General features: G+C 38.6%; 1 protein-coding gene across 2 annotated transcripts; it reads left to right on the top strand.

The window, feature by feature from the left end:
* Positions 1-7,436: 7,436 nt before the first annotated feature.
* EPSTI1 (epithelial stromal interaction 1) lies at positions 7,437-90,462 on the top strand. 2 transcript variants are annotated; one of them, XM_045811027.2, is made up of 12 exons: positions 7,437-7,756; positions 23,887-23,945; positions 25,605-25,688; positions 28,915-28,988; positions 29,651-29,734; positions 38,797-38,870; positions 54,437-54,530; positions 62,184-62,216; positions 64,357-64,440; positions 79,360-79,433; positions 83,535-83,634; positions 89,896-90,462. In XM_045811027.2, the coding sequence occupies exons 1-12, from the start codon at positions 7,578-7,580 to the stop codon at positions 89,902-89,904; spliced, it is 948 nt and encodes a 315-aa protein (XP_045666983.2). In that variant the 5' UTR covers positions 7,437-7,577; the 3' UTR covers positions 89,905-90,462. The 2 variants fall into 2 exon arrangements, with proteins under 2 accessions (XP_045666983.2, XP_045666984.2); XM_045811028.2 differs by lacking the exon at positions 62,184-62,216 and having other exon boundaries at positions 7,438-7,756.
* The last annotated feature ends 37,888 nt before the right edge of the window (positions 90,463-128,350 follow it).

Raw genomic sequence — 128,350 nt, 5'->3', positions numbered from 1 at the left:
TACTATATCCCCAGTGCCTGGTTTACACGAGGTGCTCAATAAATATGTGTTAGATGACTAAAGTAAGACTACATTTCTTGGCCTCTCTTGTAACTACATGTGGCTCTGCAACTAAATTTGACCAGCCAAATGTGAGCAAAAGTAATGAGTGCAATCTCTACGTTGTGCACTGAAAGTTAACCTTGCCCTGCGGTTTCTTTTACTCCCTCCTCACTGGCTGGATTATTTATTATTAGACGCAGATAAGGTAAACACCTAGAGAAGGCAGAGCAACACAATATAAGCCTGGACCCTTGACACTGTAATACAGTAACACCATCACTATACTAGCCCTGGCCTGCATGTGCTAGCATTAGTACTTAAGAGCAAATTTCTAAGCTGTATAAACCACAGTTATTTTGGGTCTCTACTATTGTAGCTGAACCTGTAGTTTAACTATGTTACATGAGTGAGACGGGCTAGATAGAAATACAGTCATGCCTGAAAATAGCCTGGGGAAGTAAGATAAATAGCCATCTAGCACTTAGAGAATGACAAACACAGAACTCCTCACATGTAGGATTACATCATAGGAATATTCCACCATCTATTATTATTTCTTTTCCTTATGTTTCCCCTACTTGTAAGATATAATTGATATTCATCACTGTGTAAGTTTAAAGTATGCAGCATGATGGTTTGATGTACAATTCATCTGTTATTGATAGGCATGTAAGTCGTTTCTAGATTTATGCTCTTATGAATCATGCTCATCTGAAATTCTTGTGCAGGGCTTGGTGAACACATGTATAGTGGAATGACTAGAAATGAAAATACTCAGCCTCAGAAGATTCTGCCAATTTTCCAAAAAGGTACTAATGTACAAGCCCGCTAGTGGGGCAAGAGAATTTTGATTTCACATCCTTACTCATGGTACTTTTTTTCTTTCATTTTAGTAGTTCTGTTGGGTGTATGGCAGTATCTCACTATAATTTTAATTTGCATTTCACCCATGACAGATGAAGTGGAGTTCCTTTCCACATATTTACTAGCCATTTGGATATCTTTTTTATGTAAAGCGCTTGTTCAAGTCTTTTGCCTACCTCACTTTATTTTTTGAGAATTTTATTGAGAATAGTATTGATCAATATATTTATTAAGTATACTATGTTGGATACATGGTACTAAGCACTTTATGCTTACCTTATGCATACAACAACGTTTAGTAGCTCTATAACTCATTTCCATTTTATAGCTGAAGAAACTGAAGCCCTGAGATGCTCAGTAGTTCACCCAAAGTTCTCAGTTATAAGTGGTAGAGTCAAGATCTAAACACAGGTCTATCTGACAAAGGCTGAAGCTTTCATGACAAACTCGTGGTGGATAACATGGGAATCACTCCCTTTCTTCAGACTGCATATAACTTCATTATTGTAATCCTTTTCATCCCCCTCCCTTTGTCAGAGATTGTTTTACTGGAACCCCAGGGAGAAGAGCCATATAGTTGGCTGTCCCCTGAGGACTATTCAGGGGAGTCTTGAACTCTAACCTCTGTGGTGTGCCTGTGGGGAGTTCCAACCCCAAATCACCATCCTGGAAACATACAAGGCCATGGGAATTTCTAATAGGACTCCTTTTTATGAGTCAAGTCAAATAGGAAAACTCTATGTTTTAGCCATAGAAATGGAACTCTTCTTGGCTTCTAGAAGATATTAGGGATGGAACAGTGTCATGAAATGTCTAGGGAGTGCTTAGTACCTCCCAGTTATGCCAACTGAGTTCTACTTCACTGGGGACTGTACTCTTATTTTATATTTATATTATACATAAATTTTATATTTATAGTATATAAATATATTTATATTATATATTGGTAGGTAAAACTACATACTGCTTTATTTCTATTCTGAAAGGGATTTCAAGATAAAACACACTGAGGATATAGTTCTGTAATATTTTAGCAATTGAAAGCCAAGAGCTGCTGGAACTGAAGTTAAGAACTCTTTGAGGACAAATTTAAGTATTATTAGAAAACATATATAAAGCGCTTGCATTGACAGCTCAAAAAAACCCCACAACACAACCTTTCATTTATATGGCATCAAGGTGCAATTTAGGAACCCCTTTCACATATGTTATCTCATTTGGCCATTACAAACCACTGAAGGTAGATTGGACAGCTGGTCTTATTATGATTAATATTTCCATTTTACAAATGAAGCAACCAAAGCTCAGAGAGCTTCAGTATTTGCCTGAGGTCATAAAATTCTTAAATGGCTCTGCCAGGTCTCAAGTTCAGGTCTTCTTTTCTTTTTTTTTTTTAATAATAATTTTTTATTATGTTATGTTAGTCACCATACAGTACATCCCAAGTTTTTGATGTAAAGTTCCATGATTCATTATTTGTGTATAACACCCAGTGCACCACGCAATATGTGCCCTCCTTAATACCCATCACCGGCCTATCCCAATCCCCCACCCCCCTCCCCTCTAAAGCCCTCAGTTTGTTTCCCAGAGTCCATAGTCTCTCATGGTTCATTCCCCCTTCTGTTTACCCCCCCTTCCCTCTTCCCTTTCTTCTCCTACCCATCTTCCTACTTCTTATGTTCCATAAATGAGCGAAACCATATGATAATTGTCTTTCTCTGCTTGACTTATTTCGCTTAGCATAATCTCCTCCAGTCCCGTCCATGTTGCTGCAAATGTTGTGAAATCATTCTTTTTGATGGCTGAGTAATATTCCATTGTATATATGGACCACATCTTCTTAATCCAGTCATCTGTTGAAGGGCATCTCAGCTCCTTCCACAATTTGGCTATTGTGGACAATGCTGCTATGAACATTGGGGTGCATATGGCCCTTCTTCACTACGTCTGTATCTTTGGGGTAAATACCCAGTAGTGCAATGGCTGGATCATAGGGTAGCTCAATTTTTAACTTTTTAAGGGACCTCCACACTGTTTTCCAAAGTGGCTGTACCAACTTTCATTCCCACCAACAATGTAAGAGGGATCACCTTTCTCCACATCCTCTCCAACATTTATTGTTTCCTGCCTTGTCAATTTTTGCCATTCTAACTGGTGTAAGGTAGTATCTCAAGTTCAGGTCTTCTGCCCCTACACTACACTTTCTCTTACATATGCCTGGCCATATTTACAAAGGATGTGAATACTCACAGGGGTTGGCTTAGAGTTCAAACATCAGGTGTAGAGGGCATTTTTGGAAAAGGTGTAGAGGTGGGGTTTAAAACGAGAGGGCATTTTTGGAAAAGGTGTAGAGGTGGGGTTTAAAACGAGCAGTACTGTGCAAAGTTTCTGTTTGATTCATTTATCCCAGCTAAAGAAACCCTTCAGGGGATTTTCTCTCCCATGCCACTGACAGAGTCTTCAGAACTTTCCGCAGTTAAGGGACATTCCTTTCATCCTTGCAGCCAGCAGAGGTCTTATGACAGCTACTCTGCAGTGTTAGAACCCAGAGATGGAAGCCACTACCCTTTCCTCAGATAGGATTTCACAAACAAAGAAATGCAGCCATATATTCCTAAAGATAGCAAATATTATTGAAAGCACATTTCTCCTCTTTTCCCCAAGTGACAGTACTCATTGTCATCAGAAAAATAGAGCACACAAATGTACCTCTTTCCATTCCAAAGTAGAATTCTGTATGCTACACTATAAAGCTCACTATTTTAACGCTGTTAAAGAAAAAGGAATTCTAACTCAAATTTAGCATGTTTGCTATTCATGAAAATTTGACAAGTTGTGTAAAGCACTGTCACTGTAAAGACTATTTGACCATGTAATTATAGGGATGAATGTTGGAGTGCAATGGTTTTTATTAATATTGATTCTAATAGGTTTAGAGACTTTGACATAACTGTTTTTGGAAAATAATACACAGCTGCTCATGGGGAACAGGATAACAAATGAAAAGCATTCCAAATTCTGAATTTTGTCAAAAGATATATATTGTCACAATCATCTTCCAAAATGTGGAAAGCTAGATGTGGACTCAGAAGACCTAAATTCAAGTTCTGGTTCTGCTGCTAAGTTGTCATACAATATTAGCAAGTCACTTGACTTCTCTAAGTTTCTGTTTCCTCCTGTCTAAAATGAGGTGGCTAGATGATCTTAAATGTGGAGTTAGCATAACAAGGTTCTGTCTGTTCCCCACTGTAGCACCTGGGTCTGACAGAGTGAGCAATCTATGCTTATCATTCAATAAGCATCTATTACATGAACTTAAGATGACTTATAATTGTAAATTTTTCATTGAGACACTTAATGACAAGAAACAGCCGAGAATCTCTGTCTCTATGTATTTACTCACAATAATGAAAGAGTAATGGAAGGCAACTAATTTTAAAATCAGATATATGTTTTCATTTATTTCCTTGGAAGGTAAAGGACATACTTGGACATATTAGCATTAGCCCAAATTGGTGAAGTTTCTTTTTGATTTCATCTTATCTTTTAATCTTACCCTAGCGTGTTGGGCTAAAACTGCTCATTGTAGTCTGGAATTGCCATTTCCTATCAATGTCTCATTTTACAACATTATCCGGTCTACAGGCTTTCGAATCCTCCTTTCCTTTCCACTCAGGTTCCCTCTTCCCCAACCAAAATGTCTTTTCCTTAGATTAAACTCCTTTACCTAAAGGAATGAATAAATGATTATCTGCCAGAGGCTGTTACATTTTAAAAGAAAAACATTTCCTTAAGGAATGTCTAATTGGCCAAATTTCAGGCAATTTAACAATCTCACTGGATTTCAGGGATTCCCCCATAGCACTTAAAACATACAGGTAATTGTCTAGTACAATGGTTTGTCGAACTTTTAAAGCCACAGAACTCTTGTGCAAACAAAATCAGGCAGGAATCCGGTACATGGAAGAGATTAGGGCTCAAATACTCTGGTTTAGGCAGGATGGGGATCCAGAACCTTCTCCACTCATCATGCTTCTCTCCACCAGCCATTGCTGCAGAGGCACATGGCTCTGAGCAACCCTAGTAAAAGGCCAGCCTATATTCTCACACAAACACATACATATAACCTAAGAGCATATGTGATACACAAGTAGATGGCCCACTCTCAAATATCCTAAAGGAGCCTGTAGATTTCTGTTGCAGTAATAAATCATAGTTACATTTTTTAACACTTAGAGAATGTAGCAAAATGAGAAATGAACAGATTAAGCAATTTAGATTTGGCCTATTATCCTCTATTTCCATCTCATGTTTGAAACTTTGCTGTGCTACATGGTTGGGTTGTAAAATAAATAACGGTCAACTAAGTGTATTCCTGAAGTCAGCATTACTATTACTAGCTCCTTTGGAAGAACTGGTTTTCCCTTATTCAAACTTTCAATTGAATCCAACCATCAAAACAATTGCTTTGTCCTCTGAAACAAAAGTTCCAGTGGTATTTTTCCCAGCAGACGACATTCTGAAGAAGATGGCCTCCTGAAAGACTACCCAGATCCACTTTTTGGTGAGCTCCTCAACTGCCTTTCTCACCCTGCAACCCAACAGTTTCCAAATCAAAGTCTTTCTTTCACCTTTGCCGAAAACCTGTCCCTCCTCCTGGTTAATGATCAGTGGTTCTGCCTTCTTCCCACACACAAAGCTAAAACCTTACAGTGACCATCAATCAGCAACCATTAAATCACTGGGACTCTAAGCTAGGCAAATTATGGAGATCAGGATTTTTCAACCTCAGTGTTACTGATTTTTGGGCAGGATGATTCTCTGCTCTGGGAGGCTGTCCTGTCCATCACGGGATATTTAGCAACATCCCTGGCCTCTACCCTCTAGATGCCAGGAGACAAACCCCGACCCTCTTACAGGCTTCATAATAAAAAGTGTCTCCAGGCATTGCCAAATGTCTGCTGGAGGAAAATCAACTCCAACTCCATTTGAGAAGCACTGATGTGGATTACCTCTTTATTCCTTGCAGTACCCCACAAGGTAAGTGGTGTAACTTCATTCCACATAGTGTAGTTCAAGAAACTGGGCCTCTGGGGAAATCAGTGACTTGTCCTTGGTCATGGGGCTGGTATGTGGCAGAGCTGAATTTCAGAGTACTGTAAAAACTGTCTTCCCATCTGTCTTTGCTACCTCTGGAGCTCAGTTCCCTTTTGTATCTAGTCGTGTTTGTTTAAGTTTTTTTTTTTTTTTTAAAGTAATCTCTACACCCAATGTGAGCCTTGAACTCACAACCACAAGATCAATGTCGCGTGCTCTTCAGACCGAGCCAGCCAGGCGCCCCTGCATCTAGTTTTTTATCTAACCATGTTAACCTTTCATTCTGGATGCCTTGATTTTGCTCCTCCTTCCTGTTTCACTTGCTATTGCCTTAGTTCAGATCTGTATTTCCTGCCTGGATGATAACAACCAGGCTCTTAATCTATCTCTCCAATTTCAGTCTCTTCATTTTTCAGTCTCCTTTTCACATTGCAGGCAGAACATTCTCGAACATTCTCAAATATTACATAACTGCCCTATTGAAAACTCTTCCGTGCCTTCCACATTGCCCACAGCGGCTCTTCAAAGTCTCAAAGGGTGGTCCCAAGACCAGCAGCATTGGTGTCTCCAGGAAACTTGTTAGAAATGCAAATCCTTGGGCAAGCTGAGGGGGAGGCAGAAATGATTCTCCAGGCAGCCTTGCTAAGTAATTGATCAGACGTTCAAGAAATATTGATTACATCACCTGGTCTGTGCAAGACACTCAACTATGGGATGGGGACTTTCTCAAATATGGATTTGCAAGACTCTGTATCTGTAGGTCTGGGGTAAGTCTCAGCTTCCATATTTTTTAAAAAGCTTCCTGATGATTCTGATGTGTCTTGGGTTGATCATGACTATCATAATGCCCGCTATACAAAAGTGAGAGACCGCTCTTGCCTCCCACGACCTGCATTGTAGGAAGCAAGTAAACAAATGCTAACGCCACTGCCACCGTGGTAACTGATGCAAAGCAAGAGCTTGCTTCTCCTCTTGTGGGTTTCCTTTGGTTTTTTATTTCACTGTACACTTTCTGTAACTCGAAGTATTTGCACAACCACCAAACAACAGTCATTACTGATAAAAGGCAAAATTTTGTTTGGATGATTTTATTTACTCACCTGATCTCTGGTGTCCGAAGGTTAATATATTGTTCATGGTCTCAAATAGCCAGCAGTAACCACAAATTAGGGTTACCTGTTAAACAGTCCCTAGAGTATCTTTCAGGATTCTGGTTCCCTTGTGGCTATGGGCTCACAAGGTGTCCGTGGCTGGTGACAGTTCTCTTTATGCTCTAAGGTGGTTGTGAGACCTTAAACCGACTCACTAATAAGGGCCAAGCCAGCTCCACTCTCCAGCCTCCAGGGCGGCGCCGTGGGAGCTGTTACCTGCGATAAGGTCAGAGGGCGACTGAATAGAGCTTCAGTGGGGAAGTCCTTTGGGGCGGGCGCAGCTGCAGCTGGTAGCGGGAAATCGAAACTCAAGCTGTTAAAACCGCTGCCCCTACTCTTCGGAATCGCATCTCGAGACTCCCTAAGCGTCCCAGCCCTCATCCCTCCCGCAGTGGGCGCCCGGGAACCCGCGGACTCAGAGCTATGTTCACCCGCACTCGGGTGGCGGGCTCCGGGCTCGGCGCCTCTTCCGCCCCCCGCCCGGCCGGGGACCCCTCTGGACGGCGCCCGGAGCCAGGCCAGCTGCGAGGTCCCAGACCGGGTTTGGAGGCGGCGCCCCAGAGCCCTGCGCAGGAGAGCCCGGGACTCCCGGGCCAGCGGTTGTAAGTATTTAACGACCTGTTTTGGGGGCGGGACCCCACACCTCAAACATACAAGCACTTTCTCAGTCACTGGAGTTTGAAACCACAGGGACCCAGTAACAGGGTTTTTGAGAGAATGCAGCTTTATTTGCCTACACACAAAGCATTCAGAAATTATTACCTTATAATTTGAGTGTGCCAGTCTGCGGGTCTTTACTGAATGAGCTCCCGTTCCTTTCAAGGACACTGCTTTCCTGATTCTTGGGACTGGCTACAGGATTGAAAAGACCTGGTAGAAATCCCCCGAGCTTCTTACTAACTTTCCAGGTATCTCCAGAACTCACTCTCTTTAACTAGGATGAAAAAAAATTTTTTCCTTCCTGTTTTAAAAAATCAGGGCCTTAAATGATGCCAGGGTAGGGGCGGGGAGGGAATGTGTTAGGGGGTAGAGGATCCAAATGCAGCCTCTGGGAGCACGCTTGCATGTCAACAAAGTTCCCAAATAAATCACCTCTTAGGACTAGAGCAGTGAGGCTGGGTGAGGTCGAGAGTGGCTGCAGGGTTTCCTGTCCTGGCGTGGGTAGGTGCTCTATGCAAGAACCGTTACAGGTAATTTACAGGTAACTTGGTCTTCGGTTCAGGGCCTCCAGTCGGTACCCCGGAAACATTTGCTATCACCGACAGGTGATCCTCTCTTTCTTCCCAATGGAAAGAGCTTCTTTAACGCAATAGTATGGTGTACACAGTGCTTTTGAAGTTCTGCCTTTGTGGATTGGAATTGTCCCAGTGGTTTCATTTTCATTTCCCCCCTTTCCATCAACTCCTAGTCCCACGAAAGACAGTTGGTTGCTAAGGAACCGTATATAACCTTATGACCAGTAAACAGTAGATTTTCTTTCATCCCTTCACTTTTGAAAGAATTCATAAGTACTGGGCTTTTAATATTATTCAGCTTAGGGTTACCGTAGATGGGGTGGGCGACCTGGGGGATTTCAGTTGGAGATTGCTTCATTTCTCTCCTTTGCAGAATGAGAGATGTCTTGCTACAATAGACATTCATTAATTTCAAGTAATCTACATTTCAGTAAGCTGTAGCATTTACTGTAGTAGAGATCATGGGCATACAGTCTTGCGTTGATGAACACCCTTTATATGTCTTTTTGTTTTATTAAAGAGCATCGACTTAGATATGATCATTTAGTTGCAAGCTCTTATCAACTCATAGTAGTGGCTGCATCTGTTTTTATTTTATTGTAGATTGCCCCCAGAATCTTGCTGGATGAAATTGCTCAGAAAGGGGCAGTTTTCTAATTAATTGTCCAGGCCTCAATTCCTGAAGACCTCGCTGTATACTATTTTGTGATTTTTAAGATTTGCCAGTAGACCATTAGAGAGTACATGGGAGAGTTCAGTTAGCTTTCCTAGAACTAACTTATTTATTTAAGATTTATTTATTTGAAAGGGAGAGAGAAGGGGAGAGGGAGAGGAAAAGAAAGTCTCAAGCAGACACCACACTGAGTGTGGAGCCAGACATGAGGCTTGATCCCAGAACCTTGAGATCATGACCTGAGCTGAAGCCAAGAGTCAAACACTTAACCAACTAAGCCACCCAAGTGCCCCTAATTATTTATTTTTAAAAATATGAACCAGTTGCAATAAGTAGAGAATTATAAGAAACATCCCCCTTCGGGTGTTTAATATCTAAGATCTTGTTTGGACCGCTCTGAATTCTTACACCTCCATCAGTCATTTCTATTTATTCCCACTTGTCTCCTTTAATAGAACTGGAAAACTAGGGAAAATGGTTGCCTGGTAAATAACATTTTAGTAAAATTCACACACACACTAAAAGCCATTAAGAAGGGGGTTTAATTTGGGGTGCCTGGGTGGCTCAGTCAGTTAACAGTCTGCCTTCAGCTCAGGTCAATGATCCCAGGGTCCTGGGATCGAGTCCCACATTGGGCTCCCTGCCCAGTGGGGACCCTGCTTCTCCCTCTCCTCCCTGCTTGTGCTGTCTCTCACTATCTCTGTCTCTCTCTCAAATAAATAAATAAAATCTTTTTAAAAAGGGGGGGGAATTTATTCATTTTTTTAATTTTTGGAGAGGAATTACAGCATTTTCTGATGGGAAATAAGGAAAAAGGAAGTATAAAGTGCTTAGTAAGCTTCATTTGTTCACTCTCAATATGAGCTTATTTATATGATAAAGATTGAAATTTAACCTTGTGTTGTGTGCACCCTTCCATTAATTCATCAGGGAAGCGCCATGCAGGCATGGGAGCACGGGCTTTGAGGACAGATGCACTTGGGCCCACATTCTGATACTGCCAATCTTTGCTCTCTGAACATCAACATGGTGCTTAACTACTTTATGCCTCAGTTTCCTCATTCCGTAAAATGAGATAATACCAACCTGTGAGGGTTTCTTTGTTTTTGCGTGTGTGTATGCATAAAAGGTAATGTCATGCCTGGTGGAAAGGAAATGTCCAGTAAGTGTTGGGTGCTGATAGCCTTGAATTCATTTAACAAATGGTTATTGATCAAGTACCATGCTGTCACCCTGAAGTGGGGTGTTTGTACCTTGTAAAAATAACACTGATTTAGAACACCTACTTACATATAAATATAAATAGAGATTTTAAGGCTATCTTTTAAAAATTTAAATGACTCTGAGAATCTCTAATAGACTCTAAGGCAAGGCTGTGGTCTAGACTACATTTGGATTTAAGTAATTATAAGTGCTAATTCATATCGGCTTTCCCAATTATTTTTAGTTGATTTTTCTCTTGTCCCTAAATATCATAAGCCATCTACACAGATTTAAAGAGAAAAAAACTCATATATACTTCAAATCCAAAGTAACACTTTCCCTTTCAATATTTTGCTTTTTTATAAATATATCACACTCACTTATAAAATATCTAGATAAATATAAGAATAAAACGTGGGTTTTTCTGTAAGGGGGTTTTCACCTGACTTTACCCAATTCTGGGCAATAGGCCCTTGTCTGTGATAGCAACACAGGGTTCACTTCATTCAGAGGCTAGCCTCTAATCATGCCTGGAAGTGGTGCTTTAGCTCGATGCTGTTTAAAGGAAATAAAAAGGTATTCTGAAAATGAACCTGTAATGTGGAATTTTGCTGTTCAGTTAAGTTTACATCAGATGAACTGAATTCGTATATAAATTAACATATTTGCGGCCTACTTTATACTAAGAACTGAAGACACTTAAAGATGAGCAATAATAATAGCAAACACATGTAATGCTCAGTGTGTGAAAGTGCGTTATAGGTCTTATCTCTTCCAGGCCTCACCACAACCCTATAAGAGGATCTCTAGCTCTGGATATTTAATTAAATATTTAGGAACAAATAACTACTCAACAGAAGATAAGCCCTTATGTAGGTTATAGTCTAATTGATGGGGCACACGGTGATTAGATAATTACAGGAATGACTCTTCATATGTGCTGTAAAGGAAAGCCAGGGTCTGAGCTAGTCTCAGGAGCAGGAGAAGTGTTCCCAAGAAGTGATGTCGGAGCTGCAATCTACAGGGTAATTAGGAGTTATGTGGGTTTTGTGTGTGTGTGTGTGTGTGTGTGTGTGTGTGTGTGTGTGTGTGTGCTGACATCCTACATTATTCCAACACCAACCAACTTCAGTTCAGTTCTGACACTACCCAGAGTTAGCACAGACCCCACGGGTTAGGGCCCAGTCTGACAAGACTGCCCCTGTTTCAAACATCAGCCACAAATGCCATCCCCAAACTACCCACACTTCTGCCTGGCTGACTACAAATGTGGGTGTTTCCCTGACCTCTCCTCCCCCAGTTTGATAATTCACTAGAACGAATCACAGAAATCATGGAAACTGCTATATTTACCTTTACAGTTATATTATAAAGGGTACAATTTAGGAACAGCCGAATGGAAGAGACACGTAGGGCAGGATATGGGGGTGGGGTGCTGCACAGAACTGCCATACCCTGTCTGGGTGGGCCACACTCTTAGCACTTTGATGAGCTCACCAATCCTCAGTCCTTATTCAAGAATATTTATTTCAGCTCCATTACACAGGCATAATTGATGAAAGCCTTGGCCACTGAGTTCATCACTGAACTCAATCTCTAGCTCCTCTCCCCTCCACAGAGGTGTTAAAGGGGCAGAACTGAAAGTTCTAACCCTCTAATCATATGGTTGGTTTTTCTGGCAAATAGGTTCCATCCTAAAGCATTCTGGGGTCATCTCATTAGCATATAATCAACACTCTTATCACTTGGAATCCCAAGGATTTTTGGAGTTCTGTGCCAGGAACCAGGGACAAAGACGAAGTTTTTATATTTTGTTATGCAACAGGAGTTTATATAGCCTCTGTGGCACCCAGGGAAACTTGCTATCCCGGTCTCCTTCAAAAGAACTTACTGTGGGAAGCATAGTTGCATAGTCCATTGACAGTCCCAGCTGCCACCTCTTTGTCCATTATACCCTTTGTTCTGAGAGCACGTTGATTCTGCCTTCTTCCAGCCAGTGTCTGAACATTCCAGGATACTAGTGTCAGCCTATTCCTGGCCCAGGTGGGACTCCTCTATTGGGCAACTTTTGCCAGAAGGCTCCCCATTGAACTAGCTAAGATTTTCGCAGAGCTGTACAGAGGTCTGAGGCTTTTCCCACTCAATCCCCCTCCCCTCTCTGCTTTCATAGGTATCAGGTCTGCTCTTGTTCTTAAGGCTTTCATGGCCTACCCCTGCTTGTTCCCCTTTGGTCCTTCACAAGTATTCTTCCCAATAAACCTCTTACATGTCTAATCCTGCCTTGATGTCTTCTTTTTTGGAGGACCCAAACCGACACAGCCTCTTAGACACACCATACCCCTGGTTACAACAGCTCAGACACTATGTGTGTTGAAGTGCTTTATAATTGTACTGGAGAAACCCACTCTTTTTTCTTATTTCCTCCCTTTGGGGCTCCAGTTTCCTTATCTCCTTTCTCAAACTTCATAACATTTCCCAGTTTGCTGTGCTCCAGGGAAGGGAATAACCCTGACAACTGATACTTTTCTTTCCCTTCATCCTTGAAGTCTCAAGGGACAGTGAAGGGAGAATAAAGGATGGCTTGGTAAGATGACTAATTAATGGCCAATTCCCAATTTTTCTGTCTTCCCCCCGTCAAGAGCACTGTGTTACATTAGTGTTAAGCATTTTATAAATAGAAGGTGGGATATAAAGTGGAATATGTCATAACACAATCATTAAGTTATAGTGTTCAATTTTCATGAACATCACTATCTAATAATTGTTTATTCTGAATCCTGAAGTATAATTTCTTATGTCCAAGACAGATCATCAAAAACTTCTTAGGTCGTTCTTGACACACCTCATTTCAATCTGAACTAGCCACATAAAATAGTCTTAAATTAAGTGCAAGTTTTTACAAACTTATGAGAGCCTATAAGAACTGCTCTATTTCTTTTCACTGCAATGCCCCAGATTTCTCTTCTGAATCCTCATATGAGTGTGAGAAAATAAGCTTTTGCCTATAGATGTTAAATGGCATGAAAGCATCGGGCTATTACTCCTCCCTGGGGATAGTGAGCTGAATAATGACGAAGTTCCTTTTAGTGCTATGAAATAATAGGACCTAGGAAGCGAAAATCTATGATTGATTCCGATGAGTAATCTTCTTGATGGCTTAATATAGATGGCTATTCATTAGAGAACTATAACTCAGTCTTCAGACAAGGCTCATAAGCATTCAGAAAGTTTGTAAAACAACAGATAGTGTTTAACTCTTAATGATAATTATATGGCTCGATGAGCTTGTTAGGTGTCTCAGTGATTACTATATTCTAGCAACCTAATCAGTAGAACTCTACCTATTTGACTTATTTTTGAAATGAAAAATGTGGCAAAGCATGCCAATACTGTAGTAGCTTAAAGTAAATTACTTGTGACCTAGAATAGTCAAACTGGGTACCCCGAGAGAATAAAACCAGAATAACAATCAATAGCTTGAACTCTTACGTCTTGGACTCTTAACCATATGCTAGACCTTGTACTATACATGTCATGTAATTCCTTTTTCTCATCACAGTAAACACTTTGCCACGTTACAGTTGAAGAAACTGAGTCTTGAGAGATTAAATGATTTTCCAAGGTCTCATGGCTTTTTTAAAATGGTAGAACCAGCACTCCAACCTGAGTCTATCTACCAAAGTCTAGATACTGCACATGAGAGGGAGCTGGAGGAGGAAGTGGTAATACAGCTGGGTATGTTCCCATCAATCATCATATTTTCACTTCAAGAAAATAGATATTCTATAGGCTAAAAGGAGTGATACTATAGAAACAGTCATGTGACATTGACAGCTTTAAAATTCTTTGGATAGAGAAGTAGTTTATATGAGTCCAGTTTCTGTGGGGATTCTGTTGTCTCTGGTGCTTGTCTTCAATGACAGTTTGGCAGGCTTGCATTCGAACAATTCTCTCACCATCCCTGTTTATGAGCCACCTAAACAACGTCCTGCCTTCTGGTGATCTTTCAGACTTCTGACCATAGGCCAGAGTAACCAATTCGTTTGACATTCATGATCTAGGACATGTGTAGGTATATATGAGTTTATATATAACAGGAAAAAAATTCACAACCCTCACCCTTCCTTTGTGTGATGCACTCTGACATTTTCTACTCTCATTCATTAAAAATAAACCTGTTAAATTGGTTTCATGACCCATTAGTGGGTTATCTGTATGGCGTGAAAAAAACGTAGTTCTGTGCATGGCAGAAGAAATTGCTGGAGTGGATGGAAAGAAAAGACATTTTGGTTTGCTAAGCTCCAATTTATCTTCCTGTTTATACAGGAGGGTAGAAATCATGGTTCTGTTTAGGACAAATTTCCAACTTTTCTGCACTAGATTTCACTCCTCCGTATGGAATGCATTTGCAGTCTGCCAAGTCTTAGGGAGCAATCATTTTTGCTCAAATACAGTATCAAAAATGAGTGGGCATGTCTCAAAAAGTCTTTGATAGCTGAAACAGTGAAACAATAAACCAACAGGATGATGAAAGCAGGAAAACGCATAATACCTCTAATAATCAGTAGAAGCATAACAGAAATGAGAAAAAAAGAAACTTAGTTCAATTACACAGTAAGGTGATTTAATTCAAAGTCAGTAGAGTGCTGTAAGGTTATACATATTGTTAAGGTTAATTGCATCTATTCAGAATCTATTTGAATCTGAAACAAAAGCTTAACAGGAAAAAAATCATCAAAGGGAGAAGCCTGCATTTGAAGGGTCTGTTCTATATCAGAGAATCAGCTAATGATGATCTTCCTTTGTTCTGTAATGTTTGTAATCCCCCCCAAATATGAACACTTAAAAGGCAATCCGTTAAAGTCCTATAGAAAAACTAAAGACATTTATCATCATTAAAACTCAAGGGCTCATATGGCCCAGTGTTTGTTTTACTGTGGCACCAGAGAATGGAAATCCTGTGCTGCCCAATCCTGAAAGAAAATCTGATCTCCTGCTTGAAGTCATTATTTTAAATATTTCCTCATTAAAAAATCTTCGAAATCTTTTCCCCTGATTGTAAAAGCTAAGTTATATCTGCTTGTTATAAAAACTCAAACATTACAAAAATAATATAGAAAGTAAAAGTCCCCTGCAATTCTAATCTTTAGAAATAAGCACTTCAAATAGTTTGATATGAAGACATTTTATTTTTAAAGCATAAGTTGTGCTCTTTGATTTTTTTATGCAAAGTAGAAAGTCTTAGAGCCATTATGCTTTTTGACTTCTATTGCCAATAGAAGGTGACAGGCAGGAGAAGATACGTTCTCAGCTCAGTCAAGTCAAGATTAGTTTCAGCCTTTCTCTGCCTTCCTTGTTCTGTTGAGGCCCTCAATGGATTGGGTGATGCCCACCCACAATAGGAAGTGCCATCTGCTTTACTCAGACCGTGGCTTCAAATGCTTACCTTTTTCAGAAACATCCTCATAGATGCACCCAGAAATAGCGTTTAGCCAGATACTGGGGTAACCTGTTGCCAGATCAAGTTGACACAGAAAGTTAACCATCACACCTGGACTCTTCAGAAATGTTAGTCATGAAAAAAGTCAAGGAAATGGTCCTGGATCACTGAAGTCTATAGAGACGTGTCAAACAACAGGCATGTGTAATCCGTGATTGGATCCAGGATGTGGTGGGGGTAGGGAAGAATATTCTAAACACTGGAACAATTTAGAAATTTGAATATAGAGTAAATATTATATTAATTCCCTTGGGTGTGATAGTTTTTTTAACATGTAAGTGGGGGAATGTCTTTGTTCTTAAGAGATACATGCTGAAGAATTCAGGGTTATGTTACTGACTCTGCAGCTTACTTTCATATGATTCAGAAAAAATAAAGATGAGGAAAGTAAAAGAAATGTGGCCAACCATGAGCCATTGGTAAATACAGGTAAATAGTAGATGGGTTTTCATTTTACTAATATTTTAATTTTGCTTGTAGGCTTAAAATTTAAGATAAAAAATTAGGGAAAAAGTAATTTCAGATTATTCTAAAGTTCATTGTGCCTCTTTCTTTTTTCCTTTATTCTTTTGGGATCTGGAAAAATTAAAAGGAAGTTTGTCATGGAGCTGTATGCTTAAGATTTATACAGCTTGTCCTAAGTGTATTATAGCTCAATAAATAATTTAGGGAAAAAAAACCTGGGCTCAGAACCATGCTATCTTTTATGGAAGACTATTTGCTAATCTTTAATGAGCTATTTATCAACACCACTTTATTTCATTCAGTGGTTCTTATTACTCCTAAGACACGGATCAAAGAAAAGAATCAGGAACTAGGATATAGATGTTAGAGACAAATGCCAGAACCAGGGTTGTAAAAAGACAATTAGCAAAACTAAATCTCATAAATTTGGAAGAAGATGGAGCAAAGAATTCAGTCACAGCATGAAAAAGGAGATGTACTGTGACTCAGGGCTACGTTTTATTACATATGGTGAAAGAGGTGTCATATTATATATATATATAGGTTATACATAATTCTTTTATTACAATTATATGTAATAGATATCTGCAAATAGGTATCTGAAGCATAGAGGGCTTTATATTTTTCTCACCTATGAAATAAATCTGAAGGTAGTTAGTCTAGGGGTGATGTAGTACAAATAGCAGGCAACCATAATAGAACATTTATTTTCTAGCATTGTTCTGAGGACTTTATATCTGTACTCTAAGATATACATAGCTGTTATCCCCGTTTCACAGGTGAAAAAACAGAAAAACTTAGTAAGTTGCTCAAAATTGTAGTTAGAAAGTAACAGAATTAAGGTTTAAAACCAGGCACCTTGGCAATAGATTACAACTAATGTGGTGGTTTTATAGTCATAGGGCACCAGATGGCTTTTGTCCTTCTGTTCTGCCATTTCTGATGCATGTCTTCCGTATTCAGTGCCTCATTGACCAAGATAGCTGCTTGAGCACCAGCTACCACTTCAGTCTTCTAGGAAGGGGAAAGCAACAGAAGAGCCTTTCCTGTCTGTCTCCATTTGAAGGAGCTTTCCTAGAAACCTTCTCAATAGCTTCCACTTATGTTTCAATTTCCCATAGCTATAAAAAAGTTTGCGGACTGTAGTCTTTTAATTGGGTACATTGTCAACCTGAATAATATAAAGGTGCCTTAGGAGAAGGTGAAAATGAATGGATGGGTAGAGCCAGCATCTTTCCTAGTGTGAGAATTGAGGAGAGTCAAACATAAGAGCAGACATTTCTGGGATTTCAGAAATGCAAATGGGATATCTAAGGAAGAAAAATTTAAACGTAGTCCACATTCCTGTTCAGAGTATTGATTTTAGAGGACTATTAGAGTTATCTTCTGGATAATATTCTGTGCAAAGCTTTATTTTTATGCTTTGTTCATCCTGCAGGGTTGTTTATAATAGTGAACAATTGAAACAACTGAAATAGTTATGTGAGAGGTTATGTTATGCTGTATCCATGTTGTGAAGTGCTATGTAGCCATTTAATATTAAGCTTGTTACATGAATAGTTGGGAAACTACTTATAACTGAAGACATAAAATTGGACTTAAGATACGATTGCAGCTGTGTAATAATAGGTACAGAATATATACTGGACAGAAATTCACTCAAAGAAAAGTAATTGTGGGACTGCCTGGGTGGCTCAGTTGGTTAAGCATCTGCCTTCGGCTCAGGCCATGATCTCAGGGTCCTGGGATCGAGCCCCACATTGGGCTCCCTGCTCTGCAGGGAGCCTGCTTCTCCATCTGCCTCTGTCTGCTGCTCCCCCTGCTTGTGCTCTTTCTCTGTCAAATAATAAATAAAATCCTAAAAAAAGTAGATCTTTGAGGGTTGGGATTATGAGCAACTTCTCAATATTTAAAAAATATAATTTGTGCATTTTCATCTATAAGCATGTTTCTTTCAAAATCAGAAATAAAAGATGAATTTTGTTTTTAAATGTTCTATGCAGAGATTTAGATATAAATCCCTCATGCCTTGCATTCCTGGTTTTCTACTTTAAGTTATAGATAATCTTGAGCAATGCTTAAGACATGTGGACATAATTAGATCTTAATAATAATAATAATAATGGAAAATGTACAACCATTTGGTAAATATGTGGTTTTTATGCAAATGCCAATATCCTTATCACTAAGCAATTCTTTTTTTTTTTTAAGATTTTATTTATTTATTTGACAGAGAGAGACAGCGAGAGAGGGAACACAAGCCGGGGGAGTGTGAGAGGGAGAAGCAGGCTTCCTGCTGAGCAGGGAGCCCTATGCAGGACTGGATCCCAGGACCCTGGGATCGGGACCTGAGCCGAAGGCAGATGCTTAACAGCTGAGCCACGCAGGCGCCCCTCGTTAAGCCATTCTTAAAAGAGTGTTTATCCTGAATATTCTCTTGCTGGAAAAGACAGTCCTGCTTGGGCCTCTTCCACCCTTATATGTCTTGCTGGGTGTGCCAAGACAGCACACCAGACCATTTTTTCATCTGGACTATTCCTCAAGGTTGTTGTGTAGCTGGGAACTTTGAGGGATGAGGTGAGCTTTCCCCAGAACCAAGATCAGGCTTGCTTACTACATGCTGTAAAAGTGGTGGATTCCTCAGCTGTGTTCCTCACCTGCCACGCAAACACGCTGTGTGTGTGGCATCTCCCATGTCGCCCTCAAAAGACCCAGAGCCCGAGAGAACAAACATTAATTACTGCTGCTCATGCCATGTGCTGTGCCATGAGTAATAAAGTCTTAGTCTCTGACCCGGGAGTCTCATGGCTTTTACCAGCACCTCTGAAACAGTAACAAGCTCACTATTAGGCTAAGGTTAGCTTGTTAGGTTAAGATTAGTTTGGAAGTAGGCTCAAATCAAATCCCAGATCTGATATCTTTATGTTCTGAAAATAAGAATGCCTTATAGGTATTTTTACCAAGGAAGCAATTTTATACATTTTGCAAGTATACCTAACAGTTGGCCCCCACCCATCTCTACTCCCATCATTGGTTTTTGGCCTTTTAAAGATGATCTTTAAAAGATGATGATATGTTTAAAGAAACATATAATATTATGTTTCATATATATTCTTTGTATCTTTAGAGTGAATCCTTCTTGCTTTCCTCATAGCTTTTATCATTTATGTATCTACTGTTTTAGGTGATGAAATGTGACATCTTTCAGGTCTACCCTGTATGGTTGTGCAGGTTGGTAACTATACAGACTTGCCTGGCTAAAGGGATCATTTGGAGCTGAAATACATGCCAAACCATATGGCCTAGTGTAGGGTTAGCTCCACCTGAAAGAAGGGGCACATTTTTCTAATTTGCATAAATTTACCACATCTCACTGAGTGATGAGCCTACATAGGGGTGCTGGATGGATGGGTGTGTATGTGTGTATATACCTCTTTAGACTTTTCATGAAGATATCCTATGAACAAAGGTGCAGATGACCTGTCATCTCTTGTTTATCTTTTCCCCCTGGGTGTCTGTTTAGCCCTCCGGGATCTATTCAACTGTCCAACAGAAGCTGTGAATTAAAGAACTGACCTGCTTCACATCAGCCTCTTGTATGTGTAGACAATGTTTTGGGCTCTGCAGGTTTTGAGACCAAAGAGAACTCATGAGCCCTTCTACACTGGAGTTGTGGAGTGCTGGATCAGAGTTGGTGTAACAGGTTTAGAGGTTAAGGATGATTTGCTCAGCCTGATCTTGTCATTTTTTGTTTTTCTTGGGAATGTGGTCTGTTTATAAAAGAACTTTCGGCAACCTGAAAGCCTCAAAGTTTTGACTCATTTTGGCTAAAAGCAGTAAGCTTCAGAAGCCCATATTAAGGTCATAAAACAAAAACCAACATGAAAAGCCATAGCTAGAAAATAAACCTCTATCCAGTGCTTTTGATTAATCAAAAAATGATTTTTTTTTTCAAGTTCAAGCAAGGTTAAGATTTTCTTGAACTAGGAAGATCTCAAACTAATTTTTTGTAGGACGGTAGACTACATGTCTACTATTCTGCTTGGAAAGATCTGTTTGCTGCTTAATCTTCTACCTCTTTCTGAATTTTTGCTCTTGACTACGTTTCTTTTTCAGTCAAACCAGTGTTGTTCCTAATTAGAAATTTAAATTACATCTGCTGCAGTTTGTACACACCAGGGAATATATTTATGTAATACTTTTAGCCAGCCAAGATATTTTTCATAACTTCAGCATAACATTCTTTCATAGAGTGCTTATTGATGAGACGTTATAAAAATTGTGCAAGAATGGACACGAGAGAAGCAGTTGTGTTGCTCAGGAGCGACCTCACAGGAAAAACATTCCTAAAATATATTTTTCTTTTATATATTTATTTTTTTTATGGTGCAAGAGCACATTTTCCTCTTTTTCTTGCGCTATTCTTTCTATGTTCTCCCTTAGTCTGTCTCACGGATGTGTGCTGTTGGAAAATGAAAAGAATCCTACAAATTGTGATATGTCATTAAATTCCAATGAGGTAATTAAGGAAACTCATTTTCAAAGATATACATTTATTGCAGTGACTTGAATGTTGCTTAATCAGGAAATGCCCAGAATACTAAATATAGGTAGGTTGGGCTTGTCTAGATCAGCCTCTTTGAGAGTCAAATTGTTGAAAGGGAAGACATGCAGGTTAAAACAGCAGAGGCCCTTGCTGTGGGTGGAAACTAATTGGCTGAAAACATGAATAAATTATACTTGTTACTCATGTCAAAAAAAAGAGAGGAGATAAGGGAGGACTATTTGTATCTACCGAGGTGTTACTTCTGCCACATGATTAAACAAAAAACAACAAAAAAAGCAGATCCTTAGATGTAGGCTCCTCTTCCTATAGCAAGTAAGAGGAATAGAAGCTCAATTACTTGCCATGCTTTCTTCTGAGTATTGTGTTTCAGATTTGGCATGTTCAGCCAAGAAAACGTTACTGAGAAGGTTGCTAAGGAATTCTCTAACATGAAACATTTATTACTGAGACCTCTGTCCTTGAGCCTGGGGTTATGTTAAAATGCTTTCAATTAAAAGGCTCTGAATTTATGGTTGGATAATTCTTTCCCTCTTTTCATGGTCCTGCACTGTGTCTGGGTACTTGTAGGCTACATGTATTGCAATAGATTGTAATTCTAGTCCTAAAACTAAAGATTCTAGTATGATGTTATCAGACTTAAACTTACCCAGATTAGATATCATAGAGTAAGATCTTTTACAAACGGATTGATTTTTCTTTCCAAATCTTTTCATGAAATTTGCGTACGGGAGGCCTGCGAAACTTGGAAAATTCTCTTTGCAGCAGCTGTTAGTAAAGTCCTACCAAAGAAACACTTCTTTTGCCATTTCGGATCCTATCTTTTAAACTTCAGCTTGCTATACTTCTCTGAAGATTTCTACACCTCTGGGGCCTTTGTGACTCTCTCCGACCTTGGCTGTCTACTTAACATCATCCTACTTTCACATTTGTTTGGGTATTCTTGTGGTGTGCTCCTGTGGCTTCATAAATTGTTTCAAACTAAAGTCTAAGCTCTGTTAAAGTGGTTGGTGTCTGTTTTTTGGTATTTCCCCTCACTCTTCAAAAGCCCCTTAACTCAAGTCCATAAATAGGCTCAGTTCAGTAGAGTACTCTGGAAGTCTATCAAGGGGGTGGAGATAAATGGCAATTATACTGTATGCTTTCTGTGTTGAGCTGAAGTGTTAGCTGCAGACACCCAGCTGGTCTAAGACAAAAGTCCTGGGTTTGAGTCTAAGCATCATCACTTAATTAACCTTGTGGCCTATGGCTGATGATTTAATGTCTATGTCTTTATCAGTGATTTAATCCCTAAATTCCCTTAAGTCCAAATGTAAAAGGATAACTTGATTGATCTATAGCAGTGGTTCTCACAGTGTGGTCCCTACATCAAGAACATGGACATTACCTGGGAACTGTTAAAAATGCAAGTTCTCAAACCCCACCCCAGACCTCCTGAATCAGGGACTCTGCACTTTAATGGACCCCCCAGGTGATTCTGAGGCAAGCTGAAGTTTGAGAACTACTGATCTTTGTAGAGGCAAATCCCTGGTACGGTGAGAAGCTCTATACCATAATGTTAGTGGACATTGAGGATTATGCGATCAAGTCACTCTGGCATTTAAATCCACTACCTTGTGTTTCATCTTGAAGGCTCTGTACAATGGCTCACCACTGCATCATATTCAAGCGTGCAGCTATTACACACAGAATTGCAGCTCCCAAGCTCCTCTGAAGTGCTGGCAATTGAGGAGTGAAAAATCTTTCTTAGGGTGAACAAAGAATATGGAATGGACAAGGGATTAATTTCCAGTAGCAGCCTCCTAATTTTGTATTCATAACGTCATATGCATGTGAGCCTGCAAATGCAACGTCTGCTGATATACATTGGGTAATTGGGCATCTTGCAGCCCCATTTGCATGCAAAGGTGGTTGTACGCTTCCCATTTACAAGTCTAAAATTAAAGCCCAGTTTGAAGCAGGCTGAAGTCTTGCTGCTAGAAAAATAATGAGATAAGGAAGAAATGACTTCTGTTAATCAGCACTTTGGCCTCTACTGTTCAATCTTTGCTAATTTGTCCTTTAAAATTGTACATTCTATGTTGAAGAGAGAATTCTAAGAGTATCTGGGTGTTTTTTTTTTAAACAATCCTACATTTATAAGCTGATTGTGTTTATCCATAGCTTTTCCCCTAAAACTGGACCCACACATATGCTGCAGTCTGTTGCTGTGCTAGATTTCTGCTCTGTGAAGTATTCGTGCTCTTGTGGGACCACATGCATCATCTCAAAGAAGAGCCCCGCCCCCCCTAGATTTATAGACTGGCTCTGGGGCATCATTTCATTTTGGTTCAGCCCACATTCATCAAGCAACTACTTTGTGCCAGGCATTGTGTCGGAGGCTGGGTGTGTACAGATCAGTCAAGTTTCTGTCCTCAAAAGCTCATGATACTGTAACAGCTTCCTGGTATCTCAGTGTTGCGTATTTTTGCTTAAATGAAGTCTTCCCAGATCCCCACCTTGTGAATTAAAATGCTTCAAGGATCCTTCTCTGATTATGTTCTACCGGTGTCCCCAGAAGAATAGGGGACCTAGTGGACCCATGCCTGGAAGAGTCAAAGCCCCAAAGCACAAGATTGCGGCCAGATGGCCAGTCAGATGGGTAATGGCAAGAAGGTGGCTGCATTGCAAATGGCCTGTATTTCCAGTCGGTGGGAGCAAAGAATTCATGAGTGTTTTCTGTACCCCCAGTGTGGGTCACAATGGCAGAGAATGCCCATCTAAAGCCCTTTCAAAGGGACTTGCCCAGAAATGCCACCTGGAGGAACAACAGATCGCTACAAAGACAGTTTAACAAGAGCCAATTGTGAAGCAGTCACTTGTCAGTCTTCACCAACTGCTTCATATTTCTGTATTTGGCCATGTGCATTTGTTTTCACTTTGACAACTAGATTGTAAGCTCCCAGAGAACAGGGCTGGGTCTTAAGAAGACTATCTTTCATGGTACTTATGTGGTGGTGATGATCATAAATATACGAGCAGGAAGGATGTCTGGAGGTTTATATGCATTAGTAGCTTCTCGTGGTAATCAATGTTTTTTCTCTTCATTCCAGCACAGGCGCATATACTGTGATAGCACCAAATGAAAACCGAAGAAATCAGATACAAAGGAGTATGTATATTTACTCAATCAACATTAGAATGCTTCTCATCTTCTTAATAGAGTAGGATTGGTTTACTTAGGTTTGTAGTATTTTTATTTTCTCATTTATATAGACTTAGACTCACCAGATCTTATCAAGTTTTTTTTTTAACTTAAGCTGCTTTAATTATATCTTTTAAAATTATTCTATTGTTAGTGCTTCTAAATTTGTTTCTCTATGTTAATAGCGGAACTCATTGTGCAATTGTAAATCTCACATTTCTGTTGGGCTTAAACTTTTTCACATCTATTGCCAATAAATCTAGTTCCCAGGAAATTGGGCTGACTATGGACTATGAACACTTAGGAGCAGATGAATTATGTGAAATAGATCATGACCTAAGTTGTCCCTTTCTTGATCTGTCCTATCCCATCCCTTCTTAATGGAATTTTTCTTTAACCTCTGTGTTCCCATAATTCTGTAAGTATCAGAGTCTACCCTCAGCTGTTTTTATTTGTGTACCTCAGTTTCCTTGTCTAGATTACAATCTCTTTGAGGGCAGGGACTAACCTTACTCATTTTTGGGCTCCTTGTATCTCGTGGGTATGTAACATATTTGACTGAAGTTGTATGGTAAAATAAATGCTGTCATTAAAAGTTACAGGATTATACCTGAGAGGTGGATGGAGAACTAAAGTCCCACTAGTTGACAAAGAAGTTATGAGGCTTGTTCAAGTCAAGCTTTGGGGCTAGCCCTGACGTTCTCTGCTCTCCTTTATTGGATCTTGGTAGGAAATTTAATATTGTGGCTGAGAATGGACCTATAGGCACAACAGGAAAGCGGGTCTCTAAATTAGAGACTTGGGTCTCCACCAGACAGGTAGCACCCTGGGTGGTACACCTGCATCAGTGCCGAATACAATAATCACAACTATGCAGAGTGATTGTCAGTACTGCCAGCAGGTGACCAACCGAATCCTAAAGGTTCTGGCATTTTACAGGCTTTTGATTTAAATACTTTCCAGGTATTTAAAGCCTTAGTGTGGTCTGGAATTTTGGGATGCTTCAGCAGTTGCTTTTTTTTCCCTCTAATAATTAAAAACTACCATATATGGACATCTGAAACAATCAGGTCTAAGGGGGAGAGTCAGACGTGCACTGGAAGAACGGAATTAGTATCTCTGGCACCCCCTGCTGTCACACAGAGGGTATATTTGGGGAAATAGTTCACCAAGAGGAGGATTTCTGCCTGGTGGTATCCAGCTCAAGGAACCCAGGAACCCTCACCCCTCCTAGTTGCAGTAAGCTTGGGAGTCATTTAAAATACAGTTAATATAGGCATCAGAATTCTCTGGGGATATGTTTACTGTGTGTGAAGAGTTCTTATTGACATAAGAATTTTCTCGTTTTGTACACGTTCTCTAGAGGAAATTAAAAAAATTAATTTGATGTAAGGTTTTAAAAATGCCAGAATGAGAGGGAAAACTAAACTTCTTTATTTTAGTGGGAGAAAGTGCCTGGGGGGGGCAGGGTGACCCCAAGGGGCGGCTTCCTTTCCTGGATATTTTGTCCACTTGTGCTCGCATGTAGTTAATTGCCCTCTGCTGTTTGTTCCTTAGGCTTTCAAGGGACCTGTTTTCTTTTCACATTCTAATAATTGATGATTTGACATTTCTCACCTGGTTTAGTTGCTGAGAAAGAGCTGGAGAGTCTTGAGAAGTGGAAGGAGCAACATAGAGCAAAGCCTGTTAACCTGGTGCCAAGGCGGTTAGGTAAGCCAGCAAACCAGGTGCCTGAATCTGGGAGGACAGGGCTGAGGGATCCTGTTAGCACCTTGCCTACACCTGTCTTTGGACGCACATTATAGGTTTTTGGGGTCACTGTGCTGCTTGGAATGGAATGCATTTAAAACTGAAACTCTTAGGTATGCAGGTATGTTATTGTTTCTGATTTTCTGCAAGAAGCAAATGTACGATGCCACAGTTATGTGGGAATAAAGTGATGGCTTAATTGCTGAATAATTTAGAGCCTCTTAGATGATGAGCTCTGAAGAAAGCTTACCTGGGGCGCTGCATATGCCTCGTCATAGCACTAGTCGGGATGGGAGTAAAAGCTAGCGCAAGCATATTAATCCTGGAGGTATTAAATGCTAATGGGGAAAAAAAAGAAGAATGGCGATTCAATTCTAAAACTAAGATGAGAATGAGCTGGGGACCCGGTGGTGGGTATAAAGAGAACACGACCTGTGTTATCATTCTACAGATAGACCTTTGGGCCTCTGGAGTGCATGCCAGTGTGTTGAATTGTGTGGCCTGCCTTTGCCTGGTGTTTGAATCATTCAACAGGGATGCCACCTAATAGGAATCATTCACGTCCTTTCTTCTCTTTTCTCTTCCAGCAGCATCTGAGAACTGAAAGGGCTGGATACACCATTCCCAGAGATTTAGTTAATACAAATGCCTTGGAGTCAGGGGCTACTCGTTGTCGCAGTAGTTCTAGAAAAGTAGTTTTTCCAGGATATAGGTTACATAAGCTAATTTGGAAATCACTAAATGGGTGAAAGTAATGGTGTTACCACCATCATTCCACTGTACTTCATGAAAGGGGTTAATCTCAAGTGTCACCTTTATGCTGAATAAGCCATATTTGAAGGGTACAACCAAGAAACTGCTTTGTCCTTCCTAATGGGCCCCCTCAAACCGGCTATGTGGGACTAGTTTTTCCCATACTCTTTGGATGAAATTAGATCTTTTTGGTCTTTCTCAAATGAAAGCTGTCCAGCTAATTCTAGGCATTAAACAATGTCATTTGGTAATTAATGTTCAGTCTTAGGTACTAGTCAAAACTGTTACTAATGGAGATTAAAGCTTCTTCCCTGCTCCAGCCCAGGACTATTCTGGGTAGAAAACTAGCAAAGGACATGGGATGTGGCTGAATTTTTCTCTACTGACTCCTCTGTTCCCAGATTCTGACCCCTCCTGGGTCAAAGGAAGAGAGAGAGATAAGAGGGGTAGGCTCTGTACTGTACAGGTCCTGGTTTCTGAAAGTCTTGGTGAATCCTGACTGCATTCCCACCCCTCGGGTTCTTGGAGTTCTTCAGAGCCCCCTTGCCTGCCATCTATCTCTCACCTGGATTTCCCCGGTAGACATGACATAATTTCCTGCTGGCGTGCTTGGCTTCACCACTGGCTCTTAGTAGGTAGACTATTTTTGTAAGGTTCCGTTATTCCTCCAGGTGGCCCACATGGCCAAGTCCTTTAAGATGGCTTTAGATTGGCATTCTCTTTCATGACATCCCAGATTGGGAGCACAGGAAACACTTGTGCATCCTTTCTTCCCCTCAAACTCTGGGAATACAGACCATTTACCATGCAGCCACCTCTTCTTGATGACCTGAGTAGCCACCTAATAGCAGCCAGGTGCATGTAGGCTTTGACTTTTCTAGGTTTAGGTCCACTAGGTACTTCAGTCTCTTGGGGACACATTGAGTTCTCCAAGTGATTTTCATTAAATTTCTTTTGCTCATCTTGACATGAATATTCCTTCTTCCCCCAATATACATACAGACAAAATTGAATTCACAAAGACCTCTTTCCTCTGATTTCTACCTCCCTTTGACCTATCCAACCTCTTTTATAGGCTGAAGGCAATTGCTACTTAAGGGTCTCCAAACTGTTTTTCAGTTACCCCTTTGCAGATCCTACTGAGGGAGCCAGGCCCCTTACTTTAGAATTTGCAGCGGTTGGTACCTATTATCTTGAGGCCTTAGCCAATATGAGTCTCTGCAGCTTTCTGTTAATGATACATGTAGGAATGGTCAAGGTTATATGTATGGGAGGAGGCTGGGGGTAAAAAAAAAAAGTCAAGAGTGTATTAAACTTTGAGACGAGTTTTGAACAAAACCTTCAAATTCTTAGGCATCTGACTTTCTTTATTTCTATTAATTCTCAACTCCTCCCCTATTCCTCTACCCTTTAGAATATTGCAATAGTTATGGGAGATGAAGACAGTGGCTGTAACATTAGATAAAAGATTCAATAGCCCTCACTGTTTCTTTCCTATTCCCCAATCCCTCACAACAGAGACTGAAGGGCCCAAACCAAATAGGCCTTATATATCTTCTGGGACTCAGAAGAAATGTCTCTATGGTGTTTTTATCAGTTCAATTACAAAAACTACAGTGAATGCAAATTGTTTTAATGCTTCTTCTGTGAGAATGAATCTTGCAGAGAACTGACAATTTTAGTGACCAAAGCACCAGAGAATTATTTCAAAGGAATCTTTATAATACACATACCAAGCTTGCATAAACACTGAGAAATCCCTAAGCAGCAATTCTTAGATGATTGTCAAGCTGCAAAGATTTCTGTCCCCAAATTATTTGAGGTTTAGGAGAGAACAGGCAGATAATCTAACTTCCATATTTTTCTCTTGAATACCTAAAAAAAGAATAATAAATAGTATTCACAATTACTAACTAAAATATTCCCATTGTAGTTTTTAAAACTGGATTATAAAGACTATGTATTTGCCTAGTGGCAAGACCCCTGAGGAGTTCCTGCACTTTGATACTAGAATATGGGGCAGTAGAGTCAGAAGAAGAAAAACAAAGCATCACTGATCATCATCCTTAGTAGGTTAAGGAATGGTCATAGTCAAGCAGGAGGAATGTTCTAGAATTTCTAAAACAGGCACTATTTCTTGTTATTTAGCATGGACCTTTAGGTGTAATTTCAGTCTAAGTGAAGACTTGAATACCTATGTGATTGTCCTCTTCTTTCAGGAATATGGCACCATACTCTGACCAGCTCTGTTTCTCTTTTAAGAAATTACCATTCTCTAATATCTTAGCAAGAAAACTGGTCATATCCTTATTTCCAGGGATATGAAAATGTTAAAGAAATTCACAGTGTAGACTTATCATGTATTAATTAGTCTTTGAAGGCTGACATTTCAGCTTAATATTCATGCTTCACCTTTGTGACTTTTTTTCCATAGGTGGAAGCCAATCAGAGGCTGAAGTCAGGCAGAAACAACAACTCCAACTGATGCAATCTAAATACCAGCAAAAGGTCAGATTCCATCTCTTTCAGTTTAATTTTGGCAAGGAATTTGAGTACCTTACCAGGACTTTTGATAACCATGGAGTAATACAGTAACTTTACCAAAAACATAAAACCTTTAAATCAATTGCAAAAGGAAACTCTCAAAATCAAAGAAATCGGGAAGAGAGAAGCGAAGAGACAAATATCTAGAATTCTTATCCAAGTCATAGGTATCAGTCAGCAGGATCCTTGATAAAGGGATTTATTGTTTATAGCTTAACTCTACCATGGTTTGAATGTTTTGTTCCAAGAACATGGATTTGTTTACCCAATGCCAGTCATGAAAGTAGTAAGAAAGATTTAAGATGCCAGTGACTTTTTAAAAAAATAATGAACTCTATGAGTTTTATAGTAAGGAAATATTACCTGCTCTTTCTCCCCCCCTAACCCGGGACGGGGGTGGGAAGACAGAGACCAAGGAAGAAACACAAGGGATTAATTTCACGGGCAGGGGATACAGCCTGACCATTCTCTGTGATCTAAGTAGCTGGAAGCGCCAACCTATCATCATGGCGAGGTATAGCACAAACAATACTATAATTTGCCTTTCATCATAATTTTGTGTTCCAAAGGTTCAGACTGAAAAATAGTAACTGTTTTTTGTCCTCTGTAATTTCAATACAATTTAGCTAAAAAGAGAAGAATCTGTAAGAATCAAGAAGGAAGCGGAAGAAGCCAACATACAGAAAATGAAGGCAACTCCGAGAGAGAAGGTAAGACAGTAGAACGGATGATAAGCTCTCACTCATGGAAGGCTTACTGCGTGCCAGGTTCTCTTCTCCAGGCCGCCATACACAAATTCATTTAATTCTCACAATAACCTTGCAAGTATATGTTATGCTTATTCCCCAAGTTTACAAATGAGGAAACTGGCAGAGAGGATAGATAACTGGCCTAAGGGCTCATGGCCAGTCAACAGAAGTAGGATTCAAATCCAGGCAGCCTGGCCTCAGAGCTAGAGTTCTTAGTGACTACACTGTCTCACCTCCCAGGCAAGAGATCCAAGTAGGCGCTGTGTATTTGACCAGAAGGCAAAGCAGTTAGTAACGATAGCAGTCGGTGCACTGCCATGTTTATATCCAAATATTGCATTTTCTGGGGTAAGTGTTCACTAGGTGACCATACCTCTCTTCCTGATCAAAGAAAAAGCATGCATTTGCATTTCAGTATTACTGATAGGATCTCTGCTAAACCTCAAAGCGAAAGTGATATTTTTAGTTTTGATACCCTTTCTGGGGCTTGGCGAAAAAGTCCTTAAAAATGTTTTTCTGCTACAGAAGAAGAAACAATGCCAGTGACTACCCCCACCACTCCTTCCTCCTCCCATTCCCCACAAAGTCCTAAGCTGTAGTTGGTTTTAGGTACTGGAGGTATGGGGACGTTGGTGCATGTTACTCACCACCAAGCACGGCACCTGCTGCAAGTATAAGACATGGAAACACCCTTCCTATTCTTGCTGTCTGTCTGCCTGCCTGCCTGTCTGCCTATCTCTTTCTCTCTCCCTCCGTCCTTTTCTTTCTTTCTTTTTTTTTTCTTTTAAAGATTGAGCGTTGGTCAAAATTTAAGCCTGGTTACCAAGCAGTAGATATTTTTACCAGTTGGGGAGTTAATGAAGCCAAAAGGTGATGGCTTATAAAACATATGCGAGTATAGGAGTCTTTTCTGCTGTCCACCTGGCTGGTGAGTAGACTGCCTTTCTTATAAGGTATTCAGTTATGTTGTATGATCTTGGGCAGCTCCCCGCCATGCCCCTAGACTAAGCCCCACCTCCTCCTCTTCTCTCATGGCTGGGAGCATTTGAAGATGGAGATGTGGGCTCTGGCGTGGAGATGAGACTGGACTTCTATGTGAGGAACTCTAATGAAATGCTGGAGGTGTAAGACAAAAGAGTATAAGGACTTTTGCTTACAAAAATTTGATTTGGCAATCTGTTTCCAATTGATCAGCTGCTATACCTTCACTGAAAAGATTTTTATTACAATAATTTGTTTTTAACCTTTAAAACTTCATTTTCTGGGTCTTTTTACTTCTCTATTCCCCATCCTTTTTCATCCAACTCCCCCCTCTCATTTCTTTTTCTTCAAAGGAAGTCTCACACTTTGGACTTGTGATTGTAGAGGAGGTGTGCCATTTACATTTCAGGTGGAACTAAGAAAATCATCCAGTCATCACCAGGAATTGAATTAAGAGGCTTGCAGGTCCTGAAGAATTACTGTGTTGCAACTTCTTCTAAAGCTGTGTATTAGTGGTCATTTAATACCCATAATTGGCTGGCTTGTGGGTTATTTATAGCTCATTTCTTCCCAGGGTCAGATAATGTACACTATTCAGAAATGTTGGTGGCTGAAGTGGCTTTCTTTCACATTGAGTAAAAGCAACATTTTCCTCTTTCCAAGTTGTACTGTAACACTAGATGTATCGCAATCATTAACTACAGAAATCTTAACTGGGTTGGCTTTTCTAATGTGATAACGGTAATGATTATTGGTATAACTTTGTCCAAAAGTGAAAGATGGGGAGAGAACATTGATATGTTGATCCTTCCCATTCAAAACGTGGTCCTTGAACCAGCAGCATTGGCATCACGTGTTAGAGATGCAGAATCTTGAGACCCCACCTGAGACCTTTTGAACCAGAACCTGCATTTTAATAAGCTCCCCAGTTGATTCTTGTGCGTAGAAAAGTTGAGGAGCATTAAAGTAAGCTACCTAACAAGATAAGGAGCAGCCTACCCCGGTCCTTCCACAGATTTGATTTCTCTGGTTAATTGCCCTGCGCTGCCACCAGGACCTAGCTCTTCCTGTTGGACATAAATCTGTGGCTTTTCCTACTAAATGTGAGCCTATTTAGTATCTTATGTCAGATAAAAGAAAAATGGACATTAGCCATCTAGGGATGGCATACTTCACATTGCCAGTATGGAAATGGCCAAGGGAAGCAATAATGGCAGTGCTTATGGAGCATTGATTCTTTAAAATGCACAACAAACATGCATATGGACAGCAGCTTGCAAAATACCACCCTTCTCCCCAGGCAAATGGCTACTGTCCAGAAACTCTGAGTCAAGTAGAAACCAAGCAGCCTGTTGCCACCTGAGACTCCCTAGCTTGGCCTCTGGTCTTAACCCCTCTTGCCCTTCAGTTTTCCCTCTCCCAGGAGGGGTCACCATGGAACACGGGGTCTCTAATTGGTCACCACCTGTGTGTGAGTGAGGGGAGAGTGAACTGTATTCCCTGCTAGCACATGTGAGTGGTCTTTGATTTTTAATAAGCACAGGGGTGTGAAAGGCAGCCAGCTCTTTAGCATCTGGTCATGTCAGTGGGTTCAGGAAGGGGAAATTTGGAAAGGGCACTTGGATATTCCAAACAAACTTTTATTTTCTGTACTAGGATATGTTGAGGTTATGTGTTTATCCCTTGGTGTGTACTAGAGCCTCCTGGACTTCATCTTGGTAACTTGAAACCGACCATGGCGGAAGTATTTTCACCACAGAAATCAGTAAATGCTACAAGTCAACCTTCCGCTCCTCCTCTTTGCTAGGGCTGGTGGCTAAGTTTATCAGCACACTGCTTGTTTAGCCCTAAGTGAAAGAGGGCCTCCCTCACCTTCCCTACCACACCCATTCCAAAGCCAAGCCTCTGAGGGCTAAGAAGGGCAAAGATTTCGTGAAGTATCTGGCATATTATATGTCTGATGCTCATTGATATAAAACTAGATTATAACCCATGCAGTAGGCAGAGTAAGGCCCCCTCCCCTGCCCCTCCACATTCTAATCCCCAGAACCTAGGAATGTATTATGTTACATGGCAAAGGTGGGGGGGGGGTTACATTTTCAGGTGAAATTAATGTTGCTAATCAACTTGCCTTCAAATAGAGACCCCTGTGTTATCCAGGTGGCTCCAATGTAATCAGACTGAAAGAGGCAGGCGGGAGATGGAGCACTGATGGCAGCGGGAGAAAGATCCGGCCTGCCACTGCTGGCTTTAAGATGGGGGAAGGGGCCATGAGCCAAGGAATGTAGGTGGCCTCTAGAAGCTAGAAAAGACAAGAAGGAAGATTCTCCCCTGGGCTCCAAAGAAAACTAGTCCTGCTGACACCTTGACTTTAACCCAGTGAGACCGTCTTGGATTTTCAGCCTCCAGAGCTGTAAGATTATCAGAGTAAATTTGCATTGTTTGAAGCCACTAAGTTTTGGTGATTTGTTACAGCAACAAGAGGAAACAAATACAACTCGTGTGGTTTTATGATAATGTATTAGCTTCTCTTTCTGGAAATCTACAAAAACAGAAAACACCACTAAAATATTAGAACATCAGAGTGAAACAAAGTCGTTAAACAAAGGCAGCATACAGGGTACACGTACTTTGCCGACTGGATCTTGCAGGATAACTACACAGGTTTTCATAAATTCTCACAAAAAGCCTTTTACCTGAATTTTGTGCTGGGGAGTAAACCTCTACCAGGATTTCCCCTCATAATCACATTGATGGATTAGGTAATAATTCGATTTTTTTTCCCCCAGACTTTCATAACAGCCACACACTTGAAACCTGAAAATCTTCTGATTCCATGTTAAAGACCCTTCCTACCTCCTGGATTCCTCTTATTCTGCCTTTGATCTACTTATGTTTGAAATAATATTATACAGTGGTATACAGTTTATAAATACTTTCATCTAATACTCAGAACCTTTTGGGGTCTCATAACCTTAGAAAGGGCAGGAAACCAGTCAGATATCTGGGTGGCATCCGATGACTTTCCTTCTTCTTTCTAGTAAACTATAAAGTCACAAAGCTGATAGTTATTTGGAGCACTGGAGGTCAGGGTGTTTTATGCAGACACTGAGGAGCATTGTTAGTTTTAAAGCCTTTTCTTTTTAAGATTTTATTTATTTATTAGAGAGAGAAATAGCGAGAGAGAGAGAGAGAGCAAGCACAAGCAGGGGAAGAGGCAGGCAGAGGGAGAAGCAGGCTCCCGCTGAGCAAGGAGCCCAATGTGGGGCTCAATCCCAGGACCCTGAGATCATGAGCTGAGCTGAAGGCAGATGCTTAACCGACTGAGCCACCCAGGTGCCCCTGTTAGTTTTAATGCTATAAAGGGAAGTAGGAACTAACCAATAGAAAATAAGGTATGCATGTTAGATTCAGAGATGCATACATATACATATTTTTGAAGGAATCACATTTGTTACTTATTTCTAGGAAGCAAGTAGTAGCAGGGGCTAACAATTTATTTTATTTATTTATTTATTTATTTATTTATTTATTTATTTATTTATTATTTTTTAAAAGATTCTATTTATTTATTTAACAGAGAGAGAGACAGCCGGTGAGAGAGGGAACACAGGCAGGAGCAGTGGGAGAGGAAGAAGCAGGCTCCCAGTGGAGGAGCCTGATATGGGGCTCAATCCCAGGACTCTGGGATCACGCCCTGAGCCAAAGGCAGACGCTTAAGGACTCAGCCGCCCAGGTGCTCCAGGGGCTAACAATTTAAGACAGATTACAGTGTAAAACCACATTGAGGTACTTACTGCAATATTATTTTTATAAACTAGGAAAAATGTCCATTTCCTTATCTGTAAAATGGGTTTAATAATAATACAATGGAATGGAAGCCTTAAAGGATACAATATGTGCAAAGCCCTTAGTACAATGCCTAGCACGTAGTAAACACTGACTTGCGGTACCCTCACCTAATTAATTATAGATGTAGAGAAGTGCTTTAATACTATCTCACTTGACTTTGTTGTATCAAACTGGTGTGTGGAAGCAAAGAATTATTTTACAAATGGATTCATTTCATTTTTACTAAACGCCCATGAATGAGGCTGGAGAAAGCAAATACACATGCTTTTGTGGGTTATCTTATTTTGCCTCACCAGATTTGTGGGCTTCCCTCTCAGCAGGGTCTCTAGCAATGCCTACCGTATGGCACTTCACTTTGCAGGCCTGGCCCACTTCTAATTACCAAGATCTTCCTTCCCTCACTTTCTTCTTATCCTCTTCTTTCATTTTCAGTTCATAATCTCCTCTCTCACCTTCTGGGAAATAAAGTCCATCAGGCCATAAGTCCATCAGCTTCATTTTTCTGTTTCTGTACTCTTCCTTTGCTCTTTCTACCCCCACCCCATCTCAGGAGGAATAAGAAAGTGCTTTTCTTCATTGTTAGACGATGGATTCTTCTACCTGTGTTTATTATCTCATGTTCCCTCCCATCTCCCCAGGAACCTTCCTGCTCCATCAATTAAGCCCCCTTTTTTCTTGTTACTTTCCTGTCCCCCCACCCCCACCTCCTCTGTCTCTTGGGACATAATCCTACTCAGTTCTCTTAAAAGCAAAATGTCTTTCTCTGTTCTGGTTTGCTTTCAACTCCTTCCTGCCAAGTGTCATGGCTCAGCTGCTCAAAAGCCTCTCCACCACGTTTGGTTCCCAAATGCCAGTCTGTGGACCGACTTCTAGCAATCACCTGAAACAAAGAATCTCTACTTTTTAAAAATGTCCCTTAGGTGATGCTGAGTGCATCTGGCTTAGGGACCTGCCTTCTTTGAGTTCTCACCTCTATTTGTTCTTTTTTGAGCTGAGTTTGACCTCTATCTCTAGTACTCCGCTGGTACTGATCTAGCTAAGAGCACCAAAGGTGCTCTTAATTTAAAAAACCTAATGGATACTCTAATTTCTAATTTATTTAAACTCTTTGTAATGTTGTAACTATTAAGTATTCTGTCCTTCAAATTCCACCCCTCTGGATTTCCAGATCCTCCTCCCACCCCACATGTTCTTCTACTATCGATGTTCTATCCAGGTCCTATCTGTTGGTCTTCTCTCATCCCTGTACCTATCCAACCATAGTCTTAGGTGAAAGTCCTCACATTTCCACATTTAAGGGTTAGTCACAGCTTATGCTGGTGATTTCTGAAATCTGTGTCTCTAGCCCATATTCCCGAATCCCAGAACCACAAATTCTACTGAATGCTTGATATTTCTCTCTAGATATACCACAAGTAGATCTAAAATGCAGTAGGTTCAAAACTAAACTTCTATTCATTCTGATGCTTTTAATGGCCATCCTCCTGTACTATTCCCCCTTGCCTTACTCACCCTTCATTGATACAGTCTACCTCCTAGTATTTCTTTTTTCCTCTCTCCTGTTATTTCTGTTCCCTGCATTTTTCTAGAGTTTGCCCATCCTTCTCTGTCCCCATTGCCTTAATTTGAGACTCGTAATTTATGGCCTGGGTTATTGTGAGAACTACTCCATTTGTTTTATATTCTGCAGTTTATTCTCCACCTTGCGTTCAGAGTGAGCTGCTTACTGTCCTGCTTAAAATAACATAATGGCTCATCATTGCCTTTAATGAAGTCCAAACTCCTTTACTTGGCATATAAATTCATCTTTAACCACCCCTTCCCATTTCCTCAACCTTAACATTCTGACTGTGAATCTTGTGCCCAGGATGGGGTCTGCCACTTAGTAGACACCAAATTAACGTTTGCGGAAATTTTGAAAGCATTTCCCGATGACCTACTTCTGTGCTTTTTCTCTGTTTGTATAATTTGCAAGCCTCTATCCCCCAACATATAAAATATGTTTTATATGCCATCATTGCTTTGTTGTCTGTGTTCCCAACTAGCCTCTGAAATTTTCCAGAGGAGGCACTGCTCTGTTCATATCTGTATTCTCAGCATCTAACATAGTACCAAGCATATAATAGGCATTTGATAAATGTTTGAACAAATGAGATTCAATAATACTAAATGATTTGCTTATGGTTACTCAGTGATGGTGGATCTGGAGCTGATTACACAATTTTTTCTTTTAGACCCCATGCTCCTAGATATTTTAATTAATTAATTAGAGTGTGTGTGCATGTGTGAGCAGGGTGGGGACAGGCAGAGGGAGAAAGACAATCTCAAATAGATTCCACACCCAGCATGGAGCCCCATGTGGGGCTCAGTCTCATGACCCTGAGATCATGACCTAAGCCGAAACCAAGAGTTGAATGCTTAACCAACTAAGCCACCCAGGTGTCCCTAGACATTTTACATTTTGCATTTGAGTGTGTGTGTGTGTGTGTGTGTGTGTGTGTGTGTGTGTGTGTATACAATGTATGGTTGGATGACTCCTTAATTCTCTGTTAAATGGAAAGAAATAAATAGTATGACTAAACGTAAGTATTCAGATTAGTATAATAAACAGCTCCGACATTGATAGGTATTGAATAGATTTTCTTAAGTACTCTGGTATTTTGCAGAATACTTCTCCATCAACTTCTGAGGGATAAACAGACCTTTTTGGACAGAATTTAGCTACTGAGTAACTGTTTTCATGAGTTGAATTCAATCATAATCTATTAGTGAAGAGATCAAAATGGTTTCCAATTTTTGACCTTGCTAAAGGAACCCAGCCCTGGTCTCCAGATGCTTGTGTGGTTTTCTCACTATTGTCAAAGTACCATTCCTAATAGTGGTTTAATGAATCCCTACTGCTTGCTTGCTGTCTTTTACTGCTCCCTACTTTTTCCCAGAAATGTAGGGGCTCATCACAATTGATCATTTTGGTCTCATGTATCAGGATTTTTTTTCTAGGTTGAGAGCCTGTTGATTTGGTTCACAATTCTCTATTAGTTTGCTTCCTAGAACTGGTTTCATTAATAATCCAATTGCTTTGTATTGTAATTGATTCCTTTTGTAGTAAATTTCCTGTTTTATTCTGAAACTGAAACCTCCATTTTATTTTTCAGAATGGGACTAGTAAGTGGTTCTGTGTGCATGAAGACTTTCATGGAAATGAACAACATGAACAGTTTTTCCCCTTCTTTGAAAGATGGTGCCAAACTTATGTCAGGGTTTAGAAGTGATGATTTCCATTACTCCCTTTTCACAGGTCTTCCTGCTAGGCAAATCCAATTCTTTTTATTAAAGCAAACCCAGCTGCTTGCTGTCTCCCTTGGATTCATTTAAAATTTCAAGTCTCCCCTGTGTTGTAGAACTTGTTTCAACTCCACTTTAAACTTGTTTTCTAGGAATTTCACTTGTTTTTCATAGGCAAGTTAAAAAAAAAATGACAGTTACTTCATAGTGAACAAAAAGCTCCAGGGTTATTTAAGTTGAATTAAAATATGCCAGAGCCTTGGTGACAGTAATATCAAATATGAAGTCCTTTGTTTCTAGATTCACCAAACAGCTAATTAAAAAAAGAACTCTTTCCATTCCGTTTTCTATGACATTTGCTGTTCGATCTCTCAACAGCTTTAAGTATCTGATTCTAAGTCAGGAGGGAGTTGAGTCGGCTTATTGAAAATCTTTTTCTGAATGCTTTGAGTCAAATGTGGGTATATATGTGTGTGTGTGTGTGTGTGTGTGTGTGTGTGTGTATAAATTTTTATGAACTACTTAACCATTTCTTATAATTTCTTATAATTTTCATTTAACATACTTGGTGTGCACATTTCATGTTTCCCTCAAACCATCTTGAAAACACTTCTTAAAATATAAATGTTGCCATCATTTGAACTATAAAATAAAAATGTGAATACAATTCTGTGATTATACCTATCCAGTTGGGAGAGAGGAACCATGGCAGGAATCTGTGGCTCCTGGCTTTCAGTAAACAGTGCCCATGGCTTGAGAGGGCACATCTTGGAAGCCCTGGTAGGTACCACCTTGGGCTACTGGGGCCACTTGAACCTTAGGATTCTGGACCTTGGGTAACTTTAACACCATGATTCTGCTTAAAGCTTCCCTAACAGGTGGCATTTTGATATTTGCAATTTCAGAGCAATAAACTAGAGGAGAAAAAAAGACTTCAGGAAAACCTCAGAAGAGAAGCATTTAGAGAGCACCAGCAATAGTAAGTTTGTATCTTCAGAACTTTATACCTTTATAGGCATATTGCTCATTCTGCTTTTAAATTCTAGGTGATGGTAACTGTTTAAGACCTCTGATATTGGATTATTGGCTGTTATATTAATTATGTAATTAAACTCTGTCATTATGTAAGTGAGGTTCTGAGGTTCACAGAGTATTCTTTAGTAGTCAATCGATTTGAAATAATACTGCTAAGTTTGAGAAATTCCCCATTCTAAATAACTAGGAGGGCTGATTCTTTGGTGATCTGAGGTACTTCTGATAATGTCAACTTTCAAAATACTGATATAACAAAGATGATATTTGAAAAGAAGTAGCCAAGGAGAATCGAAACTAACTAGGGGTTTATCTAATGGACTGAGGACTAGTCACAGTTGTATTTTTGTAGATAAAAATTGAGAAAAAAATTAGCAGTTATTGGCAAAATTCCCAATTGGTGGTCAAACACCAAGGTACTTTTTTTAGTAGGACTTGTGAATATCAGCAGCTAATATGTATAGGGCAACTACTATGTACTATATAATGTAGGTAATCTACCCTGTTACACAGGTTTTAAAGATAAGCTCCTATCCTAACATTAGCTAGATTACCTGCAAAATGCTTAAAAGAATAGAAAAAGCCAAAACCCATATTTTTTATTATATTATAACTTAGGAATAAATATATTATATATAACCTAGAAATAAACCTATGTTAATTCCAAATGTGGTAGAATTAAAACCAAGCAGATCTGGATTCAAAGTCCTAGCTCCATTCCCCAGCTGTAACCTTGGACAAAGTACTAAACCTCATTTTTTTTTTTTAATAGGGATGACAGTATCTCTCCCCTAGGTCATTTGTAATGATTAAATAAAATATTTTACATAAATGGCATATAAGTGTCTTTATTTTATGGAGACAGAAATGAAACTTTGTACAGAGGTCCTTGTTGCATGGATCAGACGACTTCTATTTTGTAGTAACTATTATGTAGAGATTATTCTGGTCCCACCCAGAACTGGCAATTGGTCTCCACTTTTGGATGGATTGTTATCTGACTGCCTCCTGTTCTCTCTTCCCATTGTTGTACCTCATTTTCAGAATTTAAGATTATTCTAATGTTGGGGTGAGCATATGTGACACCCTAAAGTATGTTATGTCCTCCAGTTTTCTCATTCCACTGCAATTATCCTGCCTCTATCCTAAGCTTTAAGTTTCTTGCTTTAAGTCTCCCAGGGAGGAGTGGGAGCAAGTTTCTCAATGCTTTACTTTGCCTTTTAGCAAGTGAGGTGGCTTGGCCTCTGCTACCCAGGCCAGAAAAAATGGGAGATGGAATGGGTGGGGTAGAAGTGCCAATGAGCGACGTTATCTTTTTTAAGTTAAAATAGGCAGTGCCCTCATTTGAGTCCCTGCTGTTCTTCTAAGACCGGCATGGGGGCGAGGGAGCTGGTGGGAATCTAAACACCAGGAGAAACTGTCTTAGAGATGGCAGGAGGAAGGCAGTAGATCAAGGTTGTTAATATATTATTGCCTTTCCATTCATTGGTAGAGGATGAATGAGAGTATTTCTAGGCCAGCCAGAGGAGTTGAAGGAGACAAGGGGATGCCATGGGGGCAGTTGTAGGCTAGAGAGACAATAAAGACCAATGTATGTATTCTGTGTTATCCTAGTTTCGCTGGAAAAGGGAAGAGCTGCTTACCAATGAGGGGTCTTAGGTACAGGACTAGGAATTTGAACAAGCCCATTCTCTGAAGAGTTTTAAACATGGTAAGGTGAAGGATGAGAAATTCTCAGAATCTAAAGGAAATGGGAGGTTATGTCACCTAACCGCCTTTCTTTCATAATCTCCAGCTTTTTGAGTTGTGTTTTACTGAATACCAGAGATCAATCACCCTTTTTCTCTGAAGGGAAAAAAGAAGTTTTACCCTCAACCACCTCCTCTACCATTGGTGGAGCTGAATTCAATTACACGCACATTTCACTCTTGCTCTTTCTTCTGCTTATCATGAAAGTCCCAGTTAACCAGGAAAAAGGAGTTGACTAAAAATGAGAAGTATCTCAAACTGATTTTTAAAGCCTATTGAGAAACATAAAAAATATATGTGTTTTTTTTAAAGAGTATTTTGTTTTGAACTACTTTTGAAATTAAAAGACTAATAGCTCATGAACTGAATGATCATTATATAGCTAGAAATATGAAAGGAACTTCTTGGAAAACATGGATCCTCTGTATAATAAGCCCCTACCATACCTTCTTATAATCGGTTTATGGTTTAAAAATTGTCTAGGGGAGCTGTTAGAATTCTAATAGCACAAAGTCTTCACCGGACCAACCAGGCTATTCCCCATTCTCCAACACCCTCTCCCCCGCCAAAAGAATTAGATTCTCCTGAAGCTGTCAAACCAAGCAACACAAAATAGAAACACAAGTAAGAAATTCTTTCAAAGTAGTCAATACCTCATGTCCTTGCTAGTTTCAGCATACTGTGATATGTGGTTCAAATAGCAGACCAGAATGGTGGTGGTTTTTTTTTCTTTTCTTTTCTTTCTTTCTTTTTGTTTTTGTTTTTGTTTTTCTTTTTTTTTTTTTTTTTTTTGTATAGAAGTGAATCCATGGACTTGAGCAGACTGTAAATCCAAGCTGCTGGAGAAAAAGCTCATGATAGCATCCTGGGGCACCACCATGAGAATCTTAATGTGCTCTTTCTTAACACCTTATTCCTGACTTCGTTCATTTGCTTCTGATTATTTTTAGTGTTGTCAATTATTTAGCTAACAGGCAGAAAACTAGGCTTTTATTGACATCCAAAGGGACTCTCCTGAGTGTAATAATGAAGGCAGTTTATTGAATGCCTGTGAGGTTGCTTTCTAATTGTACGCATTAATCTGCCCATGCAAGCTGGCTGGAAATACACAAGCAGATTGCATGTGCAGATGGAGCACACAGGATGGCTTTTATGGAAAGACCTCTGGAATGTACTTCTGCAGTACTGTCTTTTCCTTAAAAATCGAATGACTGTGACTATTTCAATTGGCAGCTGAGAGCAGACCAGATTAATGGTGCATTAAGTCTGCTACTCTGGCTGGGGACAGATTCATTTCACAATTTAGAATTAGTTCTAGGATTCTTGAGCGTGAAACCAGAGGGTAGAAATAGGCGTCTAACCCTGGTGTAGTTTTCACCATTATTTTTACTTTCTGTAATTACTTACTTATAAAAAGTCAAATGTGGCACTTTTCAGGATGGCGTTTTCTATTAATCAATTTTACTAGTGGATTTGAGCATTTGAAGTAATAGTTACTAAACCTTTGGCTGTGCTTTTAAAAAAATATATCAAAGAGGGAATGTTGGGATATAGGTGATGTAAAACACTTGAGTAAAATCTCAGCGTTTAGAATTTTGAAGGGTAGCTTATTTTGAGGGTTGCAGTCATCTTTCTAATAATGTCTTTTGGATAGATGTAGAGATAGGTTTGAATTTTCAGCCTATTTAATCAGTGGTGGGGGCTCCCGTAGGATGGGAGTAAACAGATGCATTTCTTCCAACCAAGATCTAAATTTTGCCTAGAGTAGGTGAAAGAAAAACTGAAGAAGTATGTCTGCTTCTTCTGATTTTCATCATATATGAATGTGATCCTCTTCCAGGTCCAACACTGGGTTAGCACCACAGTTAAACTTAGTAGCGGCTTTTGTGACCTCTCTGGGCGGTACTCTATTCCTAGATACTGCTTCTGTTATTTCTAGGGGAGAAGGGCCTCAGTTCTTAAAACTGCAGTTGAAAAAACTCTTGGAACCAAGTTCATTCCAAAACTGGACCTTCCTGTTCCTAAAGTGCCAAGCTCCACCTTGAGCGCAGCCTGTCGGTTGTAATGTTGGAAAGTTTACTTCATTTCTACCATCAGAACCATGCATCTCTTTTATTTCCATTTGAGTAATTGTATTAGTTCCTAGGAGGCACATCATCATCTATTTTAGTTTCCTAGAGTGAAGGATCCAGGCAGGTCTGCTGAATATGCACACTTCGGCCCCAAGTTTGCCTTCTAATATGCTCACAAAACTTCTAATGCCCTTCATGGGAGCTTCCAAAAGACACTTAAGGGCTAAATCGATCCCTTATCCATATGGTAGGCTTAAATCCAACTTCACATTTTATAATCCAAGTAAGGTGAATCCAAAGTCATCCTATTCATAACTTTCTATCTTATGCTAATGAAGTGAACTTATAGATACAAAAATCCCCTCTCTATTTTATTCAGAATAAGACTGAATATTTCATGGGACATCTGATCTGACAGAATCCCTGCCTAGTGAATGTTAAATCATGCTGGTGGTTAAGACCATATCAAAATCTCTACCCACCATTGATTCTTCCTGCAGATGTCCTGGTACACGTTAACTCCTTTTCATTCCCGCTGCCACCACCTTCATATAGGTATTTATCACATGCCACCTGCATTATGGCGGCTATGTCCTTGTCGTCCCCTGGACCACTGGAATGGCTTCATTACCATCTTTGCCCACTGTCTTTTTCTTTTGGTTGCCTTACTTCATTCTCTAAAGCACAACTTTAATCATGTCTCTACCCTATTCTAAGAGCGCCACTTATTTCCCATTTCTTATTGGATGAATTCCAAACTCCTTAGCCACACTGTGGGGGAACTGTGGGCCACGTTGGTAAGAAGATCTCAGACCATGCTAGGACCTGTGTCAGGGTAACTGGAGGAGGCTTTGAGGAAGCAGGCCTTTGTTCTGAGTTGAATGTTATCAGGAGAAAGGCGTGATTGTGATAGGTATCTTAATCTTATCTAAAAGGAGCGAAGACTTGAGTGATTAATTGTAATGGTAATTTAATTAATAAAGAAGTAGCAGTCACACAAATTAACTAGGGATTGGGGGTATTTGGTCGCTTTGGTTTAGAGGAGGTTCTCGTATCTTTGCTCAGACACGTTAATGAATGGTGTCTTTTTTGTCAGGATCATCAGTCACAGAGTGACCTCTTTTGATGTTGATACTAGGTGAAACTGCTTCCAACAGAACACCAAGGCCTAGTTCGAGTGCCAGGCCAGCTCCTGGATGTCAGGGACAGCTTCTAGCCTTCTCAATATGTAATTAATAATTGGTAAAAGATGAAAGTTGACTAGTGTCTTATTTCTAAACTAGTTTCACTTAATTATCTTATCGTTGGACGCTGGGACACTGTCAAGTGTTTCCTTCTTATGAGGGCAGATCTGGGGTCAGACTACTTGGGCTCAAACTATAACCCATCTGCTCACTAGCTGAGCATTATTTAACTCCTTGAGCCTCTCTTTCCTTATGGAGAGCATGGGGTGGGACTAGTAAAAGTTGCTAATTCAAAAGAAGATTAATCAATAGAATCCAAGTAAGACATCTAGTATTGTGCTTGGAGGGAGAAACTAAACAAAATCTAAAGTCATTGCAAATAAGGACAGCATAGGAAGAAGAGAGGGACTAGCTGATTCTGGCCTTGGTTCCCAAGAATACAGCCTCGAACTTCTTTCTGACAGGTGAGATTTATTAAGGCTGTGGGGCCCAGAAAGTGCTTCTGGCAAATATACTGTACCTGGGGGCATATGTGCCTCCCCCCCCCCCCCCCCCGCATCCTGGAGACAAGCTACCTGGGGAGCCAACTTTATCACTGAGTAAGATCCTTACTGAAAAAAATTACCACAAAATGAACTCCGGTCAAACAAATAATGAATCCAAGAAAAAGGAAGAGAGAAGATATCAGAATAATTGTGAACAAAGAAGATAGTGATATTTATAGTCAAGTATATGATGGATTTTTATCTTTTGTTTTTAAATTAAGAATCGGCATGATCAAATTAATATCATAGAGGATTTTAGTGCTAGAAAAGGCACAAGGAAGAGAGGGAGATAGGAAGTAACATAAGTACTTTTTTCTTTGCATGAGGAAAGGCTTGTGAATTCTGCATATTGATAGAAGACTAAGTGACATGTGTTTTATGTGTTTAACTATATGTACAAATAGGATAGGATACAGGATGTGTAACATAAAAAAGGATATATAACAGGATTATAGGATATATAACAGGATATATATAAGCTATATAACATAAAAACTTTAGGAGAAAAAATACAACAGTGAAATACAATGAATACAATGAAAATTTGATCATTACAACAGAAGGCAGAAAAGAGGGTGGAAGTTTTCTTAAAAACAAGTCAGCAATCACAGAAAAGGTATATAGACCAAATTTCCTTATTAAAAGAAATGCTCTTGGATCACATAAAAAGATGAAAGTCTAGCTATATACTACTGTAAGAGATGCCACAAAACAAGAGTTGAAAATAAAAGCATGGAAAATATAACCATAAATGCTAACAAAAGAGGCAGATTAATTAATATCACTATTAGTATGAGACGGAATTTAATTCAAGGTGAAAACCATTCAACAGGATAAAGGTCTTTTCTAGAGATAAAATATGTAACCCAAAAAATAATGTGAATTATAAATCCATATCAATTTGAAACCTATAAAGCAAACTGCTAAAGTCTATAATATAGTTAATGGGTTTGTCAAATTTTCCTTTTTATTTCCATTGAAATGAACACATCAAGTGAACCAAAAAACAAATACAAGGAATAGAAGATTTAAATAACAATGACTCAGTGTGATTATATAGACAGTTAAAAAGTGTTGTACCTAGTTTATGAAAATATTCTTGGGGTGACCGGGTGACTCAGTTGGTTAAGTGTCTGACTCTTGATTTCAGCTCAGGTCTTGATCTCAGAGTCATGAGTTCAAGCCTCATGTTGGGCTCCACACTGGGCGTGGAGCCTACTTAAAAAAAAAAAATTATATATATATATATGTTAAAATATTGATGCAACTACAATTGGCCATGACTAAGCTTTTAAAGTTTCCCAGAAAATCCCCCAAATACTCCCAAATCTAGAAAGCCACCATTCCTTAAGAAAAATCTAATAAAGTTAGAAATTAAGCAATAAGGAGCTTTGACATCTATTCACTTAAATTTTTTTTCTAATCACTTCTCTAAATGACTGTTAGGGTAGAAATTGAAACCAAAACTGAAATTATAAATTACTTAGGGATGAAAGAATACAAATTTTAAAGTATCCCATGTTAAAATCTACAGAATGTAGCTACAAAATTACTTAGAAAATGTAGTTTTAAAAGCATTTAGTAAAAATGGAAATTAAAAAGCAAGCATTTTATTAAGATAGTATTATAACCATAAAATAAATATAAAGAGATGGAAGAGATGGAAGGATAATACAGAAAAATCTTTTAATAAGGTAGAAAAGAAATTTATCATCTGTAAATTAATCCAAAAACTAGGGTTTTTAAAATTCTGATAAAATTTCAGACAAATTCTGAACTTATTTGGTTTTAAAAGAAAGAAAGAAAAAAAAGAACTGCAAGGACGAGGAAGGAAGTATAACCAAAATTCTGGAAGAGCAAAATACTGTGTCCTACTTCTAATTGTTAAATGAGGAAATCTGGGTGAAAAAAAGTATTTCCTGGGAAAATATGTATAATTAGACTTAAAGCCTGAATAGAATAAAAACAAAAATTGGAAGAGAAAATGTAGTTTGACTTTTACCTACAAAAGACCTTAGGCCCAGTTGGGTTTTTTCCAGTGAGTTCTACTAACACTTCAAGGAAGGTATTAGGTTTCGTTTGAAATTCTAGGAAGAAAGCCAGTGAAGTCTGGAACAGGATGACGAGAGTGCTTGTTATTACTGACCTGCAATTAGAGACCATTTCTATTTCTAACAAAGAAATAAAGAGCCTAAATATTGGCTCTTTAGAAAGGGGTAAGTGTCTCTGATTGTCTAAAATATCCCAAAGGGATCAACTAAAAAATTATTAGAACTGGTACAAATAATTCAACTAACACGAATGGATCTAAAGCCAATATGTAGATATTTGTCTTTCTTATACACCGTCAAAAGCTCATTATAAAATATAATTGAAAGAAAAAATCCCATTTAAAATAATCATCTACATTGTAAGATAGGTGGTTATGTCTAATAAATAGAGCCTACATAAATGAAATACTTAAAAGAAGATGAAAATAAATATAGACCATGTACTATAAAAGGAAAAATTCAATATTATAAAGATAATATTTCTTCTGAACAGGCCTTTTGTGGAATTTGATAAATCAAGTTTAAAGAGAAAATACTAAAAGTAGATAAACATGAAAATGAAAAATTGAAGGGACTTGGGAGAGGCTTATTGTACCAGGTATCATTTATGTAATATAAAAGTATGGTAGTAATAAGGTGTTATTGGCATTGTAATAAATATATCTATTCAATGAAAGAGAGAATTTACAATGGGCCCATGCATATATGGGCATTTAGTATTTGGGACATCAGCTATTGCTAAAAGTATCCTTTCAAATCAGTATCAAAAAGCCAATTTGACAAATTATATTGAACCAACAAAATTAGAATATAGTGAAGAATGTTTTTAGAAATTATAAGTCATGCACATAACTCAGAAGCTATAAGGAAAAGTACAGTTTTGACTACAGAAAAAAATTTATGATAGGAGACACAGTGAACAATATTACAAGTGAGTCTTGGAGAAAATATTTGCCTCAAGAGTAATGCACAAAGGATTAATTTTACAAAGAAGTCTACAAATTAGTAAGAAAAAGACAACTCTAGGAAAATTGGCAAAGCACTATACCAGGTTACTAAGTGACTAGCTTCTAGGTATGTACTATGAATAAACAAATACAGTCCCATGACCAAACGTGGAAATTCAGATAATAAACAAGCTAACCAAGAAATATATAGGATAACAGACTATAATTCCTATGAAAGAACTTAGTGGTGAAGATAGTGATCTCTACCAGTGATCAAGAATACAGGGAGGGGAGAATCTCCTTAGCATGATCAGGAAGACCTGAATCTCTGAGAAAATGGCATTTGAACTGAAGATGGAGGCATGAGAAAGAGTGAGCTCTGCTGAGAACCAGGGAAGAAGGTCCTAGGCTGAGAGAACAGCACACGGTGTATTCATCAATCTGAAAGGGAGCTGGTATATTGGGGTTGAAGTGGAGGATGAGACAACCTGAATTTGCCAAGATAGGCAGGAGCCAGACAGATCATGTAGGCCATGGCACAGGGTCTGGGTTTTATTTTAACTATAGGGGGCAAACTCTCAGAAGCTTTTTTATTCTTTTTAAGAAATGATTACCATTTGCTGTGTCAAGGATAGATTTGAGGAGGCAAGAATGGAAATGGAGAAGCTAGAGACAACATTACTGCCTGAGTCCATGTAGGAGTTGGTGTTGGCTCAGTTTAGAGTGATGTTTGTGTTGGTGAATTTCAAGTGAAGCCAATCTACCCCACGACTCCTCCATCCTCCTCCACGCCTACCATCTCCAAACACCTGATATGTTATTTTTCTCCAAGTTTGATTCACTTGCTCTGGTACACCTGCAGAGAAAGCAAATGGTTGACTTTATCTGAGAAAGAGGAGGAAGAGAATTAAAGGCATTTGTAAAGGAAAGATTGTAAAAATGGACTGTGGACTCTAAGCTGCCCAGTAAGTAAAGATGGGTGGGAACTGATGGTGAGAAAGGGAGAAACAGGGGTTTGGAAATCTTAAAGAGGCTAGAAAATTATTCTAGTGAGGAGGTTTGTGCAAAGAACATGGAAGGATAGAAAGTTCTGTCCAAGAGTGAGATCTGTCATTTCATATGTTGGAGGGAAGATATTTGTTAATGATGATAAAATCTAGGGTAGGACTCTAGGGGTATGTCTGGGGCAGAAGGAAGAGCTACTGGAGTTGAAGAAATTAAAAAAAAAAAAAAAAACAGAGCCTGGGGGCTGGGAGGCAGGGAGGAGATCAAGGACTTCTATGTCGCTGACAGTAGTTGAGATAGGGAGGAAGGCTAGTGGTAATGAATGAGAGATGGTTGACCGGACAGTATAGAGTGTGGCAGTAGCAAAGAAAGGAAGAGAGATAAAGTTACAAAAGTAGTATAGCGTTTTGCAGTAAGATCTTCTCCTAGCTTCCCCTAATGTTAATATCTTATATAACCATAGTACAATTATCAAACTAGGAAATTAACATTGATATGACACTACAGGCTTTATCAGAATTTCACCAATTTCTCACCAATGTTCTTTTTCTATTTTAGGATCTGATTTAGGATCACATAATATAATTAGTGGTCATGACTATTTTGTTTCCTCCAATCTGTCTTTATGTTTCATGACCCTGACACTTTCAGTCAGTACTGGTTAGTTACTTTGTAGAATGTACCTCAAATTTGGGTTTATCTGATGTTTTCTTATGATCAGATTGAGGTTTTAATTTTCAGAATACTAAGAAGTGATGCTGTGTCCTCAGAGCATCATATCAGAGGGTACATGATGTTGATGTCCTCATTATTGGTGATGTTAACTCTCATTACCTGGTTGTGGTAATCTCCACTGTAAAGTTATTTTTTCCCTTTGTAATTGGGGGAGATACTTTAGGACTATTCTAATATCCTGTTATTCTCAAATTTTTCCCCACTGATTTAGCTTTGAGTGCTTATAAGTATATGAATGGTTTTTGTTCACACCCACTTACATGAAACTGACTCAGGCAAAACAGTATCTGTTTAGTTTATCCGATAACCCATATTGCTAAGCACAAAGCAGAGACTAAGGAAATATCTGTTGCCTGCACAAATGCATGTGGGAATATAAGAATGATTACTTGCTCACCTAAACCTCACAGTGGGGAAGTTCAGGTTTGTGAAGCTATTGTGAAAGACAGGAAGAATGTATTGTTAGATAGTACTCATATAGAAGGGCTTCTAAGAAACACTGAGGTTTTGTTTTCAAATGCATGTGATAGCATGATTTAATCTTAAGTCAGAATCACGTGGACCTAAGAGAATTATGCATATTAAATATCCATCTGTATGGCTATAGTAGTTCTCAAGATCACCAGGGGTGCTTCTGAGAAACACAGATTCTCAGATCCTACTCCAGGCATGCTGAATTAGAAAGTCCAAGTCTTGAGTCCAAGAAGCACCATAGATGATTTTCATGGTACCAGCCTCACACAGGTCTTCCTATTGGCATTTTGGAAATTATTGTTCTAAGGAACCTAGAATTCCATGTGTAAAGCTTTTCCCCAATAGGCACCACAATGGTATGTATGCTTTTTCTCTTTTTGAGAAACATTTCAAAATCACAGAAAATATGTATCAACCACTAAAGTCATATCTAAGATTTTGCTTACATGTGGTTCATTTTTAAAAAGAAATTTAAATGGCATAGAGATGGATGAACCCTTTCTCTGTTCTCCCCATCCCTCCATCGTTCTCCTCGCAGTAACAGGTGTTCTGGTATGTAACATTTGTCACTGCCCTTCAGCCAAAGACCACCAGGGATACACCTGTAGTTGAACATGCTGGGCTTATTACTTATTGCAGATAAAGAAAACACACACCATAAGAAAGGTGGGATATCTCAGTAAGGCTGCTAGGAATACCTGATTAGGATTTAGGTTTTGGTTGGGTAATTTTGGGAAGGGTCTAAAGAAGCAGGGGATTACGCTAGATTGTGTGTTATCAGCATGTGGGGACAATTCTATGATTGGGTGTCTCAATAAATCTTACCTATAGGAAAGACAGCCTAGATGAGTATAAAGCTGTAATTGGTAAGGAAGTCGCTGTTCATTTAGCAAGATGGGGGATATTTGGTAATTTGTGAGATGTATTTGTGTGAAATGGATGATCTATGGGACCATTTATGTCCATTAGTAGAACAACATGGCTTAGTTGGATTAGTTTGTAATAACATTGAGGTGTAGATGTATTAGAAGAGTTCCCAGAAGTCTTGGGCTGCTTTTCTTTTTCTCGTCATGTACATTTTTCCAATTTTATTACATATATATGAAACCACACAACCCCCTCTACTCACATATTCAGATTATTGTTTTGTGTCCTTCAGATATTTTGATCACTGTATCATACTTTTACAACTTTTTCTCCCCCACTGGATACTATTTGAACCACATCAATTCTTGACATAGATCTAGTTCATTTCCTTCTTCTTTTCCATTCTCATCTCCCCCACCCCCTCCCACCCTCAGATCCCTCTGTCTTCCTTCTCTCTATCTCTGAAACTCTTACAAATGGTGCTGGATTAGATGACCCTGTTCAGGTGTCTTTAAATACCTATGCAAGAGTTTCTCTAGAGTAGGCACCTAGACATGATGTATATATTCAACTCCACTAAGTATTGTCAAATTACTCTCTGAAGTGGTAACACCAATTTTTCCTTCCATTAGCAATTTAAAAAAGGACCAGTTTTACAAGACACCCTCCCTAACTCTGGAAGGTTATCATACTTTTTTATACTGTGGGCCTGGGTAGCTTCTAGAACTGAAAGGAAGACAAAGTCAAGGATGAACAGATTCTTCCCCATTTCTCACCTTCCCCTCCCCCAACTAAGGTTCTGAAATACCTAAGCAGCCTAGCTGAATCCTTGAGAATCCTTTTTTTTTCTCTTCTTCAACTCTTCTTGGCTCCCTCTTATACTTTTGAAATTGATCACCTGAATTGAGAAATGATTCTCTTGCATATATTTCTTTGTTGTGTTATGAGGATATACTAGGTGCTGTGATAGACTTTATATATAGATTGAATAATATGGAGGGGTTTTTTTCTTGCTTATTTAAGGCATGGGTGAACAAGTTCAAGTGGAGGTCCCCTCTACTCATATATTCAGGCACCAAGACAATATAGGCTCTCCTACCTTCAATATACAACTTTCAAGTTTGTGCTGGGGGTTATCTTGACTCCAGCCAGCCAGAAGGAGAAAAATGTGTGGAGGGGCATGTGTGGGAAGTTTATAATTAGTTAGTCCTTGAAGGGGTATGCATCACTCCTTTCCATGTTCTACTGGTCAAGACTCAACCCTGTGGCCAAACTTAACTGCAAGGGAGGCCAGGAAATATAGTCAAGTTGTGTGACTAGAATAGGAGAACATGAATTTGGACATTTAGCAATCTCTGCTGCAACTGGGCTATGTTGAAGTGTGGTTATCTGAAGACACATTTTAGGATAAGCTATAGGAATCACCCTAAAAACAAGCAGGAAGGACCCTTGAAGATCTTAAGTTGGACATGAAGGAACTAAATCTTCAAAACCAAGTTTGAGTTATTGAGTTATTGGCAGTCCTTTCATCAGTTCTGTGGAGAATAAAGGAAGGGGTCCTCTATTTACACTTGAGTTAGGGTCCTAAAGCAAAAGAGGATCATCCCCTCAGTAGGTGGCAGAGTCACAGGGATGACAAATGACAAGAAACTCCAAGGGAAAGGTGACTTGGTGCTGCAGTCCAGGGTTCTTAGTCTTGTTGGACTTCCCACCAGGAGATTCTCCTACTTTTGCCCTCAAGGAGGTTGTGTATTTTATTTTTATTAAATATGACCACAGCTGCCTACAAAGATCCCAGTTCAGTATGGAAATTAGACTATATACCGAGGCATGGTACTAATAGTAGAGAAATACCAGTTAGTTAGTAATTTGGAACTTGGCTTGTTTGTATAGTTAATCTTTGGGAATAATCCGTATTCTGCACAGACCCCTACTTGTATTCTTGTGATAGTCCTGTGACCCTGTCATTATGATTTAATCCTGTGGCATAAGTGGGGCAGTGATAATTGGCAGAAGGGCCATGGCTAGTGGTTGGCTCTGCAGCTAAGTGCTTGGCACTAACAGTTAAGAAGCAACTGCCGGTACACAATGCAGGGCTGCCGGTCAACTTGGCCTGAAGTTCCTTTCTTGTTTATCACCGTGTTTCTTTTTCACTGCTTTTCCTATGTCTGAACTCAGCTAAGGATATTCAGAAATCTCATCCAAACTTCTGGCAACTCTCTTAACACTTTTGACTGATGACTTCATAAAGCCCCAGACAGTGGGGCAGCTTCCAGACTCTGCGACTTCATTAGTCTCCTTGTCTATTCTGGGCAAGATAAGCAATCCTAGACAAATGGAGAGGCTGTTTGTCTCAACTGCTGAAGCCTTATGTTTCTCAGGGTTATGTACGTCGCTTAACTTTTTGCTCTTCCTTTCCTAGCTCAAGCTTCTGACCTTGTTCAAATGCCATGTTCTATCTAAGTAATTATTTGAAGTCATGTGGGCATCTCTGTTTAATTTTGAATTCCTTGTTTTGATTTTCCCTTCACTGGATACCATTTATTTTTACCAGACCAGTTGTGTTTCCTTTGATGCCCACATCTTAAGTGTGTGATGAACTGGATCTTAGCGGTAGGACTAAAATATTAGGGGGAAGAAGAGGGGATAACTGAGGGAAGGAGGCAGGCAGAGAGCAGGCTGCAAGGGGCTGGTGTAATATAAATTAGGCCTCCATGAGGTATTTGGTTGGGAATATGAAATAAGGTGGTAAAAATCCCACAAATGACAAGAGGAAGGGACAAAGGAATGGAGATCAATGTCAGGCAGCATGGGAAAGTCATCGAAGTAGGGGCTAGGAAACAATTCTAGTGTGTTCTGCTTGACATAGGGGAGAGGAGAAATTGGGGTGATGGTTTTTTTTTCCTTTTTTCAAAGATTTATTTATTTTTTGAGAGAGAGCGAGAAAAAGAGCAAGGGAGGGAGAAAGGGAGAGGGAGACAAAGAATCTAAGCAGACTCCCAGTTAAGTGTAGAGCCCGACTTGGGGCTTGATCTCATGACCCTGAGATCATGACCTGAGCCAAAACCAAGAGTCTAACGCTTAACTAACTGAGCCACCCAGGTGCCCCCAATGGTTCGGGTTTTTAAGGGAAAATCAAAGAACTTATTAAAACTGAGGATATTTCTAGGCCAATCTTTCTGAGCTAAAAATAGATGTCAGAAATGCAGGCCAGACCATCAGCATTTCTTACTTTCCATGGGAGGTACAAATCAAATGTGAAGCTGTGTGTGTGTGTGTGTGTGTGTGTGTGTGTGTGTGTGTGTGTCTGTGTGGAGAGAGAGGGCCCATTGCTGCTTTCAGAATCCCAAAGGGCGGGGGGTGGTCCATGATCCGTATGTGGTTAAGAGTTACTGTATTGGAGGGGCTATGTATCCTGAGAGCAGTCAAAGCCATGAGGGAAATGAGAGGAGAAAGTGGGTCAAGGGCCATGTGAAACCAGTGTGGAATGAGAGTCACAGGGGACCCAGTGTACCACAGCTCTATCATGAAGACTAAGTGTCAAGCTTTAAATGCTCAGAAGGGAAATTAGAACCCCACACTGTAGAATCTGAGAAAGCATTTATCTCCATGTCAAAGTACACGAAGTAGAAAATATGAAATCATAGGTTCACATTCCACAACCCTAATTTTATATTTTTCAGACTAATGTTCTTCAAGAATGTGGTCTTGCAATAGCATTTTGTTTTGGTTTTCTACACTACCTTGTTCTCAAACTCACATTTTGTTCTACTCAGGAGATTTTCAGTCATCACCCAATAAAAGTCTAGGCTAGTATCCAAAGGCACAGTAAATAATATTTCTATTTTCATGAAGGCACTAACACCTGTTTGTGTTCCTGCTAGCAAAACTGCTGAGTTCCTTAGCAGACTGGATGCAGAGTTGCCAGACAGAAGTACCCATCAAATTGCTCTTCGTGATCCACAGTCTTCAACTTGGGTAAGTGAGATGCCATTCAGGGTTGCCGTCTGGTACTTTATAAAGAAGCATTTGGTGAATGAAGACTAAAGGCATAGAGTGTCCTTATAACATAGATTGTTGGGACTAAAGGCAGATGACCTGATCTGAAACTTTGACTTCAACTGTTGCTTCCTTCAGCTATAAAACAATGCTGTACTTGTTATCTGCATTATGGGCACCTTTCAGCCTCTGAAAAGACTTTGATCTCACCTGGTCATCCATCTATTTTTCTATCCTTCAAATTTTTATGTTTACATAAGGTCTCCCAAGTGTATACAGTTTCTGCCTAGAAGGACTTTAGTTAAGTGAAGAAGAAAACCATCGTTATAAAGTGAACAGGTGAGTGTAGAACATATAACAAATAGAAAGTTAAAGCTTAAAGGATGAGTCAGTAACGTGAAGAGTCATTCCAGGTGTCAGGAATAAGAACATAGAAGCAAGAATTAAGGTATAATGGCAAGAAAATGCACAGCTTATGTTAGGGAACAAAAGTTGTGCAGTTTACTCTTCTAGAGAAGGCTGGAGAAGGATGCAAGAACCATGAGGAGAGTCAGGTGGCAATTTGGGTGGAGTAGTTCATTGTGTAGGCTGTCTTGAGTTCTGCGGGATGTGTAACATCCCTGACCCCTGGGCACAAAATGCTAGTAGCATCCATCAACACATCCAGAAATGCCTCACACGGGAAGCTTGTGGTGCTCCCGGCAGAACACCACTGCAGAAATTTGTATGCTGCATTGGAGAACTTGAACCTCATTCTGTGAGTGCTGAAGGTAGAAAAATTTTCAGGGAAGGTTCAAGGTCAGATTTGTATTTTAGTGGAATCATGCTGGTAACCATGTGAAAGATGGCTCTAAAGGAAGACAGAGGCAGAGAGGCCTGTAAGAGGCTCTGTATTAGTCCAGGCAAGGAACGATGATGAAGACATGAAGTAGGGCAGTGGCTGGGAGGGGATGAGAGCCCAGGTCAGAGAACCACTTAGAAAGTAAAGTTGGCAGGGCCTTGATTATTGACTGGCTAACTGGGGACAAGAAAGTAAGTGTAATTAAGGATGCTTCTGGGAAAGGGTTGTAGTTGAAAGAAAAGATAGGTTTAAGTTTTCAAGAGCGTTCACTTCTCCAGGGTTTGGGTAGGTAAATGAGATGTTAGAGAAACCTGATCTTCATTCCTCCATCCCCCTTTCTCTTTAGTGACCGTGTTTTAAAATGTCAACAAGACATTATGTTACTCCTTAGGGAAAGGTCATTATGCTCTTACAAAAGTTTAAGTGTTCCTTATTTTTTTGTCCACTTCTAACGTGGTGTTCCAAGTCTAGATTTGCCACAGGTCCTGTCACATCCGTCATCTCTTCCCTCCCTGCAGGGCACTAGAGGAAAGACTTGAGAGGCCGTAGCTAGTAGAGCTAAATCCTGTGTAGGACAGTCCTTGATGTCTGTCCAGATACCCTGTGGCTGTGAGGGAGGGGAGGGAAAACAGGAATTGGGTAGCTTTATCAACTGGGTGCTTGGCTTCTAGGGTGGTCTTGATTCTGTTTGAGGGCTTCCTGAATCCTGTGGTTTGAAACATGTGGCAGAACTATGTGTGCCTGCTCAATTGATTTTTGGCTCGTTTCTTCAATTTAACAGGATCATCCTGAATTTTAATATTGTTGTCCAAAACATGAGTCATTTCTCCCAGAGCTGTGTTTTCTGTGGATTGATTAGTGCATTAGTCACACGATCCTCAGAGCTATTAATAGAAAATATGGGGCAGCATTGGGCCCAGGATGGTTCTTTATGAGCTGCATTCAATAGCTGCTCCCCTTTCAACACCAAACTATTAATAATTTGTCGGTGTTCAATATATTTAAGTGACTTTTTTTTTTTTTACCCATATTGTACTCTTCTCATTCTGTCTAATCCCTATGCATAGAATGCCTCTGAGAATGCTCTGCAGAACCATTGCTAATGCTTTAGGAACATCCCACATATACAGGGCACTTTTGTGACGTGGAAAGAAGACACCAGCAGTTTGCCTCAGTGTATAGAACGTGAACACTGTGTGGTACCCATTTATATGGGGTATGATGAGCTACAAGGTTTCAAGTTAAAAAAATTTTTTTAACATAATAACTTTTCTGAGAAAATTATTCTTATCGCACTTATTTAATTGTGGATCTTCCACGGGCAGATGGGAATTTAAGAAATACTATATAATTCCATCAAGACTACAAGAAAATTCCTTTAAGTGACACACAAGAGAACTTCAGACAAAAGGCGCAGTGTTTACTTTCACATGGGTTGATTGATACAGTTCTCTGTACTGTGTGTGTGTGGTCAGAAATGCCACCATCATCCTGCCTTCTCTAATCATTATCATTGAATATTTCCAGTTATATACTAAATGGTTTCCAGTCCACTTCATTGCCTCTTGCCTCCTCTTCTACAGAGAATAATAACGTAAAAAATCTCATCCTGTTGTTCCACCGTCCAGTGGCTCCCTGTATCTTCAAAGATAGAGTCAAAATGCTTTAGCTTAAGTACAAAGCCCTTTCTGCCCTCTGCCCCCTCCCTCCCTGCATACCTTTCTTTACATAGAATATAGGTCTCTGCTACTCCAAGTATGGGGTCCGTGGACCAGTAGCATGCGCATCACCTGGGAGCCTATAGAGGTGTAGATGAACCTCAGGCCCCACTCCAGACCTGAATAGGAAGCCGCTTTTAAGCATAGTCTTTGGTGACTTGTGTAACATTACACTGGGGGACCCTGCTCTATAGCTCATGCCTTTCCAGCCATTTCCTCTCACTTCCGCTCCTTGGAAGTCCTAGTGCAGTTTGGTTTAACTTTTATCCATGTGCCACACGTTTTTAAAAAGTCAGCATTTAAAGACATGGGTCCCTTGCACCTTTTCCACCTCATTCCCATTCCCAATATTTTAAACTCCTTCTATTAATTTCCTATTGCTTATAAAATAAGTCCTGGGGGTGTAATGCACAGCATGGGATTCTAGTTAACGATACTGGACTGGGTATTTGAAAGTTGCTAAGAGAGTAGATCTTAAAAGTTCTCATCACAAGGAAAACATTTTGCAACTATGTATGGTGACAGATATTAACTAGACTTCTTGTGGTCATTTTGCAATATACACAAACATTGAGTCATGTTGTACACCTGAAACTAATATAATGTATGTCAGTTATGCCTCAATACAAAAATTTCCCATTGCTGCTGTAACAAGTTACTGCAAACTTAGTGGCTTAAGACAGCACAGATTTATTCCATTTACAGATCTGGAAGTCAGAAGTCAGCAGTGAGTATGAAGGGGCTAAAATCAGGGTGTCAGCAGGGCTGGCTTCTCCTGGAGGCTCTAGGGGGGAATCCGTTCCTTGCCTCTTCTAGCTTCCCTTCGGCTGCCAACACTCTGGCTCCTCAGCACGTGGCTGCATCTACCCTCTGCTTTCATCCTCACATCACTTCCCGTTGACTTTCTTGCCTTCCTCCTGTAAGGACCCTTGTGATGACACTGGGCTTGCCTGGATCATCCAGGATCCTCTTCTATCTCAGAAACCTCAATTTCTGCCAAGTCCCTTTTGCTATATAAGGTGACATTCACAGCTTCCAGGCACTGGGACATGGACATTTTTGGGGGGCCATTATTCATCCCACCACAATCTCCTAGCTGTTTATTTGGATTCATGTATCTCTTAATGTATAGATTGCTATTGCTTGACTAATCAGGTTTAGATTTTGTTAATTTATTTCTTCCCCTCCATTCTCCTAATATAACTATTCAGTATTTCACACTTTCTCTTACTATGACTACATAATTTTTTTCTCACTGCCAAGCCAGTTAGTATACTTTACATTTTCTTTTACAACTTTCCAAAAATTTTGTTTTTAACATTTGCTTAGTTTTCTCTGAACATTTATTTGACTGCCTTCCTTCAGATTTTGTCACTGTTCCACCAAGTGTCTCTGATACAAATTTCCACACAATTTTCCATTTTGCGCCTGTCAGATAACTTGTCAGTTTTGGGTTTCTTTCCCTCCTGAACCGGCCCTCTTGCAGCAGTCTCCTGCCTTAACCAGGACTGGCTGTTCATTTGGCCTCCTACACAGCTGTTGTTCTGGGACTTTCCTTTCACAGAATGGTTCTCAACCTCATCTACACATGGGAATCACCTGGGGGGCTTTTAAAATTCACTGATGCCTGGGTCATACCCCCAGAGATGCTGCTGTACTGTGGCCTGGGCTTCAGGGCTTTTAAAGCTCCCCAGGTAATTATAATGTGCAGCCTAGGACAAGGCTCACTGTTTTAAGGTCATCTGGGGAATGGCTCTTATTTGCTTTCCTGATTCCTGGGTCTCCTATCTTCTATTTTCTTGTTTTATTTCTTTGTTTTGATGGAGCGTGTTATTTAGTGGCTTCCCAAGAGAAGGTGCATGCTCAGGTCATTGCATGTCTGAAACCATCTTTATTCAGCCCTCACACTTAGCTTGTAATTTTCTGCTAAGTATTCCAAATTAGAAATAATTTTCCTTCATAATCTGAAGGCATTGCTATTCTACCTTTGAGTATTGGTTCCTGAGAAATCCAAGGCCATCTGAATTTCAGTCCTTATATATAAGGGTTTTACCTTGCTTCCCCTGAAAATATTTTAATATCTCCTTTTTTTTTCTGGTATTCTGTAATTTTGTAATGATGTGCCCTAGTATGAGGGTCATTTATATTCATTTTCAGTCTGGAAACTCATTTCTAGTTCTAGATGATTTTCTTGTGTTATTTCTTTGATTTATTTCCCTTCATTTTCTCTAAGGAATTCTTATTATTGAAATCCTAGGCCTCCTGGATTTATTTTCTTCTTTGTGGGAAAAAAATATTTTTCTCCTTTAATTTATCTTTGACATTTTTCCCCTCCTTTTTGGCATATTGGATTAGACAAATCCCCAGTCCTTTCCCTCCTGAGCGTCTCCTTTCCTGTCCTGTGACTGCCACACACACACTTCTGACAACAGACGTGTGGGGATTTGCCTCACACCACCCAATTCTGTGACATCAGCTGGGGGTCCTTTGGTTTAACTCAGTTCAGACACTATCTACCTGGAGGTTCCCACAGGTTAAGGGCTCAGTCCCACAACATTGCCCTCCCCTTCAGGTGCCAAACTGCAAGTAGTAGGTCTCCAGGTTATCCACAACTTCTGTCCAACATGGCTACAAATTGGGGGTTCCCATGGACCCTTCCTGGGTTCCCTTAATTTGGTAGAGTAGCTCACAGAACTCAGGGAACACTTATTTATGTTTACTGGTTTATTAAAAGATATGATAAAGGATGCAGCTGAACAGCCAGATGAAGAGATATATGAAGTCTGGGAGTGTCCCGAGTGCAGGTGTTTCTGTCCCTGTGAGTTGGGATATGGTCACCCTCTCAGTGTGGATGTGTTCATCTACCTGGAAATTCCTGGAACCCTCATACTTTTGGGATTTTGTGAAGGCTTCCTCACATAGGCATGATCAATAATATCCAGCCCCTCTCCCCTCTCTGGAGGGTTGGAGGGGACAGGTCTGGAAATTCCAAGCTTCTAATCATGGCTCGGTCTTTCTGGTGACCAGTTCCCATCCAGGAGCTCATCCAGCGAGCCTCATTAGAACAAAAGATGCTGTAATGCCCATAACACTTAGGAATTTATGTGGGTTAAGGAGCCCTGTGTGAGGGATGGGGTCAAAGACAAATATGAAACCAAGAGATGCTCCTAATGCTCTTATCACTTAGGAAATTACAAAGGTTTTAGGAGGTCTGTGCCAGGAACAGGGGCAGAGACGTGCGTGTGCATGTGTGTATACACATATTCTTTTTTCTGTTATCTCACACATTTTTTGACTATCTTCTTGATATTTTACTGGCCACCTTTTTATGGGGGGAGGGAAGATATTTTTATTTTCCAAGAGCTTCTTTCTTCTCTGTTGCTTTTTAAAAATAGCAGCCTATTCTTGTTTCATAGATAAAATATCACCTTTAGCTCTCAGAGGACCCGGTGCAGGGAGCAGAAGAAAACTTCAAAGAAGGGGGCCCAGAGGCTCACTACTCAGTATGCAGGATTTCATACAGTCCTTTCACTCTCCACCTGGGGTTTGACCACCGCGACCTTCCGTGCTAGGTGTGCCTGGTTTAGTTTATCCAGAGAATACCCTTCTGATATACTGTCAGGGTTGGGAGAATTAGTGCCTGAATTTTCGGGTGGGAGCAGGCATAGGCACTTTCCTATCTTCCATCTGTTGTCCTCAACAGCTGTTTTGTACTTCTTGGGCCCTCATGTTGCTCTGTGGAGAAAACCGTCTTCTTGTGAGTATCCTCCATCCCAGACAGGATGTCTTTCATTTTGCTCTTTTCAAACTCTTTTTAGTCACTTACTGATTCTTCATCTACTCCACCTTCCTAAATTTTTGTCTGAAAATACAGATATATCTTGGTTTCTGAATGTAGAGTTTGATTCATTTTCTCCTCTGTTTAGGGTAATTTTTGAGAGAAAGATGGAACAGAAACATTTTTATTCCACTATCTTGAAATGGGAACCAATGCATGGGTTGAATTGTGTTCTCCCCGCCCCCACCCCAGAATTCATTTGTTGAAGTCCCAACCCTCTGTATCTCAGGATGTGACTGTATTTGAGATTGGGTCTTTACAGAGATAATCAAGATAAAATGAGGTCATCAGGGTGAGCTGTAATCTAACAGGAGAGGTGTCCTTATAAAAACGGGAAATCTGGACACAGAGACAGACATGTACACGAGGAAGATGAAGTGAAGAGACAGGGAGAAGATGGCCATCTACAAGCCAAGGAGGGAGGCCTAGATCCTTCCCTCAGAGACCTCAGAAGGAACCGACATTACAGATACCTTGATTTTAACTTCTAGTCTCTAGAACTGTGAGACAATAAATATCTGTGTTTAAGCCCCCAGGCTGTGGTACTCTGTTATGGCAGCCCTAACAAACTAATGCCATGCTATTTTTCATTTGTTCACACAGTGCCCTTCCTCCTGCTTTGTCTGATTCATGTCACTCTCTAAACACAACTTAGAGTCAACCGATTTTGAGAAGGTGGTTTTTTTTTTAACTATTTTATTTATTGATTTATTTGTCAGAGAGAGAGAGAGCACGCACAAGCAGGGCAAGCAGCAGAGGGAGCCTGATGTGGGGCTCGATCCCAGAACCCTGGGATCCTGAACTGAGCAGAAGGTAGACGCTTAACCGACTGAGCCACCCACGTTCCCTAAGGTGTTCTCATCCAGTTTAATTAAATGTCCTGTTTAACTTCTTCTGTCGTAATACCCATTATGCTATACTGTAATCATCATTCATCTTGTCTGACTTCCACACTAGGCTATGAGGTACCTGAGGGCTGAGATCATGTCTCACAAAGTGCTTACACATAGAGGCTTAAATATTATTTATTGAATGAATGTATTATAAGCATAGTTTTTGGGGCAGGGTAAGTAAAAATGTATATTTTAGTTGATAACAAAAATTTAGTATTAATATTATTAAATTAATACTTAGGGATAGAAAAATCATGTGAATACAATGACAGAAATTGCTGGGATTTAGAACTAAGAAAAATCGTGATTGAAAGTTTTTTCCTCCCTATTATTTTTGAACAGAAACTTCCTGTCCTGCCTGGGAATCACAGCTGGGTAAGTAAGAATTAGGACTGCAAGTAACTTTGAACTTTTCATAGTTAGGGAGCCACGTGACTTCCCAGTTTCTGTGCCCTTTTAAATGACACTTTGTGTCTAATCACTGGTTTGGTTTGGTTTTTTTTTTTTTTTTTCTAAGTAAGAAACTAGGACCTGTATTCTGATAAAAGACCAATAAAGTGGTGAGGTTTAAAAGGAAGTTATACAAATAGAATTTAGGTTTCTCACTCAATCATCATATCTGCTTTAACTAAATATTTTATTACTCCTTTTAATCTCTTGAGTAGAAGATATGTGCCCCTTGTCCATTTCCCTCTTTCAGGTCTTATGTGGAATATTTGTGATAAAGGCTAGCCTTCTCTAATGTGAAAGGAAGGGGTCATTAGAGAACCACTCTCCACCTTCAATGTCTTATCACAGTCCTCTTGTGTTTAAGATTTAGATAAGAGAAAATCCTAGGATATTTTGCCTGTCTAATGAAGCAGGGTTTGAATATGTGAGGGCTTTCTGAACACATCTGGAGTTCCACTATTCTAATTAGTAGTGCTGTAGATGATACCATTCCGAAAGCCTCTCTCCCTTCCTGTCAAGTGCTTACTATTTGATGGAATGTGGGGTTTTATAGTGACAGAAATGGGGGAATGAATTAAGAAGTGCTTGAGAAAAATTATAGTAAGGAAAGCGGCGGGGGGGGGGGGGGACCAGCCTTCATAAGCTTTATGGGTTATTAGTCCAAAGAACGAGGCCTGAATTATGTAGTGTGCGGCCATGATGCTGCTGGTAGTTTATGGGAACAATGGCATTTCCTACATATTAGCTTACCAGGCTGCCCTCTCTGCCTCACAGAGGGTGGGCTACAAATCACTGTGAGCACAGAAAGTGTATGACAAATGAACAGACAAAATACTTGAAATCTCATAAATTCCAGAAGGCGCGTCACTGTGCCAGTGTGTGAAACCCTGTCGTGCTGGGTCAGTGGGACTGGAGGGCATCCTACTGTGTGTGCTGGTTCTCCTAACGCGGCCCCTTGAGGCTCTAATTCAGCCACAGGTAATGACTCTTGTGCTTCTGAACAGCCTTTGTTTTCCTTCTCAGAAATAAAAATGAGCTTCAGGTACCGATGAAGGATGCAAAGACTTAGAAAGAAATGCGTCTCTGGAATTCTGTGGTATCAATCACCAGTTGCCAGGCTATTTAATAGGATACCATTAATGAGCAGTCGGCGTATCAGTGCTTCTAAAGTCACTGTCTCTATTGCTTGTCTCTGAGATGAACTGATCAGCTATTTGGAGTCTATATAATTTACAGAAGAATATAGCTTTATTTGAGAGCAGTATCTTTCCTAGGCAGGGCCCACTCTGCAGAATTTACATGTGTAAGGCATTCGTTGAGTTCCCTTTATGTTGGATATGACAGCATTTTAGCTGAGCAGCAAAGGAGTAGCAAGGGCTGAAGGAGCTACGCTGCAAGCAAGGAGGAGAATGGTAGATTCAGGGCTTTGGAGTCTGATAAACTGCAACTGGAGATCCATTCTGGCCTTGTGGTCCAATCAAGTTATTCCACATACCCAAGAACTTTTCCTTATTCACAAAAGGAGGATAATATCTACTTCCTAGAATTTAAGGGTTAAATTAAGTAATATAAATGTCTGGCAATTTAATGCATTGACACGTAAATGAGGTAAAAACTATAGATTTTTCTCCTCCTTGATGTGCTTATTCTTAGTCTATTTTCATCTCCATGCTCTCTCCTTACCACAGTCTAGTTGGAATTGCTGTTAGTTAGTTGGAATATACTTGAAATAGAGGAAAGTTAAGTATGTTTTTCAAATCCTTATCACCAGAAGAATAAACTATGTTGATTATCTCTGAGGGGGTATTTTTTAAGCTTAATTAAACAAACATTTAGATCATCCTTTAAAATGTGCTGGATGATTATGCTTATACTAGCCTTGTTTTTATATATCCCCAGGGACATCTTCAGACATATGCATAAATCACTCAATAAGCAAGTGTGTATGGAGAGCTTACTGTATGCTTGGTACAGAGGTTGAGTTATTAGAACCAGTCCCGTGGTAGGCAGACTAGTATATAGTGGTGATGCTTTTTCCTATGCTTTTCTCCCTACACATTTACAGGCCAGAAGCCGGGCTTATAAGGATTCTCTAAAGGAAGAAGAAAATAAAAAATTGCAAAAGATGAAAGAGGAACAACATCAGAAGGTATTCACAAAACCTTATTAGTTACTGCTAATTATTTGCTTATAGTTCCATATAATTTTGAAAGTTTTCTGAACAAAAATATTTACATACATGAAAATTATGAAAAAAACAAGCATTAAAAATAAAAAGTGAGATTTGGGTGTGTTTTAAGAGTATGATGGGGTGTGGTCAAAACTTCGGGTCAAAACTCTCATGGTACTTAGCCTCGCAGAGGGGCTATAGTGTATCTGCTATAGGTGGGCCAGTCATTCAGAAGATAACACTCATGAACTTCTGATCTACAAGATATATCAATGTCACTGTCATTTAAAACCAAAGATATATGAAATTACAAATAGTGTTCAGAGAATACTCTAATGCATCACAAATAGCCACAAAAAGTTACAAAACTAGCTTAAATATTCACCTAAAATACACATATGATAAAACAAGGATACTCTACACATGTATACAAATATGTGAGGTAGCAAATCTTTTGAGAATATAAATCAGTGAAATGAGTGGAGAGCCTTCTAAGAACAGTGCTTAAGAGGTAATTCTCACGAGAATATAAAATTTCTGGCCTGATAACGGAAAACATTCAGTGTTGTGACTTGATGGTCATACCTGCCTTTCATACATGTGCTCAGATGGGGCCAGAAGCTGCTCAGCATGGGATGAGAATGAAGACCAGTGATTAGCTCCAAGGTGCCACTTCATTCCAGATCTTCTAAAGAACAAAATAAATTATTTTGCTAGTTGGACACCATTATCTTCCCCATCATTCTCATTTCCCAAGTTCTCCTCTTGCCATATTGGTGGTTGATAAATCCTGTCATTTCTTCCAGAACATCTCTCAAATCTATTTCTTTATTATACAATTAACTTTAATTCTAACTCCCATTTGATTTCCTTCAGTTGGTTTAAATTTTTTCCTCATGTCTTTGCTGCACAACGTAATTATAGCAATTGTGTGTAAAATTACTTTATGAGATAGACTGTATGTACTAATTGTCACTGCTATAATTTGACCCTTTTTAGTGCTATCCTCCTTCCAACAATGGTTAACCCCTTACTCGTCATTTCCATCAGGATATAGTGTCACTCAACTGCTTTGTGCATAGTAGGTAATAATTAAATCATTGGAAGAAATAATGTAAGTTGTACATTTAGTATTGAGCTACTACGTAAATAATGAAGAAACCAAGAAACATTTTTATTCCTTTGTGCTTTTTTTTAAAACATCTTTTTCTTTTGACAAAGTCCTTATACTGAACTCCACAATTAAATAATATTATAGTAAGATTCTGTAATAATTAGCATGTAGAAGCTAAGTCTGATACACACTCATGTTGTGTTTTCAATAACGTCTGTTAAGTAACATGTAAATGTTAGTCTATTTCTGTGACCTTTTAACTTACTATCAAGTCCTGAGGTATTTAGATACTGAGGAGAATGTTGTGAAGTCAGTGTAAGATATGATTTATACAAAAATAACTTCTAGTGAATTTTAAATAGTACTTTATAAAGTTTGGTGGAATATTTGCAATGTGAAAACCATTAAAAGTAGAACATTTCACAAAAAGAATGCTCAACAGATTAGAAAATCAGATCTGGGATTTAATTTTCAGGTTGAGCAGTTATTTTAAACAGTGAAAATTAAGCTTTTTATTTCTTAATCTTGTTTTTCTTCTAGAGTTAGACAAATATTTATATATATTTTCTGGTTATTGATTGAGCATATTTTTCTTTTGCATAAAGTATTTTCCTTTACTTACTGTAGCTTTCAGTAAAATGAATAGCTTTGGCATATACATAATCTCATCATTAGAGTTTTCAATAACAGTAGAATAGAGAAGGATATTTACCTTATTTTTATTTCTCTTCCTTTTTGTTCAATCTGTTGTTTACATGTCCATGAAGGCATTTCCTAATTGGTAGAGACTCTCATTGGGTATCACTTCGATGATTTAGCTTAAGAGAACAAGGATCATGTTTATGGTAAGAAGATACAGAAAAAAAACCCCAGACAAATAACATCACATCTATTCATGTGTTTACTCATTTCATTCATTCAACAAATATTTAGTGAATACCCATGATGAAGTGATTCATGAGCAGATAATCTAGGTTAAGTTGAGGTGATAGCACATTTATTTTGCTCTGTATATCTCTTTGACATTCTTTCATTACTCTGATCTCTGGACACAGTTGGTTCTTCCTTAAGGTTAACCTTTCAATATTTTACATTTAATTCAGTTCCCTCTTCCTATAGAAATTTATTTATAATTTCCCTTTTCCCCTATATACTCAGTATATTCTTCTCATTTGACTACTTCTTTGGGAGGAACAAATACACTCACTCTTGCCTTTCTAAAATAACCCCTTCCTTGATTCTGCTATCCTTAGAAATACTATCTTTTCTGCTTCTACTGAAAAAAAAAAAAGACAAAGGTAATTTTACTGTAATCACATCTTTATTATCCATTTTGCCCTCTGTTCCTTATGTTCTGATTTATATTCAGAAATGCTCGTACTGAACCCTCTCCAAAGGTAAATTCCTTCTGACCATTCAATTCAGTGGTCATTTTGCAATCCCTGTCTCCCTGTAACTCTGTAACAGTATTTAATACCACTCTGAGGCTTTCCTTTTCTAGCTCCCCCCCCCCCCACCCGGTGGATCTATCTCAGAGTAATCTATCCATCCATCCATCCATCCATCCATCCATCCATCCATCCATCCAATCAACAAACATGTATTGAACTCCTATTGTATTTGGAGCCTTTTGCAAAATGCTAGAGCTTCAATGAAGAGCAGGATAGACAAGATCCCTGACCTCCCAAAGTTTGCTTCTTAATGGAGGAGATAGATAATTAAAAGGAGACAAATACTGCATTTTAAATTTATGGTGATCAGTCACTTTGTAGTAATTAATGCTGCAGAGGAAGGAAATTATGCATTGTGATAACTTCAGGGTTGTGTATTGAATACTGTTGATTGCCTGCCTTTCTCTTAAAACCCTGATTTTTCCCCCTCAGGTATACATCCTACTTGGCATAGCCCATGTTTCAGAGAAAGCAGGCACTTCCAAGTCCCAGAGATCTAATCCTAAAGGGTCTAACTGCTCATGGGTAGTCCATTCTCCCCAACTGTGATTGGTTTAGCTGTGGACATGGGAAATCGTTCCAACCAATAAGACTTAAGGGAAGCCTGTCTTTCAGTACAGATTTTTATCAATATGAAATATACTAGTCTTCCCATTTAATGATTTTCAGTTTGATTTCTTCTTTTGCTTTTTTTATTTTGTCTGATTCTAATATTTTCTCTTAGCTTTTACGTTAGAATTTATATGGCAATTTCTTCTTCCTTCACTTAATTTTAACCTCTCTGTGTCATTTGGTTTATATTTCTAGTGACAAAAAGTAGCTGTTTTTCCTTTACCCACTATCGTGGTTTCTTTTAACATATTCTCATTTATTGGGATTACTAGTGCATTTGCACATATTCTCGCTACATAATTTGCTTTTCAGCTATATTTTCTTTTTTTTTTTTTAAGATTTTATTTATTTATTTGACAGAGATAGAGACAGCCAGCGAGAGAGGGAACACAAGCAGGGGGAGTGGGAGAGGAAGAAGCAGCCTCATAGCGGAGGAGCCTGATGTGGGGCTCGATCCCATAACGCCGGAATCACGCCCTGAGCCGAAGGCAGACGCTTAACCGCTGTGCCACCCAGGCGCCCCTTCAGCTATATTTTCTTTCTTGTTTTCTCTTCTCTATTTTTTTGACTCTGAATTTTTTCTATTCCATTTATTTTCCTTTCTTCCTTTTTCTCGTCTCCTGTCTTTCCCTCTCCCCTCGTCTCCGTAGTGGTAAGACATTTCAGTGTTTTTGTTTTTGATCTTGTATGACCTTTGGTCTATTTAATCTCAAAATATATGTTTCACTTTAGGGAAATTTCTAATTCTTTTATGTTTCTATTCCTATATTGTCTCTGTTCTTTATTTCTGGGATATATACCAAATGGATTTTGGAAATCTGAGACCTGTTCTTTATATCTTTTAATTGTTTTCCTTATACTTTCTGTTTGGCCTTTTTCATTGCATTCTGGGAGAAATCTTTAATTAGATCATCCTGCTTACCAATTTATTTCATAAGTTGCCATTTTGCTTATTTGGCACATGTACTGAATTTACCAAGATTGCTGACTTTTTCACAGCAATATTATGCTTTATAAGCATCATATTCTTTCTGATCTTGTCATTGATGGTAATTACACAGACATTAAAGTTTTCTATTTACTATTTTAACTGTATTTTTTCCTTTCTATTTTAAGTTTTCTCTCCTGTGGTTTCTTTCTCAATTGTATGATTCTTGCCATCTTGTTTCTTTGGGCATGCTACCAAGTGTGGTATTTAGGAGCTTGTCTTCTGGGAGTAGTAGCCTCTTTTTCTCCTATAGTCAGTAGGTACCTGGACATTGTCCTGTTTCTCTGAGCCCAGACACCCCTCCTCCATTCACTGGTTACCCAGTGGCCCATGTCAGTGCTGTCTGCTGTGTAGTGCAAGTGTGGGAGGGAGAAGGGCCCACTGCCAAGCTGTTCTCAGTGAACTTCTCCAACTCAGCCTCTTAATGAGTACCTCAGTATTCCCTCTTGGAACTCTTTCAGAGGCACAGATAACTCAGCTCAGCTTATCCTGCACATTTGTTTCCCTGTGTAATTTATCCTGTCTCCTTTCTACCATTCAGGAACTTAAACAGCTTTCCAATAGGCTGGTTGCATTAACTGATTTTGCATGTTTATTGATTGTATATAGTCATTTGGAAAATAAAAACAAGCCAAAAAAAATACTGAAATAATTGAGTGACAGAGAAAATTATTATAGAATATATAAAAAATTAAGAGAGCATTTTATGGGGAATGCATGCAAAGTTGTATTCTGAGATGTTGTACTCAGAAAAGAAAAATCATAACTTTTAAATCCAATCAGTACTAAAAAAGAAATGAATTAAGCATCCAATCTAAGAATTTAGAACATGAACAATAAAGGATACTGAAGGCAGTAATTAAGATAAGAACAGAAATTAATAACAACTTCAAGAAACAGCTGTTATAAAAATCCAACAGCTTGTTTTTTGATAAGGTCAACAAAATGAACAAATCTATGGCAAGTCTAATCAAGAAGAGATTAGTAAAAATGCAAATACACAACATTAGAAATGAGGAGCCAGAATCATAGATTTGGAAGAGATTAAGCTTATATTACTTTAGATAATGCTATGCTAATAAATCGAATATGTGGATTAAGTGAATGATTTTACAGGGAAATATAAAACTCTAAAATGTTACCCCAAAGATACAGACGTAGTGAAGAGAAGGGCCATATGCACCCCAATGCTCATAGCGGCATTGTCCACAATAGCTAAATTGTGGAAGGAGCCGAGATGCCCTTCAACAGATGACTGGTTTAAGAAGATGTGGTCCATATATACAATGGAATATTACTCAGCCATCAGAAAGAATGATTACACAATACTTGCAGCAACATGGACGGGACTGGAGGAGATTATGCTAAGTGAAATAAGTCAAGCAGAGAAAGACAATTATCATATGGTTTCACTCATTTATGGAACATAAGAAATAGGAAGATTGGTAGGAGAAGGAAGGGAAGAATGAAGGGGGGGTAAACAGAAGGGGGAATGAACCATGAAAGACTATGGACTCTGGGAAACAAACTGAGGGCTTCAGAGGGGACGGGGGTGGGGGTTTGGGATAGGCCGGTGATGGGTAGTAAGGAGGGCACGTATTGCATGGTGCACTGGGTGTTCTACGCAAATAATGAATCATGGAACATTGCATCAAAAACTGGGGATGTACTGTTTGGTGACTAATATAACAAAATAAAAATTATATAAAAAAAAACTCTAAAATGATTCAGAGTTAAAACACATAAAGGCAAATGAAAATGCATGTGATTTCAAAAGTTTCCTGAGAATTATTCTCCCCTAACAAGCTAAACTTGGAAAATTTTACCGGCAGGTTCATTGGAATTTTCAAGGAACAAATTGTTTTCTTATGCCTTAGGAACAACTTGCTTTAAAGTTGTTTCAGAGCAAGGAAAAGATGAAGCAATTTAGAATTAATATTGAACTGTAATCTCCGTGATGTGATGTCATAGCCTGATAAAGAGAACACACATACGTAGAAACTTATAGAGGTTAACTTTGAAAGAAAATTCTAGTTAATGATATTTTTTTCTCTTAACTAATTTACCAGGGCAAAGTAAGGTTTATTCTAGGAATGTGAAGGTGACTGACTATATATTATAACTTTTTATATCTTTTCACTACAGTAGGATAGGTCATGAAAGAAAATCCATTGGACCACCTCTTTAACTATATATATAAAAAAGGCATTGATAAATTTTAATCTCTACTACTAATTTAAAAACAACTATGGCGAACTAGAAATTTAAAAGGTTGTCTTAACATACTCGTAGTCTTCCAAACCAATAACCAACATTAACGCAATGGTGAAATATTAGAGCAGTGAACAATATCGGGACATCTGCAATCCTTACTACCAACCAGTATCAGGACCTGGAAATTCCAACCTAGTGCTTTGTAAAATTATTTGATGGAAAACTTTTTTTTTTTTTGAAACTGAAAACTCTTAATGTAGCATGGAATAAGGTTTGGGAATTATTTTAGCCAACTTGGTAAGACAAAAATAAAGGAGACTTTCTAATTATTGAAAATAAGTAAAATTATTTTTGGATGAGAGTAATTTGCCTGTATAACCTAAAAGAATCAGCTGAAAAATTATTAGAACAAATGGAATTAAATAAAAGAGTTGGTTATAAAATATATACAGGAATCAACAACTTTCTCAAATATTAGCAAACATCAATTAGAAAATATAATGGAATAAAAAGACCTTATCAAAAAGCAACTATGTAGCATTCCTCAATTAAAAAAAAAGTAAATAAGCCAAAAAAACAAAAAACAAAACCCCAAACTCTCCTATGATCCATAGTGTCAGTTTGAATAATGTACAGATGGATGATACTCCTGAGTGGTAAAATTCAATATTGTAATAACTGCAGTTCTAGCCAAATTAATTTGTGAGGTGTGTGCAATTCCAACAAAATTTTCAGTGGAATGAGGTGGTCTGAAAAACTATTTCTACATTTCAACCATGAGAATAATCACAAGATTAAATAAGGAGCTTTACAAAAATATGGATAATAATTTGTGTGTTTGCTGGGGCAAGGAGAGTGTACAGAATTAGCTATTAAAAAATACCTCAAACTCCTTTGTACTGCCACCCATAAGAGGTGAACCGAAGGGCTCTTTGACAATATCAAATCAGAGTTTCCAAAATGTGAAAGTATTAGATATAAAGGTGTAAGTTTGTTCTGCAGAAATAATCAGAGATCAGAGATATACACAAGTTGTACATACATCGTTGTTTTTTCTTTTTAAATATTACTGGAAGTTTGGAAACAATTTGTTCAAGGATTGAGGATTTGAGGATTTTGAAATTTGGAATACCATGCATCAATTTCTACTGTGTTTTAATAATATGGGAATATGATCACCTATATAAAAGTGAAAAAAATTACAAAATAGACTGGGCAAGTTTTGAAACCTGCCGCTTATTGTACTTTGTGCAAATTACTTCACCCCTCAAAGCTTTATTATGTATGATAGTTATTTACCTCATGATACTGTTTCTAGGATCAAGTGAGAGAAAAGCTTGTGGAAAGTTTATCTTAATGCCTGGCACGTGGTAAGCCTACAAATGTGACCTGAGCTGGTGATAAGAAGTTATAATCTGTGTAAATAAAATCAAGAAGTGAAGGAAACTGACATGTTATTCCTGGGTAGAGAGATTTTATGGGTGATTATTATGTCTTCCTTTACTTTATTTTTTTTTAAAGAGATTTTATTTATTTATTTGAGAGAGAGAAAGAGCACGAGCAGGGGGAGGGACAAAAGAGGGAGAGGGAGAAGCAGACTCAGCTGGGACACTGAGCAGGGAGCCTGAAGATGCAGGGCTCGGTCCCAGGACCCTGGGATCATGACCTGAACCAAAGGTAGATATTTAACTGACTGAGCCACCCAGGCACCTCTATGTCTTCCTCTATAGTTTCTATACTTTCGGAGAAATATTTTTTAAAAGAAAAAAGTTGATAGGATATATTTCTGAGTTGGGAGTTAGAGAGCTGTGCGATTCAATGATTATTACAGCTGGAAGTCCATTTCTCTTTATATTAAAATGGTAGAACTAACAATAATTAGTAAAAGTAAATAATTCGTAAAGATATTATTAACGCTATTTTTGACTCCCATATTTTACCCATTAATATTTTCTTCCTTTGATTCTGTTGTCTCCTCTTAATTTTTTAAAGTGGTGTCCACTTTTTTCCTTAATGAAGGCCATCTTTGTCCTTCTGAGTAAAGGTATTGCTATGAGGAGACCCCAAACCAGGACCTTTTTAAACTGTCACCTCCCTATAAAGCTCCTCTCTTGTATTAAAAAACATTCGAAGGAAGGGGTTCTTTAACATCGGTGGCATCAAGTCTCCTGCTTCCACTATCCTTTTCCTCTTGAGAGAACATCCTCTCCTGGGAGAAGTTTGTCCTGGTCAGGCGACAGCACTTTAATGTTTACATGAAGCGGTCAAGCTGAACCATGTCAGAACACGCCTCGCTGGGATTCAGACATGATTTCAAAATGACCCTATCTTACCCTTCGATGACGGCACGGCAGCTTTGCTCGGGGGCATCCCTTCCACTCTGGCCACTTCAGGTTTCTCCAGTGTCCCGCTTGCACACACCTGCCTGTCCCATGGTTGACCCTTCGGTACATTGGACCGTAGAGAAGCGACTTCTACAACCTCTAGCAGGAAATGGTGAGCCCCCTACCTCTTACTGTTAGCTTGGCCCCAGCGCTGATCTTTGGCACTTCCTGCAGCTTCCCAGCCCAGCAGCCTGTCCCCTGGCGAAAGCAGCCCCACCAGAGGGGTGAGTCATGGTTTGCTGTGTTGTCAGGATTTACCTACCCCACTTTGGCCAATGTTTATAGGAGGTTCTGCTCTTAGCATCTCCAAGCTGTTATTTTATTTATTCTATTACTTCAGTGCCCTCTTTGTATGCAGCTCCGTCTGAATGTAGCGAGATGTGGAAAGCAGTGAGAAGACATGCTCTTTTTCCTCTGGGAGCCTTCGTGACCCACGTATGTTGTTAAACAACATCCAGCAACATTTGCTCCTTGTCTCTCTGCACCTGTTCCTTCATAGCCCTGTGTCCTGTTGCTTGAACTGCTGTTCTGCGATACATCTCTTTGTGCTTTGTCTCACAGTCGTTTCTGGGTCTGTCTCTCTTGTTACGCTATGGTTTCCGTCAGGGTGGAGCTGTGTCTATTTGCATCTGTACCTTCAGCATGAATCCAGGTGTCTGGAAAACAGTTGGTGCTTAACAAGTGCATGTTGAATGGGACAGGCTTGACGGTTTCCCAGACGCTGTGTGTCAAGTTCCTCCTGCTTAAAGTGTTTTGATTTCCTTAATGTCCAAAGCTCAGTCCTTGGAACAAGAACAACTTACTTGTATCTGTCCAACTAGATATTGCACTTCTGGATGAAAAACCAGTAAATGAACCAAGGATATGCTTATAAGGCATGTGGACGCATCTGCAATGGCTGTCAATTCAGCAGAACAAATTAATTAGTTGAAATTATCCTTCATGGTACCAAAGGAAAACCAGCCTCTCCCTAGTAAATACGCTTTGCTAGATATAGAATAATAATCCTGAGTGCGGCATTGCCAGAGCCTTCCCTCTGCCATCTGGAGTGATGTTTCTGCATGGTGATGCCTCATCAGCTCTGTCCCCGTTTCCCTCCTGCTCTGTGTTTTCTCCTCTTCCCGTCCTTGCTCTGTCATAGGATGATGCATGTTACTCTCTTCCTGTCCTCTTTTCTTCCTCCCTGGCAGTTCTTGGCTTCATAAGGTAGTGTTTTGCTTTTTAACATCTTTACATATGAAAAACTATGTATTCATTAGGATTTTTAAATAGAAGAAAATATAAAGAACCAGCAATGGTCTCCCATGCAGATAAAACTCTGTTGATGGTGTGAGGAAGTAACGTATGCACATGGATCAAGGGTTAGAAAGCAAAAATTATATGTGATGTTAAAGCTTCTTACCCTGCCTATCCACCTTCCATGCTTCTCTCCCCAGTGATAATTACAGTTAACATTTTGGTGTATGTTTTTTATTAAATTATTTTAAATATGATACAAACCTGTATATAAAAGTTGAAATGGATATACATGTATCTTTCCTATTTACATGGAATAGTCCCAAGGAAACTGCTCTGAACCATTTTTTTCCCTCTATTTGTCCCATGAGAAAAAGTTTTTTGAGTATTTGACACAGAATGTTACATTTGTTTCAAATGTACAACATAGTGAATTAACAAGTTTGTACCTATGCTAGGTTCACCACAAGTGTGGCTACCATCTGTCCCAGTACATCACTATTACAATATTATTGACTGTATTCCGTAGGCTGTCTTTTATTCATTCCATTACTAGAAGCTTTCACCCATTTTGCCCAACCCCCAGCCCCCCCTCTGGCAACCATCAATTTGTTCTCTGAACCTATCTTTTATTACTTAATGTATCTTAGAGATTCTTCTCTAGGTGCGTCCCCTTCTCTCCCATCTACCTTATTCTTTGTATCTCCTGCATGGTATTCCATTATGTAAATGGTTTAACTCACTGGTCCAGTTCCTTATTAATGGGCACTAAGACTTTCTCTTGAACTTCTACTTTTCAATAATATAACTGTGACTATCCCTCTATGTGTATCTCTGAACAGTTCTAAAAAGGATGTGTATGTTTTACATGTTGATGGTTGTTGCCAATATTGTCCTCCAAAAACGAAATCAGTTTTCACTAATTTAGATATGTCACCAAAGTGCTTGACTAAACTTTTCTGTTGATCCATTTTCTAGTTTTTTTCTAGTATGATAGAAAAATTTTATCTCATTGTCTGATTTATATTTCTTTGATTGTGTGTGAAGATGATAACCATTTTGAATTTACAAGTAATCCGTACTTTGTGAATTTACCCTTCCTATCCTTTGGCCCTTTCTCTGTTTGATTGTTGTTTTTTCCTCATTAGTTTATATGGGGTCTTTAGCCACCTCCTCAGACCTCCCCTGAGCCTTGATCTAAAATAGCAACTGAGCCTCACATCGGTGTGTTTAACCCTCCACATAGGATTACAACTGGATGTATTTCTCACTTGTTTATGGGTTTCCTTTTTTTCTAGAGTAGAAATTCTTAAGGAGCAAGGTTCTCCTCTATCTTGTTCATTGTTGTATCCCTGTCACATAGATCCAAGCCTGGCTCATAATAAGCACTCAGATGTTGCTGAATGAATGAAAGAATAATTGAATTAATTTGTATGTGTTATAAAAATTTTTAAAGTTTTTTTTCTAATTTTGTTTATGCTATTTTTTCCTACGGAAGCTTTGAATTTTTATGCAATCAAATTTATCAATCATTTTACTTTATGATTTCTGAACCTTCCTTGCTCTACACCTATAAATAAATTTACTCAAGCCTCCTTTGAAAACTCCTATGGTTCCATCTCTTAAATTCAAATCTTAGACCTCTATAAAATTTATTTTTATATTTAAAAAATCTAGTTTTAATTTTTCTCAGAATAGTTAGCTAGTTCTTCATCATTCATTGAATTGTTTCTCCTGCATGCATTTAGCATACAACTTTGTGGTAAACTACATTTCCATGGATTCCTAAACTCCACCAAATTGTTTAAGTTGATGAAGTTTCATGATAGGTTTTAATATTTGGAGACTCTGATTCTCCCTCATTTCTTCTCTTTTTTTTGTGGCTATGATTGCATATTTTTTCCCGATGAACTACAATATCATTTTTGCCAAGGCTAAAAAAATATATTTTAAAGAAATACGTAATAATATTCATGTATACCCAGAATATGTGTCTTTTGTAGTTTTTGTCTCTGTCTCACATCTTGAACTGATGAGAATTTAATTTGTTCAGAATTCATGTGATTAAGCTTAGGATGGGCTGGATATCAGAGGTTGCTCCTTGGAGAAATGGGGTAATGCATGTGAGAAGAATTGCATCCTTTGACAAGAGAGTTTTTTATTTAGGCTAGATATGTTCTGCTAGAACTTTTGAGTTTAAATGGGTGCTGTCTTTCTGGCATTTATACTTGAGTATGATGAACTACTGACAAGTTATTCTCAATCTTAACTGCCTATTTTGGATGCATCTTGCCGGAGATTAGAGACAAAAAACGTCTAAGTTTTAATCTTTATTCTGCTACTAATGAGCCATTTAGCTCTTGTTAAGTTACTTAAGCTGAGTTTTTTAATCTTATTCCCTCATCTGTAAAATAAGCATACTCTCCATTCATTCATTCACTCATCAATTAATACTTTACTTATCTGCCTATCTTTGGGAATTATTGTAAGGATCAAATAACAGAATTCTGGTAAAATTTTTGTTGGAAAATGTTAAGTTCTGGTTAAACACTGTACCACCAAAATATTTCATTTGCTTATCTCTAGTCCCTTTCTCCCTAAAGCCCATTGAAAAGATGATAAAGGGAAAAAAAATTTAAGATTTATTTATTTATTTATTTTAGGGGGGAGAGAGAGCACAAGCAGGAGGGGGAGGGAGAGGGAGAGAGAATCGTAAGCAGACTCCACGCTGAGCCCAGAGCCCCACACAGAGCTTGATCTCACAACCCTTGAGATTACAACCTGAGCTGAAACCAAGAGTCAGATGCTTAACAGACTGCACCACCCAGGCGCCCCCCTCCAAAAAATTTTTTTAAAGCCATAAGCCAGTAAGAGCAAAAGAACGGGTTGGAGACTGCAGCAAAGGAAGGGAACCAGCAGAATTTCAGAAGCTGAACCATAGAGCAGGCAAAGCCAGAACTCATTTGCAAGAAGTACTAAGGTGTGAGTTGAAGCAGTCCCAATGCAGTTCTGGAACTGGAGGCACCTGCTACCTCCCGGGCTGGGGTTGAAGAGATGAGGATAACTTGGAAGTCTAAAGAGAAGCCGTAGGACCCCTGGAGCCTCTCCCCCTGCTACACTGAACTTTGGAAAACTTTGTAAGGATGAGGGCTGAGGATGGTGGTATACTAAGAGGGGAGGCTGGGATTGGGATGGGGGTAGTAATAGAGACCAAAATCTTCCAGAGTAGGAAGGCAAAAGATAATAGGTTTTTTTCAAAGTTAAGAAATAGAAGAATATGCATACTATTCAGAAGGAGGTAATTGGCAGATGAAATCACACACAAGAATTGAAAGTGATTCTGGGGTCGATGGGAAAGGACAGGAGTTTCTTTTATTTTGGATAAGGCTTGGTAGTATTAGTAAGTAGCTCTCTTACTTGGTAGACTTTTAAAACTATGTTCATATATTATAGTGACAAAAAATAAAATGAAATAAATGACTTAATGCCATTGTAGGAAAGTGAGACTCTAGCACAAGGCTTGACATCTAGTGCATAAATACCTATAGAATGGTTGAGTAGAATATTATTCAATTATTTAGATAACTCAGATTTTTTTTTCTATTGGTGGTGGTGCTAGATAGCAATTAGAATTAAATAATGTGCTTTAGGGATTGATGAGTAATATATCTGGAATATCACAGTATATGAAACCAGTCTCTTTGTTTTGGGGATGCTGGAATATTAGAAGGCCTTTGAATAAAGTTAAAAAAATAAAATGTCAATCTGATCTTTGAATTTATTTTATACTTTTCATCAAGGACATTTTGTGGTTAAAAAAAATACACATGTTGGGGCGCCTGGGTGGCACAGCGGTTAAGCGTCTGCCTTTGGCTCAGGGCGTGATCCCAGCATTATGGGATCGAGCCCCACATCAGGCTCCTCTGCTATAAGCCTGCTTCTTCCTCTCCCACTCCCCTTGCTGTGTTCCCTCTCTCTCTGGCTGTCTCTATCTCTGTCGAATAAATAAATAAAATCTTAAAAAAAAAATAAAAAAAATACATATGTTGGCATGTGTTTATCAAGATGTGTCAGTATTTTCTCTACCAGAAAATCCTCTGGCTCAGGCACTAACTTATGACATGGTCCTGATAACTCTCATCCCTCTGCCTTTTCCTGTCTTTAAATAGAGGTTAAAAATCAGTCTGCCTCAGGGAAGGTAGTTGAATACTAGAGAAATCCTGGCACCTAATTCTTCGGCTTAATACCATAAGCAGAGTAACTAAGTTTGGAAGTTGCCTCTTCTAGGAAAATAATCAGAATGTCAGAGCAGAGATTTAGCTGTAGTAACATGATTTCCTACCTGAAGCAAAGTATCCCCTCTAGGGAGTCCAAAGTTCTGCTGGTATTAGAAGTACCTAGTCAATAATAGGTAAGTTGATTATTCTCCAGGATAGAGAATGTTTTACTAATGGAATTGCACTACAGAATTGAGTCCAACATTTATTTGTAAGCTGCTATAAATTTGTTGGGAAAGAAGTGCTAGAGAAATACCAGGAAATAGTACTGTGTGACATTTCTTGAAGAACTGATTTCATTTTTCTTTGGAAGACACAGGTGAGTTTGACTTACTGTATTTTCCTCTGTGTATGTTGTACCTATTAGTCTAATATCTTGAGTATGCACACTGGCATTTTAATCTTACAATTTTACACTCCCAGAGCTCTTGTTTGACTAAGGCACAATTATTTTTGCTACCTAATTATATAAGAAAATAATTTCACATGGAAATGGTACTTAAGTAAAAGTTTCAAAAATGAAATATTATACCAGCTCAGGTTAAATATGTAATTGATTTGGGTATCTTTGGTACAACCATGTTAATTGAAAGCCGTATTTTAAAACTTTTATTGTTCTTAGAGTGAATTACTGAAATTTCACCAACAGCAACAGGAGGAAGAAAGAACCAAAACCCACCAAGCTGAACACAGGAGGTATAAACAGCTAATAAAATAAGCATCCATGATTAAAATAGCTATCTATAAAGTTTTTGCAATGTTTTAAGAAAACACTATAGTCATATTGAATATGGTTTTGGAATTTATATTCCCTTTTTAATCTTTATATTATTGGGGTATGATATGTATGTGAGGATGCCAACTGTTACATATACACACATATATACACATACAATATCCAATTTTTCTGGATAGGTGGCATAAATTCACACTAGAAAATGGAATCATGCTGTCAAGCTATATCTTTAGGTGATACTTTGCCTCCCATGGGACAAAGTATCTTATTACTTTGAAGTGATCTTTTACTATTTGTAGACAACTTTAAAATAATTGAATTGTATAGATGGTGAGATACTCATACTTGAATACGAAAGGTCAGACAAGAACTATTTTATATTGGCTAACATATTAGGAAAAATATCTTAAAATAGAACCATTAAACAATATTTAACATTGTAAGTTCTCTCTTATTCCTAATATCAGACATTAAGAGTACCCAGTAAAATACCATATGGATGTTGGGCCAGTGCTAATAACCTCCATATCTATCATTACTCCAGGATTTTCCTGGGGGCGCTTGGGTTATCCGAGTTTATTGCAGTGTGCTTGAGGATCTCAGGAGAATTTAATGTAAAGGCTTTCATGATCTAAAACAGCAAATTCTTTTGAAACCAAGTGGCTTCACTTATACGTTTAACCTTCCCGCTTTTGCTAATGTGTGCTTTTTAGTTGTGGTGGTTTCATTTTGTAATTGAGACTTCACAAAGTGTTAATAGAAGCTCCCAATTCCGCTGGAGCTGTGAACAATGGATGGGGACTCATATTTTTTTTTGACTGGATTATTTCTGCTTCCATAGTCCAGTGAAAATAGTTTTAAAATGTCAAATGTGAATTTATGTGATTTTCTCTGACTAAAACATCAAAACTCTGATACACTGGTTAGGCTATTTTTTTGAGGGGGTAGGGGGTAACAGTTACTGCTACCTTTTTTTTTTTTTAATAAAGCAGGTTATAAAATTGTTTAGTCTCATTGGTTTTTCTCATTTTCTCTTTAAAATTCTTTCTACTAAAAAACCTGATAGTGCATTTCTTTAACATTGGTTGTTTGTAGTAGCCAGTTATTTCTCTGGATTTCCGAGGATTGATTAGATTGTAAAGCTTTAAGCATCTTAAAGATAGTGCAGTATGTTATATTAATAGGCCCTCTTGCTAAGAAATTCATGTTCAGTGGACATCCAATAAAAGTGCAACTTATTTGATTAGAAGTAGAAAGGATTAATTTCTTGTTGTAGGAAACTTGACCCTCATTCTTTATTTCCATAATACTAGATACCTAAATATTGGTGGGGCTATTAATTTTCTACACCTTATTTTCTCTTTTTATTGATTCTAGTTAAATATAGATGCAAATTTAATCTAAGAGGAAATCTCTTTGGGTAATAACCTCAGTAACCAGTTTTGAGGTAACTGATTAAGTTTTCGAACACATATTTTATGTTCTCAGTTTTCTAAGAAAGCATATGTTTTTATTGTCCTTTAGAGTTTACAGTGAGCTTTCACATGTTAAATGAAAATACTCATTCAGTAGTCTCTTAACGAATAAAATCACTGTGACTGTTTCTGCTGAGGGCAACAGCACTAGCTGTGTGTGTGTGTGTGTGTGTGTGTGTGTGTGTGTGTGTGTGTGTGTGTGTAGGGGCCATAAGTTAGGCTTTCTCCAGGGACACAATTTTATTAGAGTCAAAAAGACAACATGCTTTCTACTGTTAGAAGTTGATATAGCAGAAAACTCAACTCTGAGTTTTATAATAGAAAGCTTGTGGAAATCCTCTTAAGTTTTTCAATGCATCCATCCTATATTGATTAAGCCCAGCTGCACCTGAACCTGACCCATGGTAACTTTCTGAGTAAGAGAAGAAAGTTGAAACCTCAGAGAGAAAAGACAAAGCATGGGGGTCAACGACTTGAAAAGATCTGGGTTATGAACTGAAAACTGGAGTGAACTGAGTTGATTTATTGAAACTTGAACAATCCTTAAATAATAGTTTTTATCCATATTAACCCTTAGAAGAAAATCCAGAGCAGTGGTTTGACAGCAATAAAATATATATGCTAACACTAGTAGACAAATCTGTAAGCTGGTACTTTTTCTTCTCTTTGAATTCTCAATAGGTATTGAGAATAAACAATCTCTTTACCACCTATGATCTCTTGTTGACCCACTGTGCTGTCCTCTTAGTAACTGATGCTCAAAAGTGAATCATACCACCTGTGTACATGACAGGCCATCAGTCTTCACAGTGTGTGAATGAACTGAGAGCTGTGGACATTGGGCTGTTTTGCAGCCTATACTCACTACCATTGGTGCTTTCATGATGCAGTTGCAGTCGCAGAGGCAGGCAGATGTGGGGAACACGCACCCGGATTATTCATTTATTCACTTTTTACCTATCGGGACACACTCAAAGAAGGTTTTGTTCTAGGTACTGTGAATAGGCAGAGAACATCCCTGACTGTATGGAAATTACAATCTGGAGAAAAGAAATAGAAGTCAATAAGTTAACAGCAAGAGTATTTCAGACAATGATATGTACTGTGAGGAGAGAGATTGGAGGTGATAATTCCTCCATGAAGAGGTAATAATCAAAGGACAAGAGCCAGTCACATAGAGATTGGGGTCCAAAACATACACTTAGATGTCCCCTATTATTAGGTATAGGAAAAAATGCAAAGCCCCTAAAGTGGGAATGAGTTTGGACTTTTTGAGTCTCCAGTGGTTAGATTATAGATGGTGAGGAAGAGAATAAGATGAAATGAGGTTGGTAGGAGTCAGAAAATACAAGATTTTTTAAGCCAGTGATTTTATTCTAAGACTAATGAGAAATCATGAGAGACTCTTAACTATAGGAAACAAACTGAGGGTTGTGGGATGGGAGGTGGGTGGGGGGATGGGGTAACTGGGTGATAGGCATTAAGGAGGGCACTTAACGGAATGAGCACTGGTGGTTATATGCAACTGATGAAGCACTAAATTCTACCTCTGAAACTAATAATATGCTATAAGTTAATTAAATTTAATTTAAATAAAAAATTAAAAAGACTAATGGAAAATCATAGGAGGGATTTAAGCAAAAGGAAGGCATGATCCCTTTTATAATTTAGTAAGGTGGTTGTGTGGAGAATGAATTACAGAGGGTGGGAGTGGAAGCAAAAGCAAGATGAGAGAGGATAGTGATTTGGACTAGAATGGTGGCCATGGAAAGTTTTTTTGTTTGTTTGTTTTAATATTCTATAACACTCAGGAAAGTCCATGAAACAAATATTTAGAATGATTAATTACAGAGTGAACATCTAAGTAGCCAGCTCCAGAAATAGAATATAACCACCATCCTATAGTTAACCCTTATTCTGACCTTTATGATAATCATTTTCTTGCCTTTCCTTAAGGTTTTACCTTCTATGTGTTAACCTTAACTTCTGAAACTGGTTGCTGCAAGTATGACCAAACGTCGGGGAAAGATATACCCATTCTTTCTTTTGAAAGTTTGAGTTTCCCTGTTCTGATATTTCCTATTTCTTATACTCTCTTCCCATTTTCCTCTACTTTGCACTTATGGGATTTACTTTAGCAAGACTGCAGTGGGGTACAGGGCATATGGGAGGGATATCTCCATTGCAAGAATAGTGTCACAGATCTATTTGTGGTTCCCCTTCATATTTCAAGACTTGCTGAACCTTCCATCTCTCCTCAGCCTCTAGAGTTCACACCTGAGATGGCCTGGAGGGTATGGTTGCTGGGGAATAAAGCTCTTGCTGAACTGGTAGAAGATGAAGGAATGAAGCTCTGAAGTTCAGAATTGTGCCCTCTCTGGCTGGAGTCACAGCTGGCATCAATTTTAGCAAAGGGCTGTTAACAGCATGTCATAGGGCTAATGTGAAAAGAAGTTTTATAGTTTACTTCTAAGCTGAGGGGGGAAAGCAATCCTCACAGTCAGTTCATACAGCATGTTAGGTTCTCAAAAATCTCTCAGCCCTGTAGCAAGCTTTCCACTTACATGCATTTTTCATTGTTTAAAGGGTAAATAATGTTTTTCTGGACCGGCTCCAAGGCAAAAGTCAACGAAGTGGCTTTGAGCACTTTGGAGGCCACTGGAATATGAATAGTGGTAACAGCTGGGTGAGTTTTTTCTTTTCTCTTAAAAAAAAAACTTTCAAAGTTGAAGAGTAAAAACAATGAGAATTTTAAAAATATGTTGTGGCTTTGTCCCAAGATATTATTTTTTTGGTGTGCTGTTCAGCTGTGTGATGGGCAGTCAGCCAGGGTGATTACTGTAAATTCCTCAATAGTTTCTAGAGAGAGGGAGAAAGTCCTGGTTTCACTGCTGGCCAATCACAATAAAAAATGACACCTGCCCTTTGTTCTCAGTGTGATTGCCTGGACTGTAAAGATTTTTTTATCACCCCTTGCCCAGACCTACAACAAAAACAAATGAATTTTTTTCAAGAGGATTTTAAGTGCAATATGGTTATAAAAATAGTAAGCATTCTGTAGTAATATATTCTTTCAGTGAAACTAGCACATCAAAGAAGCCAGTATTTAATTTTTCACTACAAAATGATTTTTAAAAAACCCTACAGCAAAAGGCACTTTTTGGAAATGAAATGTCCTTATGGATTTCTGTGAAGGAAACCTTGCAACTGTGTTGTAATATGTGCTTCATGTGTTTTGTGTGCACAATGTATCACTGAACCAGTGCTGACTCTTTGGAATGTGTATGATTGCAGGCTTTGCAATGTGTATAGAATCAAAACTAACTACACTGGGTTTTATAATTTAATTGAAGCCCAAGTGCGTACGTACCTACTAAAAAAAATGGAGGATATGGAAATCTTTAAACTGGTAAAATACAACAAAATAATCAAGTGCTTGCTGGAAACTCTAGAGATCAATCACCCTTTAATAAATACTTCATGGACAAAAGATAATTTTTGAGAAGATAATCTGTTGGAAATCTTATGCATGTTTTCTTGAAAGGCATTTAGTGGTTGAAATTGATGAATAGATTTCACAAATGTATATATATTGAAGATAACTGAATGTAGGCAAATTTGCAAGGAATGATACTGGATGTGTATCCATAATGTATGCTCATGTGTATTACTATGGCATTCAGAATAGGGACAATATGGAAGAGAGAGGGAAAGGATCAAAACACAGTATTTTTGTATCACGAGTTACAATTTATAAATTATTGACTTATTCATAAGAATATGTAAGTGGGAGTCCTGTGGAAAATGGGGCATTGTGACTTGAAGACATTATCCAGGTTCATGGAATTTACAAATTGTGAGACATAATTGAAACTTGGATTTTGGACAAGACTTGGAAACTCTGCACATTTTTCCCTCTACTTACCAACTCTCGAAATTTAGAAAGCACTTAGAAAAATACCTGGGATTGAGGGGAAGATGATGGTTGAGAGTAAGTGAATACCATGTGGGCTGCTGTTAGGGGAACGAGGATTTGGAAATCTGGTTCACCACTGACTACTGGTAGGCCTTATGGAAGTGAGCTAAAAATCTCTGCTTAGATTCTGCATGGATAAAAAGAAAGGAACATCATTTTCTTGTGATATGAGTGAAGATTATTAAAGTTTCCTTAGTAGGACAGTCTTGGCTAAGTCCAAAGTGGTTATCAGCTCTTCCCTTACTTGAAAGAAGCGGTGACAGAAAGGTGAGAACTTCCTCATGCCCCTACCTCCACGTCCATTTCCCTATAAATCCTTACCTCTATGTCTGCTTCTCCTTGGGGACCAGATTCTTTCTCATCCACCTACCGGGGGACTTTGTTCTAATGATACTCCCCTCTCTCCTGAATTGTCAAATGTTCATCTGAACTAGAAAATTCCCATCAGCATAAAATAGAAATATCAATTATATTGATACCCTTCTCTCTCTTGCTACTGTCCTGTTTCTTTGTTCCCCTTTCAAGCAAAACTTCAATAGGTAGCTATCCTTTAGCTGTCTGTAATTTCTTTCTTCCCATTTCTCTTAAACTCATTTAAATCATGATTTAGACTTTATCAATCCAACCATAATGCTCTTGTCATGGTCACTAACAAGGTCCACATCACAAAATCCAGTGGTTATTCTTCAGTCTTCCTCTTTTGACCTATCAACATCGTTTGTCATGGTGAATCACTCCCTCTTCTCTGAAACTGTTTACTTGGCTTCTGGGCATTATACACTCCTGGGTTTCCACCAATCCCAGTGGCTACTCCTTTTCATTCTCCTTTGCTGAATCTCGTGCATGTTGCTGTCCTCTCAACATTGGAGCAACTCAGAAAACCACCTTGGATCACCTTCTGAACTTTATGTTCACTTAACACTTTGATGGCCTCATTCATTCTCATAAATTTAAATATGATTTATGTGTTTGTTACTCCCACATTTCTAATTCCAGCCTTGACCTCTTCCTTGACTCCAGACTTGCATATCCATTAATCCACTCAACATCTCTACTTGCATGTCTAATGGACATTTCAACCTTAACATGTCTAAAAGTTAACCTTTGACTCCTTCTACCTGAGTGCTCCATCTGCACTTTTTCCTTTTATATATTGGTACAACCCATCTCACATCACTCACAATTGATCCATCAGCAAATCTTCCTGACTTCTCCTCCAAATATGTACAAACCAGCAGCTTCTCATTACCTCCACCACTGTTATCCTGCTTCCAAACTCTGTTAGTGCTCATCTAGATTCTTGAAATAGTCTCCTAGATCCTTTCCTTGCTTCCACACTTACCCAGATACAACCTATTTTCAATATGACGGATCCCTTGGAAACAGAAGCCAGATCCTGTCACTTCCCTGCTTAAAATCTTCCAGTGGCTCTCATGACTTTCCAAATCACATGGGGAGTTCATACAGTAGCCTACCAGATGCTTCCTGATCTAGACTGCACTTTATCCCTCTAGTGCTCTCCTACCACTGCCCTTCCCTTCCCTTCCTCCTCATTCCTCCCTGCCACACTAGCTTTCTTGCTGCGCTTCGAAAACTTAAGGAACTGGCTGCTTTCACCTTATGGCCTTTGCACTGGCTGTCCCCTCTATACTCTTCTCCATATGATTTGTTCTCCAAGCCTTTTCTTGAATCCCACCTTGTGAGGTTTCCTTGGCCATCTACTTAAAGCTGCCACTTGTACCCTTATCCCTGGCTCTAGCCATCCTTTTTCTGGGCTCCCCTTCTTTTTCTGTGCTGCAACTTCTAACATATCTTTCTAATGTTATTTGCTTATATGTGTTATTTACTATTTGCTCTTAGTCTCTTCCTGAGATGTATGTTCCATATTGCATCAATCAGAGCCCTTTAATTGTTTTGTTCACTGATCTATCCCAAGCAAAAGACAGTGATTGGGATTTAGCACAGGCACAAGGAAACAGGTGGCTGTGATTGAGGGTTGGCAAAACAACAAAAATTTAGAACCAAATGATTTGATATACTAAAATGCTGAGATACTAAATTTAAAATAGCTATATATAAAACATTTGATGGAATAAATATTGGATTTGAAATAATGAGCAAAAACAAGAGACAAAGACAACCAAGAAGATTTGAAAAAGAACAAAATAGAACTTCTAGGAATAAAGAAATATAATCTTTGGAATTAAAGCACTCAATGAATACATCAAAATAAAAGGAACACAAATTAAGAACTAAATCAAAATACCATTTCTCATCTATTATTTTGGCAAAAGAACAAAAGATTGGCAATATACTCTTTTGGCAAGGCTGTGGGGAGAAATGTTCATTCACACATCGTTGGTGGGAATTCAAAATGATACAAACACTATCTAAATTAACTTGTCACCATCTTTGTATAAAATAAAAATCAGCCTGGACATATTGCATAAAAGCTCTACTAAATATTCAAAAAACAGATTATTACAAAAGTCTGGAAAGTTTTCCAGATAAATGAAAAAATGAGAAAATAATCTCCAAAGAATTAAGTAAGTGAATATAACTTGAATCAAGATCACACACAGACTATACAGAAAAAATAAATGAATATAGGCTCACTCATAAACACAGATTTAAAAACATCACAAACAAAATTTTGACAGATTCAATAATGAATTTCTTTAAAAAGCATAATATATCCTTATCAATTTGGATTTATCCCAGATGCAAGCTTGATTTATCACAAATGAATAAACAAAAGAAAAAAAAACTGAGATGATTTACCTCATAAATTATAGCATGATCATTTCCTAGATACAGAAAAAAACATTTGATAAATTTCAATACTCATTTGTGGTAAAAGCTGCAAGGAAAAAAGAAATAGAAAGGACATTTCTTTAGCTAATAAAGGGAGCAAAAATCTGTAATAGAAATACATCAAAAGCATTTCTAATAAATCATATGCAAGAGTTGAAAGGAAAAGACTTTCATAAATCATAGATGATACAATTATCTACTCAGAAAAGCCAAAAGAATTAGAATAAGTAAGAAGATAACAATGTTGGTAGATGTAGGATCAATATATAAAAACTTCATTTCTATAAACTGCAAATTAAGAAATAATATATTAAAAAGACAAAACCAAAAATGCACATAACCTTCACAAAATATATAAAATTTTTATAGAAAGATCTTAAGGATAAATTAATGAAGTTATACCTTATTAATGGATAGGAATAGGAATGAGCTCTCAAATAATCTATAGATTCAGTTAAATTATGATCAAAGCAAACAACCAAGAATAACCAATTCACTACTAAAAATAAAGAAGTATGTATGGAGACTTGATTAAACATTTTATACAGTCTGTAATTGGCACAGGTGGACCCAACCCTTTTTGGAATTCTGACATATGACAGAAGGCAAAGCACATCATTGGGAGAAAGTGTACTCTTCAACAAATACTATTGGGACAGCTGATTACCCACATGAAATCATAACCAATCAGTTCCAGGTGGATTAAGGCTTTTAAGTAGAAAAGAAGACTTTTCAAATTATAGAAGAAAATAGACTATTTATAAAATTGAGCTAGGGTGGACTTTTTAAGACCCAAAGTATTAACCAAAAGGAAATTATAAATATTTATTAAAATGAAACATCTGTTCATCAAAGGATGCCACACAAAAGAAAGAAGAGAAGCCATATATGAAGATTTTTATCCTGGACATGTTTTGTAAATAACAAGTGGACAAAAGTTTAATATACAGAATGTATTTAGACTGTGTCATTTATTCAGAAGTTGATAGATGACACCTGAGCTCCCCCAGGAATGAGAGAGGAGAGTTCACAGATGGGGCTTGAAGGAACTACTGGAATCAATAAAAAGCTGAAGAAGAAGAAAAGGAGGAAGGCAGAAAATACAACAATGATGAAAGCCAAAGAGAGAAAAAATTGTTTCAAGTAACATCATATGAACACTTGAAAAAATTGTTTCAAGTAACATCATATGAACACTTTAGTAGGTCTTTGATAAGTGTATTTTGGGTAGACAAATTAGATTGATCTTTATCTTTTAATCTTTTTAAATTTAAATCACATTAATCTCATATCCCTTTATATATATATATATATATATATATATATATATATATATATATATATATATACACATATACACGTGTATACTTTGATAATTTAAAATTATTTTTACATTAAAAATTTTTTTGGATTTCTAGACTCCTCTACTCCTTTTTATGATGTAACTAGGGTAGGACTTTGAAGGAATCACTTCAAGTTCTGTTTTCTCTAATACCAGTAGGTGAGACTCTTTGAAATGCTGTGGAAACTTTAAATCCTGTGTCTTCAAGGGCAGTTGCATGTTTGCCATGACCTATGAGGCAACCTGAGATTTTAGTTTCCCAGAACGTTAGAACAGCAATAGTCTGAATCCCAAGCGTAATGTTGCCCAGCATTCTGGGAGGCTTGATGGAGACTTCTTGACCCTTTGCCCAGGGTAGGAGTGGAAGGGACTCATTTAGTATAGCTCCCTTCCTGGAGGTCCCCTTAGAAGTCACCTTTCTGCTGCATAACATGATGCCATTCTACTCCATACATTTTCACTGAAATTGCTCTGCTTCACACTGTGTTCGTCTTGTCCTTGCTGTCACTATGGAGGTGGGTGACAGTATTTGTGACCACTATTATTTGTGACCTATGTTAACCTATCTCTAAGAACACAGCTGATGAGCTGTCACTCAACAAGCCATTACATTGTTGACAGAGACTATTTTGTGAATCAAATGCAGTGGGACTTGAAAATTAAAACATGACATTGGGACAAATCATTAAATAAAAATAGGCATTTAAGCCCAATATAGTAAAGAGTGTTCTTTGAGGGAACTTCATTTTGTACTTACAGAATCTCTGAATTTTGTTTTGCTGCTTATACTCATTTTTGTTTTCTTTTTTTTCCAGGATATATGAGAAATACTTACTTACATCTGTCCTTTGTCAACTGACCTTGAAGAACCTCACTTGATGATTTTCCGTAATGCTCCTTTGTTTATCCTCAGTTTTTTTTTTTCTTTTCATCCTCACTGTTTTTACCTTGACTTCAATTGCCCATCCACTCAGCTGAAGGAACAACTGGGGATGACCAGTTTTTCCCTGTAATTATTTTTGCATGCTTGCAGGAGCTGATTGCTGAGCTCATATTTAATTTCTACTGCCAGTGAAATGTTATACTATTTCGCTCGTTGGTTTCACATCTTATTGGAAGCCTAATTACAGCAATGTTAGTAAGATGAAAAAGGAGGGAATCATTTGATACTTTCAGGTTTGCAAGAGCTATGGGTGCTGCATGCTTGTCTCTCAAAGCAGCTAATTCTTATGTAATTCTCAGATCACGTTTGGGGAAGATTTGGCATTTTTAAAATTTTGAGTTCTACTTAACCCAGGGTACAAACTTGAGCAAAAGAAAAAAATAAATCTTTTATACTCTTTTAAACACTTTTAATAAATTTTGAAATAATTCTGTATAAATGGTTTGTTTTTATTTTTAATGAAAAGCTCTTGAGTTTTTCTCTTTTGATGGGTCTCATTTTTATATTCTTTATAGTCCACGTAGATCAAATGTAGGACTGCAGTCATTATTGGATCTGCCTTTGGTATTGATTTACTTACTAATACCGTTCCTCTGGTTTTTCATAGTGGGCCAATTAATTGCCTGAAAGGCCATTGTTTATATAAAAATCAACTGGATACAAATATAGATACAATGTGTGGTTTTTAGGTGTTTTGGAAACTTGTCTTTTCTCTATGCAACCTATGTCCTATAGCTAATTCAGTAGGCTTTCCTATTCTACTTTTATGCCCTTTAACCAGGTTAGAGACCTTAGAGTGCAAGAATATTGGTTTTCCATGCTTTATGCTCTAGTCCCAGCTCCATGTTATATAGGAGAGCATCGCATTTAGTCTTAGAATGAAGGTTGGAAGAGCAAATAATTTTTGCAGCCGGAAAACTAATACTATTTTTTAATGACATGTAATTGACATACAACATTATATTAGTTTCAGGTGTATAATATAGTGATTCAACATTGGTATACATTGCAAACTGATCACCACTGTAAGTCTAGTTACCATCTATCACCTTGCAAAGTTAATAGAATATTATTTGGTATATTCCCTGTCCTATACATTATATCCCCATAACTTACTTATTTTATAACTGGAAGTTTGTGTTTCTTCATCCCCTTCACCCAGTCCCCTGCTTCTCTAAAACCTCTCTGGCTATTACTAATCTGTTTTCTGTATCTGTGTGCTTGGGTTTTGTTTGTTTTGTTTTTAGATTCCACATATAAGTGAAACCATGCAGTATTCATCTTTCTCTGACTTATCTATCTTAGAATACTACCCTCAAGGGCCATCCATGTTATCACAAATGGCAAGATTTCGTTCTTTATTATGGCTTAGTATTGCAATGTGTGTGTGTGTGTGTGTGTGTGTGTGTATATATCTCACATTGTCTTTATCCATTCATTCATTGATGGGCATTTAGGCATTGTTGTCACATCTTGGCTACTGTAAACAATGCTACAATGAACATAGGGGTACCTGTATCTCTTCAAATTAGTGTTTTTGTTTTCTTCAGATAGATACCCAGTAGTGGCATTGCTGGATCATATGGTGGTTTTATTTTTAAATTTTTGAGGAAACTCCATACTGTTTTCCATAGTGGATGAGCTAATTTACATCACTAACACCAACACATGAAGGTTCCCCTTTCCTCACATCCTTGCCAACACTAATTGCTTGTCTTTTGGTGATAGCCTTTCTGACAGGTGTAAAGTGATTATCTCCTGTTGTTTTGATTAACATTTTCCTGATTATTAATGATATTGAGCATCTTTTCATGTATCGGTCCGCCATCTGTATGTCTTCTTGAAAAAAATGTCTATTCAGATCTTTTGCCCATTTCTTTCTTTTTTGTTTTTTAAAGATTTTATTTATTTGGGAGGGGGAGAGTGAGAGAGAGCATGAGAGGGGAGAGGGTCAGAGGGAGAAGCAGATTCCCTGCTGAGCTGGGAGCCCAATGCGGTACTCGATCCTTGGACTCCAGGATCATGACCTGAGCTGAAGGCCATTGCTTAACCAATGAGTCACCCAGGCAACCCCTTTTGCCCATTTCTTAACTTGACTGTTTGTTTTGTTATTGAGTTCTTTATATATTTTGGTATTAACCCTTTATTGGATACACGATTTGCCAATATCTTCTATTCACTAGGTTGCCTTTTTATTCTGTTGGTTTCCTTCACTGTTCAGAAGCTTTTTAGTTTGATGTAGTCCCATTTGTTTATTTTTGCTTTTGTTTACCTTGTGTTTGGAGTCAGATTTAAAAACAAATCCCCAAGACTGATGTCAAGGAGCTTACTATAAAGAAGTTTTCTTCTAGGAGTTTTGTGGTTTCAGGTTTTATTTTCAAGCCTTTAATTTGATTTTGGGTTAATTTTTGTGGATGCTGTAAGATAGTGGTTTAGTTTCTTTCTTTTTTTTTTTGTTTTTGCATATAGTTCTCCAGTTTTCCCACAACCATATATTGAAGAGACAGTCCTTTACCCATTGTGTGTTCTTGCCTCCTCTGTCATAAATTAATTGGTCATATATGCATGGGTTTATTTCTGGGTTCTCTATTCTGTTCCATTGATCTATGTGTCTGTTTTTATTGCAGGTACAATACTGCTTTGATTACTATAGCTTTATATTATAGTTTGAAATCAGGGAGAATGATAACCCTGGCTTGTCCTTCTCAAGATTGTTTTAACTATTTGGAGTCTTTTGTGGTTCCATATAAATTATAGAATTATTTGTTTTTTTTTTTTAAATGCCATTGGGATTTTTATTGGGATTACATTGAATCTGTAGATTGCTTTGGGTAGTATAACATTCTAATAATATTCATTCTTCTAAGCCATGAGCATAGAGTGTCTTTCCTTTTTTTTTTACAATAATTTTTTATTATGTTATGTTAGTCACCATACAGTATATCCTTAGTTTTTGATGTAATGTTCCATGATTCATTATTGCGTATAACACCCAGTGCACCATGCAATACGTGCCCTCCTTAATACCTATCACCAACCTATCCTAAATCCCCACCCCCTCCCCTCTGAAGCCCTCAGTTTGTTTCCCAGAGTCCACAGTCTCTCATAGAGTGTCTTTCCAATTATTTGTACTACCTTCATTTTTTTCGTCAATATCTTATTGTTTTCATTGTACAGGTCTTTCACCTCCTTGGTTAAATTTATTCCTAGGTATTTTATTCTTTTTGATGTGATTGTAAACAGAATTGCTTTTTAAAATTTCTCTTTCTTATAGTTCATTATTAGTGTACAGAAATGCAACAGATTTTTATATATTAATTTTGTATCCTGCAACTTTACTGAATTCATTTATTCTAATAGAATTTTTTTTGGTAATGTCTTTAGGGTTTTCCATTTATAGTATCAAATCATCTGCAAATAGTTTAACAGTTTTACTTTTTCCTTTGCAATTTGGATGCCTTTTCTTTCTTTTTCTTGCCTAGTTGCTCTGGCTAGGACTTCAATACTATGTTGAATAAAAGTTGGGAGAGTGAGCAGCCTTTTTCTGTTTTGGATCTTAGAGGAAAAGCTTTAAGCTTTTCACCATTGAGTATGATATTAGCTGTGGGTTGTGTACATTCCCTCTATCCCCACTTTAATGAGTTTTTATCATGAACAGATGTTGAATTGCGTCAAATGTTTTTCTGCACCTACTGTGATGATCATATTTTTATCTTACATTTTATTAATGTGGTATATTGCAATTGATTTGTGGATGTTGAGCCATCCTTGCATGCTGCAATAAATCCCACTTAATCGTGGTGTATGATCCTTTTAATGTATTGTTGGATTTGGTTTGCTAACATTTTGTTGATAATTTTTTCCTCTGTGTTCATCAGGGATGTTGACCTGTAATTTTGCTTTTTTGTGGTGTCCTTGTCTGGTTTGGGCATCAGGGTAATGCTGGCCTTATAAAATGAATTTGGAAGCATTCTCTCCTTTTTTTTTTTTTTTTTTTTTTGGAAGCCTGTTCCTCAGGCTGAAGCTCCAGGTTAAGTAAATAAACCTTTTCACAAGAAAACTGCGGTTATGTTTTAGTCTTCTGTCTATACAGTGCCCTGGGGTTGATGGCCTTCCAAGAACTGTCCCATTGTTACATTCCTATGGAGCTCACAAATGCTAGCCCCCTTGGCCACCAGGGCCAGGTGATTAAGGGGCATTCCTATGTGCCCCCACTGGCTTTAGCTAGGCAGAAAGTGTAAGGGGTGAGGCACACTCTCTGGCTTCAGAAAGGCAGCAGGAAAATGTCTTGACTGAACATGCCCAGGGGCTTCAGAAATGCAGCAGCATAGTGTACTAGCTTTATGTTGGGAATGGGAGAATGCCACGATGGCTACACTTGCTAGCCCTAGCCAGGGAATGGGGGAGTGTTGCAACCTTCCACACTTCATGGACTTTAGCTAGGGAATAGGAGAATGCTGCCACTGTTCCAGTTTGTCTGCCCTAGCCAGGGAGTAGGGGAATGCTACAGCCACCTGTGCTGCTGGCTTCAGCAAGGCAGCAAGATAGTGCTGCTACCTCTGGCCCCTGCCTGTCTTAGCAAAGTGGTGGGACAGCTCTGTGTCCAGGCTCACCCACCTGTGCTAGCAGGGTAGATGGAGTGTCCAGAAATGGCATCTGCTAGTACCTCCATCTCTGGCGGCAGGGGTAGTTTCAGCTGTCCCATACCCCTCTAGCAGATGCTTTTAGATTAGTAAATGAATCTCCTTCACATAAGTTTATATGCTTATCAAACTGCTGCTTTTCTGCTGGGTCTTGGGACAAATGAGACTGTATCAAGTCCTTTGAAAGGGAAGTCTCAGTTTCCTACAGCACTTTGGGTCCCTTGAATGTCAGCTCTGTTGACTTTCCAAGTCAGATTTTGGGGGTCTCATCACTCTGGTACAGGTCCCAGGGGTTGGGGTGACTGACGTGGACACCAACCCCTCTCTCCAGCAGAAGTGCCAGACTGGTGACATCCCTGTTGTGTGTCCCAGGCTGGGGGTGGGTTTTTGGTGAGATTGTGCCTCTACTTCTACCCATCTCAATATTGGTCTTTTAATCCCCTGTTGTGGAGAAGCAGTTCATCTAGTTCTCAGATCTTTATCAGAGAAAAATGATCCATATGTAGCTGTAGATTTGGTGTGTCCTTGGGAGGAAGTGAGTTCAGGATCTTCCTATGCCACCATCTTGTGGAAATCTCCCCCAAACTAATAATGCTTTGCAGCATTAAGAGATCTTCTGTGTTACCAGTTGTTCTGTTGAAATGAACTTTCCAAATGTGTATTCAGGGAAGCATTGGGACTTTAGGTTCTGGGGCCGAGAATGAGGGGAGGGGGCTCACAGAAGCAAGACAAAGGTGTAGTATAGATAGGGCTGCATTGGGTAGGGTGGGTGGCTGAGAACAGATGACACTCAGCTAGCTTCTCTGGAGTAAATAATGCCGATATGCTTGGTTTTCCTCTCTTCTGCCAGCTGAAGCTGTGTTAGTGTTGTTGACACTAACATAAAATGTTTGGTCCATTTGAAATCTTTGTCATTGCCTAATATGGGGAAAACTAAATCCCTCAGCCTGGATTGGAAACATCACCAAAATGACTGTAAATGTGTGAATGTTGCAGGCATTTTACTGCTGTGGCATGCAGCCATTTCAGCCTTGCACCTGCCAGCCTGGCTACCTTAGAGGCCACAGTCATGTTCTGGTTTTTGTGTCTACGCCCAGCATTCCTCACATGCTGCTATTTCCCAGTGTGTAATGCGGAGCTGATAGAGGGGAAAGGGATGCCTTTTTACCTTAGTGGATATCAGAACAGTTGGCATTAATTTCCCTTCCTCTGCCTGCTGTATCCTGCCTCCCTACAACAAAGATTTTGTTCAGGTATCTAGTCTCGTTAAAAAAAGAAAAAATCATTGGGCAGGTATGGAAAATTGTGACTTCCTGGCCAAAATTATCTAGAATATGTATGGTGTTATAAACATCTTTTTTGAACAATTCTCTATGTAGGTGGAAGTAAGCAGAAAAGAAGCAAGAGTTGCTGTGTAAGGGAGCCTACTGTTTGCTTTTCACATTTAATCTGCCCTGTTGAATCAATTGGAATAAAATCTGACTTGTGGATAACTTTGGATAGGAATCTCATAGTTTTCATCACAATTTCTATGCTTTTGAAGTGCTTTCTTCTTCTGAAAAAAAAGAGTATAAAAATGAGACAAATTGTTACAAAATAGGTCTTTGTTATAGAAACTTTATACAGATGAGTAATAAAAAGGAATAAACCAGTGATTTTTCAGGTGTTATTTATAGACAACCATAGGTATTATTTTGGTATGCACCCTCTCAGATATTTTTCTATCTATATGTATGTCAAAATCCCTGCAATAAAAATCCTTATAGTTACTTGTCTAATGATTTGATAAGGACAAACACCTTGAATTGGAATTTATAGAGGTTTTAATATATATAGTAAAATTACTTTCCCTAAAGGTGGCACAAATATTTATTGCCACCAGAAGCATGCCCTATACCTAATACTGTTTGTGGTTTGTAAATCATTGCTTATATGCTGAGCAAAAAATGTCATTTGAAGGCTTAAACCTTCTTTTTTCCATAGATTTACTGTCATTCTTTATCTTCTTGTGTGTGTATGTGTACAATTGATTTGTAAAAGGTCTCTGTAAAGATATGTTGTAAGAATTCCAATTTTTGTATATCTTTTAATATAGTATTATTTAACTTAGTATTGAGTTTCAAATATTTATGTATTTGGATCTATCAATCTTTGTCCTTTGTAGTTTCCTCTTGGTATTATGTTGATAGATTTTTTTTATTTTTAAAAATGTAACTTAATTTTTTATTTGAGTATAGTTGACACACAATGTTACATTAGTTTCTGGTGTACAACTTAGTGATTTGATAACTTTATATATTATGCTATGTTCACAAGTGTAGCTATCATCTGTCTCATTACAATGCTCTTACAGTATCTTGGACTGTATTCCTCATGCTCTGCTTTTTATTCCCAGTGACTTACTCTTTTATAACTGCAGGCCTCTATCTCCATCTCCCTTTAGCCCATTTGCCAAACTCCACACCCCTACCCTTTGGCAATCATCCGTTTGTTCTCTATATTTATAATTCTGATTCTTCTTTTTGTTTATTCACTTTTTAAAAAAAGATTTATTTATTGAGAGAGAAAGAGAGAGTGAGCAGGGGAAGGGGCAGAGGGAGAGGGAGAGAAGCAGACTTCCCACTGAGCATGAAGCCAGACACCAGGTTTGATCCCATGACCCCGAGATCATGACCTGAGCTGAAATCAAGAGTTGGACACCCAACTGACTGATCCACATAGGCACCCCTATTTACTTTTTTAAAGATTCCATTTATGAGTAGAATCATATGGTATTTGTCTTTGTCAGTCTGACTTATTTCACTTATCATAATACCCTCTAGGTCCATCCTTGCTGTCTCAAATGGCATGATCTCATCCTTTTTTATAGCTTGTAATATCCCATCGTGTGTGTGTACATATATGTGTATCCCATAGTATGTGTATATATACACACACATACACACACATTTTCCTTATCCATTTGTCTATTGATGAACACTTAATTTGCTTCCATGTCTTGGCTATTGTAAATAATGCTGCAATAAACATAGAGATACATATATCTTTCCAAGTTAGTGTTTCCATTTTTCCTGGGTAAATACGCAATAATGGAATTATTGGAACATATGGTATTTCTGTTTTTAATTTTTTGAGGAAACTTGATACTGTTTTCCACAGTGGCTGTACCAATTTACATTCTCACCAACAGTGCATGAGGTTTTTTTCTCTACATCCTCGCCAACACTTGTTGTTTCTTGTGTTTTTTATTTTAGCCATCCTAACAGGTGTGAGGTGATATCTGACTGTGGTTTTGACTTGCATTTCCTTGATAATGAGTGATGTTGAGCATCTTTTCATGTATCTGTTCGCCATCTATATATCTATGTTGGAAAAATGTCTACTCAGGTCCTCTGCCCATTTTTAAATTGGATTTTTTGTTCTTTTTTTTTTTTTTTTTTTTGGTGTTGAGTTGTATAAGTTCTTTATATATTTTGGATACTAACCCCTTAGTAGATATGTCATCTGTGAATATCTTCTCTCACTCAGTAGGCTGTCTTTTTGTTTTGTTAATGGTCTCCCTTACTATGCAAAAGCTTTTTATTTTGATGTAGTCCCAATAGTTTATTTTTGCATTTGTTTCCCTTGCCTCAGGGATATATCTAGAAAAATGTCATTGTGGCTGATATCAGAGAAATTACTGCCTGCATTCTTTTCTAGAATTCTTACGGTTTCAGGTTTAGGTCTTTAATCCATTTTGAGTTTATTTTTGTGTATGGCATTAGAAGGTAGTCCAGTTTCATTCTACATGTAGCTGTCCAATTTTCGCAGCACCATTCATTGAAAAGACTGTCTTTTCCCCATTATGTATTCTTGCCTCCCTTGTCACAGATTAATTGACCATATTTATTTATTTATTTATTTATTTATTTATTTATTGGCTCTCTATTCTGTTCTATTAATCTATGTGTCTGTTTTTGTGCCAGTACCATGCTGTTTTGATTGCTATAGCTTTGTAGTATATCTTGAAATTTGAAATTATGATACCTCCAGCTTTGTTCTTGTTTCTCTGGGGCCATTGCTTTGGCTATTCAGGGTCTTCTGTGGTTCCATACAAATTTTAGTATTATTTGTTCTAGTTCTAGTTTTGTGAAGAAATGCTTTGGTATTTGATGGGGATTGCACGGAATCTGTAGATTGATTTGAGTAATATGGACATTTTGACAATATTAATTCTTCTAATCTGTGAACAAGGAATATCTTTCCACTTCTGTCACCTTCAATTTCTTTCATCAATGTTTTATAGTTTTCAGAGAACAGCTCTTTCACCTCTTTGGTTAAGTTTTCACCTCCTAGGTATTTTATTCTTTTTGGTGCAATGGTAAATAGTTTTTAATATATTTCTCTTTCTGCAACTTTGTTGTTAATGTATAGACATGCTATGAATTCTGGGTATTAATTTTGTATCCTGCCACTCTACTGAATTTGTTTATTACTCTAGTAGTTTTTTGGTGGAATCTTTAGGTTTTGTTTTTGTTTTTTGTGTCATGTCTGCAGACAGTGAGAGTTTAACTTCTTTAGCAATATGGGTGCCTCCTACTTCTTTTTCTTGTCTGATTGCTGTGGCTAGGACTTCTAGTACTATGTTGAATAAAAGTGGGAAGAGTGGACATCCTTGCTGTGTTTCTGACCTTAGAGGGAAAGCTCACAGTTTTTCATCATTGAGGATGTTATTAGCTGTGGTTTTAATATATGGCCTTCACCATGTTGAGGTATGTTCCCCCTAACCCCATTTTGTTGACAGTTTTTATCATGAATGGATATTGAATCTTGTCAAATGCTTTTTCTGCATCCATTGAAATGATCATATAATTTTTATCACTTGTTTTGTTGATGTGATGTATCACATTGATATGTGAATATGGAACCATCCTTGCACCCTAGGAATAAATCCCACCTAATCATAGTGAATGATCTTTTTTAATGTATTGTTGTATGCAGTTTACTAATATTTTGTTGAGGATTCTTGCATTTATGTTCATCAGGGATATTGGCCTGTAGTTTTGTGTGTGTGTGTGTGTGTGTGTGTGTGTGTGTGTGTGTGGTATGTTTGGTTTTGGTATCAGAGTAAAACTGGTCTCACAGAACGTATTTGGAAGCTTTCCCTCTTCTTTTACTTTCTAGAATAGTTTGGGAAGAATAGGTATTAATTTTTCTTTAAATGCCTGGTAGAATTCACTTGTGAATCCATATAGTCCTGGACTTTTATCAATTTTGTTACTTGTAATCAGTCTGTTCAGATTTTATATTTCTTCCTGGTCCAGTTTTGGAAGAAGAGGGTATGTTTCTAGGCATTTATCCATTTCTTCTAGGTTGTCCAGTTTGTTGGCATATAATTTTTCACAGTATTCTTATAATCCTTTGTATTTCTCTGGTATCAGCTGTTACTTCCTCTCTCTCATTTCAGATTTTATTTATTTGGATCCTTTCTCTTTTTTTTCTTGATTACTCTGGCTAAGGGTTTGTCAGCTTTATCTTTTCAAAGAACCAGCTCTTGGTTTCATTGATTTTTTTTTCTATTGTGTTTTTAATCTCTATATCATTTATTTCTGCTCTGATTTTTATTATTTCTTCTACTCACCTTGGGATTTATTCTTTTTCTAGTTCCTTTAGGAGTAGGATTAGATTGGTTAAGTTTTTCTTGTTTCTTCAGAGAGGTCTGTATTACTATGTACTTCCCTCTCAGAATGGCTTTTGCTCTGTCCCAGAGATCTGGAACCACTGTATTTTCGTTTTCATTTGTCTCCATGTATTTTTTTTCCTTTTTTGTTTCATTGACCCACTAGTTGTTTAGTATCATGTTGTTTAGTCTCCACATGTTTGTACTTTTTCTAGTTTTTCTTTTCCTTGTGATTTATTTCTAGTTTCATACTGTTGTTTTTGGAAAAGATGCATGGTATGATCTCAATCTTTTTCAATTTATTGAGGTATGTTTTATGGCATAATATGTGATCTATTCTGGAAAATGTTTCATGTGCACTTGAAAAGAATCTGTATTTGGTCTTTTTTGGATAGAATGTTCTGTATATATCTGTAATGTCCATCTGGGCCATTGTGTCAATCAAAGACATTGTTTCCTTATTGATTTTCTGTCTGGATGATCTATCTGTTGATGTAAGAGGAGTGTTAAAGTCCCCTACTAGTATTGTATTATCATCAATTTCTCTATTTATGGCTGTTAATATTTGCTTTATGTGCTTTGTATTTAGGTGCTCCAGTGTTGGGTGCATAGATATTTACAACTGTTATAATTTCTTATTGGATTGATCCCTTAATCATTATGTAATGCCTTTCTTTGACTCTTATTAGTCTGTTTTAAAGTCTATTTTGTCTAATATGAGTACTGCTACCCTGGCTTTTTTTCTCACATCCACTTGCATAGTAAATGTTTTTCTTTCTTTTTCTTTCTTTCTTTCTTTCTTTCTTTCTTTCTTTCTTTGGTAAATATTTTTCTATCCCTTCACTTTCAGGCTATATGCATCTTTATGTCTGAGGTAAGTCTCTTGTAGGCACCATTTAGATGGGTCTTTTTTTTTTTTTAATCCATTCTGCCACTCTATGTCTTTTGATTGGAGCATTTAGGCCATATACATGTAAAGTAATTATTGATGGGTATGTACTTACTGCCATTTTAAAAATTTGCTTTCTGATTGTTTTTAATAATTCTTCTTTGTTCCTTTCTTATTCACTTTGTGTCCTTCTTTGTGATAGATGAGTATCTATAGTGTTTTGTTTGGCTTTCTTTGTTTTTTTGTGGATCACAGGTTTTGGTTTTGTGGTTAGCATGAGGTTTGTATATAACATCCTAAGTAAATAGCAGTCCATATTAATTTGATGGTCATTTAAATTCAAACACATTGAAATAAGAAAAAAAAATTAAAAAATAAAGAAAAATATATTTTTTCTTTTCCCCCTTCTCTTCCCTTTTTTCTCCCTTCTCCACATTTTATGTATATGTTGCATATTTTACATCCTTCTTCCATATTTTTCTTATGTATAATTATGGCCATTTCTTTTCCACTTAAAGAAGTCCCTTTAACATTTCTTGTAAAGCTGGTTTAGTAGTGATAAACTCCTATAGCTTTTGTTTGACTGGGAAACTCTTCTCTCATTCAAATCTGAATGATAACCTTGCCAGGTATTCTTGGTTGTAGGTTTTTTCTTTTCAACACTTTGAATATATCACACTACTCCGTTCTGGATTGCAAAGTTTCTGCTGAAAAAACAGCTGATAGTCTTACAGTTTTTTCCTAATAGGTAACTTTTTCTTTCGTGCTGCTTTCAAGATTCTCTTTTTATCTTTAACCTCTGACATTTTAATTATTATGGGCCATGGTGTGGGCCTCCTTGTGTTCATCTTGTTTGGAACTCTGTGATTTTTGGACTTGGATGTCTATTTCCTTTCTTAGGTTGGGGAAGTTTTCAGCTATTATTTCTACACCATTCTCTCTCTCTTCTTTTTCTGGGACCCCTGTAATGTGTGTGTGTGTTCACTTGATGTTGTCCAAGAGATCTTTTAATCTCAATTTTTAGTGTTCCTCTTTTTCCTCTTTCCTCTTTTTGCTGTTCAGCTTGTGTGCTTTTCAATTCCCTGTCTTCCAGATCATGGACACGTTCTTCTGCATCCTCTAATCTACTGTTGGTTCTTTCTAGTGTGTTTCTTATTTCCATTATTGTATTCAATTCTGATTGGTTCTTTTAAATATTTTCTATCTCTTTATTGAAGGTCTCACTGAGTTCTTCCACTCTTTTCTCTAGTCCAGTGAGTATCTTTATGATTATTACTTTGAATTGTTTATCAGGCATATTGCTTATCTCTGTTTCATTTAGTTCCTTTCTGAGGTTTTTTTCCTTTTTTTTTTTTTTTTAAAGATTTTATTTATTTATTTGACAGAGAGAGACACCGAGCAAGACAGGAAACACAAACAGGGGGAGTGGGAGAGGAAGAAGCAGGCTCCCAGCAGAAGAGCCCAACGTGGGGCTGGATCCCAGAACTCGGGGATTATGCCCTGAGCCGAAGGCAGATGCTTAATGACTGAGCCACCCAGGCTCCCCGTGAAGTTTATTCCTTATTCTTTCTTTTGGAGTATATTCCCCTGCCTCTTATTTTACTCCACCTTCTGTGTTTGGTTCTATGGACTAGGCAAAACGGCTACTTCTCGTAAGGGTGAAGCAATGGTGTCGTGTTTGATGCTCCCTGTGCAGACTGTGTGTGCTTTCTGATTTTGCAGGCTGGCTGGAGCTGTGGCTATATATGCTACTTACTCCTTTAAACTGTGGCTTTTTACAGAAAGAATAAAGAAAAAATAATAACAGAAAAAAAGAAAAACAAAGAAAAAGAGAACAAAACAAAACCAAAAAAGCCACCCAAACAATAAAAGACAAAACTTTAAAAAGTAAAATAAAGTTAGGTGAAAAAAAATTTAAAAACCCACAAAATCGCCGCTTGTTTTTTTGTGTCCTGGCATCACAGGGTGGCTGGTGTGGGCTTGTGGGCCCTAGGCAGGCACAGGTCCCAAGCTTACAATGAGCTGGACCCTGCTCTGGTCTGGGCCTTTAAGGTGCCAGCGGAGAGACTATTCCCGCAGTTCTTCAGCAGTTTTAACTGCGGCTTTTTTTCCTGAGTTCCAGTGCAACTGGGACTGGTATGGGCTTGAGGACCCCTTGCTTGCTGAGGTCGCCAATCTCACTGGGACTACTAGACCCTCTAATCATGGCATCTGAACCCGCCCCTTATGGTGGCCACACCCGGCTTCAATCCGGGCTCTTAAGGTGTGAGGCGGGAAGCATTGCCGCACTTCCTTGGCCCTTTCAAACACTGGCTTTTTTTTTTTTTTTTTTTTTTTTCTGGGCCGCAGCGCAACAGGGGCTGGTGTGGGCCTGCACACCTTGGGCTTGCGGAAGGCTGCAAACTTTTGTGAGATCTGACCCGCCAGTTATGGTGTCAGGACTCACTAATTATGGCGTCAGAGCCCACCCCTTACGGGATCCAGACGCTGCGCGGGTCTAGGATTTTAAGGTGGAGGGGGAGAGAGCATTCCAACGGCTGCTGAGCCCTTTTCAACTCCGCCTTCTTATTCTCTGCCGCGGGGTGACTAAGGTTGGGGTGGACTTCGGACCCCGGATTCAGCGAAGTCGCAAGCTCACCGAGAGGACCGCCTGCCCGTTATGGCGCCCGCGACCCTGCTGCAGTCTGAGCTTGTAAGGTAGGGTGGGAGTGTAAACGGTGTCCTTCTCCAGCCCGTCTGACCTGGAGAGCTCCTCCACCGCATGGCAGAGATCTAGCTTTGTCTCTTTTCTCTGCTAGTTCCTCTTTTAAACCCCAGCTTTTTCTCTGTGCCCGTGTTCCTGAGCCCTCGGTGCTTTCCCTCCCGACTGCCGCTGGCGGCAGCGGGGATGAGGGTTCTCCTCCTTACCGTGTCTCCATCTCTCCGGCTGTTCTCTCTCTGGTTGTTCAGTAGCTGTTCAGTCGGCTCTCAGTTCCGCTCAGGAACAACTGTTCTGTTCATAGGTGTAATTTGGTGTGTTCTGTGGAGGAGGTGAGTTCAGAGTCTTCCTAGCCGCCATCTTGAACCAAAACCTAGAAGCGGGTTCTGTGTGGATAGATTTTAAAATGTGCAAAGCAGCAGCCCGTCCAGTGACTCATCGTAAGAAAATGAAAAACTGCTGGGAGTGGTTATGGGCAATATGGGGCAGGTGATCTTATTCCATTCCTAGCATAGACCTGAGCACCCACATTCGTTGTATTAAATTCTCCTATGTTCCCTGAACACTTTTAAGCTGAAAAAAAAAAAAAAACTTAGACTTTTTTTCTTCAGATTGATTTTTATTAGATGTTATCAAAATTTGGTAAGCTTATTTTTAGCTTGAAGATTTGGTTGTCTTTCAGAAAACATCTTTGGGAAATTACATTGTATGTAAGGTAAATGTGGACGTTTATTTCTCCAAAATAAAATTCTTGGCATTTATAAAACAATGAAGACGTTAAGTTAAAATTCAAAGTTTTGGTAACTAACTGAAAGTTTGTAATTAACTTTAGTTAAACCCATAATCATAGTGACACCTACAGGCTTAGTTTTAACTTCCAGTATGTTAAACAGATGATTAGCTGGACCTGCGGAAGAGGTGTTTGGGGTGCAGCTTCCAGAGGAGGTAGCAGGCATTGTGATAGAACTGTAATGGGTAGAAGGAAATCGTGAAGAGGCTGTGGATATTTTGTTTTTAACCCTGTGAACTAGTGCATATAGTAGCTGGCTCTGTGCGGATGTGCATGAAATACGATTGGGTTGATGTATAATACATTTACACAAGAAAGAAAAATTATGCCTTTCAAGTTACCACAAGGATTACAGGGAGAATAAATAGTGTTAGGCATTTCTTTCAGGAGGAAGCTCTGTGTTGGAATCCATTTCTTTTTGAATAGTCCACCGTTTAACAGGGGAGCTTAAAAGGGATCATAGATCTTTTTTTTTCCTCACAGAATTATATGCTCAAAAGTGAGGGTTTTTAAAGGCACATAAAGGGCAAATGGAGGAACTTTTTCATTCCATTTATTGCCACATCATTGTGCCAATTTCTGGAGCAGAGGATACAGGGAGACTGGTGCTGCACTCATGTCCCTAGCAAGCTGCTTACCGCCCTTTTGCTTTGCCACTCAGGGCTGCATGCATGTGCTCGGGGCCTCCCTTCTCGTTCCCTGAAGAGCACTGCTGCAGCTAAGCTGTAGGAACCATTTAGTCAGTTATCAGAGGGAGGACTGTTTCATTCTCTACAAAATGCTATGTGAGTGATCAATACTGTATTATGAACTGGTTAGACATTTTAATTTTTGTATTTTAGAAACCATAATGGTGCTAAAATGGAGCAGAAATTGTGTTTTAGTATTGAGAAACAAGAGAGAGAAGCAGAAACAGATAAGAGAAGAACATTTGAAATTGAACGTTATGAATTAGGAAAAATCAGAAATCAATTTAAATGCAGTATTTATATTCTGGTCTGTGGAGACACAAAGATAAGTGTACAGTTTCTATCCTCAGGGAACAGAGCAGTCAGGATAGACCAGGTAAACGTGCTGTGGGCACAAACCAAAGGGCTGGCAAAAAGGATGTTGTCAAAGCCTGTCCTTTAATGCCTGCTGATCACTAGCAATGCCTTGAAGAGAAAGAAGAACTACTGGGTTGCTGGGAGATGTGAGAAGATATCTCTGCCATCCACTAAAACAGTTGAGATGCTTTCTTAGCTTTTGCTCTTCTTTCTTTGAAAATGTTTGCTCGTCCTCCTTCCTACTTTATCACCATTTCATAGAATACCTCTTACTGTAGAACACCATCAACTCTTGCAGGACTCAACAGTCTTCCTTTTGTTCATCCACACAGAACTTACTGGTAGGGCTTGTCAGACTTCCACAGTATCTTAGCAATTGTCCCCTTTCTTTCAATTTACTGCCATCCACTTTATTTGGTCCCTTGGTATGTTGTAAAGAGACCATTGTCAGATAGAAGTACCTGGTTCTTCAGCACCCTGCACCTCACTCCCATGGTATCATGGAAGCAATGGGAATCTTTTGAGGAAGTAACTGTCATTTCAGCATTTTTGCTAGCCAAGCAGAAAGAAGACTTGAAATGCTAAGACAAGTCCTCAACTCTAAGAGAAGGCAGATTTCAATGAATTCAAGAAAAGATGGATATAATTCTACTGAAGGGGGATTCATAGGGAAGAGTGAGCTGTCAAAATTATAGTCTGTCTTTGTAATTACACATGTTGTTCATGTTGAAGACGAAAAGAGAAGGCATCTAGAGCTACCATGGCAGCACTCTCTACCAAGAAACTCACATTTAAGAAGGGCATGTGCCAAAAAGTGGAAAGAGAGGCCTATTGCCAAAGATTATGTGAAAGAGAGGCAAGGGCCAGTAACAGAGAACAGAAGAACAAAGGCCCGAGTGTGCTGAGGCTTTTGAAGAAAAACAGGTTAAGGGCAGATAATGGAAGGCTTTAACTTCTAAGCAAGAACGAGAAGGAAGAGGCCGGTTGCTTCAAGCCAATGGTGTGACGTTGATGGATAATGTGAAGAAAGCAGAACTCCTTTCCTCCCATTTCTCCTGTCTTCTCTGTTAAGGAGAGCTGTCTTTGGACTAAACAGGGTAGAAAGAACATTGTTAAGAGAAGAATTGAAACCCAAGATGGGTGAAGAGATTCTGCAAAAGCATGCTTTGGCTGTAAATGAGCCTGAGGTTCTGGCTCTGAATGAATTGCAGTGCAGGGCTCTGAGAAAACTTGCCAATGAGTTTACCCATCTAAGGAGGGGGAGCTTTGAGGGTAGAGAAAGGGAGAAAAGCAAGCTGGCTGGAGATAGGTAAATTCTACTACCTGGAAACTGTAGAATCCAGATTTGGAAAGGGCCTAAATATCTAGTTTAATCCATATCCAATGCATTATTACATGTACAAGTAAGTGTTTTATGGATCTTCGAGGAAGCCTTTGATAGGCCCAGCTGCTCTATCTAATATGTGGTCCCCTTCCTTAGCACCATAATAAGCCCTTAACATGGACATTATTTTACAGTTGTCAAATAATCCATTCCTTTCTCCCTTTCTTTCTTTTCTCATTCCATAAACATTTGTTGAGTGTACACTATGTTGTATTGTCTAGGGAGATAAATATGACATAGTTCTTGCCCTATAGTTCTTACAGTTAGAGGAAAAAAATATGAATTTAGTTCTTTGTTTATTCAACAAATATTAAGTGGCCCAGTGTGTGCTGGGCACTCTTCCAGGTACTGGAGATAGGGTTTTAAATAAAACCAAAGCCCTGCCCTCATGAAGCTTATAGTAGAGGACAGATAGATGACTAGCAGTAAACATAACATCTAAATTATATAGTATACTTGAAGTTGTACGTGCCATAAGAGATGTGTTAACAGATGGGCATGGTGACATGTAAGGCTCTTTGGGGACAGTGGGTGCATAGAGTAAGGAGGAGTAAATTCTTGGGCACTTGTGGACCTGATCCATGAGCTGAATCTTAAAAGATGAATGGGTTTGAAAATAGCTGGTGCTTTAGTGGAGGGGTACAGCTTGTATTCCAGGACGTAGGAGATATTTGATCAAAAAAGTGTAAATGGAAACAGTGGAATGTGTTAGGGCAACATCTGAGTAACCAGCATCATTTGATACGAACAGCTAGAGGTAGGCATTTTTTTTTCCTTTTCCTCTTTTTCCTTTTCCTTCCTCCTCCTTCCTACTTATTCTCCTGCTCTTTCTTCTTCCTGTAATGATTAATACTGTTGACTCCTACTGAGTTTACTGTTAGCTAAAATCTTTAACGTTTCTACTCAACGTTATTCCCAAGCCATATCAGCCTAATCTTTATTTGTGGGAATATTTTGTATTCTCAATAACCTTGTATGAGTTTATGTTGTGTGGTTTTATGTTTTGAAGAGTTGAAGTAACTAAATTTAATCAGGCTGGAAAAGAGAAAACTCCAGAAATGGATAACCGTTGTCTTGCCATATCTGAAGGTCCATCACGGGGAAGTGAGCTCCATTTTCCTTCTTCGTGACTATTCTTACTAGTGGGTGGGACTTCAGGGATGTAGATTTCAACTCCAGGCCAAGAAAAGCTTCTAGAAGTTGATTTGAGAACTGGCCAGGTACATTTCTCAAAGTGTGGTTTGGATTGCCAGGAATCTCCTGAGAGATGGGGAGGTCTTGGGCAAAATACAGACTAGAGAGCCTCATCTTGGACTTTGTGAGCAGGGGGCAGGCATCTGCTTTATAATAGGTTCCCAAAGAAATCCTTATATACACTGAAAATTTTAGGGAAGAGAGTCAATCTTTCTTTGAGAACCTTCACATCTTGGGAGCCTTTGATCCTAGAAGAGGAGCCTAGAAAGGGGAGCCAGAGAACACTCATTTTCTTTAAAGTGCAAAGAGCCTGATGACCCTGTAATTAGGGGGACCATAGAACTTACCATTCAAACCAGAGCACTCTTTTGAGAGTGAAAGGAGGTACTAAAAATAACTATATTTTTGAAATGTTTCTTTAATGATTGATAAAGTAGTTTCATTATGTTGATGGACCCATAAAAGTTATATTCAAGAACTACTTAAACATATTTTTCCTAAAATGTATAATAACATCTATGTGTGTACATTAGAATAAACTTTAAAACTGCTTTATATTGAAAAGTAAACATTAAAAAAAATTAGAATCATTATTCACCCTTTAAACCAGTACCTTAAAACACATTTATCTCACACACCATGGCACTGCATTTTTCTGAAGATGTGGGCTTTTTTTCTCCCATATGATCTTGCTATTTAAACTACAAAAAAAAAAAATTACCTGACTTTTTCTTTAAAGTTGCATTTTATGGCTAACAAATTTGAGATGAACCTTCAATTAACCTTTCTGTAGACCATATCATGTTGGAGACTACTTTCTCTAGCATACTTAATAGGATCAGAATAAATTCTAAGTGGGTGATATTCTCGATTCTAATGTAGTTTCAAGGGTACTTTTGCTCCCATTGGGAGTACCTTTCTTCAAAAAGTATTTTTATAAGGCAGAGCTTGTCAAGTTAGCTGTCTCTATTTTGCCAAGTTTATATTTTGCAAAAATTTAATTCTTGATTTTATCCTAGTCTGGTCCAGTGAAAAATAGGAAGTCTATAAAAGAAATTCTTTCTACAAATTGAGATATTCCAAATGCAATTCTGAAATTTAGAATTGAATCTTTCACATCATTTGAGCTGTCATTATTTGATTTGTTCAACTCTTTTGTGGGAACAAATTTTAGTGTCTTGCCTTTGCTGTTTTTAAACCTAAAATAATCCCAGTTTGCTGAGATTCTGGGAAACTGAAGTTTGATCTTCCACTCACTGAAAATGTTGATAACAAATTTCCAAAACTGATTTGGAAACATATGGCCCAAATTTAGAAGGCTCATTTATAGAGTTCAACACCATCATCAGGCACTTAGATTGGTTTACAAATTATTTTTTCAAAGGCTCAAATTTTTCTAAAATCCTACTTATACATACTGCTTTGTATTCAGAATCAGATTTTCACAGAAAATGTATAGTTATTCTTTTTTTTAAGATTTTATTTATTTATTTTAGAGAGAGAAGGAGCAGGGGGGAGGGAGAGAGACAGAGAGAAGCAGACTCCCTGCTGAGTAGGAAGCCAGATGCGGGGCTGGATCCCAGGACCTGGAGATGATGACCTGACCTGAAGGCAGATGCTCAACTGAGCTAGCCAGGCGCCTTAAGTTATTCTTTATATATATACACACACACACACACACTGTGTGTATATATATATATATTTAAATATTCTGTATACATACACACACACACACACTAATATTTATAGACTCTTGTAACCACTGGTACTCTTTTGAAATGAATGCAAGTGTAAATTATGTTGCACTACACGTAATTCGGAGCACATTTCTACTCCATAAGTTTTTTAAGAGAAAATGTGGTTTTATCATGGTACTGTGCTCCGTCAAAACTTGTACTTGGGGTGCCTGGGTGGCTCAGTCGGTTAAGCATCCGGCTCTTGTTTAGGCTCAGGTCACGATCTCATGGGTTGTGGGATCCAGCCCCGTGATGGGCTCCATGCTTAGCAGGGAGTCTGCTTGAGGATTCTCTCTCTCCCTCTCCTGCTCCTACCCTGGTGCACACGTGCATGTGTGCTCTCTCTTAAAAGAAATTGTACGTATGCAAGGATAACTTTATCTTTGGTTTGGACTAAGAACTGAATTTACAGCAGCAGTGATTCATTTAATTGATTTTATTTATTTGATTGATTTATTTAGAAGATTTTATTTATTTGAGAGAGAGAGAACAGGAGTAGGGAGAGAGGCAGAGGGAGAAGCAGGCTCCCTCTGAGTAGGGAGCCTGACGTGGGGCTCTATCCCAGGACCCTGGGATCACAACCTGAGCCAAAGTCAGACACTTAACCAACTGAACCACCCAGGCACCCCATTTAACTGAGTTTATAACAGCATCTCACTTTTAGTAATGTCAGATGTTTACCTTCAACAGAATAAAATACCAAATGCTTTACTTTGGTACCATGAATTAAAATTTTAAAAAAGGAATCATTATTAAAAATAACTGTTTTTCAGTTTATAGCATCTGATTACATTTATATAAAAGTGGCATCATTTAATTACTTAAAACGTTTTTCTGCCAGTGGAGCCAGCACATTAATAGCTATCTACACTTTTCATATGTGCACAAGAAAAATAGAATGAAATTAATTTATTAAATTAATAAATAGAATAAATAGAAATCAATAAATTAATGATAATAATTAATAGAATAAAGTTAATTTAGAACAGTAGTAATTTGGTCTAAATGAAAGTCTTGTTTTCCTGCATATTTTCCACAGCTGCGTGTGTCAGTCTTGGGAGCTAATACAAATACTTTAGCAGATTTACATCTTCTGGTTTTTGTGGTATCAGTGATAATATGGCCCCCATAGTAGATGGTAAGTATCGATCAGCATCTGGAATTGATAGGTTTGTCATCAACTTTGTCATGAATAGAGTTATTTGTTTTTCCATTATACAGTCCCTTTCATTTTTTGAGCAAATTAATACCAAAATATTTGTTGCCAGTTTTTAAAGTGTTATCAAATATTAACAAAATTTAATAGTTGTAGATGCATACAGCATACCATTAGTGTTAAAACCACTGTAGCAAGAACATTTGTATTTGCTTCCATACACTGTGACGGGACTGCTCAGTGTCCGTTACCCATATTTCAAGTACATCTAGACTAAAATTTCCCTGGTTTTTCACTGACTGTGCTGAAATGGTGGCCTGCTGACTTCAGGCATCTCTTAAATTAAGACAGAGGTCACCCCACAACTGGCTGGTTTATCAAGAGGCCATTAGAGGCAGCAGCACCAAATCTTCTCTCATCATCATCCCAGATGGATGAGAGCTCTTCCCTGCTGCTAGTGTTCTGGCACTTGTTTTGTTAAGTGAACAAGCTGTCCTGGAAAGGGGGGTGTTATGTGGTGCTGCAGGTCGAATTATCCAGAAGAAGATGATGAGAGGAGGTTTGGGGTCTATGATGGTTTTTTGGGGGGATCAAGAAGAAAGGAAGGGGGAAGAGCAGAATTGGGAAGAAGATGTCCAACTGTGATGCAGGTTTGACAGAGACTTGGCTAACCTGGCTGGGCGTTCTGGAGCAAGGGTGGCCCATCAGAGGTGTCCTGAGTTGGGCCAAGTAGCTGGGCTTTCACACCTACTTATTACTCAGTCCCCAGGTGTGGACCGTCCTGGAAGGTGCGTGACCTTGGATGGGGCCACTCTCTGCAGCTGAGCAGACCCTGTAGGGGCTGACAGGTAGAAGCTGGCTGTTCACTGTGCTGCCCACACCCGGGTGGCAAGTCCTCCCTTGAAGAGGCATCTGGCCATCACAGAGTCTGGCGCACATTGTGTCTAGTTAAGACTGGGAAAAGTGAGATAGGTTACCTCTGGGCATCCTCTGATCTAACCAGAGTAAGAACTCTGTTCACTACCTGTGTGTCTCGTGGATGACCAGATACATCTAATGTCAAAAGTGAAAGCACCAAATGGCACCAGTCGGAGGCTGTGAGCTGCTCAGAAAGCCACCTCTGAGATGGAGTTGGCGTGCAGGACTTTGTGGGGAGTGCTCTTCAGACACCAGTTCTGGGAGAGGAAGGAGGGGAGGCGGCCGGGGCAGAAGGAGAAGCAGAAGGCAACCTCGACACAGGCCAACCCCATGGGGAGCTCTGAAGCTGGGCCAGGCCTTTCTGCTTCTTCTTAAACAAGTCATTGAACACGGGTGCCCTGGGAAGAGGACGTGGCCATGTTGAGATGACACTTTCATCTAAAGCAGTTCTGATGTGGGTCAACAGCTGGGGCAGCTGAGTCCTGCAGTCCTGACGGGGACTCTGGGGGGTACCCCCCCCGAGGGTCATCCCCCCTTGGAAGTGTACTGAGCCCATCCTGGCTAGCTTATGCCACCACTATTCTTGCTGCTGCTGCTGCTACCAGAACTACCGCTTTACTTACAAAATCCTGCACAAACGCCAAAAGAGGGAACACCTGAGCCAGCAGCTATAAACTAGGGCTGTCCCTCAACACATCCGGCGACAGCCACCCTGGCTCTAGTGGAGCTCAAGGCATGATTTCCAGGAGAAAGGAGGACTTCCATTTCATAGCGTTGGAGAGGGAGCTGCTGATTCAGAAATCTTTTGGGCTGATTTGCTTGGATTTTCACTTAGGTTTCCCTTAAATGCAAAAGGGTTTAAGTAGATTATTTCAGCCGTTTGTCAAGGGTGGAGTGTGGCAGTGCTTATTTATTTTGCAGTGTTTTCTTCCATTTTCTGCAGCCCCCTTTGTGATCATTGTGTCTGCTGCCCTGTGCTGATCACTCAGCAGACCCTGCCGCCATCCAGGGCCGCCTGGCTGCAGGTTCCAGCATGCCCAATTGCCTGCACTGTTTGGTCCCCACTCTGCACACGGCCTTGCTCTCCCTTAGGCTGTGAGCAGAGGATTTTTCACAACAATCATAAAACATAGACACTCATCCCCACCAATCCTTTCAAAGAGCCCAGGGACCCCAAGCCGTGCCAAAAGAACGCAGTGAGAGCAGCTCTCGCTACTAGAGGGAGGCTGGTGTATTTCGTTTCATTATGAACTCAAACCAGGGTCGAGAGGAGGTTAAAATACCTTTATTTAGCTTTCAGTCATTGTCATGGCTGGCACACAGTGCTGTAGAATCATGAGGGAGGAAGACAGAGCAGAAGGACCTCTGACCTAGACATTAGGAAGCCTGGGTCCCAGCCCCTCTCAGGCCCTGACATTCTGGTTCTCTACGGCATTCTGGTTCTCTACGGATCAGGTCTTTTTTTTTCCTTTTTTCTTTTTTTTTTTTTTTTAAAGATTTAGTTTATTTACTTGACAGAGAGACAACCAGTGAGAGAGGGAACCCAAGCAGGGGGAGCGGGAGAGGAAGAGGCAGGTTCCCAGTGGAGTAGGGAGCCTGATGTGGGGTTCAATCCCAGGAGTCTGGGATCACGCCCTGAGCCGAAGGCAGATGCTTAACGACTGAGCCACCCAGGCGCGCCTCTACAGATCAGGTCTTATTCACTCCTCCCACTGCCTAGGAAACTGTCAGGTTCACAGTAGGTGCTCATAAGTGTGTGCTTTTGTGTTTAGAGCTCCCCACCCCTGGACATTGCTTGTGTAAAGGAAGAATAGCTGTGGAAAAAAGCTAAGGAGTTATAAAAGATTTCCGTCCTTTGCTGCACATTCTTCTACCCCCACCCAAGGCACAGTACCTTCTCCTGACGTTGTATCTTGCAGCCCACTGAAAAGATGTCTCCCACCCTCATCTGTCTACCCTATCAATATTTGGAATTGTCAGTGTGTGCTCACCCTTGGAGCACACTTTATGTCTAGGAGAATAGAGTTCTGTGATTAATCAGACCTTAAGACTGCTTTTTCACCATTCTCTGGTGTTATTCTACTAGATATATGTCCAGTTTTCCCTCATGTTCTAAGTCTCTTAATCCCTCCTACATATTTTATATTCCTTTGTATTTGTGCTGCAGTTTGTGTAATTTCCTCAAATATATTTGGGGTTTCCTAGTTTTCTCTTGAGCCTGTTCTCATCTGCTCTAATCTATTCATTGAGTTTTTTAATTGTAATAAATAATTTTTTGAAATACAACAGCTTACTAAAATGTAAACTTGTCTCTAATACCTCTTGTTGTGGTTAAAAAACACATACCATGAAATCCACCCTCTTAGCAAAATTTTAAGTGCATAGCACTGTGTTGTCCATTATAGGCACAGTGTGGTGCGGAAAATGTCCAAGAACTTTTTCATCTTGCATATTTGAAACCTTATAGCCATTGAACAGTAACTCCCCGTTTCTCCCTCCCCCAGCCACTGGCAACCACCATTCTACTCTCTGCTTCTGTGAGTTTGACTGTTTTAGATTTGTCCTTCTGTGCCTGGCTTATCCCACTTAGCATTTTGTCCTCGAAGTTCACCCATTTGAAGCATATGACAGGATTTCTTTCTCTTGAAAAGCTGAATAATATTCCATTGTTTGTATATACCTCATTTTCTTTATCTGTTCATCTGTTCTAGGTTGCTTCCACCTCTTATATGTCGTGAATAGTGGTGCTATGAACATGGGATCCTGATTTCAATTCTTTTGGATAAATACCCTGAATTTAGGTTTGCTGGGTCATATAGTAGTTCTATCGTTAGTGTTTTGGGGACCCTCCATACTGTTTTCTACAGCAGTTGCACTGTTTTACATTTCCTCTAGTAGCACATAGAAATTCCAGTTTCTCCGTGTCCTCACCAATGCTTGTTATTTTTTGTTATTCTGTTTTGATTTTTGAGAATGGCCATCTTAACAGGTGTGAGGTGCTTTCTCATTGTGGTTTTGACTTGGATTTCCCTGATGGTGGGTGATGTTGAGAATCTTTTCATATACCTGTTGACCATCTTTGAAAAAAATGCCTATTCAGGTCCATTGTCCATTTTTATAATCCAGTTAATGTTTTTTTCGCTAGAGTTGTAGGAGTTACTTAAATATTTTGGATTTAACCCCTTATCATATATATGGTTTGCAAATTTTTTCTTCCATTCTGTGGGTTGCCTTTTTACTTTTTTGGTGGTTTCCTTTGCGTAATCCCACTTGTCTATTCTTTTGTTGTCAGATCCAAGAAATCATCACCAAGACCAGTGTTACAAAGCTTTCCCCTATATTTTATTCTTGGAGGTTTATTTATAGTTTTTCATTTTACACGTAAGTTTTTAATCCATTTTGAGTTGATTTTCATGTATGGTGTAGGATAAGAATCCAATTTTATTCTTCTGCATGTGGATATCCAGTTTTCCCAGCACCATTTGTTGAAGAGACTGTCCTTTCCCCATCTAGCAGTCATGGCACCCTTGTCAAAGATCATTTGGCATTTTGTATGTGTGGTTTTATTTAGGGGCTGTTCTGTTCCATTGGTCTATATGTCTGTCTCTATGCCACTGCCACACTGTTTCAATTACTAGCTTTATAATATGTTTTGAAGTCAGGAAATATGAGGCCTCTAGCTTGTTTTGTAGGTTGTTTTGGAATAGCTAATTTTTTTTTAAAGTTTAAAGGTAATATGTGTTTCGTTTTTGTTTTTAAATTGTTTCATTTTTTTTTCCTAGTTCTCAGCTCTTCCATTTTAGTTTTGGTTCTTATTTTATGATCTCTTTCAGAGTATTTTGTCAAGTACCCTAGAACATATGGTGTTAAATCTACTAATGATTGTGTGTGTTATTCTCCTTCAAGTAATTTCATTTCTTGTGTGTTTTGTAAATTTTTACTGCAAGCTCCTGTTAAACTGGGATTGTTTTTCCCGTGTAAGTCATGTACTCCCTTGTGGCTCAATTTTGCATTTACTTTTGCTCGGGCTTCAGGGGATCTCTAGTACTAGAGCAGTTTTTATAATATTCTCTTGGTTTGAATTTATTATATTCCTTGGGCATTGTAACTTCTGACACCATATCTGGTATTGGGTTTCAATTTCATGGAAGATTTTGTTTGTTTTCCATCCAGATTCCCAGCAATTTATAAGCTTTTTTCCCCCTTTACCAAGCTGATGGGTGGAATTTGTTTAGTCCTCCATCTCCAGAGAAGGAAGTCCTTCCTAGAACTTTGCTCTATGCAGAATTCTTATTTTCTTTAGCTTCCTGCCTCACACTGCCCTGTGATGGCAGAATTGTCGCCTTCCTTAAAAGATTTTCCTCGCTGCCTATCAAAAGTAGGACCTCACTCCTTCCTCTTGTATCACCCTGTTTCTTAGTCTTCATGACACTTACCACTTTGTTAATTCATATTGATTTGTGTTTGTACTTGTTTACTATTTATTTTGGAGACCAACTACCAGGGATTGCTGATGGAGAAGGAAAGACATAATCAAGGATGAATCCTAGATCTGGGGCTTGAGCAAGTGAGCGACTTCTGTAAGAGAAATACATGTGAAATGGAAGACAAGAATGCTGTTTTTATGTTTGTGATTCCTTATGTTGGCGATTCCTGGTCTTCATCCTAATGAATAAATCAAGTGGGGAATTAGATATAAAAGTCGGGAACTCAAGCAGAAGTCAGGGATGGAGATATACATGTGGGTATCATTAGCATACAGATAATATTTAAAGCCATGTGACTAAATGGTAGTACCCAGGGGAGGCGTGAAGTGTCATTAGAAAAGAGAAGGTAATACATCTTTTGAAATGATCACCAATGTGGCATGGTCAGAGCTTCAAGGTGATACCATTGAACAAATATATGCAAAATGAGGGAGTACCTTTTCATAAAGAAATTAAACAACATGATGAAAACTTTATCTAATTAGCTTAACACATGGAACCACTAGTTTGATGGCCACCGTGGATTTTCAGAGGAGGAGAAATAAACTTTCTGGATTCTCCCTCCAACATGACTTGACCTCCCCAAACAAACGTGCATAAAGATTTCACAAATATGTTCTTTCATCCTTTTCTATAAGGATTGGTGCAGGGACGGTCTGACAGAGATGACACATGGGTATTACCCAAAATAAACAATTATGTTAGAAATCTCTGGGGAGCTTCATCTAGGCTGCATCCCCAAAGGCTACTGAGAATAGACCAGAAGAGCATTTTCCTCCCTCCTTATTTTGGGGAGACTAAGTTATGCATTTGAGCAAATTATTTATACTCTAGCAGAGCGGAGTGATATTGCTAAATTTCTTCAGACAATTTAGTCCAAGGTGGGAATTATGCTCTGCCGTTTTGAGATATGCGATAAGGTTGAAAAATTGTCAGCCGTGGTCCTGGTAATAGAATGAACAGGCTCTCTGTCTGCTCTGACTTCCTTGAGCTACAGATCACCATCTCGCTTTTAAATCTAACTTACTTACTGCTCTCATTGTCTTCTAGACTTATTTAGGCTATAAAAGGTTTGCCTAGAGATATGGATTGTTTATGCAGATGGTGTGACTCCCTCTCTGCAATATATCCCTGCCTTTGCTTTATGATTTCAGTCAAAACAAAATTAAAGGCTCATAATCACCCTTGTTCGGGAAGCAATGAGGAATATTTTAAAGTTCACATTTTCATCGATCTTTCATCAAGAATAGGACCGAAGTTCCAAATGAGATGCATTTTCTATAATGCATGTGGTGCCCTCTCCTGAAATAGCTATTGTTTTTGCCATTCTGATTTGCTGGGCAGACAGTTGGATATTAAACAATAAAAAATAAGTTTTTGTACATGACATTTCGCTTTTGGATAACCAGCAGCCCAAATTCCAAGGCATTAAGATGAGTATATTCATCTCCACAGGTGTCCAGAAATGAAATGAAATGTCACCTAAAGCAGTAGACACACTTCATTGCTATTACACCCCAAACTTCCTCCAGTAAAATATTTTATTAAAATTAAATGAAAAACCAAAATCCACACGGTAGTTGTTCAAGCAGCTTTAATGGGCTTTGGGATGGAGCACACCGCCAACCATTCCATGGTGGATGTTTTATTATGCACAAGAATTTTATACTGTTCTTTCCTCATCTTTTTGGCTGTGTGTTGAATCAATTAAATTGCAACTTATAAATTTCTGCTTAAAATCTCCGAGAAAATAGCTTTTGTTTCTATTTATAGATGCAGTATGTACCTCCTGAAAATGTTTTCCCTTGTGCTGAATCATTCTCTCCTTTCTCATCCTTTAGTTGTTCATTTAGCAAATATTTATTTATGGCTGAGTTATTGTGTTTTTTCTTAAGGTGACAATTGAGAACAAGATAATCAAGGTCCCTAGGCCCTTATGAAGTTTATAATTCAGCCAAGTAGACAGGTGACAATAAAAAAACAACAGTAACTACGACAGCTTCTCATGTTTTCTCAGTGTTGACTCTTCGCCAGATACTGTTCTAGGTGAGGTCATGTATTACATCACGTAATCCTGACAATACAGTGAGGGAAGGTCCTCTCAGCCAGGTTCCATTATTATCCGTGTTGTACGGAAAAGGAAACAGATGCACAGGGAAGCTTTAAGTGACTTGCCCAAGGCCACACCTAGAAGTGGCACTAACAATACAAGGTGACAGTGTTGTGATGTGGGAAGTTCAGAATAATGTGAAAGCCTGATTTAGAGACCCCTGACCTGGTGTCTTAGACTTCTTGGGCTGCCGTAACAAAGTAGCACAGCCTAGGGGTCTTACACAACAGACCTCTATTTTCTCAGAGTTCTGGAGGCTGGCAAGTCCAAAATTAAGATTTCTGGGTTCCTGTTCCCAGTATGGGCTTTCTTTCTGGCTTGCAGAGAGTGGCTGCCTTCTCACATAGCAGAGAGTGAAAGAGCAAGCTCCCTGGGGTGTCTTCTTATGGGGACACTAGTTCTCTCATGAGGGCCCACTCCTCATGTCCTCATCTAAACCCAGTTACCTCCCAAAGGCTCTGTTTCCAAATACCATCACATTGAAGGGTAGGGCTTCAACATAGGAATTTTCGGGGTGGACATAATTTAGTTCACAACAGCTGGGTTTAGAAGCTTTTCAGGTCAAGGATTACAGACCCCTCTCCAGATTAGAAATAATATTTAACAACTATGTTTGAGAGTGCTTAGAAAATACGTGTATCTCTGCTGGATCCCAATAGCATCATAATGGGTCACTTCGTGACCTTTAGCATTTTGAGGCCTTTAAGCCTTGGCTTTCCCATCTGTGAGTGGGAAGGAGAGTTGTGTTGCTGTCACACTTATGTATATATAGCATTTGTATAGGGGAATGTATGTGTGCATAGTGAGGTGTGCACATATGTGTGTATGGGGGGCCAAGCAATCTTTTTTGGCACTTCCAAATGTATGGCACTTTTTAAAGTAAAGTAAAGTAAATCATATTATGGCATCCGATCATCATAGGGGAGGTGTTGTTTTTATTCTCATTTTTGCATGTGTAGAAATTGAGGCCAGTAGGTCAAGTTTCTTTTCCAAGGTCATGCAGTTGGTATGTGTACGAGCCAAGGTAAAGTGTAAACAACGGACCTTCGATCCCTGGGTCACTGCTTTCCCTCTGCCCCATGACTGCCTCATGCTGGGGCACCTTCTGCCTGACACCTGGGCTCTGAAAAAGATATTCGTCCTCTCTTGTATGCTCAACTGACATTTCATTTTGTTTCCTTGCCATCCATGACTATACCACAGTGGTGAGTGTTTCGGTGTATTTTTGAAGTATTGATTTCCAGTCAGCCCCCATCCCAAACAACCTACCACACACCCATTTCTGCTTGCTTCACTTCAGCTCACTGCGCGTCGCCATGAGAGCTCGTGGTTTGTTCTTGCCTCGTTTACAGGCAGACTTGTAGAGTTTCACTAGAGACACCAGGCTCCAGTGCTAGGAGAACAGCTGAGTTTCAGAAATGTGAGCAGATTTTGCTATTTTTTTAAGTTAAACAATTTTCTTTATACATGCAGATATACATTCATTTATATCATTTCATACAAATCCACGCATGGAGTCATAGCATAATGCCTTTTTTTAAAATTTAAATTCAATTAGCCAACATATAGTAGTACATCATTAGTTTCAGATGTAGAGTTTTGTTAATCATCAGTTGCATGAAACACCCAATGCTTATTACATCACGTGCCCTCCTTAATGCCCAGATACCCCATCCCTCCATTCCCCTCCCCTCCAGCAACCCTCAGTTTGTTTCCTATAGTTAAGAGTCTCTCATGGTTTGTCTCCCTCTCTGATTTCTTCCCATTCAGTTTTCCCTCCCTTCCCTATGATCCTCTGTGTTGTTTCTTTTATTCCACATACGAGTGAAACCATATGATAATTGTCTTTCTCTGATTATTTTGCTCCCCATAATACCCTCCAGTTCCATCTTCATTATTGAAAATGGTAAGATTTCATCCTTATTGATGGTTGAGTAATATTCCATTGTGTTTTTATACACACACACACACACACACACACCCTGTATCAGTTATTTCCTGACTCGTTCATTTTAGCCATTTTAACTGGTGTGAGGTGGTATCTCATTGTGGTTTTGATTTATATTTCCCTGATGCCAAGTGATGTGGAACATTTTTTCATGTGTCTATTGGCCATTTGGATGTCTTCTTTGGAGAAATATCTGTCTTCTGCCCATTTCTTGACTGGATTATTTGTTTTTTAGTTTGATAAGTTCTTTATAGATCTTGGATACTAGCCAAGATATTGCAAATGTCTCCTCCCATTCCGTAGGTTGTCTTTTGGTTTTGCTGACTGTTTCCTTTGCTGTGCAGAAGCTTTTTATCTTGATGAAGTCCCAGTAGTTTGTTTTTGCTTTTGTTTCACTTCCCTTTGGAGACATGTGTAGCAAGAAACTGTTACAGCCGAGGTCAAAGAGGTTTGCCTGCGTTTTCCTCTTGGAGAATTTTGATGGATTCCTGACTCACATTAAGATCTTTCATCCACTTTGAGTTTATTTTTGTGTCTGCTGTAAGAAAAATGATCCAGTTTTATTCTTCTGCATGTAGCTGTCCAGTTTTTCCAACACCATTTGTTGAAGAGACTGCCTTTTTCCCTTGGATATTCTTTCCTGCTTTGTCCAAGATTAGTTGGCCAGAGAGCTGAGGGTCCATTTCTGGGTTCTCTGTTCTGTTCCACTGATCTATGTGTCTATTTTTGTGCCAGTACCATGCTGTCTTGATGATTACATTTTTTTTTAAAGATTTTTTTTATTTATTTGACAGTATAGAGACAGCCAGCGAGAGAGGGAACACAAGCAGGGGGAGTGGGAGAGGAAGAAGCAGGCTCATAGTGGAGGAGCCTGATGTGGGGCTTGATCCCATAACGCCGGGATCACGCCCTGAGCCGAAGGCAGACGCTTAACCGCTGTGCCACCCAGGCGCCCCTGATGATTACATTTTTGTAATAGATCTTGAAGTCCAAGATTGTGATGCCACCTGCTTTGGTTTTCTTTTTTCAACATTCCTCTGGCTATTCGGGGTCTTTTCTGGTTCCATACAAATTTCAGGATTATTTGTTCCAGCTCTGTGAAAAACGTCGATGGTATTTTGATAGGGATTGCATTGAATGTGTAGATTGCTCTGGGTAGCACAGACATTTTAACAGTATTTGTTCTTCCAATCCATGAGCATGGAGTGTTTTTCCACTTCTTTGTGTCTTCCTCAATTTCTTTCATAAGCGTCCTGTAGTTTTCAGAGTACAGATCCTTTATCTCCTTGGTTAGGTTTATTCCTAGGTATCTTATGCTTTTTTGGTGCGATTGTAAGTGGGTTCGATTCCTTGATTTCTCTTTCTTCTGTCTCATTGTTAGTGTATAGAAATGCAACTGACTTCTGTGCATTGATTTTATATCCCGCCACGTTGCTGAATTCCTGTATGAGTTCTAGCAATTTTGGGGTGGTCTTTTGGATTTTCCACATAGAGCATCACGTCATCTGTGAAGAGTGAGAGTTTGAGTTCTTTGCCAATGTGGATGCCTTTTATTTCTTTTTGCTCTCTGATTGCTGAGACTAGGGCTTCTAGTACTGTGTTGAACAGCAGTGGGGATAGTGAACATCCGTATTGTGTTCCTGACCTTAGGGAAAAAGTTTTTCCCCATTGAGAATGATATTTGCTGTGGGCTTTTCATAGATGGCTTTTATGATATTGAGGTATGTTCCCTCTATCACTATACTGTGGAGAGTTTTAATCAAGAAAGGATGCTGTATTTTGTCAGATGCTTTTTTTCTGCATCAATTGAGAGGATCATTTGGTTTCTTGTCATCTCTTTTATTAATGTGGTGTATCACGTTGATTCATTTGCAGATATTGAACCACCCTTTCAGCCCAGGAATAAATCCCACTTGGTCGTGGTGAATAATCCCTTTAAAGTATTGTTGGATCCTATTGGCTAGTATCTTGGTGAGAATTTTGGCATCCGTGTTCATCAGGGATATTGGTCTGTAATCCTCCTTTTTGCTGGGGTCTTTGTCTGGTTTTGCAATCAAGGTAATGCTACATAATGCCTTTTTTTAAGTGAAATATTTTTCTTCATCTGCTCTTACCTACTCTTTCCTAACCCATAACAGCCTGTACCCCTAGCTACTCCATGTTTATAACCTAGCTTGTGCCCTTCCAAGTAATTCTCAGTGCTCATCTTATAAAGTCACATGTAAACATACATATATGTGTATATATACATATATGTATATATATGTGTTTATGTGCTTGTTTATATGTGTATTTATATAACCCACATATTTGTAAAAATAAATGTGTATATTGTAAAACAGGTCATCATTTTACAAAAATGGATTATTTATTATTGTTACATGCACTTTACTTCATCTTGCTCTTTCTACTCAATAAGAAATCATGAAAATTGCTCCAGGCCAATTGTCAGAACTCTAATTTATTCTTTTATTATTTTTAAATTAAAAATGGGAAATTTAAGACATACACAAAGATGGAGAAAATAATACGGTGAATCTCCACTGCCAATCACCTAGTTTCAACAATTATTGCCACTTTATTTTATTTCATGTATTCTGCCTGACTTTAAAATATTTTCATTTATTTTTTGCTGGAATATTTTAAAGGAAACCTACACTTTATTTTTATCAGATTAACACTTTAGTATGAATCACTAATAGAGATGTTTAAAAAAACATAACCATAATAACCATTATCACTTAAAACAAAATTTATAATAGTTTGTTAAAATCACCTAATATCCAGTTTATGGTCAACCCCCCTGATTTCCCCAAAAATGTCTTTTTTATGGTTGGTTTGTTTGAATGAGAATTCAAATGCCAATCATTGCATTTTCCTGATATGGCTTATAAATCTCTTTTAAATTTGTAAGTTTTCATTTCCCTTTCCCTTTTAATGCCTCTATTTATTGAAGAAACCAGGTTAACTTCCTTGTAGAATTTCCCACCTTCTATATTTGGCTTATTGTATCCTTATAATGTCATTTAACACTTTTTTTTACTTATGTTTCCTTTATATTCTTGAATATAAAGGATTGACGAGATTCAGGTTCAGTTCTTGTAGTAAGAATACTGAACAGCTGGTGGTTTCATGCTTCCTGGGGTGTCACATTAGGAAGAGGAGAGCGTTGGTTGGCCTACTTTAAGTGATGCTGAAATTGATCAGTAATTTCAGGTGTGGTCAGCTTTATTTCCCCTTATAAACTTCCAAGAACCCAGTAGTTCTTGGGCATTCTGTGAGGACTAAGGGAAAATAATACTTCTTCAAGCAGATAGACAACTTCTCCTGTGCTTCCTGGAGCTGATCTTTAGCCAGCTTCTTATCTGGTTTCTTATCTTACCTTTCTCTCCTCTCTTGGTTGGAGAAGAATTTTCCTTCCTTCCTTTGGGGATCTTAGTGAAAGTACGTTTTCTGTTTGCTTTTTCTAACTGTGCTTCTGGCAAAGGGATGTACACTAGCTCTCCAAGTCATATAGCAGCTTGGACCTCTCATCAGCTCCATACAACTTTGGATGGAGGTGCAGCTGTGTGCCATATTGGCAATAGATTTTATTCTCAGAGAGGGCATTCTGGCTTCCTTGATTCTGTATTTTATTTCTTTGCCAATCAGCAGACAGTGTGCAATGGAGGAAACAAAATTTATTGAGAGGTTTCAGCTCTGTGACTAGCAATAATCATTCCTGGCTGGTTACAAAGTTCCCCAGATGCACTGTGCCATATAACCCTGATATTCTAGTTCGTTGTAAATTCACAACACTATCCTAACTCTGCCAACTGGCCCTCTTTTCAGTATCTACATAAAAAAGAAAGCTCCTGGTAACACTCTTAAAGCTTTTGATAATACTTATTGACTTTATAGAAGAACTTTTATTATAGTATAATATACATTACAGAAAAGTGCATATAAGTGTACAGCTTGATGAATTTCTACAAACTGAACACACTCAATATAACCAGCACTTGGATCAATAAATAGTACATCCTAAGCACCCCAGAAGCCTCTTTATGCTCCTTTCAGTATCTCCCCTTCTACCTGCAAGGACAACTATTATCCTGATAACTCAAAGCAAAGATTAATTTTTCCTGGCTTTGTACTTATATAAATGGAACTGTATAGTATATACACTTTTGCATCTGGCTTATTTCTCAACATTTGTGACATTCAGTTACATGAATATATGTAATTGTAAATTGTTCATTCTCATTGTCATAAGGGATTCTGTGGGTCTCTACCATAATTTTTTTTTATCCACTTTCTGTTGATGAGCATTTGAAGAGTTTCCAGTTTGGAGTTATTACAAATAATATTGTCATCAACATACTAGTACATATCTTTGCTGAACATACATATGCACTTCTGTTGGGTATAGACCTAGAAGGGAGATTTAGGGTCATAGTGTATGCAGTATGCTCTTCATTAGATAAGGCAAAATAATTTTCCAAAGCAGTTGAACCAAGTCATACACCCACCAGCAGGTGGGTGAGACCTCACCAGAACTTGATATTTTCCATCTTTTTCATTTATATGTATATACTCTTCAGTTGAAATAAGATTCCCAGAGTAGAGAAGACTTTCTAGTACAAGCCTCCAGGTTCTGAGTGTAGCAATACATATGGGGTAGATTATATTGGGCCTCTGACAACATCCTGCTTTATTTCACTGATGATAGAGAATGGGTCACATGGATACACACAGTTTTGCATATCAGCAAGGAGAAGAAGCTTACAGGTTTAGTGATTTAAGAGCAGCCAACTGTTTCCTCCTGATGTTTATTATCATATAAGTTTTATGGCAAAAATAAAGACAGTAAAAAATTATTCATAATTATGTAACTATAACACATTAATAACTTTTAAGTTCCCTCATCCACAAACATATGAATTTTATATGGTTACAATCATAATCGAGACATAATTTTATATTATGCTTTTTTGAATAGATGTTATATCTGAAGCACTCTCTCATGTTGTTTCAGTATTTCCTTGTTACATGTTTAGATCATTTCTGAAGTTTTACTATTCCAGAGAGGTCTGAAGAACATATCTTCACCAGCTTTCCTTTTCTTTCTCTCTTTTTTTTAAATCAATTCGTTAGGCTAAGTTCTTAAGAGTAGGATTACTGAGGAGAAAATTAGCTTTTTTTGGCTCTTGATTTATCATGCATCTTCCTTTACAAATGGCTTACCAGTCCATACCAGTGGAAAATCCAACCTTCTTGGAAACCACAAAAGCTTAGTTTTACTTACAGCAACTAATACTTTGTTAGGTCCGTAAATAAATAAAATATATAAGATATAGTAAAAGGAAATTCCTTGCATTTCAAAGATTTGAAAGTTTTTTTCTTAGCTTTATTTGTAATAGCCAAATCAGGAAGCAACTGGATTTTTATTAGTACATCCATAGACAAATAAATTGTGGTATATCCATACAATGGAGTACTGTTTAGCAATTAAAAGAAAGGAATCACTGATACCTGTGGCAACATGGACAAATCACAAAACAATTATGCTGAGTGAAAGAAGCCGGATAAAAGAGTACATGCTTCATGATTCTGTTATATAAAACTCTATAAATGCAAACTATCAATAGTGACAAAACGTGAATCAGTGGTTGCCTGGGGTTATGAGGTGGGGGTGGGGAGGGGCAAGAAGGAAGAATTACAGAGGAGCACAAGGGAACTTTTGAGTGTGAGGTTATGTATACTATCTTGATTGTGGTTATAGTTTCCTGGGTATATACATATGTCAAAACTTACTAAATCTGTACACTGTAAAAATGTGTGGTTTATTGCATATCAGTTATACCTCAATTAAACTGTTTCAGAAAATAAAATTTCTTCCCCAATATTTCTGTTTGAAGATCAAAAGCAAATGAGGAGCATTAATTGCTGTTAATTCATTATTATGCAGTATAGGGGTTTAAAGGACACAAACCCATTGTACCACATAATGATAATAAATTAATAGCAATTCACACCCCTTATTTTGGGGCCCCCCAAAAATATATTCTGTCCTAACCCCCAGTACCTATGAATGTGATGTTATTTGGATATAGGGACTTTGCAGATGTGACTGAGTTCAGATGAGGTCCTGCTGGATTAGAGTGGGCCCTAAATATAATGATTGGTGTTTTTATAAGAGGAGATGACAGACAGATACAGAGAGAAGGCCATGTGTAGATGGAGGCAGAGATTGGCGTGATGTAGTTTCAAGCCAAGCACCACCAAGGATTTGGGGGAGCTACCAGAAGCTAGAAAGAGGCAAGGAAGGATTCTTCTCTGGAGCTTTCAGAGGGTACACGGTCCTGCTGACACCTTGATTTCAGAGGTCTGTTCTGTAGAACTGTTAGAGAATAAAAACCTGTTGTTTTGAAATACCAGAAGTGGTCATTTGTTACATCAGCCCTTGGAAACTAACATATAAATATACTTTTATTAGCTAGTATGATTTTTTAAAAAGTTGTTAACAACGGGGGAAAAATAACAAGGTATCTGTACTATAGAACCAGATGTCTGAATATTATGGCCTGGGATGAAACTTTGTGTTTTAAAAAATAGATCTCCACCCCTCTTTTCTCCCCTTGTTTCTCTGCTCTGTTCTGAAGCTAAGTGTGCTACCATCATGTCTTTATATTAATATATGAACACAGTGGACATCAAAGTATTGTCCATGCGTGCTTGGTAATCTGGAGACACTTCCAGGGTGTCTGTGAGGTCAAAACTAGTTTCAGTTTTGCTTTTTTCACTGTGTTGACATTTGCAGTTATAATACAGAGCAGTGGTGGTAGGTGAAACCACAGGCTTAGCATGGATCAGGGCAGTACCACCAACTGCACTAGGAGACATTGTATTCTTTATCCGCATGCACTGGCAGAAAACAAAAAAAAAGAATTTCATTTAAGAATGACCTTGGTGCACTGTTGCTCAACATAGTACTAGAAGTCCTAGACACAGCAATCAGAGAGCAAAAAGAAATATAAGGCATCCACATTGGCAAAGAACTCAAACTCTCACTCTTCACAGATGATGTGATGCTCTATGTGGAAAATCCAAAAGACTCCACCCCAAAATTGCTAGAACTCATACAGGAATTCAGCAACGTGGCAGGGTGTAAAATCAATGCACAGAAGTCAGTTGCATTTCTATACACTAACAATGAGACAGAAGAAAGAGAAATCAAGGAATTGAACCCATTTACAATCGCACCAAAAAAGCATAAGATACCTAGGAATAAACCTAACCAAGGAGATAAAGGATCTGTACTCTGAAAACTACAGGACGCTTATGAAAGAAATTGAGGAAGACACAAAGAAGTGGAAAAACACTCCATGCTCATGGATTGGAAGAACAAATACTGTTAAAATGTCTGTGCTACCCAGAGCAATCTACACATTCAATGCAATCCCTATCAAAATACCATTGACGTTTTTCACAGAGCTGGAACAAATAATCCTGAAATTTGTATGGAACCAGAAAAGACCCCGAATAGCCAGAGGAGTGTTGAAAAAAGAAAACCAAAGCAGGTGGCATCACAATCTTGGACTTAAAGATCTATTACAAAAATGTAATCATCAAGACAGCATGGTACTGGCACAAAAATAGACACATAGATCAGTGGAACAGAACAGAG

This window comes from Ursus americanus, chromosome 10 (genome assembly GCF_024610735.1).
Source record: "Ursus americanus isolate L20-20 chromosome 10, mUrsAme1.1.p, whole genome shotgun sequence".
Lineage (NCBI taxonomy): Eukaryota > Metazoa > Chordata > Mammalia > Carnivora > Ursidae > Ursus > Ursus americanus.
This window is presented reverse-complemented; position numbering and strand designations above follow the sequence as displayed.

Bases quoted from the DNA above. Each gene is read 5' to 3' on its own strand.
- EPSTI1 (XM_045811027.2), top strand. From the start codon at position 7,578: ATGTTCACCCGCACTCGGGTGGCGGGCTCCGGGCTCGGCGCCTCTTCC. The intron at 7,757-23,886 runs GTAAGTATTTAA...TCTTCATTCCAG, and splicing joins GGACTCCCGGGCCAGCGGTT to CACAGGCGCATATACTGTGA. The intron at 23,946-25,604 runs GTATGTATATTT...CACCTGGTTTAG, and splicing joins AAGAAATCAGATACAAAGGA to TTGCTGAGAAAGAGCTGGAG.